General features: G+C 47.7%; 4 protein-coding genes across 4 annotated transcripts; 2 read left to right on the plus strand and 2 right to left on the minus strand.

Annotated features, from left to right (window-relative positions):
* Positions 1-6,569: 6,569 nt before the first annotated feature.
* Positions 6,570-32,319, minus strand: PNPLA2 (patatin like domain 2, triacylglycerol lipase). Its single transcript, XM_082484774.1, has 9 exons — positions 31,934-32,319; positions 15,704-15,936; positions 15,454-15,519; positions 11,217-11,426; positions 10,233-10,293; positions 9,147-9,314; positions 8,568-8,700; positions 7,699-7,821; positions 6,570-6,847 (listed from the first exon to the last, which is right to left on the minus strand). Exons 1-9 carry the CDS (start codon positions 32,118-32,120, stop codon positions 6,583-6,585), a joined length of 1,446 nt encoding a protein of 481 aa, XP_082340900.1. The 5' UTR covers positions 32,121-32,319; the 3' UTR covers positions 6,570-6,582.
* A 5,755-nt stretch (positions 32,320-38,074) lies between these two features.
* Positions 38,075-43,416, minus strand: RPLP2 (ribosomal protein lateral stalk subunit P2). The gene is made up of 5 exons (XM_082484913.1): positions 43,327-43,416; positions 42,640-42,763; positions 40,829-40,877; positions 38,597-38,695; positions 38,075-38,192 (listed from the first exon to the last, which is right to left on the minus strand). Exons 2-5 carry the CDS (start codon positions 42,760-42,762, stop codon positions 38,116-38,118), a joined length of 348 nt encoding a protein of 115 aa, XP_082341039.1. The 5' UTR covers position 42,763; positions 43,327-43,416; the 3' UTR covers positions 38,075-38,115.
* A 1,408-nt stretch (positions 43,417-44,824) lies between these two features.
* On the plus strand, positions 44,825-65,348 carry PIDD1 (p53-induced death domain protein 1). Its single transcript, XM_082485120.1, has 16 exons — positions 44,825-44,858; positions 46,647-47,018; positions 48,743-49,156; positions 49,888-50,091; positions 50,948-51,002; positions 51,204-51,405; positions 52,471-52,599; positions 55,420-55,599; positions 56,246-56,393; positions 57,428-57,563; positions 57,795-57,945; positions 59,497-59,620; positions 60,760-60,878; positions 61,302-61,409; positions 62,353-62,558; positions 63,315-65,348. The coding sequence occupies exons 2-16, from the start codon at positions 46,754-46,756 to the stop codon at positions 63,550-63,552; spliced, it is 2,679 nt and encodes an 892-aa protein (XP_082341246.1). The 5' UTR covers positions 44,825-44,858; positions 46,647-46,753; the 3' UTR covers positions 63,553-65,348.
* Positions 65,349-82,799: 17,451 nt separating this feature from the next.
* SLC25A22 (solute carrier family 25 member 22) lies at positions 82,800-126,685 on the plus strand (the record flags this gene model as incomplete). Its single annotated transcript, XM_082485814.1, has 10 exons — positions 82,800-82,835; positions 97,798-97,912; positions 103,205-103,330; positions 106,862-106,917; positions 112,582-112,672; positions 121,787-121,905; positions 123,588-123,759; positions 124,555-124,709; positions 125,572-125,647; positions 126,532-126,685. Exons 2-10 carry the CDS (start codon positions 97,893-97,895, stop codon positions 126,683-126,685), a joined length of 969 nt encoding a protein of 322 aa, XP_082341940.1. The 5' UTR covers positions 82,800-82,835; positions 97,798-97,892.
* Between the last annotated feature and the right edge of the window lie 4,607 nt (positions 126,686-131,292).

Genomic DNA, 131,292 nt, shown 5'->3' on the forward strand with positions numbered 1-131,292 from the left:
CCCACAGCCGCGGGGGAGGGACAAGGCAGGCCCACGAGGCAAAAGTGCCGCCGGGGCCCTTCGCTGGGGCGGCCGCTCCCCAACGCCTCACCTGCCGTGCCCTCGCCGGCTCCCCGCCGCGGGATCGGGCCCCTGAGGGGGTCCTGCCCCCTGGCCCGGGCGCCGACGGCCGTGCAAAATGGCGAGGAGCGGCCGCCCCGCTGAGGGGACCCGTCCCCAGGGGCAGCGCGCCCTCAGCCCTCCCGCCCCAGGGCGTCCCTCGCACCGCTTACCGGATCCGGCAAAGGGGGAGCGGAGCGACACGGCGTGGCGTGGGGCGGCGTGTCGTGGGCACCTGCGGCCGCCCTGCCCGGGGGAGCGGGCGAGCGGAGCTGCCTCCAGCGCTAACGGCGGCTCCGACCGACCCGGAAATGAGCGAGGGAAAACCCGCCGTACGGCCGGGCCGGGGAGCGGGGCGGCGGGAGCCGGGTCCTCCCGCCCCTCGGGATAAGCTGCAGCAAGAGCTCCCGCCCCGACCCCAAAACATCCCCCAAAAGCCACGAAATCCGCAGGCCGGAGCTTGCGCACCCGGCCCTGCTCGCAGCCGCTCTCCCCCGCCGAGCCGCAGGCATCGCCCGCCGCCCCGGCTGATTTATGGAGGAAAGATCAACTTCAGCGATTAACGGCACCGAGCCGGGATGTTTGTTTTTCGCTGCCATTAGGGGCGAAAAAGGCGTTTGCTTTATCAGTTGCACGCTGTAATGTTAATTACAGCACTTGTGCCTGTGCTGTGGTAGCACATAACAACGAAGCTTTCTGCAGTTTACTGCCGTCAAAAGACTGGAAAAAGAAGAGCCCAATCTCCGCAGCACCTCTCAGACGCCTGCGGTAACAAACCCCAGTCCGTGCGGCGTTATTTCCCCCGGCCCCGGAGATGCACAGGTGCCTCAGCTCCACAGCCCAGCGGCGGTGGCGGAGGAGCGATGCACCTGGGCTTGCACCCAGGAAAGCCCCTGGCTTGCCCAGAGTCCAAGGGCTGTCGGTTTCCCTGTGCCCCAACTGGAGATTCACCAGGGCAGACCTGGGTACCTAACTGAAACATTCACCAGAGCAGACCTTGGTATCCAACCAAAACAGACAGCTACGCACCAGGCAGCATCATCTCTTCCACCAACTGGTAAACAGAGGTGTAAGAGACAGGGTTCAGTTTCCCAAAAAGATGCTTCTGAATTGGAGAAGTTTCAGATTTATGAATAATTTTTCACTAAGCCTTCCACAGGTGCCAAGCACCTGCAATTCCCACAAGATGGTGCTTAATTCCTCTGGGAAAACAGGGTCTACCCAGAAGCTCAAATGAAACAGACTAGTATCACTTGGGGCATTTTGGTTTGAGGAAGCCAGAACTGGGCCAAAATGCACCAGTTTTTACCTCTAGGTCAATACCCCATTCATTGCATGCTGATATGTGTTTACCCTGAGAGGATTTTCAATGAGATAAACAGGATAGGGCCCAGCAAAACAAACCCACATCATACAGTGCATTAAAAAAATATTTAATAAACCTTTAAGTGGCAAGGCGAGCAACCTACCACAGCCAGGTAAATATATTGAGAAAGTTTTTTATTAGAAGGTATATTTCTGCCAAAATAAATAGTTACATTTTCTTCAGCAAAACATTAGAAAAAAGGAGAAAAAAAAGCATCAACAATTTAATACTGAACTTTTAAAGTGACTGTTAACACTACTTAGTGACATTGCCGTGTAAATACATGACTTGCATATGCTATTGCTGGTCTCGCTGCTGCTCTGACATCAGTAATTTCCAGAGGATCTCCACGTGTGTTGTGTGCTTAAGTGTCTTCTCAAACTCAGTGACAGCAGCTGAGTCCCAGGACACGTTTAGCTCAAAGAGCTGCTTTAGATGCTGTTTTCAAGAGCAAGAGAAAACCCCAGAAGAAAGAAGTATTTATTTCAAAGTTACATTTCTAAGTCTTCTGTTTGGAACTAGAGGTTTCCTCTCCCTGTGCAGGAGGGCTGATGTGCATCCACACAGTGAGATGGATGCAGTTACACTGTCCTAGTGGAGCTGCCCGCAGACTGGAAATGGAGCAATGTGCCACCGGTAGGCAAGGGGAAGGGGGGAGAGGAGAGCAGAGCAAATACTGCTGCATTCAGAAAGGCAGACACCACAGGGACACAGAGGGCACGCAGGCCCACTGTAAAGGCACAGGGTGTGTTTGGCACAAACAAACTGGCAGACGTGGCAGCCAGGTGAGGTGGTCCATTCTCTCATTGATTTAAGGGGAAGACAGAAACAAAGCTTGAGAAAACTGTTGTCAAGGTCCTCAGACTTTGGCAACACTCAGCCCTGCCACAGACCACATCTAGCACGTGTTTAGCAGAAATGGACACACACAGAGTTTCAGGTATTTCTCCCACAACTACTTTGGCGAAAGTGAGAGTTCTTCTCTCAGAGAAAGGAGTGAATCACTAGATTAATTTTTAAAAATGGACAAAACCACTGGGGAATATATAGTAAGTAACAGGGACACCCTAGTGCTGGCAGACAGCAGATCCTCTTTTATTCTCTGAGTCTGAGTGTTGCAGGTACAGAGCCCTCCAAATCACAAGAAAACAAATCCTAGGTCCTATAGATAGTGGTCAGAAGTGAAGTATTTTCTCCTACCCCTTGAAAATCAGCTTGCAACAGTATTAAAAGTAGGGCAGGCAGCAAACCAAACCCAACATACCACACACGCATCATGGCTTACAGAGCATGCCATAGATACAGACTGTTGTGCACAACATAAAACAACTCTACAGTGTTGTACAGGTTAGGGGTTGGTTAGATGCACAAGAAGTTCACCATTAGCCTTGTTAAAAGCAGCAAGTAGTATCTGTATCACAGGAAGGAGGAAAAAAAAAAAAAGTGGATTCCTGAATGCACAGTGGAAACAGCAAGGGTTGGGACTCTTGCAGAGTTCAAGTGAATGCTCTAAGGACAATTGTACATGGACTGCACGATGAACTTCTGGTCCAGGAACCTGACCTCTCAACCACCATATACTGGAGAGCAGACAGGTCCTGGCAACTACCCGCTGGGCTGCCCAGCCACGCATTTTGCTGAAGGAGGAACAGACTGCTACAGATTATAACCTTGTTCCTATGAACTTGACAAGTGTAGGTTAATCAGCAACTGCTGCCCAGAAGATAATGCATGCCATGAGGTACACATAGAAAAAAGGCTTGAAGAATTCCAGTTAGCCCTATCACAATAAACCCCTCCATATCCAGAGCCTATCATGAGGTTTCCAGGGATTTCAAAGAAGTGGGGTCTGATCTAGACAAGGCAGCACTGCATAACAAAAATCTGTTCTTCAAAAGCAGCCACAGGTCTTTTTCTGCACCAGCAGGCAAGATCTTCCCTGCTTTCTGAATCCTTTGTGATGAATGAGCAGCAAGAATTTCAAGCAAATGCATTAAACTTCTCTTAAGGAAGAGGAGGGTAGTTTGTGGTGTTTTTGACAGCTCTGCAGTTCCTTTATCAGAGCTTAAATCTATAAAGCCAACAAGCTATCACACAACAGCCATTGCATCACTTTGGGAATAAACACAGGCAAAGAAAGGGTTAATAAAGAGTGGTGCTTTCCCAGTATCTGTTCACACCCTGCAAATTAACATAGGGAAAACAGGAGTTTCCTCCCTGAAGAGTTAGATCCTTATATTTAAAGCCAGGCTTTGGTTTGCGGTTATGGTTTGAAGCATAGAAAAGCTTCTCTTTGAGTGGTTAATATAACTAAACGACAGATGAAGTGAAAGACAGAATGAAACTCAGGCCTTTTACCAGGCACAGCAGTTAGTCTCTTGAATCACACAGACCAGAACCGGCAAGCCTTCTGGATCCGAGCACTCAAAGACAGTGGCACCAGCCCAGTCAGTTCTGATGCAAAAAGAGAACAGAGATCCTGGGGATAGGGGTGCCAAGCTGCAATCTCTTAGCACGCTCTGTTGCCAAGAGAGTTTATTTAATAGTTTAGTGGTTTACATAATCACTCAGTGGTTTCACCAGTCCAGGAAGAAGGGATTAAAAATAGTTGCATCATTTTCTCCACCCCTATATTAACACAAACAAGGCAGAGTCAAAAGGGCAGCAGCTTCTAAGCACAGAATTTTCCTTATCCAGCCTTGCCCCTCACATATGTTTTGCTTCTGGATGCAATGCCTTCACTCTTGCCACTAAATATCTGTATGTTCCTGCCAATTTCTCGATGTGCATTTGGCAAACTAAGCAGCTGTGCATGTGCCATTCCCCCAAAGAAGGTAGCCCAAAGCAGTGGAAGAAATCCCACACCAAACCACAAAATAAACACCTTTTCTCAATTCCAATTTTCATCAAATTCATCCTGTTCCCACTACCTGACAGTAGCTTACTGCTGGTTCACTTCGATTAGAGCAGTAAGCTTTTTCTGCAGGCTTTAGACAATCACATGATTGACTTGTTTTATAACCCAGTATTCCTATTCTGGTTTCAGAATCCTCCAATTTTTTCTCTTCCTGTAGCGACTTCCCTGTTCCCTAATTGCCTTAACTATGCGAAGCTTAAGACTAAATTTGACTGCATAAGTGCAGACCCACTTCATAAGCTACGTGGGCCCTTGTTAGGTTACATCCAGGAAGGGCAGTGGGGTGATACTCTAAGTCACGAGTTCATATTTGCACTGGTGTCTCCCAGACAGTCGGTTAGCACCACAGCTGCCCAATCTTATTGCCTCCCAGCTTGCAATGGCCACTGCAGAAAAGTCCTGATGCTTATCACAGTCTCCACCGCAAACACTCAAACCCACGCCCAGTGCACAATTGTGCTGGTAGGAAACAGCACCCACCACCTCACCCACACTGCTCATGCAGATGTGATCAAGTAGATTCTCTACTTTCTCCAGGTATTAGAACTTCTGGGGTTATTTTCCTTTTCTAAATCAAAGGTGCAAAAGAGAGTCTATTATAAATCACTGTTCCATGTATAGGCTATGTAATCAGCTTCAGATACCCTGTCCTGCTCCCCAACAAAGACAGCATATGTTTGCTTTGGCCAGTTGCATACTGTTTGTGCTAGGAGAGGTAGAAGACGCCTCATGAAGCTAGATACGCTGCAGAAAAAGATACCAGGAGCTGGTTTTGTGTAATAGTGCAAGGACTTAAGTACGTGCAATCCCCACAGGAAGCCCTGGTCTCACCCTGTGATCACCACTGAGATGGTAGAGTCCTGCCCTGCAGGACTACAGACCCACTAGCCCTGGTCTTTTAAGGGACAAAATAAAAGTAGCCAGTTCCAAGCAGGCTGCATGTGCACCAACACTCCTAACTTCACTTCTCTTGCTTCCTTCACTTCTCAAGCTCCTGCTATTGCCAGCTGCAAAGATGTACCTGTAAGGTACAACACAAGACAGGCAAGCTGTGAGGCTGGTATAGCTATAAGCCTAGATACTTCTCACTCCAATGCCTCAACGTCCAAACTCTTCAAGCAAAAGACAGAGCCGAGCCCCAGTTTGGCAGGAGATCCCTTCTGTATCACCCGCTTGGAATTTTCTTCAGCTGTCCGGTCCCTTTAGGAGCAAAGCCTGATCCCTGTCAGAGGCAGACAATTCCCCAGCACTTGCTGTGATGCTCCACCACAAGCCACTCAAAAATAACATGCCCTGCACAGTCTCACCTTCCTACAAGCACTTCACATTGCTTCAGCTGCTAAGCTGATCCTGACATAGTCAGGCTGAGCTTTTCCAGGGCAACCCCACGCTAATTCCATTCACAGTGACAGTAATGGGGCCTCAAACTCAACATTTCCCTGGAAAAAAAAAATATCCCAAATTGCTTCTTTAAAATAAGCTCAATGACTTACTTAACACACAGAGTTCAAGCAGTTCCATGAGAACAAAAATCAAAACAGGAGAGATTACGACATGAAACAGGGTAAATACATAACTTTTCTACATTTCTGCAGTCCCAGTGCAGCCTGCAGCAGGGCCACTTCTAGCTTCCAGTGGGGATGCAGTTAAGGGACAGAGGAAAGGACCTGACTTCAGCAAAGAAGAAAGCCAAGAGGAGATTTGGAAGCCATGAGAAAAATTGGTTTGGCAAGAGACTACTTCATCTTTCAGTAGCACAAAGAGGTAAGGGATGTCAGATGATTTAAGAATAAACAAGACTCATGCTCTAAAAAAAACAAAGGAAGCTAAAAGCTGTATGAATTTGAGAGCGTCATCTACGTCCTGATTATTTGGCAGTAAAAAGCCAACGGCAATTCAAAGTGCATTATTTGGGAGAGCCCAGCTGGGTCAGCATCAGCCTGGCCACGGGCAATGGCCAGACCTCAACACAAGTCTAGAGCAAGGTATCAGCCCACGTGTGTCTTTGAACACAGAGTTCCCTTGCCCAGCCCAGTGGGCAACAAATGGCTACAGTCAATTCCACCAGTCTCCATCCTGGGGAAATACCCTTTGCAGCATATTCAGGAGCACAGGGCAGCCTGCTGCTGAGGGATGAGACTGGTCCCACCCTACGTCCACTCCCCTTCCCACCCACCCTCATCCCCTCACGGCAGCAGGCTCAGAAGAGCGGCAGGCACTCCTTTGCACAGTCTAGAGGTGGAAGCTTTATCTGAAACCCTTCCCGAGGGAAGAGGGAGGCCTGCATATCCACGTTGATGCAGAGTAAGCCCAGCATGAGCTGGCGCTGGTACTCCTCCCACTTCATCATGACATCAGACACAGAACGGTTGCTTCTCATCCACATAGGCAGTGCTTCACCATAAGCCGATGTGGAAGAAATTGGCAGACTCTGCGGCCCTCCAAGCTCGAGGTGATAGTAAAGCCTGAAAGCCAAACACATGCAAAGAATCAGTACATGGGAAGACTTGAATGGGTCACCAGACCAGAGCTCCAGAACAATACAGGTGTTGTTTTACCACTGACTGCATGATCTTAGTCAGAAGTCTGTGCGTGTGCCTGTTTTCCCCCTCGCATCTCTTGATTATTCAGACCATGAGCTCTTGTGGGTAAGAATCACTCCCTCATACTAGGATCCAAATCACAGCTGGGACCCTCTGCTTACTAGTGTAATACACAGCTTCCTATCCTCATCCAAGCAACACAGTCTTGCCTCAGCCTCAAGCCACAGCCTACTGCAGGGAGTTCAGTTCAGAAGCAGAGGCACACACAAAGACCCAAAGCACTGTCTCATTTGGAAAGCCTCTAGTGTTTCCTGAACACCCTTGCACTTCTCGACCCTAAACCAGGCCTAGATCTTGAGGCAGAAAAGGTCATTTGAACACAAGTATCTCTTGGAAGGAACTTTTAGGGAACCCTGGGCCAGCAAATGCCACACAGACAAGCACCTCTGTCTTCTAGAGAGAGCACAGAATAAGCTAACATATAATTTTAATTAGACCTGTATCTTCTGCCCTATTGGTATAGTAATAGCTTCATTACAGGGTCTGCCCCGTAATGGGAAGAAGGAAGGAGACCATGTGCTGAGTCTATCCAACAGTTAAGGAAGCCAAGAGACCATGGACCAGACTTGCATTTTAGATTGGGCAGTAAATCCTTCTGGTCAAGTTGTGCCTTACTTGCTCTACTCCAATGGAGTAGAGTCTGTAGAAGTCAAAGGTGAAAGGGGATATGGAAGGCTCCTCCAGAACAGTGCTGTGAAGGAAACCAGCCATACCTGGCTGAAAGGTGGCTGCCCAGTTTCTTCTTGGCTTTCTTCACGAGATAGTTGCATATTTCAGTCATCTGCTCCCTCATCCATCTAATATCCTCAGGGATATCTGGGAGCCATTCCAACAACCTGAGAAGAGACAGGAGACAACCATTAGTTGGGCCACACAAAGGATAGGATGGAAAGAACGCCAGTTTTGCCTCCTATCAATGATTACCCATTATTTTCAGTGACAAATGCATTAAGAACCATTTACTCTACCATTCACAGAATTAAGGGGGAGAAGTTGTGAAGGATGAGAACAGCCCAGCAACTTACCCTTTACATTCTGTGTCTTCACTTTCCATATTTTTCATCCATTTTCAGATTTGGGAAGTGTTTTTCCCTAAGCCTTTCTATCACAAACTAACTCCTTCCAGAAAATTTTCATGGGGTACTTCATACTAAGGAGAAGTCTGACAGACTTGTCTTCCAAGCTGTGTAGAGTTGGAAATGGCTGGGACGATGCTACCCCTCATTCCAGAGGTTCCGTCTCTTGTGCGGTTCCTACTTTCATCCCTGCACTCCCAGTTCAGAAGTCTCTCTCTAGGCATCAAAATTTATCACCATTTTCTAGGGAAAATTCCAGCACATAGCCATCTTCCTTCAAGCTGGACGCATTGGCTGTAGCCAAAAGACTCATGAAGGTAGGAAAAATTTGGGGTTTTTTTTTTTTTTCATATGTCTGGTAAGCAGCAGGAACTCTTTCCCCAGAAACTCTGGCACTGCAGAGTTAGAGAGGACCCTACCCTCTGTCCATTCATGCTCCACCAGCTACATCAAACACTTCACTGCACAAGGAAGAACACCACTGCTGGAACCAGCCAAAGGCCTACCTGACAGTGAAGGAAACTGCAGACTCCAGAGGCAGCATATAGGGCACCATCATTGCTGTGGCCACACGTATAGGCAGCATGTTAGTGATGCCAGTCAAGAAACTTCTTCTTTCAGCACAAGCCTCCAGAAGAGCTGAAGACAGAAGAGAACACGACTGAATCTCTGCAATGGGACTATCTCGTTTCTTGCCACACCCCAGCAGTTACCCAGCCTGAAGTCTCCCCTCTCTACCTTCCACTTCTTAAGGAAGTCTTGCTCAGGGTAGTAATTCTCTGAGCACAGCCAAGAACAGCAGCTTTTAGCTTTATCAGACTCCCAAAGGAGTGAGCAACAAGATGCCCTCCTCTCCTCACCATGCAGAACACCATCAAATGAGTCAAACTCTCCCAATACAGCCTCCACAGAGGGCACCTTTATCTAAGAGGCCCCAACTGCCATCTAATCATCAGCAGGTGTCAGTTCTATCCCTGCCTATGGTCAAGCCCAGCCACAAGCAATACCCATGCATCCCAGTAATCCTCTGAAGTGGACCAGGCAGCACAGGAAGATGGCCTGGGCTCTCTCACTTTGCATCATACCTTGGTTCAGTCTAGGAGGCAAGTGTTCGAAGATGTGCTCTTCAACAACAGCAAGGGCAGTATTGTCCTCTAGTTGGTCCTCAGCTTCTGTTTCTTCATCTTTCTTCTCTCCGGGAGGGGGTTCTATGGCAAGGAGAGGACGGGCAGGACTTGGACGATGAAGGAGACCTGAGAAGATAAGGATGATACAAACTAGCTGCCCTGCCTTACCTGGCCTTCAGAGCATTCGTCCTCACTTCACCCTAACACCCCTAAGACAGACAGACATACATCATACATAGTCTCTTTAGCTTACATCTATTGTAACGCTTACCCCAACAAGTTAGAAATGTTGCTGCTTTAAGATCATCCTCTCTTTCCCCACCAGAAGTTCTAACTTTTCCCCTTTAAGTACCACAGGGTGCTGTTTGGCAGTGTTTTGTTGCTATAATCTGCCAGTCACCAATCTTGCAGGCAAGATTTCCCTCCTGCAGCTTAATCCACAAACACAGCTGCATGACTGCTCTTATCCCAGTAAGGTACGCCTCACAGAGCAAACAGATGTGCTTGATCTGCTGTAAACGGACACTAGGTGGCATCAAACACACACTCAACCCGTTACAACAGTTGGAGGGAAGTCCAGTGCTTCCACGTAGAAGAGAGTGAAAAGTAGTGTCAAACTGCCGGGCGCTGGGGGCTGCACTCTGCACTGCTGTGCCACATTATGTGCAGTTAGGGTATGTCTAAAAAGGAACAGCGTATCTGCAGGAGGTGCAAATGGCACTGGTGCCTAATAACTGTGTTGGTGTAACACTGAGCACATGCCAAGTAGCTTGAACACTCAGTTGTGCCAAAAGCACTGCTCTGGTATCAGAGTGGTTAGGAGCCCTTCTGCATTGCACTGGAAAGGTGTATGCACTCCACCTCTGCTTCCTGAAGTGCTAGAATAGACTTACTAATGGAAATTCCATATTCTGATATCTGAGGCACAGCTCACTTCTGCCCTTCCACCTTTCATAACCACTGTTGTCTATCCTCAAAGCCAAGCCACCAAGCCTGGCACAGAAGAGGCAAGTCCATGCACCTTCCAAACACCCAGTGCCTTACCATTCTTCTTCAGGAAGTGCAGTGCATCCCGATAGCCCTGCTTGCACATATCCCGCAGCACCTGTGGACAGAGGAAGGCAAGAGCGAGTAATTTGGAGATTGTCTGGCTGAGCAGAGCAAACACACAGCTCAATGCTGACTTTAGAGGAACCCTCCTGACTCCTGAGCTACCCCAAGGACAAGTCTCATCCTTGCCAGCTCTTCCCAGGCTTTAAGCAGGAATGGGAGGTATAACACAAATACATTGGATATGGGAATCACAGGATAATTCAGATTGGAGGGGCCACCCAGAATCCTACTTAAGTACAGGCTTAGACTTGCAGCCACCTCATTTCCCCATCTACAGCTGATGCTGCAGTGGGCAGTCTTCAGCGAGTCACTCTGACAAGCAGCCCACAATACTTCCCAGGCCACTGCATTTGCAGATAAAGCCAGCTAACACCAGAGAGAGGGCAGGAAAAAAAACTTGTCCAAGTAATTCAGCACATGAATTATGCTTATGACCAAATGCCAAGGCTATCTGAGGCTGCATTTGCTCAGAAGTGTGCAAAGCTGTTTGCAATGCCACCTGCTCTACTGGCACTTTTTTGGACACAGTTGCTGGCTGCAGGCTGGCAGCTCCATGCTGACCTTAGAACACTCAAGAGCACACTGGTTCTGATGACTGATACATTGTTGTTTACAAGTAAGCCTGACTTCCTGGCAAACGCCACTCTACAAAGAGCAACATGGGAATACTTTCCAAGCAACTGCTACCACCTAAATTCCAGATCTCCCAGTAGCAAAATAAAACCAAGCCACCTATACAACCTTGTGCAGATGGTTAAGGTTTTCCAAGTCGCTGGGTTGATAATGTCAAGGTTAAAAAACAGACAAACAAGAGATACAAAACTAACAGTGTCTGGAATCTTCTTCTGCCAAAGTGCACAATATAGCCAGTGCCTATCTACTGTCCCCAAGTTCTGGTGCTGCCAGGAAACTCACCTGCGGCTCCGGAGGAAACAGAGCCTTTGAGAGGCGGTAGAGGTTGCGAAGGTTGAACTGGATGCTTGTATTGGTGACTCTCAGCTCATGCATGTTTGTGGAATCGTCCCGTGGACAGATATCACTCTCTCCTGAGAATGGAGACACTGTGATTGTGTTCTTCAGCTCATATCGTGGCAAGTTGTCAGAAATTCCTCCGTCAACGTATCTCTGAAATCAAGACAAACAAAGCACTCTTCATTCTTGTAACTGATCAAGCTGCTTTTTTCTCTGTGCCTCTGTTCGTATTTCTGCCAACTACTTGGGAGGAGAATGGAGTACATCCACCAGCACTGGAGGAGTCAAAACCAGCGGTAGCACAGCTGTGTTGTCTAGAATCTCCTTTTGCTATGTGGCTTTCTTCCTATGGTCAAGAGTGTTGGTTACAAGTGTTCAATGAGAAAGGCATATTCACTTGTGTGACTGCTGACTTACACCTCCTATGGGGTTTGACTGCTGTCCAATTAAATAATATGACATACCAACAATCACCTGCAGTGCAAATTAGCACTGATCTAAGCTGTCACACTGTGACATTGTGCCATTTTTCCCTTGTGTTTAAAATGAATATGCTCAAACACAAGTCCCCACTGGCTTGTGGGGGTTACTGGGTTGTAACACTAACTGGGTTGTTACCTAATAGTAAAACCAGGTGATTTGTTGCTAGCAGGCTTGTTGAGCAGCGATCCTAACACATGCATACACATTTGGAATCTACTTGCTGTGGTGTGATAACAGAGTATGAGGGACTTGGGTTTTGCTCCTAACAGGAACCCTGTTATCAGAGAACGTTCTGTACCAATGTACCATAAACACGCTTGCGCTACCCTTGCAGGAAGGGCAACCCCAGTAGCATGTACTAAATTCAAAGTATTTGTTGCAGTACCATAATTGCATAAGGAGCTGAGCAAGACAATCCCCTATCACAGGCCTTCGTCAGAGCAAGGAACACACAGAAGATAAAAGGAAGGGGATGTTGGGTCAAGCTGAAAGAGCAGGAAGTTTGAGACCTCTGCAGAGCAACAACTCAAGCTCTTGTGAGCCTCAGTTACAGCAAGTCCTGCTGATTTTGTATCAGGGTTGATCTTGCCGTTTGCTGCCTGGAACCCTTCCCTTTGAGTGCATTCAAAAGGAAATCATCATACAGGAGCTACACAGCCCCATAAGCAGCAGCTGTAACATCTTTCAGCTCTCTGCTGGGTTAGGAGCTGAGCTGGCAGAGGCTAAATGCAGGCAGAGCATGGAAATGATGATCGGAACAGGAAGTGCTCCATTCTGCATTATGGTTTGCCTTGTCTCACTGGCAGACTGACCACTAACATTGGTCTTTTGCTGCACAAAATCTAGGAAAATACTGGCTTCTTTGCCTGGAGCGTGCTTTGTGCTTTGTTCTATCTTGCTCTGGATGGCAGACAAGCAGAGACCTCTTCAAGCAGCTCCTCTGACCCTGGGGAACAGTTCATAGGTTCTTGGGTGGAAAGCAATCAAATTCAGCCACAGGAATCCAGCTCCCATCAAGGCAACAGGGTCAGGGTGGACAGGTTGGTTGGGGGCAAACTAAATCTCAGGACTATCTCTGCATATAGCCTACAGGTTCAAGGGAGATGGCTTGCAATTACAGTTCCAGGCTACAGCAGCACTAACTTGCATCACAGAACATTTTACCCTCATGTCAGGCCTTGTTCACCAAACACAGTATCAAGACAGACAGAGTTAGAGACTCCTGCACCAGCTGGGTTTGGACAGTGAAGGAAGTGGAAGGATGAGATAGGTTAAAATCAAGGACAAGTACACCGTCTTGGAAACAGGAACACACAGCTTGCTTACAGGATGCTTTCTAGACAACAGAGGTGCCAAATATCAATTGAACCCACACCCCCTTTTGAGTTGGGCACCAGTCTTCCCTAAGCCGAAAGCAACCATAGGAAACTGTCATTGTCATCATCTCCCCAAAGCTGCTCCACTGAAAACCAGACTAGGCACAGCTAGACTTGGAGATACCTGGCTGAATCCCTCTGCAAGGGTGAGATCATGACAGGCTGAGTGGGAAGAGGACAGAGCAAAGAAGTCAGCACACGCTTCGTTTGAAGAAGATGGAGGTAAGCGTTTTGGCCACTTAACAATAGTTTTGCAGTAAGGATGCAGAAACATACGTTTCCCTGAAGGTGGCAGCATAAGTGCACGGATGCCTATAGGAAGAAGGCTTAACTACAATGAGGCTGACAGGCAAAGCCTCACTGCATGGAAATCTTAGAATACACGTGCAGACCCCACTCTCTGGTTCCCCAAGCAATCCCGATTACCATTCCTTACTCAATAGCAGCTGCCACTTCTTTAGATTTGCCTTAACCTCCAGCAACTCAAGCCTAACCACTCTCCAACCTCCTGCGAAGCACCTAACAGCATAGAGTCACAGGCTGGAGTCCCCAGCTGCCTGCAGGCAGGAGCAGCAGCAGCTTTTGGGGATGGTTCATGGACTGGGATAACTTATGGGATGCCCAGATCCATTGCCTTATCCTACCCTCCTGTGTACTGGGCCCCTCACTCATGAACTGACAATTTGCTTTTTGACTTTTGTTAAAGTGCCACAGAGTTCACAGCTAGTGTGTGTGTTGACTGGTCAGTTATTGACTTGTCCATTTCTCTGTATTTGAGAATTCTTTTTTTTTTTTTTCCCCCTTCCCCCACCCATCTTCATCATCCACTCCATGGGGCCACCAGAGCTCAGAGAAGTGAACACTGGAAAAAGATTAGGAGGAAGATAGAATATGGATTTTACACCTTGCACGTAATTGTATTGCCTTGAAAACCGATCCTCGCTCCAGGCCTGTGAGAAACAATCAAAGACATGCTAGAAACCACACAGTCCTGTTTCAAAACCTTTTCCCCAGGGTGGTAGCCAACCTAATTTAACCTCTCCCCTTGCCAGCCACCTCTTCAGAGACAGAAAAAGCCATGATTTTCTGGGGAAGAGGTAGGAATTAATTTCCTCATCTCATATATTCCCTCCCCACTTTTCCCCATGAGGAATCTTGACATGAGAAGTCATCCCTCAGTGTGCCAGGGCAGCTGCACATTCCAGAAACCCTGATGATGTACACAGCTTTGGAGTTTTGAGATTTTGCGCGATCCACACTGACCTCAACTAGCCCCAAAGAGGTGTCAGGCATGAGCCACTGCTATGCTCCCACCAGCTGTAGGACAAAGCCCCTGCCTGTAGTTGCTGAGCCAAGCCATTACTGATTCTGTCACTTCTCTGAAGGGCTGGACATTGGACATTTCTTCTAGTTTATTTCCCTCCCTAACATGCTTCCACAAGACAAAAAATCAGCCAAGTTGTGTATTATGCAGGAGCAAAACTGACCTCACTTTCAGCACACAAGTAGCATTGGGAGCGGATTTGACGCTGTGCTCTGACAGACTGAGGCATCTTGGTGAGGTCACTTATGGGAAACCAGGGCACACATATGTTAACAGCAGCTCTCCCTCTCCCTTTTGACTGTTTAGTTTGCAAACAAACTGCCTTGTGTGCATTAAACCTATGTAGCATAAGGGGAGTCCAAGCTCAACTGAGGCCCTTAAGCATGGCTGCAATATTCAGAGATGCTCCAGCTCTGCACAGCTTTCAAATGTTTTCATTTCTAACATGCAAACACAGAAGTGAGAAATTGCTCTGGACAGCCTTGGACAAGATGTTAAAGAAAGCTCTAGCAGGCAGCAGAACATTATTCTCAGAGGAAGGTCAGGAAGAACTCCATGGAAAAGAGGTCTGGTATCAGCACCACTAGTTAAAACCCCGCAGAAAGTGTCAGGCACATGGGAGAGCCACTACAGTCATGATTTCTATCCTGGATGCAAGTTCTTTCCACATGCAGAGGATCGGAGCTTCAGTGATGAAAAGCACTATACTAAGCAGCCAGAAGAACCATCTGCTATGTCAGCCAGCACATGCCCAGATTACTATATATTACTATAAGGTTAAATCCTCTAGTCTTCAGGACATTTATAAGCAGCATTAATAGGCAGCAGTGGAAAGAAGGCACATCCACTGTTCACACTGTTTATTTGGGAATTTCTCATGCCTCTTCAGACTAATTGCTGCCAGCAGACAGGCAATAAGATGGCCAAAACTGAGTAGCTGCCTTCTTATTCATTAAGTACATGATTTAATGAAGGAGCATCTTAGAGCCTTACTTACCACTCCACGCAAGGTTGGAGGTATCAGCCCACAGTAGACAGGGATAAAGGTGCTGCAGACACAGGCCTGAGGGAGAAAGAGATCCAGAATGTGAGAAGCAGATCAAAGCCTACTGAACCTATTACTCTCTCAGAACACCGCACTGGCATGGGCTGACAATCAGACTCCAGTACTATGGACACTTGAAAACAAGGCAAAACACAACTGTATGCAGTTCCTGCCTAGCCCTCTGCAGTAAGTTTCCATTCACCTGGATCAGCTCCTCCTTGGAATTGAAGTCTGACAGTATCACATTTTCTCCATCAGAAACCCGTGTCAGGGAAATACCCAAACGTCCTGCTGCAACCTCATGCCCATTCTCTGGCACAGTCTTGGACAGGCAGATCCGAATGATCTTCACCAAGTTGAAAGATGGGTGGAGTGGGCCTAAGAACCTCTTCCGGGCTTCTTTTGACACTCGAATAATGCTGGCCCCAGCCTCACCTGCAACAAGAGAAAGAAAAATGCACCATGAAATCCTAGCAAAACCAGCTTCCTCCTGTACAAAATAAGGCACAGTAAAGCCTCATTCACAGCTTTATTCAGAGGTTTCTCCCCACTGACTGATATATAACCCAAGACAACAGGATAGTATGGGCAGTGTTACAGAAGTCACAGAAGTTTGCTGTCTTGGCCCTCACACTCCACCATCACAAACAGCCACCCTCATCTTACATATGTTTTATAAAGTCAAGGAAGATCACATGCATCTGGCTAAGGCCTCACACTTTTTCTTAGTCCCTGTTTCACTGGCCAATATAGGGCTGGTGAAAACAGTCTAACAAAGAAAACAAGGTAGATGCTTTAACAGCTTTGAGCTTTATGACTAAATCCACCTCAAAACACCTTCCGCTAAAATTTTTCTAGTAAACATCTTCATTTTTCTGACATGAAAAAAGTCACCTGCCTGTAAGTAAAACTGCCAGTAAACAGGAACGTCCACGCTTTCCAGCTAATTGATCTCAGCTCTGCTGTGAATGTCAGCCACATCTCAGGTGAGCAAAACAGACACTATGCTCCAGTAATCAGTGACTTAGTGCCACCTGCAGTCTTTGGTGTCCTGTCCCTTCCATGTCCAATTCCACAGCGCTATACTAGGCCCTGATGGCAAGCAGGGCTCACGAAGGCATGCCTGCTTTACCCTTTCACACAGTGACACAGCTGGGTTTGGAGAAGACATCCCATCTGCACAAAAGGGAAGGCATATGCTGAGCCCATTATCTCATGGTCACTAGGAGCTCGATTTGGCAAGAGCATCAGAGCACTCTTCTGTGGGAAAGGAGGGATGGGAGAAAACAAAACAAAAACATCAACCCAAGCCAAACCCTCAGCACCCAGTGTTCTGCCCTTTGCACACAATGACTGCAGCTTCCACACACATCTCCTAGGCATGGTGAGATACAAGACAACAGTTCCTATAAGTACCAGCCAATCACTGCATCCCAAGGGCACTGGGAATATACATGTGAGAAGAATGTGAGGGGAATAACAAAGAAACCAGGAGAAAAAAAAAAAAAAAAAAAAAAAAAAAAAAGACATGCTTTCACAAATTCTCTCCAATCAAACTGAAGTTCAGTTCCTGGAGAAAGATGAAAGACTACCAGTTTAAACCAGCTGAGAATCCCTCCATTTTGCTCTCCCACCCTGTCTTGCAATTGCAGAAAGGAGGCAGCAGAATAGAAGAACTCAAGTTAAACCCAGGTTAATAAATATAATGGAGATAAGAGCAACAACACCCTCAAAGCTATGTTGACACATCCCACTCTTTTGCAATACACGTGCACCAGCAACATGTTTTCCACCAACACAGCCTGGGAATGTGATTCTGTTCTTAAGAAACCCATCAACACCAGTAGCTCAAGCACGCACAGAACTGGACCCTTGAACATGACCAGAGACTCTGGGGTCAGGATTTTAGGCATTCTGAGGTAGCAACTTAGCAGAAAATCCAAGTTACCCCCTCTGAAGTAATTTTTAGCACTATAATCCCAGTATTTTGCTCTGTCCTAGAGCAATGTTTAGCAGTCTAATTCTGATCTTACTTACTCAATTAGCAGTAAGCCATTGAGCCCAGCCTGTTCCAGATAGTAGCCACATGGTTCAACATCCTTCCCAACATGAAGGAAGTCAGCCTCACAGAAATTACATTTTATCAGCACCATGACATTAGCACTCATAACGCTCCCTAAGATGCCTTCACATCTGACAAGGGGAGGAAAGACACAAAGAAACTGCAACAGAGCCAAAAACTGAATGAAGCCCAGCCCAGCACCTTAGCCACATGATCCCAGGAAACTCCACTGCATTGAGTGCATTGCAGGGAGTTGCTTGCTTAGCAATAGCTTCCCAGTGGAAGGGTGGGTGTTGAGCTTGCAGCCATGGGGAGACACCATGTGTGCAAAGGCCATACTGGGAGGGAGGGAAGGTGTCACCCAAGAGATGGTGCTTAGACAACGGCACTTTCAGACTTGGCATCTCAGTGTGCAGAAAGATTTGACAGCAACACTGAAAACAACTGCAATTAAATTGAGCCTATGACTGTTTGAGTTAAAATGTGAGCTGGAAGTTCCTTAAGAAAAACAAAACAGCAAAGTCCCAACTATGCCAGGAAACAGACTGTCTCAGCATTTGATCAGAGACTTCAGTTGCAGTTCTATCACCATTTCACAGCCAAGTGGGGTGGGGGAACACAGAAAAACAGATTATGAAATAAGAATTACTGCTAATTAGAAATTTCATTCTTTGAGTACTTTCTGGGTGTCTGTTGTTTTGGGTGTTTTTTTATACATGTGTGCATACATGCATACACATAGGAGCTTCTGAGGTATTTCAATTTAAGGGCACCTGTGATTCTGTTGGACTTGCTGGCTCCCTTGCATCAAAGCTGAGTGCAGAATGGCTCTGTGGAAAGAGATGGGCACAGGGTGATCTGCAGCACCACCAGCTTTCCTGGAAATAAGGCTAGCTGAGGGTTCAGCCAAAGGAATCGGGTTTACGTAGCTAGATCCACGACAGTTAAAAAGGCCACTTGGAAATACATTTGGGAGGAGAGAGAAGTGAGAGTGTTTTAATCCCATTACTACCAGAAGTGCTATTCCAGGAAAACCAGCTCAAATTTTGCTCGCAGCCTGCCAGAGGCAGCAGCTGAATGAGGGGTGGTCAAGAGAGACGAGTTCTACAGAGGTCAGCCACAAGCTGTCAATTATTACTAGGACATCCAGTGCCAATTCCAGTCCACAGAAAAGTTTCCCATGGTTTTTGAATCTGGCAATTCAGGACACAGGGTCATGCAAAAAAAAAAGCTAAATTAAGTCCCTCTTCTCTTATTGAGGTATGTACCAAGGGGTAGAGACAATCACTAATAGTTGGTATCGCCTGCTGGGAAAACATTCTTTTCCCATCAACCAATTAATTCAACACTTCTCCCTATACAGATTTACTAAGCCAATATTCCTCTAAAAATTACATTAATATGTGGAATATTCCATTTTCATTAGAAAAGCCATATCCCCCTTCTTCCCTGCCCCCCACCACTGCCCCAGTGGGTGGTGTTATACATGAACCTGAGTACTGCAGGGCCATCGTCCTTATCTGAATCTCAGTTGTGATGACGCAAAGGAGCATCAGACAGTTGTGTCCTGAAACACCCCAACATGTCCCTTGCCAGACAAGGAGGCCAGTTGCTCCACCTCTGCTGGTTCATCCTGCGATTATTCTGCAGTGGCTACACAGGGGAAGTCACCGTTACCCATGGGAAAAGACCTGAAGGCAGCTGCTAGTTTTCATTTCATTTTTAAGCCATGTTAAGCCAGCTTCACATTAACTTATTGACACAGCAAGATCATTCCCTTAAGGAACTGGTTTTCACCTCCACCAGTCACACCTGACTCCAAAATAACCCAGTATCTAAGTGTTTACTGCCTTACGTCCCCAAAACTACCCTTCTCTAACTGGAAAAGCATTCAAGCAGCACACGCTATTTATAATCGTATACAAACAACTCCAGCCACACCAGCCTGCTGCTACTCTGCCTCTGGAAAAGGAGAAGAGCTGAAGATCAATCACCTAAAACTGATGGTAGTCAGGCTGCTGGGAAGACCCTTAACCGCAGCTGAGACCTCTGAGATGAAACAGAAAGGCTGCTTCAACTCTGTGCAATGCATAAGGAAGAGGACCATTGCAAAGGTTAAATATGCCATGGCAGGAGGTGTGATGAGTGGGAAAGAAGGGCCTCTTCAGACCTGCATCAGGACTTTTGCACCAAGGGCACTATGATGCTCACATGTTGGTGTTAGATCACATTGATATTCATTTGCCAGCCAGCAAAAGGATGGCTGACCCATAAAGTATTTCAAGTGGGGGAAAAAAAAGCCTGAGATACAAATAAAAATAGGAGAGCAGGCTGAAGAGGGAGAGGGGCATTCTGGACATTCCACCCAACAGCTCCTGTGACCATGGGTCACCCATGACACTGCAGCTCCCTCTGGAAAAGCTCCACATCGGCACAAAGATCACCCTCTGCGCCAGGGACATTCCTGCTCCCTGGCTAGTGCAGCAGTAAACAGGAAGCAAGCTTAAAGGAAAGGCTCTCCAACAGCAATGGAGAACAGAGGACGTCACAGGTAGTGAGTGGATGCAGGGACAGCACCTTCTGTCCCTGCTGGTAGATACCCCAGAGATGTCATACCCCAGACTGCAGATGCCATACCTCGCCTGGACTAATGGAGCAGGTGGGGAATTGCGCAGATCCCTGCTAAACCTGCTTCTCATTCAGCACCAACAAGAATTCAAATGGACTCCTTCCTACACATTAGTAATACACAAGGCACCGCTTCTCTCTCCTCGGTCCCATTACCCAGCTAAGGCTTCAGACTGCCCAGACACACCAATATTAAAAGCTTTGAAAGGAAGCCAGCTAGCAGAAGGAAGTGCAGGTGCTTTTGACATTCCTCCAGCACCTGGAGAGCCCAACGCCATGTTACTTTGGGATGGCATAACCAAGCTACTTTGACTTCAGGACAGGAGCTAGTCCTGTGTACCGTAACCAGGGACCTCATTCTGGAGCTGCTTAAGTTCTGCTTAGCTATCTGTTGGAGCAGTGTTTGTGTGATGCTCAACACAGATGCGCCCTGCAAAAGTCCCCTGCTACGATTTTCACACTTTGCTTTCAACTCAGTTGCTAAGCATCACTGTAGTTCTCATGCTTCCCATTGGTGGATACCAGTCCAGACTTGACTTTAGGGATAGGATGAGTCAGAAGGAATTTACTAGCATGATCACCCTCAAGGTTAATTTAGCTTGGTTGCCTGTCCCTTGCTATTTCAGCTGTTCTTGTACCTCATCCATGGAGGAGCTAAAAGCCAGTCTCTAACGATGAGCATGGGTCTCAGGAGAGTTGTCCTGTGTTCTTCCCGGGCACAAATCTCCAAGCTGCTCCAGCTCAGCACACACAGCTCCTGCACCTGCCTCTTTGAATACTGAGAGTAAGCAATGCGCATGTTTTTCCTGCCTGCCCTCTCCTAGGAGATGATACAGTCCTAATTATAACAGTCCTGTCACCAGCCCCAAAAGATAAAGCTGTAAACACAAGGCACCAAAACAGGAGTTTGCAAGCTGACATCTAGAAAATAATTAACAAAGAACTTTATTGGATGTTTCCTCACAGGTAGCTCAGACCACTAGAAAGCGCCTGTTCGTTCACCCCAAGGAGCAGTGCATAGCAATGCACCGGTGACCCAAGGACAACCCCAATTCTTGCAGGCAGTAACCTCAGTTTGTGAAAGATCCCACTACTTGGCTGGACTTCTGTTCCTCTTCCCATACTCACGCTGAAGCAACCTGGTTTCCACTCATTGTCCCAAGAGAGCATGAACCAGACAGACCTTCAGCTGTCTGACTTGTGCTGAATGGGAATCTGACCCTAGATGTTCTCTGACTATGACTGACTATCAGCGACACTGGATGGATGTCAGAGGGGCCCTAAGACAAATTAATGCCAGCAGGAAATAAAAGTGTCTTATGATCTGCTCTTATCAGGACAGGGGTATTTTCAGGGGATAGGGATACACCACAGCTGGTGACAGCTCTTTAGTTCCAGTGCAAAATTCTAGATAGATGCCTAAAAGCATTGGGTGTGGAAAGAATATCTATCCCTCACTTGCCAGAACTTGTATAACCCCCAGTATTTAACACAAAGAAAACCCACCCATTTTTAAATATTTGAGGCTGTGGGATAGGAGCTAGCAGTGGAGCCTCCAAAGGCACCAGTTCTTCTCACATCTGTACACATCTCCCTGTAAGTCAGTAATATTGAGAAACGCCATGTACTAAAACAAGCTGTTCTCTTGGGACTTCCCTAATTGTTGTTGTTCTGACGTATATTTATTTTATTTATTTTTGTTTTAAGATTTTCACTCAATTCTTCTCTCCTACTGTTTTGCCATCAGATAAAAAACAGCTCAGCTGACTTGGCTCCAGATAGGAGATACAGGAAGGAAGCTTTTCTTTTTTTGGGGTGATACATAGGTAGCAAACAATTCCCCCCCAACACACACCCACTCAGTCTGCAGATAGCCCTACTGCTTGACCAATTGTTTCCTGCGGCAGGTAACCCTTCCCATCAGGGGCTCTGTGCAGGGATTCAACCTGAGCTCAACAAGCAAATGATTTAGCAAAGGAGATTTCTAAGAAAAACCTGGCCACTGGCTGTAAATAACAGTCTTTCTCCCGCTTTGCTTAAGAGTGAGGGGCACTGATACATACCCTATCAGAGTAACTCCTAGGGATCCCTACAAGGCTACAGTAAGCAACATCTATTCTGACTTTACAGGTGGGGCAGGTGGAAACACCGAGAGGAAGAGACAGCTTTTCAAGTAGGGCCAGCTCTCGCAGCCAGGAGCAGATGCTGAAGGATGGGCTCAGCCCACAACACTTTCTGGCTCAGATTCTCACTGCTCAGCATTGCAAAGTCTAGACACAAACAGTGCCAAGATACAGCCTGTGGTAGGAGGGCTAAGTAAATCCAGAAGCCTACCTCTTAATGTGTTTGCCCAAGATGTGTACTTTTCTATTTCAAGTAAAACTTGGGAAAAAAAGCAAAAAGCTGTTGATCACTTTATCTATTCAAATAAAGCCAAACCAGAAGGAGCTGTTTTTCCCTTTTGAGCCAAAAAGAGATGGTTGTGTGCTCTGTATACCAGTTAATAGATGAACCGCAACTACTGCCATGTCCTGGATGTGAGTAGCATAAGGAGAAGATCTGCTTTTAAGTTTCCCCTGTTTTTAACTCTTGCACAGAGGAGCTCACCAGGCAGACCACAGTGACTGTTGCCTGCCTGTCCACCCACTGGTACCTACAGGGTAGGACCCTCGTGCAAACCAAAGTGCAGATGCACAATTCATACTCCATTGTCACCTTAAGGCAGGTTGCTCTGCTTCATACAGAAGCAAAAAGGCTTTGGGAGAACAGGCACAAGAGCTGCCAGGCTTGATTACATCTCTAGGCTAAACCTTTGCACTGGACTTAATGTAGTGTTGGCACACCAAAGCCTCACAGGCAACTGCTGTTCTGCAAGCTGAGGTGTGCTTTGTTTCTGTGGCCAGGACGAGAGCATTTACTCTTGCAACACAAATCATAAAACAGTGCAGCTGCTACTGCGAAACAATCAATAGGAAGGCCAAGAGGCAGCTCAGTTCACGCAGGCAGCCAGGATCATTCTCTGTCACAACCAGAACAGCAATCCCCACTAGCCTAATCTTTCCCCTCTGTAATTCCCTAATAGGAGGCTTAACGCTGCATTCCTGTTCACTGTGTTAGAGAGAAATAAAATGGTATAACAGCACATGAAAAGGAAAAGTTGCAAGCTGTACTGAAAGCCTTGTCCTGTCCTCATCCATCCATTAATCCCGGCCAACACTACAGTGCAACTCAAATTGCATGGGGTGACAAGAAAAGGGTATTCACAGAGTAAGAGAAGGTGCAGCTCAGATCCCTGCTGCTCTGAGGCAAAGCAATGAGGGGTTTGGGGTCACTTTTTAAAAGCAAGTATGCAGTGAGAAAAAGCTAGTGGAGGGGAGAAACAGACCAAAAAACACATAGTAATGCAAAATTGCCTTTTTACCCTGGCCTTCATAGAGGCAGAATTGGAACCACATCACTCTTGTTTTATTTTTCCAAGTGAAAACCACTAACACAAAGCCTCCAGTGGTTGTTATTCTGAACAGGAACTGGTGCAGAAGGATGAAGTCTCACCCAAACACAATGTTACACACCCCCCTCCATACTTATTTCTCAGGGCTGGTTTGCAGAATGGCACTACACACCTAGAGAAAGAGCACACTGTTTCCACTTCACAGTGGAGGTATCACTAGACGTAAGATGCTTTGGAGGAAGAGATACCAGAGCTGCAGGACAGTAGATACCTCTACCTTTGCCAGGCACCTGCATCACAGACTGATGAAGACAAAGCGGAGTGAGCAGTCATCATTTCTGTTTCCAGTGCCTGAAGAAATAGCTGCCATGCCAGCATCACTTCAGCTTTATCACGCACTAGCCACTACCCTCAACTGGCTCACCAAAGCAAGGCCCACACACAGCTTTTGGTGGCCTTCAGTCTAACACCTGCTAAATGCTCTCCTGCATACTTGCAGGCAATGATTGTTTTGTGTTCACCAGAGATGTTACCAGAGACACGGCTGGCTCTGTCATGCAGAAAAGGGCAGCCAATCTCCCTTCTCCCCTGTCCTTTTTCAATGTATGCTTGTGTGGCTGCTAGAGGACTGTCTCACCCTGGCACAGAATGAAAGGAATAGCTCTGCTGTCCTCCACCAGCCCTCAGCCTGCATCGTGTCCAGTGCCCTCATGCTTGCACAGCTAGCCAACTGCTCCAATCCATGCCAAGCACTTCCCTGTGCACCTGTGAGCACACTGCTTGCTGTGCCCGCTTTGCCCTTCCAGCTCACACAGGCGTGTTAAGTGTCACTTTATATCCCTGAACTTTTCCCCACTAGCCACGGCATAAGCAGAGCCTGCTACCAGCAAGGAACCAAGAATGAGAAGCTTCGTTCCAAAGCAGTCCTCAAAGAGGCACGGGCATTTTGTTCTAGAAGGAATCTCATTTTGATGATGAAGCTTATTTGGGAAGAATCTTCAGTCAGACCACAAGGCAGGCCACATTCCTTGGGAGCCATGACACAAGAATATCTGGAGACTGACATTACCTTTCTTCCATGGACATCAGCAGCAGTTCCCCAACCACAACTCCTGGGCATCAAGATGATTCAGGTTCTGAAAGCAGCCATGTGAGCTGGACAGGAGCTGCTCCCAGAGGGTTACACAGACCCCTGCAAGGGAAGAACCTCTACTCAACCCTTCCTGTGAGGCTGAGCAGTGCACAAGCAAGGAGAGCAGCAAGAGTAGCAATGTCCACCTGAAGCTCACACACAGAATTAACTCTTCTGTGTGCAGAAGTATAGCTAGTAATTAAATGGTTAGTTTGCTCCCATAAAATTTTACCAATCCTACCACAAGAACAATGGGCTAGATAAATCATTGTAACTCCCCCTGTGCCAAAAGCCCACTCTGAAACAGGGCTCTAACTTTCTCCATGGATGACATAACTATGGCAGCCTGAATCCACACCCTGCCTCCATGATACCCAGGAATTACTTTCTCTCCAGGTCTAGCCCTCAAACAGCAGTGTTCAATGAAGCTGGCAGGAGCAGCTCTTGTAATTAACATATGTAAAGGACTCCCTGATTCATTTACACCCTCAGACACCACCTCCTCTAGTTCAGGGTGCTAAACTAGATAATCCACAGAAGTGGCAGCTCAGAGACACTGCCACAGTCTCCAATGCTAAAATAGTATTCAATCCTTTAAATCCTAACCCAAAAGGCTTCCAAAACCAGTATCCACCCAAACAAACTGCAGCATATGAAGAGAAAGGTTCATTCTCAGAAGAAATCCTCCAGGCACAGCACAGCCAAAAGCCTGGGAAACAGCTGCAGAAGACACTTCAGAAGCTTCCTGATTCCAGAGGACTTGTCAGACAGAAGCTGTTAATGTAGATTTGGCCTTTATCTGTACCAGAAAGCAGCACAAAGCCCTGGCTTCTACTAAAACTATCAGCTTCCACACCTGACATATCCCAAGCACTAAGAATGAAGTGCACACCACCTGCCCGGACTCATCACCACTGGGATTGCATGGAGTTTGGCTCGTTCTGAGCTTTTCAGCTGAGAAGAGACTCTTTTTCCAGGAACACCGAGGACAGCTCTTCCAGACACACTGTACTGCGAATCAGCACAACCCTAGGGACAGGATCAGGCCTGTCACAAGCAGCTATTGTATCATAAGCGCCAAACCCTTCCTCTGGCCTTTGTAGCTAAAACAGGCAGAGCTACAACAATAGCCAGCACCTTTACTACATTCCCAGGCCCACCAGTTCCCTCCCTTCTATGTGCTCCTTGGAAGGGATTTTCTACTGCACAGGACCCTACCACTTTCAGGACACGTTCTGCCTTTTCCCAAGGACATAGACTTATTTGGGGCCTTCTACATGGCACCATTTCCTCTACCCCTCCTTTTCACTAAGTCTTAGTAGGCTTGTCCATTTCCAGCTCTGGAAAGAAGGAATGCTGACCAAATTACCATTTCTCCAGCCCTTGCACGGTCCTCTTCAAGTACAGTATAAAGCAAGCACAGCACAAAGCAAGCACAGCAGAACTGAAAATCCTCTCCAGCCAGGGCAGTGAACATTTCATCCCTGCGTCATGGAGGGAAACATGGAGAAGCCCAGAGGAAGCAGAGGGATAGCATCAGACTACAGTCACTCCCAAGCCCACTGCACTAGAAGGCAGACAAGAAACAAACACCATCAGCTACTGGGCATGCAGGCAAAGCTGCTGTAACCACTACAGCAGCAGGAATTTGGAACTGGAAGACACCGCAAGGAATCTGAGGAAGGTTTTTCATTTATCAGGACTAAACTTAACTTTCAAACATAATCAATAACTGGACATAGGACCCTGAAGAACACATGACAGTTTCTCATATTTTATAGGGAGGACTTGCAGGTGCCTTGAAGAGTTTTGGGAGATAAGAGACAGAAAGAAGTGGAACAGCCTGGACATGCTTCAAGTTCAAGAAAGATGTTGAAATTATGGGTCAGAAGAATGACCATGTAAAGACCGTGTGTGCTGCAGCTGACGGAGCAAGGCTGGGCACCAAGCTGCTCTGCACACCTACTGTCTATGTGGGGTGACAAAAGAATAAACACATGCATTGCTATGACTATGTTTTTTGCTAAAAGTGGCTGCTTGGTTTCCCTTGCACTCATCCAACAAGATGCCTGCAAGTGCTCCTTTCCTCATGGTAACTTACTTATTACAGCCAGGCAGACAGCAGGAACAAGTTCCTTCCCTCCCATCAAAAGGTACTGCAGAGTGCTCTGGCTGCTTGGCTGCCAGCTTACTCATCTGGACGCTCAAGCCTGCAGCCCTGTGACTGCTGATGGCACCAATCCAGGCACAGCAGCTTCTCCATCAAGCCAGCGAACATTTCTGACTATGTCAGCACAGAACATCCCCCCACCCACCTCTATTTTCCACCAGAAAAAGAAGCAGCAGCTTTACCGCTGCCAGGGAGCACCAGGAGGTTACCCATGAATTATATCCACGTCTCCATGGATGTACATAGGGGTGCCTCTCCTTCCATTGACTGGGCTAGGGCTGCTGAGCTCAACAACTTTTTCTCCAGCTACGGCCCTTGAAGGAGATACAAATGACAATCTCCTGTGCAGGGAGGTACTTGAGCTTTGAGAGGCCACAGATGCTATAAAGCATCTGTGTATCTTCGTGTACCTGAGGAGATCTATAGGTCTCTTCACACAGTCACACAAGACAGCATCACACATACTTCCCCCAGAATAAGCTTCACAATTCATGCTTTGGCTAGCATAAACTGGCATTGCTCTGAGAACTCCATAGAGACTAAACTGATTTATTTCCCTCTCTCAATCTGGGATTTGGTGTTAGGCTCCACACACACAGAGAAAATAACCTCCATAACCAGTCCTTAAGCCTTTGCATGCACATCAAATTTCAGGAGCACATTTAAGATGCTGCTATCATTCATCATCTCAATTTCAAAAGGTAAAAGAAGGTTGGGGTGTGTGTTCGTTTTTCTTCCTGCTACCCAATGGAAAAAGTCTTTATAGTTCAGCAGCATGTTTCCTGGTGGTCAGATGGTGATAGCTGACAAGCAAACCTGAATGTCAAATAACCGTTACTTCATCTCAGGTTGAGCCTGAGACAGAGTCCTGGCTAAGATACTAGTTTAAAAAAAAACAAAAAAACAACAAACCAAACAACCAACCAAACAACAACCTTTAAACAACACAGGAATTGCTCTCTAAAGAACACCCCAAACAATGCTGCTCAATCTAGCAGATATATGGCCTCCTTTCTGTATTCTTAGTACTAGAAGCATTCCCTCAGCTTGCTTTATCTTTTTCTGCTGACATTGTCATGCTTTAGGAGAACAGCTAACACCCACATACGGGGGTTTGATAGCCAGCTTTGCCTCCGACAGCAGAACCCACCTCTTCCCCCCCCCCCCCCCCCCCAAAAAAAAGAAGCAATTCAGCACTTCCAACCCACCCTCAGATGAGAGATTTATAGGACAGTATTCACATGCTACACAGACAACTGAGATGCTGTTGGTTAACTATGAGTCACAAGCCCAGTCCGGAACCTCAGCATCAGCTCGAAAACAGCTTTTCAGTGAACACAGGTTCCAACCCCATCATTCATCCAGACTGCTATGTTTCCAAAGCAGGCACACCAAATCCCGTTACAGCTCACTGGAGTAAGATGATTCAAGACCCTTAACAAAAATATATACCCTACTCTGTATTAAAGATGTAAGAATCCAACAGTGGCTGCAGTTCAGCATTACTCATGACTGAAAAAAGGACAGTTTCATCATGCCACGTAAGCCAGTTTCACTCATCCAGGCCCAGTGACTTAAGGATTTACTCAGACAGGTAAGCATCCTCAGAGCTCCAGACCTAGTGTTTGTGAAAAGCTCCAGGATTTGAGGTACACATGAGGAGGAGCCTGCAAAGCCAGCACAAAAGGACTCCTCAGTTGCTTGGCATACAAAGGTGCATTTCCTGGTGTGCTGGACTGCAACAGCCCCAAGAGAAGACACAGGCGTGATAGACGGCTATTTCCCAGAAAACCCTCAGGACAAGAAGTGATTCATGCTACAACACTGCAGTATGCACAATCAAGCAACTTCTAAACAGGCGAGATGTTGCCCGATACACTTTGATAGCCACACAGATTATTCTAGTGAAAAAATAGCAATCCCTTTTCATGCCAGTAAACAGAAGAACCTCAAAGCTGGAGACAGCACTTCAGATGTGGGACAATATCACTGTTGTAGCCCTGGAGAATAAATCCAAGACCCCTACAACTTAATCGTAAAGTGTTAACAAGAGCCAGGCAAGGTCATATCAGACCATAAATACCTTCTGGCTGCTTATTTAGAAATAAGGTCCTCAGCCTAGCTAATACGGATGACCAATGTTGTTTTATTTGGTATTCTCAAATGCGCCTTTGCAGTCCACAGTGAGCTCTCAAGGCTGCAGATCAAGTCAGGGCTTTCAATTCAGCGTTAGCCCATAGTGAAGCCTTTATGCCATATACAAATCATGACAGCATGGTCTTAATTCAGGAAGAAGGCAGAACAGCTTAGAGGCAAGCTGAATAGGTGCAAAGGCCAGAAGGAAAAAGCTGGAAAAGAAACCACTAAGTAGGATCTTGCACTCTGAAGTCCAGGGAAATTTCTGTTCTCTCTGATCAGGGTCTCAAAGGATTGGAACTAAAGAAAAACCCATAAGGAAGAGGTTTTTCCACCCCTCCCCAGGAAGTATTTATCTTTGCACAGTAGGGTCTCATTGAGTTCAGCGTCAGGTACAGATGCATGGTCACTAACCTTATCTACACACAGCCAAATAAGCAAGGCTTCTGCTTGTCATCTATCAAGACACATCATACAGCATGCAAATTTGTTGGACAGGGCAACAGACAGTGCAGAGTAGTAGTTGTCATAAGCATCAAAGCCCATGGGCTATTACACCTACTCTCAGGCAAAAACCAGTTGCACAGCAAATACAGATACTTGGGATCCTACAACAGCCTGTACTAGGATGAACTGCTCTCCTAGTACAGGCTGTGGCTGTACCTTCCTACCTGTCCTCTTCTTCCCTATGAATTCATTCTGACCCCTGGACCTCAGCCTGGAACCTGTACTGTCAGGAGGGTTTACAACAGGGATAAAGTGCAGCAATATCATGCCCCAACCAAGCACCCTGATTGCTTTTACTTTCAGAATTCAGCTCTGTTGCCTTAGAGCTGCTCTCTACCCAAGATATATGCCAGCCACACAGGCAGAATGAAAAGAAAACTACCCCAGAGAAGTCAAACTTAAGACAGAATTTGAACACCCAAGCCTTGGATGGCTTTAAACAGCATGGTTCGTCCTCTTTCAGGAGGATACTTCCTAGAAGGTGGCCCCTAACTCAGTTCTCTTTATCATGCCTTGTACCTATTTGGGAGTGGGAAAACCTATTCTAATCCCGATTCACAGAAAGCTCTCTATCAGGCTGGGTAACTCCCTGAGGGCAACGCCTAGCACACCATGGATATCTGGACATATAAATAACAAGACCAAGGTAGACATGATAACAGACTTGCTCAGCACTATAATGGCATCTGAGCAAGGCAAAGGATTTGGGCAGTACCACCAGCCTGTCTCATGTTCATGCCACACCTCCAGGTAGCACATGGACCACCCAGTCAGGGAACTAATTGGGCAGCCATCTCTTGAAGAGAAGCAACAGCAAGTCAAGCAACCAAATCCCTGGCAGCTATAAGCAAATGCATCCCTGCAGGAAAATGGATAGAGGAAGCCTTTTCCCTTGTTCACAATAAAAGCTGGCACCATAGCATGACTACAGCCTTTGAGATCACAGACTGGGGTTTGAACAGCTGGTAAGAGCTTCCCATCAAGCTCCAGAAGCAACATTTACACTTCACTGGGCATTTCTGTAAACAAAATTCTAAGGAGGGGGAAACTTCAAACCTAGCTACACAGCAAAAGCTAGCTTTTGCTGCATGAAGGCTACATCTCAAAACTTTACCTTTCCCCAAAGAACAGGGAGTGCCTGTGGAAAGACACCTGTGATCAAGGTGAGAGGAGTTCAGTAAACAGCTCTGGTTTCACTTGGCTCTAGGAGAGGCTCATAATTCTCAGAGACTAAACAGATATACCTGATTCTCTCACACCACATTCCCCTTTCAAGTTTAAGATATTTTTCTGCACTTGTTATTCTCAAAATACAAGTTTCCAAGTACAGTCTCTAGCACGTTTGTTGACTTTTCCCCCCATATGCCAAACAGCTGAATTTCAAAACAGCAAAAAAACCAGAGGCACCACACACCGTTCCCTTCAGCTGTTCCCCAAACGTGCTATTAGCAAGGACAGACTACATTGTGTGCCTGCTTCAGAAATAACTTTTTAAGGCTTCTTCTGTGACTTGAAAAGACAGATAGTATCTAGCTAAACTGGGGATCTAGCTCTTGTAGAGGACAAAAAGATTCCCCAGTGCCCTACACCCCCAGGAATAAGACTCTTCCAGAAATAAAGATGCTAAGAAAGAATAAAGAGAGATTTCCTAGTTACTCGGAGATGCTGTTCAGCTCTAATCTGTACACGCTGCTTGGTGTCTCCGTCTCCAGCTGCTTTGCCTCCTGTTCGCAGCCACTAAGAGCGACAAGGGTGAGAAGCCAGCTCTTCTCACCAACAGCCCCACCAGACCTATATTCAAGCAAGCTGAACCCCAAGAACTGAGCCCTCACAAGTCCACGTAACCATGGTGGGGCCCAAAAACCCTGTGATGACTTCCTACCATCTTGACGTGTGGCACCGGTCCCCTCTGCAGACACCTGCTCTGCGGGACGGGGCGCAGCGCCACCCTCCCCCCATCCCACGGGGGTCAGGTGCCCATTTTGGGTGGCGCTTCACCGCCTTACGAGGCTGAGGTGCCTCCAACACCCCCTCGGGCCTCAGCTTGAGGCGCCGCAGCCACCCTCGAGGGATCTGGGGCACGGGAATACTGAGGTTAAGGCCTTAAAAACAAAGCGCCGCACGCATTTAAGGAAGAACGAGGAGAAAGGCGAAGCGCTATTTCCACCCCCACCGGTGCTGCTGTAATTAAAAAAAAAATAATAACAACGAAGGAAAGAGTCGAAGGAGCGCTCGGCTCTGGCAGCCGGCCGGCCCCGCTGTGACAGCCGGCACCCCCAGGCCGGCCTCGCGCCGCCCAACGGCCGCCCGCCGCTGCCGCGCTCCCCGCGCCCGCCCCGCGCTTACCGAGGCAGGCGCCGCTGACGAGGGCGGTGGCGGTGAGCGCCCCGGCCGAGGCGCCGTAGACCTTCCTGGCGTTGGCGACGAGGAAGGGGGCATGTTCCTGCAGGCAGCTGGCTACCCCGATGTGGTAGACCCCCAGGAAGCCGCAGCCGGCGAAGGAGATATTCCAGGTGGAGTCCAGGGGGAACATGGCCTCCGCGCCCCGCTGAAGGCGGGGGGGGGGGGGGGGGGGGGGAGGTTGGTGGCGGTGAAGGCGGAGGAGAAGCAGCCGCGATGGGGAGGGGAAGCCGCGGGGCTCCTCTCACATCACACCGCCCCTGGACGGGCGGGACAGAAAACAGGAGCTGGGGGATGGCGCTGCCGAAGGAGGTAGTCGCTAGCACGGCGAGGTTTGCCGCTGGGTTGGCGGCGGCAGCCGCCGAGCTTATATCAAGCGGCCCGGCCCTCGGGCCCGCCCTCGGCTATGCCACCTCCCCTCAGCTCGGCCCCTCCGCAGGCCCCGGCCTTGGGCGGGAAGCAGCCGGCCCCTCCTTCCAACCCTTCCTCTGGTGAACCCCTTCTCTCAGCCCAGTGAGGGCGGCCCCCGTGGGCATTGCGGTTATTTGCCGCCTCTTGAACCACGGCAGCCGCACCAGCGCCTCCCTTAAGTGTCAGAGGCTAAGCCAGTTCCTTAGAGAAGGGGGGGAAAGGAGAGGATTACGGCTTGTCGCAGCGCCCCAAGCCTTGCCGTGTAGCGGGGCAGCAGTCTGTCTTCCCCTCACAAAACATGCTATTTCTTGGGGGTCCTCTGCTCCGAGTTCTTGGAGTTTCCTGCAAGTACCGTTGCTTGTTTTTCCGGAGATGGGCAGGAAACATGAGAGGAAGGGAAAAGCTTTCCCCTTTCATAAAAAGCTGAGGAGCCAGAGGCAGGCAAGGCTCAGCACAGCTACAGTGCAAGAGCAGAGAGAAAGGCAACTCCTCTCTCTAAACAGCTTTCTCTGCCTCTAAACTCACCAAAACACACACAGTTGCTTACCTTGGCTAACCTTGTCTTAACAGTTCTCTCTGCATACTTCTAAGCTCACCAAAATGGATGATCAGGGCAACTGCAATTTTCAGTAGTGCTTCTGCACAAGCTCTTAGTGCAGGCAAGCTCTCACTACAGAGCAGCACTGGGTGAGAGGCCAGTGCTATTAGGAGATCAAAATAGGTTTCAGAAGCTGGAAACATCCTCTTGTCATAAACAATACAGACTATAGCCATTCAAACAATTAGATAAGTGTGAAAGTTTACAGGCATATCAAAAAGATCAGCGTAGCAAGAGAAGCTTGCTCAACTCAAAGCAAGGAAGCAAGACCAGCAGGAAGGTTTGAGTGGTACAAAACAAAATGTGTAAGTAGCTTTTTAATAGAATCAACGTGGGGCAAAAGCACTTAATTCATCTTGGCATAAATCTATTTGTGTTAGTTTTCTTACAACTAGTCTGAAGTTTCTCATTTGGGACACTGTTACACCTGCCCTCAACAGCTCTCAGGCTAAGCGAAGCTAGGCCTTCCTCCACACAGGAATTTCACCGGTTATGTCGGTGGAGGTCATCCAAGTAGCCCCTCTCCTGTTCCTTCCACTCCAAAATATCCTTTCAAAGGATACAAGGGAGTCTGGTGTCCTCCCCATAGAAGGGCCATCTGGGTTGTAAGAACAGCTGTCTACTGCCTCACACTCCGACTGAAGCAACCCAACTCAGCAGGTAACCCTTGTATAAATCCAATATTTGAGCTCAAGTTAGGCCTCATACTCCAGCCTGTACAGAGTGCTTTTTCATTAAACATTTGCACTTCCCTTCCATTAGACAGGCAGCAGTCCAGCCTTCTCTTTCTTCCAGGTCCTACCCTGGAGCCCACCACCTCACCTAGCTGCCAGGAAGTACCCTTGATACATACTAGCTCCATCCTGGAGCACCTAAAGAACTAACCCCACGTATCTCAAGTCCTCTGTTTATGCCCTATACCCACCCTATTTCTCTTCCTCTCATATCTCTACTTGCTTTTGTAATTTCCTTCCTCCCTTGCATTTAATGTGGTTACATAGCCCTCGTCAGCCCTCATCTCCTCCATCTGAGGAGATGAGCATTGGCACACCTGAGCCTTGACCCTCTTAAAGGCCCTTAACACCAACGCAATCATAGTGCTTTTACTCCATGCTTCTGGTGACATGGAAAGGTCACATAGCCATACCCAAAGAAAACATTGTGTCTTGCATTTTCCAGAACAGGGATTGTGCTGCAGAAGAACTAGTCAATGGGCTGTGACTTTGACAGAAATCTGTGGCAAAGCTGAATACTGAACCTTGTTTGCAGATACCTCCCTAATACTTGTAACCACAAGAACAGCTTCATTCTCAAGCCAAAGCTGCTTCCTCTTTTTTTTTTTTTTTTCCCCAGCATTTAACAAACCTTAAGGTTCCTACTAGGTCTGGAAAATAGAAACAATGCTGCGACAATGCTGGGGTTAGTTTCACTTTATTTCTCAACAGTAATCTCATCCTGAGTTGTTTACATCACTGTGCCTTGGCCCTCAGGGTTACCTATTTGAGGGGGTTAATGCTGCCCTGTTGAAAAAGGTTAATGAAATAAATCATGTGAACAGTAATCTCTTGCGGGGTGCTGCCTGGGTACTGGCACTAGCAGGCAGGCAAACAACTGTGTTATTCTCAAAAATAAATTATCCCCCAAAACTAATCTTTTTCTTCTCAATAAGAAAGTACTGCCATAATCCTGCAACTGCTCTTAATCCTACAACAAGCCAGGTCAGGAAGATTTACATGGCAGCTTTTCATGTGTATTGAACTCCTATCAGAACACTGCAAGTTCACTCGTGCCCTTACATGCTGTGATGCCACTGAGACAGCTTCTCATGCAATCTCTCTTTGTTGCATTTGTTTTCTTATCTAATGAATGGTGAGCAGTTAGTACATATGAGATAATAACATACAAGTAAACAATCTCTGTTTTTTCAGGTAAGACCTTGGTTGTTGGCAGCCAACAGGAATTAATTTTAAAGGCAAGCTGAGAGGCAGTCAGTTATACCATTGTCTTCAGCATGTTACTTTAGTATTGTTGCCTATAGTAAGCATATATTGCATATATTGAACAATTCCGTGACAAACACTTGGGACTTGCTTCGTAGAAGCATCTCCTGAGGCAGTGGAGCAGTCCCCTTGTCCTGCTCTCCTGGGATTGAATTTTCCTCTAGGAAAGCTACTACAGATATCTCTGCCCTACGTAAGTCAAACCTACTGAGTTCAACAGGGCTGCCTTGCATGTAGCAGCTTGCAAAATTGGGCCTTAGTAGTAAGAGTGAAACCGGTGACAGTTGGCCCCAGGGAGCCATTGCTTATTACTTTCCAGTAGTGTCCAGGACGTTCTCCCTGCTTTCCAAGTAGTGAAGATGTCATGTCACTCTCCCTGACCCATGGTGTTTGTAATGAATGATTTTCAGTCAGACCTGATTTGAGATGGTGCAGCATTTGTGAGGAAAATGCGAGGAAAGCTCACATGTTTCAACGTCAGGCCTATGACTAAATCACTCCCCCCTACTGTCAATTTAGTAATGATCAGTTACCAGCGTAATCTCCAGGCACAAAGCTATCCCTTCCTTTCCCTACAATGCCTTTAAGCCTTTCTTTATGAAAAAGTCAAGAAAAATCTTGTATAGCTAAAACTGATTCTGCAAGGGGACAGACTAGGCCACCACTCTAAGTGTTTGCAGGTACTAGTTTTCCCTGAGAGCATCATGGAATATAGCGCATCCACACCACCACTACCCTTGCCTTTGGAAATTATTGCTAAGTCTGAAAAGGCATCAGTGACACTTGAAAATTCAGAACAGTGTCCACAAAGCAGGAGCAGGGACCCCAATTTCTTCATAGCTGAAACTCATTGAGATCAGCAAAACAGAGTGGTGAACTCCATCCAGAGCACCAAACAAGTCTGCAACAGACTTCCAAGCACATCACTGCTCATATACAAAGCTATCAGTGACAACTGTTTCATAAAGTTATGGGGAAGAAAGCTTAAAATGCTTTGATTTGGCATTTGGAAGAAATAATCACTGTGCAGGTTTTAGCAAGTTTTGTAAAACGTGTGAAATCTTGGAGTATACCTGTCCCAATCTTCACAAGGAATACCTACAGGATGGTTACATAAAATACGTTGGCTCCCTGTGGCAGTGTAACAAACATTGTATTTTCAGTGCTTTCTCTGAGAGCGGCCCTCAAAAGTTTCTTCTCTAAACTGTTTACCAAATGAGCTGTCCTTCTCTTTCTCAAAGCAGATTGAGCGACAATAGTTTTCACCAAAATGATACACTTTCAGGGAGGAATTTAAAGGTGACAAGAGGACACCCAACAAAGGATCAGGTCTGTAACTCAAGGTTTAACAGGTCATAGGGAGAAGACAGAGAAAAATAGGGGGAACAAAGAAGTTAGTCTAGATGTAGGTGTAGTCCTCCCCTCATCACAGTAGCCAGCAGCCGGCACCACAGGTTTCAGTCTCATCCCACAGGCCTGGGAACAGCAAAACTCATGGAATAGCTCGGTGACACTGAAACAAATTCCTTCATGCATGGAAACACCCTGCTGAGTGGTATGACAGGACAGATCCTTCCTGTGAAAACATTGCTCTTGCAGCAGTCCAGCAGGGCAACATTGCAGGGTGTGTGTGGGTTACCTCAGTAAAGCCAGATCCAAACTCCAAACCCCCCTCTTTTTCAGTGATCTGAAATGGAGAAATCAGCAAGGAAAGAAACACGGGTATACCTGTACCCCTTCCAATGCCAAACCACAGCCATTACAAGTCTGACAGAGAACTAGAGCAAACATGAGTTTTCAGTAGCACCACAAAGTTCACTGTGCTAGGACTTAAAAGACAAAGTAGATGAAAGGCATTGGCACTCTTACCTCCTGAAACTCTTTCTTGCAGCAGGCAAAGGGCAGCAAGGGTTAGTTGCTTGAATCGCGGCCATTTTGAGGTCTGAGGATCTTTCAACAGCTTTCGCCCTTGGCTGCTGTGAAGTAATGGGCACTTTTTCTCTGTACACAACAGGGAGATAAAAGTTTTTCCTACTTGGATTTCACCCCTCTCTCCTCTCAGAAGTACTTGCCATGCTTTGTCCAATGACTCATAACCAACATAGCTGTATCAGCTAGTGCCTTCCCCCCCCCCCCCCCCAAAGCAACTATGTTAGAAAAGCTTCACTGTATAGACTGGTCCCAGACACCTCTTTTTGACACTACTTGTGGAGACCTGGCACAGGAAGATCATTACATGTGCTATTTGTACTCTACCTACTTACAGCGACAGCCAAAGATCGCTGCAGAAGTCAGGGCAAGTTGCCTGCCAGAGCCATATCTTAGCAGAAGATACTTAATAAAACCAAAATTTACTGTCCTCCCAAGCTAATGTGTTCTTCTGAGCACACCAGAGATCAGTTTCAGTTCTCCAAAAATACGATTCTCCTCATTAAATTGTTTCTTTTTGCTCAGATCAAGGTGATTCATATTCTGACAGTTCAGCTACCCCCAGAACAACTATTCAGTACGAAGAGCACCTTTGCATTGACCTTAGTGTCACGATGACCTTAGAGCACGATGCAGTTTTGAGGGTTTTTTTTGTAACAGATTCTATGTTAAGCATACAGATGTAACATGAAATCCAAGCACAGTTAAGCATTTTATTGGTAGTGTCCCTAGATCTTGGAAATCTGACACAGCAATGAAATCAGTGCTTTTAGATATTTACAAAAACTAATTACTACAACTAGCTCTGAAATGATAATGTTTCTGAACTAATTCAGACCTGCTGTCCATTCAGTTTCACATGTTTTGGTAATGATTAAACAGATCCTAAAAATAAAATTATTTTATTGCTGAATAGACAGGAGTCTTTCCTGAGTAAGTGGGATACCAAAATAGTATGGAGAAGGTGAACTTAAGTTAACATCGGGGTAGATTCAGCTTCCACATACTGTTTAAGAAACAGGAGCATCATAAAATTCACACACCTGTTTCAGACGTAGCTAAAAATCAAAGCTTTGTCAGAGCTATCTTAAGAAAAGCTGTCTGAATCCCATAGGACTTGTATGGTTATAGTAATAAACTCAAAAACCATTTAAAACAAAGAATTTTAATAATTTCTCTATAACAAATAATTAATCAAATAGGCCGAATCCCATGTCATCATCAGATTCTTCAGATTCCTCCTTCTTCTCTTCTTTCTTCTCCTCAGCTGAAGGAAAGAAAAGACCAAGCCAATGGTCAGTATTTACATTTTTTGCACCACAGATTTTCAAGATACACATTTTGCTGTTTCAAGCTTCCATATTACTGGTATTTCAGCCTCCATGGTTCATCTAATTTCCTTTCAATAGCCAAATATAAACACCAAGGGGACACAGACACTACTGTTGAAGGGATGTCCTTTACACAGTGAATTCAGTCTGACTCTTGGTTCTAAGCCAGACCAATCTTAAGGTCTGATTGCCCAAAGGAAAAGTAATTGTTCAGGTTTTTGCTTCAATCACATTGTGAACTACCAAACTGGAGAAACCTTGAAATTTGGACTTGATTGTTAATATTTTAACAGAGAAAAACAGAGCTGCCCTGTAACAATGCCTCTCCACCCATACTCACCAGCAGCAGGGGCAGCAGCTGCAGCAGGAGCAGCAGAGCCCCCTCCAGCAGAGACTGCCACAGCTCCCCCAGCCGGCATGCTGGCAAGTTTTCCATTACCTGAGTGGGACATAAGAGTATTTAAATGTTCATCGCAAGCACAGAGGTAAGGTGAAGAGAAATCAGAGCACAGGAAAAGCAGATACTATGTGTCATGGGCTGAACCTGTCACTGTTAGCTGAAAGGAACAAGAGGCTGCAATATTGATACAAAAGTATAAACTATTTTGTGAAAAAGGACTCAAGAATTTAAGATTCACAAAGGCTTATCCTGAGAACAGAGAGCACGTTATTCATGAGTTCTCTTCTGTACACAAGTCCCCTATTTGTTTTTCCAAAACTTTCATATAAAAATAGTGTCAAACACATGCAATTTTACACACACAGAAAAAACCTGTGTTTTCTGAATACAGCATAATAGCACAGAAGTTATTAATTTTGATATTCCTCAAAAATAACACATAGGCAGCACTGGCACCCCTGCTTCCCACCACCCTGTCCTGGTTTCAACTGGGATAGAGTTAATTTTCTTTCTAGTAGCTACTGTGTTTTGGATTTAGTATGAGAATAATGTTGATAACACACACTGTTTTAGTTGTTGCTAAGTGATCTTTACATTAGTCAAGGAATTTTTCAGCTTCCCATAGAAGCTGGGAGGGAGCACAGACAACACAAACTGGCCAAGGGAATATTCCATACCTCAGATGTCATAGTCAGTATATAAATTGGGGTTGGGCAGGAATCACTTCATTTTGTGTATTATTTTACCATTATTATTATTATTACTGTTATTTTCTTTTTTCATTATTGTTCTATTAAACTGTCTTTATCTCAACCCATGAGGGTCCCCCCCCCCCCCCCTCCTTTTCTCCCTAACATACTGATTGGGGCGGGGGGGGCAAAGTAAGAGAGTGGCTGCCTGGTCCTAGTTGCTGGCTGGGGTTAAACCACAACTACCCCCTTTTTTATTAACAGTACAGAGAACTGTGAGGGCACAACTGGATCACACTCACAGAAAGAAAGAGGGAAAGATATATTTATGGCAAAGAGTACAGTATTTTAAACAAATTCTCCAGCACTCTATGAACCCTGTTGCATCTCCTTTGAGACTAGCAAATTGATTCTTGATTTATGCCTGCCTTTGGAAAGCTAGCTAGTTCTCTGCCATCTGCCTTTCACATACCAAGGCTCCCCTGGCATTCAGAGGTCGTGTACACAGTATGTTTGCCTGTATTCCAATTTCTGGGAATCAGTTTCTAAATAATTCCCTGTTACTTCAAGCTCTAATAAGCTAGCCAAGTAAACAAACATGTTTCATATGCATGTCAGTATGTTCTAAGAAACAATTTATTTAAAGAAAAAGTATTACAGTATTATAGGTGTGTTGTAAGCATATGCATAATGGCTCTCTTAGGTCTTCAGACCACACGGATAGAAATGTCCAGTTACTGCTCTTAACAGCAAGGCCAGGCAAACTCCTGGCAACCTTTAAGCAAATATATGCCTAAAAGTTCCCTTGTGCCTAGGCACTCACAAAAAAAAATAGACACTACTTAATCAGAAACCTTTGTGCTACCTCAGCTCTGCTTTATTTCAGAACTATGACCTAGTCAATTAACGTTAGAAGTTCCAGCTTTAGTAAGAACCAGGAGGTAGGAGCACAAGCTTCTACAGAAGCCAGCACTCAAGAGTCCTATCTTAGAGGAAAGGAAATGCCAGACTTGGGGAGGTCTAAAAGACATGTGTACTGGAGAGGCCGGTAACTGTACTCTCAATGTGAACTGAAACTTACTTACATTTAAGAGTCTGTTCTTCCTGTTTTACATAATTGGTGCATACAAGTAGGTAAACGCAAAGAAAAAATCTCCCAGAGAACTTGAAGGACAGCTAATTCTTTCTCCGATCAACATGTCCAGAAAACTATGTCATGAGCGGACTACCAGTAAGCTCATACATGCCTAAGTTTTCCAGTTTAATGTGGTCCACAAGCGAAACCCAGCAGGTACTGGCACCAACCTGCAGGGAATTAGAATGGACCTGGATTTCAGTCAGTTCAGCCGAGATCCGGCATGGAGTCCTCAACCACAAAGCTAAACTGATGAATAATCAGGGAGTTGGCCACAATTCTACACTTTCAGGTCTAAATTACCAAAGTAGTAGAGGCAATTATCTGTGACACTCAGACTGTACTTACCCTGAGCAATGACATCCTCAATGTTTTTTCCATTCAGCTCACTAATAACCTGTGTAAATTAAGTTTAGAATGTTAACAGTTTCAAAACAGCATGAGAACAAGCTACAACCACTACTGATTAATCATCACATACAATGCTTCCATCCTGCTGCTTATACAGCCTCAACATTCCTTATTTCTCAGTGGAAGGAACAGGATATTGAAATGAAAACTTCAGCTAAGTATTTCATACTTTTCTGTGAAAGCTTTTTCATGAAATCTATTACAATAAACTCATAATGAATACAAGGACCTTGCAGAAAGAAGGATACACAGATGTTGTGGAGCCAATTAGGAAACCCCACTAATGGTCTGTTAGTCACTGAGGGACTGTTAATGTATCTTGCTTAATACCAATGGGAGACTCTGAAGCACTCGGCCCTAGACCAAAAACCACAGGGTCCTGTTCCCAGCGTTACCAAATGTTAAAGTGAAGCTGGCTATTGTATTGTTGCAGAGGAACAGAGAGTCCCAACTTCAATTATACTACCATTGTTGTATAACCAGGGATGAGGAAAGCAAAATACAAACCCAAAAATTGCTAATGCAAGCAAGCACTTAAAAAAAAAAAAAAGGATGCCACAGACCTTACTAGTGAGTCCCTCTACAAGTCAGTGCTGAGCACTGCAGAGCCACCAAAGCCAAAGGACTTTAATAAAGAGCTTTTCAACAGGCACCTCCTGCTTACACAGAAAGTGCAATCTGTGAAATGCAGTGCCTGTATGCTTGCTTCATCTGGAAGGAAGGTGTTTTTAAGGTTTCACTAGATTTACGCTGGTGTAAGACACAGCCAATAGAAAAGGATTAATTAATCATGACCAAAACAAATTCCAGAGAAGCTTTCTGGATATTGGAGGATCAGAGAAAACAACTAATTTATGAAGGTATTAAACAAACAAACAAGCCAAATCCAAAAGACTTGGTGTTTAAATAGGAGCACCATGAGTTCAAACCAACATCCCAAAACATAACAACGATGCTGTCACCTCAGTCAACCCATAATTTGGTTGGGCCTATGGTAAAACACTGACTCCAGCTGGGAAAGTAACTTGTTTTTCCTTCACCTCTCTAGAAACACTCTGCATACAAGCATAGGCCAGATGATAAGACCATTTTTGGGGGTTCTTCTTTTTCCACGGCCATTTAAGTCCACAAGACTAAAGGTCTAATATACCACAAGAAACATTCTAATCAAGATACTTTCTTCTTAAAAAGCCTGGTTTTCCAACACAATCATTTCATCAATTATTTCCAAAATCTTCCTACATATTGTCATTGAATACCTTTAACATCCATGTAATAATTCACCTATGTTTCTTGGTGAAGGAACAAATGCTTCTTTGCAGTAGAATAAGAATTTATGACTGAATGCCAGACCCTCAAAAATGTTAGCTTTGAATCAATACTGAACAAAAGCCAAAATTAAACATGAAGTGCAAAAGACACATTATGTCAGAACAGAACTTACTTTCAATACATACTTATCTGTAGCCACCACCTAATTGAAAATTATTAGATTGAACAGTCAGAAGTCAGCAACAACTATCTTTGCAGAGGACAGGTATCAAATAAGAAAGCCAGACTTCTACAAAAACGTTGTAAAAATAGTTTTGATTGGTTAAGCATTGTTTCAGAAATCACACGTAATGATCAGCAAACACCTGAACTAGAAAAACAGCAAGGCAATTAAAAAAACACTGAAGCCAAGGAAACAGCTCCAATGTCTGATGCTGACTGGGACATGACCATTTGGAATGAAGAGCCAATGGCACCTTGTTCATGCGTTCATCATCCGTCTCAATGCCAACACTGTCAAGGATCTTTTTCAAGTCCTTTGACGTGGGAGACTCATTGCCACCAAGGACCGCTAGAAGGTAAGCTGCAACGTAACGCATCCTGGAAAACAAGAGAATTGGACCTTCAGTGCTAATGTTACACGTTCAAAGAAAGTTTATCTCCTCATTTGGGGGAAGCACACCTCTTCCTTCCAGCTACAGTTGTTGTGCTTTATTTTTAAATGAAAACCCACGGCATGCGAGTCCGCATACCAGTCTCCTGCCAGCACGGGACCAGGCACAAGGCAGCGTGTTAAACACCACAAAACCGCAGCGGCTCCCGCCCTGCGCCAGCTCAGTGGTGCTACTGCCCGAACGCCCGAGCAGCCGACCCGGCCTACGGCTGCCTCACCTCTCCCGGATGAAAGGGTACCGAGGCCTCCCGAATATCTCTTCGCGCCCCGGACGGCATGCCCGACCCGGCTCTCCACGGTGCTCGCCTAAGCTCGTCCCATCCCTCCGCAGGCCCGGGCCGAGGCCCAGGCCGAGAGAGCACATGGCTGCTATTTGCCCCCACCCTCCCCCTCAAAGTGGTCTCGCCCAAGGCCCGCTGGCGAGAGCGGGTGAGCCGGGAGCGACGATTCTCACGGGGGAAGAGAGGGGAAGGGATAGCCGCGCGCTTACTTGGGAGGAGGCGGCGGCGCGGGAGACAGGCCTAGGACGTGCGCACACGATGGCAGCCCGACGGCGAAAAGGAAGGGGCGGTGCCTCAGCAACGCCTTCTTCCTGTCACACCTCAACAACGCGCGCTGCCATTGGGCTAGGCCGGCGGGGAGCGGGCAGGCCAATGGGGAGTCGCAGGCCTTGCTGCCGCCCTAACGGCCGCCGCGCAGACGGGAGCGCATGCGCAGAGTGGGGCTGTCAGGCGCGTGCTGGGAGGAGGCTAGCGGCGGTTTGCAGGGTGCCGGCTCAGCCCAAGCTGCGGCAACGAGTTTTCTGTCTTCAGGGCTTTGTTGTGTTCTCCCCCCCCCAAACTGCGGCATCCGCGCGGGCCGGGCAACGCCGCCCGCCGTGCCTTGCCCTGACGGGGTGGGCCTGGCCTCCCGGGAAGCGCAGGCCCTTCCGCTGAGGAAAAGTTCTCCGTAGGAGGGAGCGGGCGGCCTGTCCTGGGGAGGCTGGGCGTGAGAAACCCAGCGGGAATGTCTTCCAAGGGATTACAGAAGTTGCTGCCTGTGCTTGATTTCTTCCTGGGTTAGGGAAATGAATAAAAGTTAAAAGTTAACATTGTGCCAAAATCCACTGGACTCAAATAAACCTGAACTGCGGCTACAGGGCTGTGAGGAGGCTTTTGCTGCCCCTGCCTTGCTGCCTTGGAGGCTCCCCCCTGTGCAAGTGGGAGTACTCTCCATTCCTCTGGTAGCTCTGGTGCTCCCAGTTTTATAACTGAGGAAGTTCTTCGGTGATGCAGTCAGCGGTTAGTGTTTACTCCCTGCGGGGAAGAAAAATTTGAGCAAGGGGCACTTCTGCCAGGGCATTAATGCAGCAGCACTGCTGTATCGCAGCATCGAGGCACCAGCTGTAAACGCAGAAAAACCAAACTTTGCTCCTCTGAGCAAAATGGAGAGCAGCACAAATGCAATGGGGCCTCACCAGGACGCAGTGTTAGACCCCTTGCTGCGAGACAGCTAGCTGAAGGCAGGCACCTTCCCGGAGCGCACAGGGCAGCAAAGGCCCAGCCGTGACAGAGCTCCATGGCTCTGGGCAAACCGAGGGCTGGCTCTGCAGCACCCAGTTCTGTGCCCTTCCGGGCTTGCAGCCCCAGCTCCTGCTATGTTTCTCTCCCTGAATTTGCATTGAATGAGTACAACACCCAGAGCTGCCCGTGCCTCCCCTTGCCTGCAGGCTGAGCTCATGTTTGAGCTCAGGGTCACTGCAGCGGGACCAGCTGGGGTGCCGAGGCTGTATTGGTGTTAGGAAAATCTTCATTTTGTGACATTTTCGTGACAGCGGGACGCCTGGGCCTGGTTCCCCAGAGCCGCCTGCCCCTTGTCCTGCTGCATCTGGCACCTCCTCCGGCTTGTCCCGCCCCGGCAGCATAGCTTGCCTGCAAACTTTGCAGGAAGTGCCTGAGCTGAGCCAAGCTGTGCAGGGCTGAGCCGAGCCAAACCGAGCACGGCTGGGCTTTCGGGACCCAGGTTTTGTGTGCCAGAGACCGGGTATGGAGGGGGTGAGAAAAGCGTGGCCATGCTTACGGCGTGCGGGTGGGCTGGCTGTGCGGCTGTAGGTCCTTGGGGAGGGCCCTGGAGGCTGAGCCTTGGCTCAGGGGCCCTGTGGGGTATGGGGTAACGGGGGCCTGGGGCTGCTGGAGCTGGCTGCTGGGCAGATGAGGACAGCCCGGGGTGAGTGTGTGTGTGTGTGCATGTGTACATTGTGTATGTGTACATTTGCATACCAGTGTGCTTGGGCACAAGGGTGCCTGCCCGTGTCCTGTATGCATGCCTGAGGCTGCGTTTATGGTCTCGTAGCCTCTCCAGCCAGGCCAGTTCAGAGCTGCCCTCTGATTCCTTCAGCATCAATAGCTTTACAGAGCTATAGCAGATGGTGTTTGCTTACGTGTATCTGTAAGAGAGCTCTGTGTGTGTTATGTACAGCCTTTTTGTAAGAAATACTTACCTTTTTACTAAAGCAGTAGTTTCCATTTATCTGTTCTTCCTGTCCTTAAGTGTCCATAAGGTTTCTGTTCTTCCAGGGAGCCGGGTGTGATACCTCCCCTCAGACTGTGCCTTGGGAACATCAGTGCTGCCATGTCCCACAGGTTAATAGTAGAAAGCACTGCTTCTCAGGGTGTTTCAGGGGCATTAGCTTGCTTCTGCTGGTCTTGGACGTTAAAGCTGTTAAAAGTTTTTTTGTAGTTCCGCATCACTCATTCAAAAGAAACTTCTATTTGCCTAGTCCACCCATGACAGGGTTTTAAACCCTGAACTCCTGATATTCACACCATGAGCTAGTTTAATTGCCAAGCTCAGGAGGAGTTGCAAATGATAAAGGAAGTGGAAAGAACAGGAAATGGGGGACTTGGAAGTATGTGACTACTGGTATAAAAACCAGTGTGGTGCCTCTGCTCATCTTTGCACTGACAGTGTGCTATGAAGATAGTGGCTGATTTTGAAAGTCCTAGGTGGATGAAGGCTTTTTCACACTAAGAAGGCAGAGGAATAATTAATTTGTTAATAAATTTCTTACCTCTGCTCCTTTAGGTTTAAATCCTTCTAGCATGCTCTATGTGATATCTACTTTTCCCCTTTCTCTTTGTCTGTGGAGGGTGCTGTGAGGAGAGGAAACAAGGACTACCTGGTAACTAGCCGGCCATGGCTTTGTGCCCAGTTTACTGCATTAGAGCATCCCTGTGGAGGCAAATCTGCAAGACCTCCAGTCCCACTATGCAGTCTAGTGCTTCTGTGCCACAGACGCGCCTTTTCTAACCCCCTCCCTGGCCCTGCAACGTTTGCTCTGCTGCCCTTTGCCCATTTTCATCTATGCTCACTTTTATCCTGTTGGCACCCAGTTTCACAACTGGGTTCGATGATGACCCGTTACATGAGGACCCGTTACAGCCTGTGAGCAGACTCTGGGCTCTGTTCCTGGCTTAGCTTTCCCTGTCCCGGTTTCCCCCTCTGCTTCAAAAGCTTCCTGCTAAGGCACTTTGAAATCTGTATAAAGCATAGGCGTTTACATTTATATCTTTTCAAGTTAATATTGCTATTTATTCTGATGATGGGTAATTGCTCCATTCCCTGCCAAGATGTCAGCTGGGAAAACTCAGGTTTTACCTTGGAGGAGAAGCCTCCGTGGCATCTGTCACCCTGCATTTCCGTGCTGTCTGCCCACAAAGCTTTCAGTAACACGTGTAATCTCTCTTGCTGTCTTGCTGTGATTATAAACTGTTTCCAGCCATGCTGGGTTGGGGCAGGAGGCCTTCATCATGCACTTGTGTTCTCTTTCAGAGCCATCTTTCCTCCTCTTCCTTGTCCCGGCTGCCTTGTGGTGCTGCCAGTGCCTGCCTGCCTGGCAAGTCAGAGCATGTCCGGAGCCCGTGGACGAGACGCAGAAGATGGCAGAGCTGCTGGGGCTCGGGGACGAGTGCGGGGAGGGGGCTTCGGGGGCTACTGCACTTGCTGGCTCCTGCCTTGCAGACAACAGGCTGAACCTGGATGTTTATCCTGACGGCTGCTGCCGGTTCCTTCAACTGTTCAAGGGGCGACAGGGAGAGGTCGTCCAGGTAGAGTTCCTCCGGCTCAGCAGCAACGATCGCATCCTTGGCACCACACTGGGCATCCTTCCTCATCTGAAGCACCTGAAATCCCTGGTGCTCAAAGGTAAATACCTGGCCCTGTCAGCATCTAACTTTTCTAGGCTCAGTTGTTTTTTTTTATCCTTCTTTCCACATCTGCAGGACAAACTGCCCTTGGAATTGTTTTGTTCTAGTGCCCTTTACTACAGCTTTGATTCTTAGCCTTGCTTAGAGCTGCATGCAGATTTCAACAAGAAAGAGCTTCTAGACTCTTATTTCCTTCCTTTGTTTCTTGGAGACCGGTTTTTGGAGTCTGGTTGGGTTGATGCTGCAACATTTTCTGTAGCCATCCCCTAGAAGAGCAGCATTTTTTGCAGTTATGCAAGGAGAGAGGGGGATTGAAAGGTGTTAGATTTTTTGGTAAATGTTCAACCCCTCTTTTATTTTGGGGAGTATAATGAGCTGGTTTTGCTGCGTTTCCATCTGAATCAATACTAGCTTAATGCTTGCTTAGTGTCATTGAGCGTAGGTTTAGCAGAGTTCAAGACAGATCAGAAAAGGCTGCTCAACATTTTGTCAAAAGTATGACTCAGGGCATGCATGTAATTTGGGAAGCTGTAATAACCTATAAATAATACAGTAATAGCCTATAAATATGAGATCATTCTTTGAATTCCTCATCTCTTTATTGTAGGAGGTATAATTTCTGTATCAGACTGAATCATTTGCTTTTGAGGAGGTGGAATTTTAAAAATGAATGAGGGCAAAAAGGGGGAGGTTGTGGCCAGAATTCAGGGTTCTAGTTCAAAACTGAAAAAATCGAGGTTATCTTCCACAGATTTCTCATGTGCATGATCTCATTTGTCTTTTCCCCCTTTAGTAAGGGGAGGATAATGGCAATACCTTTTATCAGGCTTGTTTTGTGAGATGTATACACACCCTGAGCTTCCTGAAGTGCAATAATATAGTTAGCTAAGATTTTCTTATGTACAAAGTGGAGTATGTCTGTTAGTTTGATTGTTCTAATTTTTCACCATTATGCAGCATAAAAAATGTTTGGTGCCCTCTGCTGTATGTGTATACAAATAGACAATAGTGGAGGGAGAGTAGGAAATGATGAAGAAATTGAGTGTTTTGGAAGTTTCCTTTTGTTTGCTTGACTTGTTTTCTGCGGGTTCAGCCCTTCTCTAGTTTGAGTGTCACAGACTGGGGTGGGGGACTTGTATCCTTTCCTTTCTGCACTTTCTAACCTACACAATACTGAATTACCTGCCTTTTTTCCACATTTTCACTGCTTTCCTCACGTCTGCTCTACGGTCTTGCAAGGGCAGATCTCAGTCCTCAGACCTGTTCATCCCTTAACAGCATGGGCAAAGCCCGGAGAGCGAGCAATGTCTCCTTAGTCCATAAAGTGTTGTGTGTTGGCCACTGGTGCTGGTGGAGAAGAGGTGGGGAAGGAGAGTGGGAGGCTTGGAGGGATATGGGCCACCCTGCTGAAGGGTGATAGATATGTGGAGTGGCCTGGCTCCTTCTGAGCTTCAACTCCAGATGTTTAGCAGATCTCTACTGGTTGACTGTGGCATCTCTTGATTTCATAACAGATCTTCACTATTATATCCCTTTCACTGACCAGGAAACTGAGGCAAGAAGCAGAAAACCCACTTTTCTATGAGTACTTTGTAATCAGTGCTGCTCATTGTGATCAGTAACTCCCCATCATAACTACTCTGTGCTAAGGAGTCTCATGTGAGGCTGGTGAGGTAGCCCTGTAGCATATTGACCTCTTCCTCCATTTCCCTCCACACCCAGGTGGCCATGCCAGGGATGAGTTTGGTTTGTGTCAGCATGGCTCCTTGACAAGCTTGCCACCAGATATTGGGAACCTGAGGTATCTCACCCACCTGGATCTCAGCTTCAACAGCCTCTCCACCTTGCCCAGCTGCATCCTCCACCTCCCCAGCCTTCGTGTGCTCCTGGTGAGCCACAACAGCCTGGTGGCACTCCCTGAGGACTTCGGCTCTCTGAGCAATCTGACTTTCTTCTCTGCTATGAAAAATCAGCTGAAGGACTTGCCTCGGAGCATTGGAGAGCTGTCAGTGCTGCAGGACCTGGATCTCTCAGAAAATGCTTTGGAATTCCTCCCTGAAGAAGTTGGGAATCTGCACAACTGCACAGAGATGGATCTATCTGGGAATCGCTTATCAAGCATCCCAGACTCCTTAAGTAAGTATTTTCTAGGGGAAAAGAAGGACCTGGGCTGCCGAGCTTTTGGTACAGTCTAGGACCCCTGAGGCCCTTGGTCTCTGTCCCCAGAGTCATTAGCACAAACCATCTGCTACATTAGAGCCAAAGGGAAGGGATATCCAGAATAAACATGCTTGGTTCAGTCCCTTTGAGAATTAATGACTCTCTGGACCACGCTTTCTGCTTCTGTGGATCAGCAAGACTGCTAAGATTTTAATACAATTTACAATGGCTGAGGATCTGGCCTGGCTGGTTTTGGGTAGTGCCTAGGACTGGAAACAGAAGTGCTGGGGTTTAATGGGATGCAAATCTGGGTTTGAAATGGTGCTGTCCAGTGTGGACCAGTCCACAGAACGGGGCTGTGACTTCTGCTGCCCAGCTTCCTGACTGGTAATACATACAGTAGCAGTAATACAGGTCCTGTATTACTTTCTGCCCAGGGTTGTTGATGCTGTTATGGAAGTATCTTACATCCATACTCGTAGCTGGGTGCTGAAAAGTAGAGGACTGAGGAGGCTGCATTGCCTCTCAGCTAATTCCCTAGACCCCTTTATTTTGTGAGCTAAAGAGATGTTGGGCTCTTGCACTTTTCCCTTATTTTGTGTGTGTGTGTGTACATGTGATGAGGAGAGCGGTGGGGGGTGGTTAGAGCTGATGTGCAATGCAATTAACAGCATGGATGGGGGGTCACTTCTTGTTCTAACCTGCAGCCAATTTGAAGTCTCTGAGGCGGCTGCATCTCCACAGCAATCTCCTGGTGACGGTCCCTGCCTCGCTTGCCAGCCTGCCCAGCTTGTCCAGACTTGATCTGCAGAACAATTGCCTCCGTGCCGTCCCGCCTGAGATCCAGACCTTGCCATTCGTGCACCTCCGAGGCAATCCCTTAGGAGAAACTGAGCCATCCCCACCAGCTGGTAATTGCAAGGGTTCTGCTGCGGTGGGTTTTGCCGTGCTGTTCTTTCACTCAGCCCAGCATGGCGTGGATGTATTTGGATTAGAGAAGACAAGTTAGCGGGGAATCAGATCAGTATTTATTTGTCTGGAATAATTAATACTGGAAAACAGTACTAGTTCTGTTTTTAGGAGCCCAAGCCCAGTCTAAGGGCTCAGCGGTCCCTGGAATTGGGCTTGCTAGGAAAGGTTTTACAGTGGAAGTGAAAATGGGATTCACAGGAAATGGACCAGGAGAGGCCCCTAAAGGGGTCCAGGCTTTTCAGCAGAGGTGAGCCCCTGTTCTTGGACTTGCTGCATGGCCCTAAGGTTGTGGTGGCTCATGCTAGAAGCACAGCGGGCAATAAGAGGTCACTCTGCTGTGCAGTTAACTCCTGCTTTCCTGTGGTTCCCAGGCTGCAGAGGAGCAACTCTTTGTCCAAGATGAAGGTGATGAACGAGCAGGAATCTGAGCAGGGCTTCCCAATGGTGCTGATGTTCACAAGAGCAAGCACGGATTCCCAGGGGTGGCCCCAGGCAATCAAACATGGCCCTGAGAGTTGCAGGGGTGGTAGATTAAAATATTTTCTAATTCTCCCTGGTTCTGAGTTTTCTTGGGGGAGAGTCAGCATTTCCAGCATGTCTTGGGACTGCTAGGCCTCTCCCTGTCCTCCTGCTGCTGCTTGATCTGAAGCCCACTGCAGTGTGAGCAGGGTTCCGTTAGAGACTTCTGTCAGATTAGGATTAAGCCAAAACTGGAATGCAAGTTCAGCCTTTCTTGTCTACCCGGATTTAAGTAACCTGTCTGGTCCTCCTTTCCAAACCTTCTTATTGCCGCAGATGAATCCAGTGCCAGAGGGCTACAAAGACTCTTCCTTGGATCAGGAGAGGACAGGTAAGCCTCGGTTATTAAGAACTTATGTTACAGTGGTGTAACAAGGTCCCAGACAAGATTGGTGCATGGTGGGTATTACACGTGTGTATAGGAGTTTATGGCCTCAGTAGGCCAATCGAAAACAAGGTAGGAGATTCTTCTGTTGATTTTTGGAGGGCTGAAATTGCACGGTGTCATATATTCATGCATTTCTTCTGGAAGCTTTACTGTCACTTCTGAAGGCTGCAAAGTGGTCCTGGCATGTGGCATCCATTTCTACTTTCCACCGGGGGCATCCTCTGACCCTCTACGGATCTACTTCCGAACCCTCGCACCGAACCCTCAATGGGTAAAGCTGAGACACCATGATGTCCTGCTGAGTAGAGTCCTGGAGCTGCAGCCTCATGGGGTCAAATTCCAGCAGGTGAGGACACATACAGACCACCTTCTGATCAATCTGCCTCTGCAGTAGTTTGGCAAAGTCTTCTGAGAGTCTTTGAGGACTTTTGAGGCAGCTGCCTCCATCACTGCTGCTTTTAAATATGAGCACGGCTGCCTTTCAAAGAAGCCCTGTTGCAAAGAATCATAGAATGGTTAGAGTTGGATGGGACCTTAAAGATCATCTAGTTCCAACCCCCCTGCCATGGGCAGGAACACCTACCACTACTCCAGGTTGCTCAAAGCCCCACCCAACCTGGCCTTGAACACTTCCAGGGATGGGGCAGCCACAACTTCTCTGGGCAACCTGTTCCAGTGTCTCACCACCCTCAGAGTAAAGAATTTATTCCTAATATCTAATCTAAGTCTACCCTCTTTCAGTTTAAAACCACTACCCCTCATCCTACCATGACTCTGCCTGATAAAGAGTCTCTCCCTATCTTTCCTGTAGGCCCCCTTTGGGTACTGAAAGGCTGCTATAAAGTCTCCCTTCTCTTCTGCAGGCTGAACAACCCCAACTGTCTCAGCCTGTCTTCATAGGAGACTCAGAAAGGATGCAGTCAGCTTCTCTGGCACTGTGCTGGTCTGGCTCCTTTGCCATCTCCACTGCTCCTGCTTCAGTTGAGCTATAACCTTCCTCACTCACAACCCTCCTGTGCCAGAGGATAAGTGCTGTTCCAGCATTTGGCCTTAGCCTGCAGGGAGAATGGTTCACATCCTTCCCTAAAAGTCTGACTGTGTGTTTTTCATTCAAGCTGGTGAGTACTTACACCACCAGCCCTGTCATGCGGACAGCAACAAAAGCTGTTTTGCCCGTTCTGCCCACAAGCTGCTGAACTTTTCCTGCTGCCACACTACATAGTGGACCTAACATCTCTTGTCACATCCCTGGAGGCTGCAGGACAGAGCAGGTTCCTATCTCCTCCTCCGCTCCCTGCCTACAGGCCATGCTTCGCCCTCCCCCTTCTGGTCTGCAAAGGAAGCAACAGAGCAGAGCTAGGCCTGATTTTATCCTTTCTCTTGGTGTCTCACGGGAATGCTTTTTTGTCAGGAGGTGCAGATCTGGATGCCATATGCTTCCCCTCAAACCCTTCACCAGCGTGAGGTGGTCGTTCGGACTTTCAGTGGGCAGAGCTGGAGCGATCTGAGAACAAGTGTGGAGCAGAAGAGAAAATCAAAGGTAAGCAGATTGGAATGACCAGTGACACACATTGTTCCTGTTCCCCTCTTTGGTTCTACCCAGCCAAGAGTGAGCCCAGTTGAAACATCTCATGAGCTGTGTTTTTACCAGCTGCTATAAAATGGCAGCTCCAGGTTTCCTCATTCGTGGAGGTGTGTCTCCTGAAGGTGAGTTGCAGCCTGCCATGCTTCATCCCTGTTCTAGTGAATTCATCTGCTTGGCTGTTACTGGCACTTATGTTCCTGCCTTTATTGTATTATGTTATACGCCAATAAGTTTTCTCTTCTATAAGAGGTGCTATGCTGGACTTTATTCTCACCTACAAGGAGGGGCTGGTGGGGAATGTGAAGCTCAAGGGCAGCCTTGGCTGCAGTGACCATGAAATGGTGGAGTTCAAGATCCTTGGGGCAGTGAGGAGGGCGTACAGTAAGCTCATTGCCCTGGACTTCAGGAGAGCGACTTTGGCCTCTTCAGGGTTCTGCTTGTCAGAGTACCATGGGATAAAGCCCTGGAGGGAAGAGGGGCCCAGAAAAGCTGGTTAATATTCAAGGATCACCTCCTCCAAGCTCAGGAGCGATGCATCCCAACAAAGAGGAAGTCAGGCAAAAACACCAGGAGGCCTGCATGGATGAAGAGGGAGCTCCTTGACAATCTCAAACACAAAAAGGAGTCCTAAAGAGGGTGGAAGCACGGACAGGTAGTCTGGGAGGAATATAGAGAAATTGTCCGAGCAGCCAGGGATCAGGTTAGGAAACCTAAAGCCCTGATAGAATTAAGTCTGGCCAGGGTACATCGAGGGCAACAGGAAAAGCTTCTACAGGTACGTCAGTGATAAAAGGAAGACTAGGAAAAATGTGGGCCCTCTCCAGAATGAAATGGGAGACCTGGTTACCCGGGATATGGAGAATGCTGAGGTACTCAATAACATTTTTGCCTCAGTTTTCATCAACAAGTGCTCTAGCCACACCGCCAAAGTCACAGAAGGCAAAGGCAGGGACTGGGAGAATGAAGAACTGCCCGCTGTAGGATAAGATCAGGTTTGAGGCCATCTAAGGAACCTGAAGGTGCGCAAATCCATGGGACCTGCTGAGTTGCATCCACGGGTCCTGAGGGAACTGGCTGATGAAGTTGCTAAACCACTATCCATCATATCTGAGAAGTCATGGCAGTCCGGTGAAGTTCACGCTGACTGGAAAAGGGTAAACATAACCCCTATTTTTAGAAAGGGAAAAGAGGAAGACCTGTGAACTACAGGCCAGTCAGTCTCACCTCTGTGCCCAGCAAGATCATGGAGCAGATCCTCCGGGAAACTCTGCTAAGGCACCTGGAAACTAAGGAGGTGATTGGTGACAGCCAACAAGGCTCCATTAAGGGCAAATCGTGCCTGACAAATTTGGTAGCCTTCTATAACGGGGTTCCAGTGTTGGTGGATAAGGGAAGAGCAACTGACATCATCTACCTGGACTTGTGCAAAGCATTTGACACGGTCTCGCAGAACATCCTTGTCTCTACATTGGAGAGACATGGATGTGATGGATGGACCACGCAGTGGATAAGGAATTGGCTGGATGGTCACACTCAAAGAGTTGTGGTCAACAGCTTGATGTCCAAGTGGAGACCAGTGATGAGTGGAGTTCCTCAGGGGTCAGTGCTGGGACCAGTGCTGTTTAACATCTTTGTCAGTGACATGGACAGTGGGATTGAGTGCATCCTCAGCAAGTTTACCAATGACACCAAGCTGTGTGGTGCAGCCGACACGCTGGAGGGAAGGGATACCGTCCAGAGGGACCTGGACAGGCTTGAGAGGTGGGACTGTGCAAACCTCATGAAGTTCAACAAGGCCAAGTGCAAGGTGCTGCACCTGAGTTGGGGCAATCCCAAGCACAAATACAGGCTGGGAGGAGAATGGATTGAGAGCAGTCCTGAGGAGAAGGACTTGGTGGTGTTGGTTGATGAGAAACTCAATGTGACCTGGCAATATGTGCCTGAAGCCCAGAAGGCCAACTGTATCCTGGGCTGCATTAAAAGAAGCGTGGTCAGCAGGTTGAGGGAGGTGATTCTCCCCCTCTAGTCCGCTCTGCTGAGACCCCACCTGGAGTACTGCATCCATTCTGGGGCTCCAAACATAAGAAGGATATGGATCTGTTGGAGCAAGTCCAGAGAAGGGCCATGAAGATGATCAGAGGGCTGGAGCACCTTTCGTATGAGGACAGGCTGAGAGAGTTCGGAGGCACCCAGCCCAAGATGCATTAAACTGACTCTGTGACAGAACCTAGGGTCCGAACTCTTTTTTTCTAATGTTGGAGGCTAAGACTGGATCCAGCTGCACCTAGACTCCTGTCTGAGAGATAGTTTAGAAAGCAAGGGGGTCCAGTCTGAATGTCGCAACTCAGAGGGGAGGGTTTTTCCATACTCTTCTTCAACAGTTCAGCCTGGAGAAAAGAATGCTCTGGGGAGACCTTATAGCGGCCTTCCAGTACCTAAAGGGAGCCTACAGGAAAGATGGGGAGGGACTCTTTATCAAGCAGAGTAGTGATAGGACGAGGGGTAGTGGTTTTAAACTGCAGGAGGGTAGACTTAGATTAGATATTAGGAATAAATTCTTTACTCTGAGGGTGGTGAGACACTGGAACAGGTTGCCCAGAGAAGTTGTGGCTGCCCCATCCCTGGAAGTGTTCAAGGCCAGGTTGGGTGGGGCTTTGAGCAACCTGGAGTAGTGGTAGGTGTTCCTGCCCATGGCAGGGGGGTTGGAACTAGATGATCTTTAAGGTCCCTTCCAACCCAAGCCATTCTGTGATTCTTCCCTGTCATCTGTTACAGAAGCATGTGGCTCACTGTAGCGTCCTTCACTTCTCTTGGTTCCTCGTTGTGTCTCGACTTGTGCAAAATGAATGCAAAGTGCCAACAGAGGGGACATTGCTCTTTTCCAGTGTGGATCCAAACATCAAAGTGACCTTTCCTCCTGGAGTCACTGAAGAGACTCGCAGTGTCAAGCTACAGGTATGCATGCTTTAAAAAAAAAAAGCTTTGGTAACCCCTAGTGCAGCTGTTCTCCCATGCCAAGTAGGGTAGCCAAAGGTGAGATGTACACCCTAGCGTAATTTGTGTCTGACATGGATGCTTCATGGGCTAACCCATCTCAGATCACCTTCTGTCTTAGCTTTCCTGCCTGCAAAAAGGGTTGTGCTTGTAGCTGCCCTGTGTGGCATAGGGATCTCCGTGCAGCTCTGACAGTGCTCCCTCTGGCAGATCAGCGGGTAGCCATTGTGAAGGGAACACAAGGACATTTTGCCTCTTCTTCCCTTGCAAAACATACTGAGCCTGGCAGAACAGCTCAGTGAGTGAGATTGGTGGGGGAGGGATTATTTATGTGGATCTAATGTTAAAGTCACCCCACTAAAATTAATTGTTCTGTAGAGTTGCTAGATGGTGCTAAATGCTATTGTAATACCTTGATCTGTCCCAGCTTGTCAGGTTGACATCAGTATTAGAGCAGACTTCATCTAGAGTGCACTGTACTTCCATTTCTCACCAAGCCCTGAGCCAAGAGCAGCATTTACCTGTTGTGTGCTGGGGGAACTCAGTGAGCAATGTGGGAATTTAAGTGCCTGGCTGCTCTGCTCACTGTGCTGTCTTCCGCATCCAGGTGCTGCCGGTCTCTGCAGAAGAGATAGAGGAAATCACGGCCAATGCAGAGTGCAGAGCCAGTCCCCTGCTCTGCCTCTCCCAGGACTCCCTAGTCGATTTTCTCAGGCCAGTGAGAATTCAGCTGCCCCTCCCGCCCAGGGTCACAGGTCAGTTTATTCCCAAAATTGGCAAAGAGAAATGCCATATATGGAAAACCACAAATGGCAATCTGGGAATTTTTTTTGCCTCTCCTGTTTATAATAAAGCTTGCTGCTTCTCCTGCAGGAACAGCAAGGAGTGTCTGCTGAGTGAGTGGTGGTGCAGGGTTGTGGGAGCTGGAGGTGGTTGAGCTCCAGCAGACCAGCACTGGGCTTCACAGACCAGCAGCACAAGCTGGGAGAATGGCCTTGGCAAATGGATTTCTCTGCCAAACTGCACATGTATTTAGACTGCTGGGTTTGGTATGATGGGTTGGAGGGATGCTCCTGCCAACTGAAGAGATGTGTTTTAAAAGGGGTTTGATTCATGATTGGGAATAGCTTGAAGCAGGTAATGAAGATGCTGCCTTCAGGGGTCTGCCTTCTCTCTTACTTCCTTGCTTATGAACCAGATGCTTAGCCACTACAGTTAAAAGTGTATGATCATACACTAAGCCATCTCCCACTCTGAATACTGCTATAAATAGCCTCAAAGTTGCCAGGGATTCTTCTGTTTGCGTGCTGAGTACCCTGTGTCTCCTAATTCCTATTTTCTTTGACCTTTCCTGGCTCTCTTGTGAAGCAGTAAAATGTTTTTGGGTGGGGCTTGGCCTTCATTGTGTTTGTATGGTATTTGTATGTCTGAAGTGCATCAGGATTGAAAAGTCTGTGGGATGTACATTTAGAAAGAGATATAACTTAATTAATAACCCTAGATATTGGTGATGGGAATTGTCTAATGAATCTGTTGGTGGAAATCAGCACACTATCAGTTTAAGCCTGCATATTCTGCCAGAATATCCTGGAAGCATTGGAGTAGCTTCATCAGTTTATTGCTGCTCTTTTATGACCAAAGTTTAGTCCTGGATGCTGAAGAGAAGGCTCAGAACCTTAATTTGGGTCTTTTAAAAAAAGTGAGTCACTCAAAACTGTGGCTGGGTTTGTAAAGCCATGAATAAAGGCTTCTGCTGCATATAGCATCTCTTGATTGTTGTTGTCTTTAGGGTTAAATTTGGATCGGTCAAGGCTGCATCTTCTCCATGGCGACCTGGAGGGCCAAACCTGGGATGACATTACCAGTCAGGTGGTGCTGGAATTCACCCATCTTTATGCAGTGTTTGAAATCACCCACTTCTCCTGGTAAGTGCAGGATTTGTCCTAAGGAAAAGAACAGATGTTCCTCTGCCTTGCTCTTCCCACATTCTGACCAGGGGTCATGCCATTAACCCTGCCTGTTGTCTTTTCCTTTTGCAAGTCAGACCCAGCTTAGTACTTCTTCTCTACCCATCACTTTTTATCATCTTGTGGGTGTGACGCTGGCTTCTTTTCCTAGGCAGGATCCCTCCTTTTTCTTAATTCCTTGTCTGCCAGGTACTGGCTGTGGTACACCACCAAGACTTACATTGGAGGCATTGCCAAGAAAGTCTATGAGCGACTTCGTATGTACCAAGTGAACTTCATTGCTCTGCAGAGGAAGAAGGACCCCGAGCAAGTCCTGCTACAGTGCGTCCCCAAGCACAAGGTCTGATCTGGGTTGCATTGCCTTGCTCCTGAGCTTCCTGGGCCTCCCTTTGTAGGATGTAAGGGCAGCAGTGCACCAAATGGTCTTGTTCACTGCCCTGGAGTAATGGCTGAGTTATGCTGTCACCACACCGTGGCGATAGTGTGATACTGACTCACTGGGAGCTGGGGGAAGAAGGAAAACTCATTCTGTGCAACGGTGGATGCCATGCAGTGATTTTCTGCCCTGTGAACTTTGAGGACTGGACTGCTAAAATCAGCTGAGCTGCAGTAACTGGCCATCTGTGTGCTGGCAAACATGAGGCAAACCATGTTGGTTTAAACTTCAGTCAAAGATATTACACAGTTAACATGTCACTTGTCCAACATGGGCTAGTAGTGTTAGGAGAAGCACTGCTTTGGTTTCAGCTGGAGTGGTTAGAAATGGTACTCTTCCCGATGTTCCTTACTGTTTACTGTCCAAGCAGCAGAACAGAACATATGAACCGTCCTTAATCTGTTTCAGTGCAACATCAGGTTAGTTTATGCTATTAGTTTGAGCTAATCTGGCTAACTTTGTACTGAAGGAGATGGGAAGTGCTCATGTATTCTCTTCTGTTGCTTCTGCCTTAGGGGTATCAGCCCTCAGCAGTGTTGCTTCAGATGTTAGCAAAGTAAGCGTGCATCTGTGTTTGTAGAGCGTTTACCTTGACTGACAGTGCAGCTCAGTGAGGTGAGGGTTATTTTATCAGACTGCCAGAACTGGACTGCTTATCCAACTCTGCATAATCCCCTGGTCTAGTTGATCCTTTTTTTCTTTATTTGTTCTCCTGTATCGAAATGCCCTGTTGGCATAAATATCTGTAAGGATTCTTTATATCTTGGGTTCTGGGCTAAAATTGTTTTCAGAGGAAGCAGCAATGGCACTCACAGTGAGACTGGGGTTCATTCAGGCGTGTCTGTGTTTCTGCCAGGGATGGTCATGGGGTGAAAGAGGAGGTTTACTGTTACAAATAGAAAGAAGAATAGACACCTCATCTCAGGCTGATTCTTGTGCTGCCTGAGACCCCAGGTCTGACTGGGATCACAGTCTGCAAAGCCAAAATTAGCTTTCTGGTGTCCTCAGCTGTATGCTATTGTAGCATGTGGCTTTTTGCAGAGAAAATGTCTTTTAATGGCATGCTGTGAGGGGGATAAGGTAGCAAGTAAATCCCTCCCTAATTTGAAGGTTACTGACCTGTTAAAAAGATAAGAGACATTGCTGAAAATGCTTTTTTAATGGAAGCTTTGGGATGGCCTATCTTTGTTAGTCCACATAGGTCTTTCTGCTTTTTACTTGAGAAGAGAAATAGGGAAAGCACAAAATTCAGAGCACCACTTCCTCGTCTGTAGTTAGTGTACCTGGGATAAAGGGGGCACGGGGTGTTTGTTCATTTGTTTTCATCCTTTCCATCTAAAATGGACTTTCCCTGTTGAAGGTGAGTGAGAGAAACATCATGGGGGTAGGGGCATGGGTCAGGGGACAGCCGTACTTCAGACCAAACATAAGGTCCTGTATTGTCATCTTTGTCAGGTTGACCCAGTGCTGAAGAAGCTGCAGGACCGCTATCAAGGACCTGAGCCATCTGATATGGTGGAGATGTTTGAGGGCGAGCAATTTTTTGCAGCTTTTGAGCGAGGCATCAGCATTGATATGGGTATGGCAGTACTGGGCTCATTTCTGCTCCTACCTTTTGTGCTTCTCTAGCCCTAGGCATATTTCTGCTGGGGAGTGTACTCCTCCATGGCATTCCTCTCTGTCTCTAGCTTGCCCAGTACTCATAGCATTTGGCCCATGGACATTGAACTTGTTGCATTTTCTGGTCACCCAACTTTTGTGTCTGCTTATGAAAGTGCTGTTTGCAGGCTTTTATTTCCTCTCATGCTGTTGTAGCCTGCAGAGGGCAATAGCCAGATTTGTTTATTTTATGACTGATCTACTTCTGCAGCCAACTATGCCCTTTTCCTGGTATCTGGTATCACACTGGAATGCCCATGGTGATCTAATTAATGTTGCCCATTTCTGAGAGAACATGTATAAAGATTTATTTTTTTTTTTTAGAAGGTATTTCTGAAATAATCCAGAGCAAAGAATTCCCCCTAATGGTGCCATTAGAAGAGAAGGAAAGTGGGAGCAGGACCAAAACTCAAAATGATGTTTTATGCCCCAATGTGTTTGGACCTGTTACAGCTGCAAACTGAGCCATTTTCTGCAAAAACTGAATGTACAGCTCAGTTTCATTGGTGTAAATTAAGTGCAACTCAGCGGAGTTCATGAGGCCAGAGTCTGTCCCTCAGTTCTGATTTAGGCTGGACTCTAACTTAATTTCTAAATGATTACATACATGAATGTTGTACCTGATTATATTTTTTTCCTTTTAGCTTTATTCCTATTTCTGCACCCACTGCAGAAATGGTGAAGAGATAGGTGACCTATTTTTGTGCATTACAGGATGCTACCCTCGAAGGGATAGAATGGACCAAGGATGGGAGGGGAGTGCCAAGGATGGACTTTACTACATGAATATCTTGTCCTGCCTTGCCTTCCGTTCTTGAACTTGATCTCCACCTTGTGGTCATTCTCCTTCTTTCCCTGTAGGGCCCTCTTTCTCCACAGCCAGTGTTTTCTGCTTTCTGATGTCACCTAGTGAGGAAGTGGGGTTAGAGTTCTTTCAGGCATGAGTAAAAGGAGTAGATAGTAGCATCGAGGCTGGTAGTGGATGATGGGCTATTGGCCAGGCTTGAAAGGCTGCACACTTTTCTGTACAAGTTGAGTGTTTGCTGCTTCTCTGCACAGATCGCCCTGACTGCGTGGATGGACGTCTATCGTTTATTTTTTACTCCCACTTGAAGAACATGAAGGAGATCTATGTGACCTCCCCTGTAGACAGGAAAGGCCAAGCTGTAAAAGGCCAGGTGAGCAACCAGTTATGCTGACTTTTTGATTCCTCCTTCATCATCATTGCTTTTACAGTGCTTCTCATAATAATATCTGAGCACCGGGCATGACTCTTTTCCTCCTGTCTTTCCCTTGACTTTGCATTTCACTGACTAAACCCTGAATAAACAAGAAGAGTAGTCTGGAAGGATCACTCATCACTTAGCTCTCTGACTTTCATTCCTGCTATTAACTCTTGGGAAGTTCACAGTGAGTCCAGCTTTTATGGCAGAACCTCAGTGCTCCTCCCAGTTGCACTTAATCGAGAGGCTGTATTTATGAACTGGGGATAAGTAAGAAATGCTGAATTCATTCTTTTCCAGACAAAAAAGACATGGTGCAAACAGGCTTGGCCACTATGCTTGAATCTGAGCTTCACTGTATGCTTTCTGTTTGTAAAGGTCTCTTTCTACCGAGGGGCAGTTCCCGAGAGCATCCCTGAAGATGCCAGCAGGAGGAGGAAAGGACCAGACTCCCTCTGGCTTGCTACTCTGCCCATCAAATTACCAGTGAGTTGTTTTGTCTCCTACTGAAAAATTAATCTAGATAGGGTAAGAGCATGGCCTTCCCACTCAGGTAATTTTGTCTTCCTCCATGAGAACAGATACAATGAATGACTGCAAGAGAGAACTACCCAACCATGTTATGGCGGAGATTTCCCACTCCCCGTGAGCTCTTCTGAGAAGAGAGACATGAATAGCTGGGAGTGGTCTCCTGCTCATCTTGCCTGTCAAGCACAGGCTTGTTGGATGGGTGGTCAGAGAGGGTGGATCCTTTGAATGCATAAGGGATGTAGAACAGGAGGAAGCTCACTGTAATTAAGTGTCTGGTTTGTTTATAAATTTCTTAGTCACAGAGCTCACACAGCAGGAAGAAAGAAAGGTCTAGGATGAGCTAGTTAGGCTGGATTTGAATACAGGCATTGAGTATAAATATTCTGGTGTGAGCCACTGGCTTTTAAAGGCTGGGCTATGTGTTACAGTCAGAAATGCAACTTTTGCTTATGGAATTTAATTGATTTTTGAGAAGTTTAAAACAGTAAATACCTTTGTAGGCTGAATGATTCCCTTCAGATCGTGTACCATGATCCCTGTCTGACATATTCAACGTCAAATACAAATGTAGACTAAGTGCTGTCTTACAGCTGAGGCAAGTATGTTTTGGGGAGATGGTTCATTGAAAAATGCTCTGTAAAGACAAGAAAGGAAATTTCCAGTGTGAGCTATGACTGTAAACACTGTGATTTGATAATTTTCAGAAGCAGTGAGCATTGCTGGTCATTGCAGTACGAGCGCTCCTAGCTTCTTACAGCCTGACCCTTCAGCCCCACAGTCTTCCTTCCTCCCCAGTAGGAGGAAGGAGATTTCAGTGTGGAGACTGAATGGCTAGACACTGTCCTCTACAAAAACAATTTGTTTAGCATGTTCTCTCTCTCTCTTCTCTGTGACACAGCGATTGAAACCCCGCTGGGGTGAGAACCCCAGTCCCCTGAATGGTTTCTCCTTCCCTCCCTTGAACCTGGGCAATGCCGAGACTGGCTACCTGACACAGGCAAACCTGCTGAGCATTGCCAGGCGTGTGGGAGCTGACTGGCAGACCATTGGCCTGAACCTGGGCTTGACCTATCAGCAGATTGAGCGCATAGGATACAATAACAGGTAAGATAGGACACAGTGATCAACAGTGATGCATTCTATCTATCTATCTATCTATCTATCTATCTATCTATCTATCTGTATGTCTGCAGTGTAATAATATAAATTAATGCTTGGCTGGTTGAAAGTTTTCCCACTGGAATTGTTTCACTGGATAGAAGATGGGTTGACTAATGGTTCTTCTCAAAACATTACCTTTTTAAATGGAAAACTGATTATTTTCTCTCGCCATTATAAAACAAAGCTTTATGTTTGAAAAACAAAATTGGGAAATAACAAACCTGATGAGCTTTGTAGTTCAGATGAGTCACATTCCTGTTTTGTTCTGTGATCTGGATTCCTGGCCAGACTCCATCTCTGACAATGAGCAGTGGTCTATGGCATTAATTGTGAATATCATCTTTATTCTAAAAGAACTTGTGGTATGTCATGGGACATGTGGTCTGACCAAAAAGCCAGAGCAGTAGGAGAGAATGAGACTTGTTATGACCAAACTACTGTTCCCATGGGGAATTTACATTCAAAAGCAGAATACTTTAATTTGATATTTCCACTAGGAAAAAAATTTCTAGAGAGATTTTAGTGCTGGAAGTGCAACTCCTTTATGATGGCTGGGGAAAAGGCAGGCCCACTGAGTGCTTTGTGTGTCTGGATGGTTTCTTTGGTGCTCCAGTCATGGGCTAGGACTCAGGTAAAGCCTGTTTAGGTTGCCAGTCAGGTGAGTGTGTTGATTACTTCTGTGCTTCCCCATTTCTTCAGAGAGGACCTTGATAAGCAGATCCTGGACATGCTTTTCTCGTGGGCTCAGCAAAACTCAGAGGATCCTGACTGTGTGATCAAGTTGATTACAGCCATGAAAGAGAGTGGCCGCCAGGACATCGCTGATGAGGTCGAAACCATCATTGAGCTGGGACGGCAGAAATACAGGGAGTCCATCCGTAGGGTGGGCTTGGAGCAGGAGAGCAGCGTAGAGGACTCTGCAATAGCTATGATGTAGCACCTAGCACAAAGAACTGGGTTTCGTTTGTGGTCCCTCTGTGTACCCAGTGTGACAATGTCTTGGGGATGCTCCTACCTCAAGGGCCAGTGTTGTCCCGAAGAGCTGGATGTTGATTTACTTGTGAGCAGACTACCTACCTGTCTTGGGCCACTTACATGCCACTTCTGCCAATCCCAGGCAGTTTGGAGTGCATTTATGAGCCTTTTCTGAAATTCCGCTTATTGACTTTGAGCTTTAGATTTCAGAAACATGGAGAAATTCAGAGACTGAAGTGTCTGTCAGTTGAGTAGTGGCTTTAATGAATTAATGCTCATGTTATGTATATTTATTTATAACTTATTCCTGAAACTGTATTCTGCTGGAAACATTGGGTGTGAGCATTTGAGTCCGTTTGTGCTCCAGTGCTTGATGGAAACTGGAGGTGCAGTTGTGTTAGGAAGGCCTGTGGTGCATTGGGGGGTGTTCAGCTATTTCTGTTAATGATGTGTTTTGCTCACATGAAAATGTGAACTGTATTCCCCATGAAAGTGTTTTTTATTTTCTGCCAAATCTCTTCCAGTTCCCTCAAGCCCAAAACAAAACCTAAGTATTTGTGGAGAAAGGAAAAGAAACTAATTTCTAGGAAAATTGCTTTTGTTTTTTTGTTTTGCTCCAAAAGCTATTTTGGAACAAATAAAATTTCATGTTCTCCCTAGGCCGTTGCACCTGCCAGGTGTTTTAGATGAGACCTACACACTGCCAGTCTTTGACAGATTTCCAGTTTTATTTTACAAATAAGGAAAAATCCATAACCCTGCTGTTCTGGGAGAGACTCTAATTAAAGTGAAAGTAAAATTTCAGTTTCAAAATTGCAGTGTCAAAGGGATATTCCTCACATCCTCCCAGTGAAATATGCCCGTGTAGTAGTGAAGGTGTGACCCCTTGTGAAGTTTGGTGAAAAGTATGACTTAAATTTGCATTTTAAAAACTGGTTTGACCAGCTGTGAAATAGGCACTGCTGTGTGTTTGGCATGAACTGTGCTGAGCTAACCTCCCAGTTTTGCAGTCTGAACATCTTGTATAAGGCTGGAAATGCTTACTGGTTTTTAACTGCTCATTCATTGACTACTGAGGTACCCTTCTCTTCCTGTTCCTCACCTCGACTAATGACAGTGAGAAATTTCATGCAAGCTTATTGAAAGGCTACCGTCATCTATGTAAATTCAACTCTTTCAAGACAGGTTTGGATTCAGCATATCCCACTCTCTAAGCAGTATTTAGAGGGCTGTTCTCAGTCTGAAAAACAGAAGCCTGTATAAAAATGCCAGGTTGCCACACCCAAAGTCAACCTGGAGCTGCAGGTCTGAGAAATCCTGATGTTTTCTTCCCCCTGTGGAGAATCTTCGCTGGTGTCCCTGATGCTGTGTTTCAGACCTGCCATCAGTACTATTGAAAGAGAGGCATAAAATCATTCTGCTTTTTTTTTTTTTTTTTTAAGGCCATTCTAACATTTCATGGAGTGATTAGTGTCCAGTCCAGAGCACTGGACAAGGACTTGCAGACTTGTGTTGTCGCCTTGGACCTAGGGACTTCCGCAGATCTGATTTCTTAGGCCATGCTGCCCCTCAAGTCTCATGTTGGGTTCAGGACAGCAGTTCTCTTTTGAATGTGCGTTTTCTATGGTAGTCTGTGTCACATGTTCTTGTCTGTAATTTTGATGTATATCAGTGAGGTATTTGTTCTTTCCTCCAGTTTTGGAGAAATGCATTTGGGCATATTGCTCTCACTGGAAATAAAATAAACACTTAACTGTTTCACAGCATAATCTACTAATCCATAAATGCCTTGAGGTGTTAAAGCCCTTTAAACCTGCTGGCAGAAAGACACGGGTAAGCTTGGCCGTGCTGCACAGAAATGGGAGGAGAGATTTTGTTTGGGTATTACTGGCTGCAAAGCACAGGACAGTCTGCAGTTGAATTAATGGTATCCTTGTAGCTTGACTTTGCTGCAGTGGGGCTAAGCTGGGAAACACAACATTCAGGGCATGGGTTTGACAAGCTGAGCGTATGACTAGGGCTCAGGTGGAGCAGGTCTAGGGAGCAACAAGGCTAGTCTGGAGAGGACAGTGCATAGGCTTAGCCTGGCCTCCAGCAACGGTGCAGGAGGCTTTTGGCTGGGCAAAGGCAGGCTAAGGAAGTCTACAGGTAGCATAAGTTAGCATCCACAGCCACAACGGGAGGAAGCTACGCTGCACTTAGCTTTCTGTTTGTGACGGCCAGGCAACACTGCCAAAATAAGGGTTGCGTAGGCTGGAGTCTATGGCAGGCTAATCCAGGCATCGGCAGAGCTACAGCTATTCCAGATAAAAGATAGATTGAGCTAGGAGAGAGGGAGGTTAGTGCTAGGTGTTTAGGTTACTCCGGGTATGGGCTACAATCAGGCCAGGTGACAGGAGATACCGAACCCTAGACAGTATCATCAGTAGAACAGCTCTTCAGGATTTGGGCCGATAACTTAAGGGAAGTTAAGTCACTACCCCAGACAATTATTACCTCCATTTTTTCACTACTGAGTGTTAGTCGCTGGGCTGGGCCACCTCACTGGCATCTTGTTTTATCCTTGTGACACCAAAGCAAGCACCCAGCTGAGGATACAGAGGTGCTGGCTGGAAATCAGAGCAACTGGCCAACTGCTCTTTCCTTCAGCTGACTTGGCAGCAAATATTTGAGTTGGATGAGAGTCAACAGAAAGCACGTTATTTCCAGGTGTGTTACCTTTATCAATAATCTCTTTGAGGCACAGTAACTCATTTGTAAGCCTGTAATTGCTATGGCCAGGAAACGCTGATTACAGTTGCAGTAGATGGTTGAAGCAGCAAAAACAACCCCAATGTGGCATTTATCTTTTGAATCAAAAGATGGCTTTCCTTTCTGGCTCCTTTCATTAATTAGAATCATAGAATCATAGAATCATAGGGTTGGAAGGGACCTCTGGAGATCATCTAGTCCAACCCCCCTGCCAGAGCAGGGACACCTTCGAGCAGGTTGCAGAGGAACGCGTCCAGGCGGGTTTTGAATGTCTCCAGAGATGGAGACTCCACCACCTCCCTGGGCAGCCTGTTCCAGTGCTCTACCACCCTCAAGGTAAAGAAGTTCCTCCTCATGTTTAGGTGGAACTTTCTATACTCAAGTTTGTGCCTGTTATCTCTTGTCCTGTCACTGGGCACCACCGAAAAGAGCCTGACCCCATCCTCCTGGCACCCACCCTTTAAGTATTTATAAGCATAGATCAGGTCCCCCCTCAACCGTCTTTTTTCCAGACTAAAGAGACCCAATTCCCTCAGTCTTTCCTCATAAGAGAGGTGTTCCAGTCCCCTAATCATCTTGGTAGCCCTTCATCACATACTGGAGTAGTCTCTTTCCCTTTCCAGCTATCTGGCTTTTCCTGGTGCCTATTAGGCATCTTACAGTGTCCTACTGATGATCTAGCAGATTTTGTGGTTTTTATTGTGCACAATCCTGATGCATCCAAATTCCTCCAAATAATTTTCAATCAGGAAAAGCCTCCTTACAAAAAAAATTAAAAATAAAGGGAGAAATTGTTTGTGAGTGGGAACGTTTTTTCTTCTCCTTTTTTGACTGTAACATCTATACCTCTTTAACTTTCATAATTAAACCCTTTTCTGCTTCATAAACTTGCAGAACTCCAGCAGAATGACCAAGTGGCCCTGGGAGGTGAACAGTGCGTTTCCCACATACCACCCTCCACTTCCAGGTTTTGCTAACCATGACAGTCCTCTAGCTGTCAGGAGACATATTCAGGTAAGGTGCTTCCAGCCCCTGCAAACATTAATAAAAGAAATTGCTGAGAAATTAAAACCCAGGCAAATCTCAAATCCATTTATTAATTTTATAAAAAACACGAGGCAAATCCTGACTATATCCTGCAGGGTGTTAAACTGTTTACATGGTCACGGCAGTAAAATGCTCTATAATTCCCAGTAAAAGTCCTGAAGGAAATATGAAGGTGGGAGGGAGCCCGCAGGGGCTGTGTTCAGTTTGTTTACTGTGGCCAGACAACAATGCTGTAAAATTCAGCACATCCATAGCATTGCTCTGATAAGGGAAAGGAGATACCTGTGGTGCGTTGAGGACTGGATAGTTCAGCCGTGAACCTACCGAGCTTGATACAAAACTGAGTAAGCGTTAGAAGATATCCTGCCAATTGATAAGATTTCCTGCTGTTTGGTACCCTACAGTGCCCATACTCAACAATGTCACGCTGCGGTTGCTTTTAAAAGAGAAAGGAAATCTGATGGTCCTTAAATTCACAGTTTTCCCCCAAAAGGAGGATCACAGCATGCTTTCAGCCTTTAAAGCCAAGAGTAGCTTTCACTTAGAAAGGTGTGGGGCTGGTTTTCAGACACTGGTGCATGAGAGCCCCAACCCAGGGCTGCCTCAAAGTGAGCCCACCATGCTTATCAGTTGTATGTTGTTAAAATGAAGAAAACAGCCTTTGCTACAATTAAGCGTGTGTCCATTTCCTGAACTCCATAGAAATAAACTGTATGTTCTTAAAGCACTATTTTCCTGTAAATCTCCGTGTTTTGAAAATCCACAGGGAGTTTGATGCTTGTTCCACTTCTCAGCTACCTTGAAGGAACTCTGTGACTGGGAAATGTAGAAACCAGGTAGGCACCGTGACACTGGAAAATTTAATATCTACCCTTCCTGCCTAGCAGTAGGTCTGTACATTGAATCCATGCAAGAAGTTGCTTTGGGAGGCTGGGACTAAGATCCTTCCACTTGGTTTGCTCATTGAACACCAGTGTAGTTCTTGTCTTTTCCAGACAGATGATAGTAGAACTGGAAAATGTGCAAGGGGCAGGAAGGATGCTCAGAGACTAATATTATCGAGTGGTTTTAATTCTTTTTATAGCAGACAATTACATGTCCTGGGAAAGGATGAAGACTGTGAATAGATGGTTGCCATCCACTGTTTCTCAACTAGGTGGCACCAAATGAAATAATCCAACATCACCTGCAAATAAGCAAAAGGAGGTACTTTTTTCCCCACTGTGCATCGTTCCAATGCTGACTCATTGCTGTGGGATGTTTGAGGCCAAAATATAAAAGTTGTGTTCAGAAAGGAATTGGTTAAATTGGTGGGAGAAAGATCCTCTAAAACGTAAATGAGTACGGAAAGCTGAATGCATTCCCATGTGGAAGGAGTGAGACATTGGGGCTGCCTTTCTTAGGCAGGAGATGCATAAGACAGCAGCAAGCAAGTACGTGGAGAAGCAAAGCAGGCAGAGGAGGCAGATCAGACATCTCTACTTGCTTTCTCTAGAGGGGCAAGATGTCTGCAAGTCTTGCTTCTGCCAAAGCTGAAGCTGCCCTGTGGGTAGGGGGAGACTATGCCTACATGGGTGGGAGGCAGCTGTTGCCTGGAAACGTCCTTGGAGCCATGTGGCCAAGCTTTGCTCCTGGATTGAGAATTTCAATGGTGACCCTTAACAAACCAGGGAGCACTGCCCAAAGGGAGAGATGGGATTTCTACCCTGGACATGTTAAGCTTGAAAACATGTGGTCTGGCTTGTTTTCACTGTGTCTCAGCAGAAAGCTGCAGCGGGAGGTATCTCTGGGCATCTCCTAGCTGGGCACACAAAGTCCACACACTGGGTCACTGCTCCCATGTGCTGGGTCACCAGGTGGAGCCACATCTTGGGGCAGGCCCTGTGTGGCTATCAGATGCTGGGTTGCAGGAGGCCACCAGGGAATATAGGTCTGTCACAGGGGACATGGGACAGCCTCACACATCACAGAGAAGTTGGGCAAGTCTGATTTAGCTAATGGGACATGACAGCTTGAGGCATGCTGCCTGCAGACATTTAGTGAGTGACTTGGGAAAACAGCAAGCTAATATTCCTCATCTTTTAGTTGCACAAGCTGCTGTTAAGCTTCCAGGCTTTCACCACCCTGTCAGCCCTCTGCTTGAACCAGCAAGGGTAAAACTTGGTACTTCTAATAAAAACCCAAATAGCTTGGTAAATTTTTGAGTTTTCTTCCTTCCGAATACAGAAAACATTTTTTCCTGATAATAAAAGGCACCATGGTGCTGCAAGTCCACCCGTAGGACGGCACCAAGGCAGCACCAAGAGCTCAAAGCTTTGGGTATGAACAGGAGGTGGCAATACACAGTGATCTGAGTAACCTCAGATGTGTCCTAGCCACGCCAGCTCTGCCAGGTCTCCACCATGGGCCATACCTCGTCTTGTGGAGGTGTTTAGCATCACCAGGTTTAGAAATAGCAAATCTACATGTCCAGGAGAGAGTGGGGCTCATGCAGGGGGTGGCTGCAGCCCCTATGGCGACGCCCATCTCTCTCCATCATGTGAAGAAGGGACCTGGCTGATGGGTGGTTAGGCTTCTAATTGTGCTTTGTTGGGCTGATGAAGTGAAGCTTTAGATTACAGTGAGAAGCAGGCCAGGAAAACTGGCTGAGGGAGGTGGTAACAGGATAGCTGGAGAAGGATATAATCTTTGGTATGAATCTTCACCTTGTTGCTTCTTCAGCCCAGTCCTCGGAGGATTTCACTCCCTCTGGAAGCAGCAATAGCTCAAGACAAATGTTTTCAGTTTTCTGCCCTCCAGGTTGGAGAAAAAGGTAATCCATGTGATTCTTAGCTTCTCCCCAAGGCCAGAGCTGAGAACAAGCACAGGTTGTGATGCTGATTGTAGCTGCTCCCTCCCAAGACTGCAGGTTACTGACTTCTGGGGCCTGGCATGTCCTTCATGCGCTGCAGGAGCATCAGGCTGAGTGGCAGTCCCAACGAGGCTTTCATCCTGGTGCATTGAGAGGAGCAAGGAAACACTCAAAAATCCCTTACAACAGATTATTTAGTCACAGCCCAGGGTGGGGAAAAGAAGATCATGCTGCTTAAACAGGCTATTTTGTGACAACTGCTGTGCATCAACAATGGCTGGAGGACAGAGGCAGTCACAAATGGATCCATCAACTTTTTGGGGTCCCAAAATAACATGACCCTGAAGGAGCTGGCGGCAGCTCTTGATGAGTCAGCGAGTTCAGGAAGCCATGACTATCCCTGTGGGTCAGGCCATTTCATTTTCACCCATGGCAGGATGGCAGTGTCATCCGTGTCCACTTCACCCTGCAGCCTGGCAGCATGAAGCCACCTCACCTTTCTGCCCCCAAGAAACAGCTTATTAATGCAGCCACAGATTTCCCTTAGTTGTCTGCTCGTGCTGGAAGAACAGATGAACGAAAGAGCTGTGGAGAGCAGGGAACACCATAAAATCCAGGAGCAAGCGGCACCATTTGGCATTGCTTGGCCGCACATTCCAGGTAAAGAGAGCAATGCTCCCTGTCCTACAATGCCCCATAAATTGGATGCCACCTCTGCACAGGGGCAGATGCAGATGATGGGATGCCGTGGGACAATTTATCCCCTGCCGAAAGGCTCTTGTGGCAATAGGTGGCTGCAGCTGTGGGCTGCCCGCCAGCAGCTGTGCCCAGAGTGGGATCTGGAGGCCGATCTCACAGCCAAGACAGCGCCATTCATCGGCACTCAATAAACAAAAGTGCCTTGCTGTTTTATCTGGGAGATAAGTGTGCAGGGCATGAGATTGCTTTCCCTTGTGCTCTCTGTGCTGAGCGTGGGAGCCTGCATCAGCCGCCAAAGGAGTCAGGGCACTGCTGCTGTGGGACACGCTGCAGACAGGCGTGCAGGAATGGGGGCTGCTGGGTATCAGGCAGCCCTGAGGCCAGAGCCCCTTGGATGCTAGGCATGGTGAGATGCTGCTGCTTACTGGACATTGCCAGCCCTGCAGGCTGTGTTGCAGGAGCTGGGCCATTTTGCAAGCCAGATCATGACACAGTACTCATTAGCACTCCAGAATCAACCCTGTGGCTCTAAAAGTCACTTACAAAGGGAAGAAAATTCTACTTTTATGCCTTTTTGGCTTTTTTATGACCAATGATGGAAGCCTGAAAGCTTTTGCTTGTATTTTTTCAGACTAACATGGCCAAGCCTTGATTTCCTTAATTTTGCTGCAGTAAAGTGGCTGGAGAGTTTGCTGGTGGGAATTGAGGAACCCTTGTGTGCCTTGAGCATCAGGGACTTTCCTTCTGCTATTTGGTATGCATTTGAATCAAATAGCTACTAAGAAGGTGTCTGCAGCCTCCTTCCGAGAAGCAATGGCCAGAGGGGACAGATAGACCATGTATACTGGTTCACCTGCATGGTCTTGCAACCTTGAGCTCTTGGGAACAACAGAGCTGAGCTTGGGGTAGAACTGTCCCTTCCCACACCCCATTCACTCTCTGGCCGCATCCACATCCCCTCTCACTTCTGTAATGTCAAGTGTCCACACAGAAGATGAAAACAGACCTGCTGGGTCAGTGGTTTCTGGGTCATTCCTGGCATCTAAGCTGACAAACAGCTGTGAATCTGTTCATTTTATTCATACCGTTTGACTGTATTCTCAGCAGTTGGATGCTGGATGCCTCCCCTATCACCTCTGTGCTGTTACCTTTGGCAACCCATCCTGTGGTCCCAATGGAGAATGAGATCAGGCTTGGTTGAGATTGATTTTTCCAGAAAACATTGTTGACTGGTGCTAATTATACGTTACTGCCTCTTCAATCTTCATCAGTTAAATCGTGTACCAGCGCTCTGATAATCATGTCCAGGATGGCCACCGGGCCATGGGAGCAGTGACCAAGCTCTCCCACTTTGGCTTTTTTAAGCGCTGTTTTAATACCCACACTCATCAGGTGCTTGGGGATTTCACCAGCAGTCCACAATTTATTAAAACAGAAAGCAATGCAAATAGGATAGGAAGCTGAAAAACGCGACCTTGTGAAAGCCTCCTTCTTTGCCAGCAGACTGAACTTGACCCATGTCCTTGGCAGGGCTAAACAAGCCTACGGCCTCTCTGGCAGCTGGGCTGAAAGCAGCGCAGGATTTTGAGACTCATGCAGGGGGAGCTTTGTGACAAGCTGAGCACAAACCTGCTGTAATGCTACCATGTGTGATATGATTACGATGTTGCCTTGTACAGGAGGTCCTGAGCTCTGCTCTTCACCTTGTATTAGATGCAGACCTTACTGCTTTTGAAGCTCTACTTTGTACCAAATGATTTTAAATCTCTCTTTTGTCTGTCAGAGGAAAAAATTTATGTCTGAGAGCAGAGGAAACCTTGACAACCTGGCACTCACTGAATGCGAACTTTCTTCCTCTGCTTTTTTTTAACCCCTCTCTTAAAGGCTGCCAGAAGAAACGGGTCCCTTGTGCCATGCAGGTTGCAAAAGAGTTGTTTTTATGCAGCAGAACCAAAATTAAAAATGGGTGGTTGTAGTCTTCTTAAAACTCAGCACAAAGCTGGACAGCATTAATGTCTTCTTTGCTAGGTATGGTACTCTCCTAGCAGCACATCTATGGGATGGCACGTTATGATAAATGGTAAAATCTACCCCCCTCAATCCAAGCCAAGTTCAGTTCAGCTTTTGCCTGAGTTGGTACAGCGCAGTGAAACTCACCAAAGCCTTTGCAAAACAGGGCAGAGTGGGGACCCACCACCACCAAGGAAGGGGGTGGGAAGGAGTTTCACAGCTGGGGAGTGGGAAGGGGTGACTGCAGCTCCCCTCCTCTCTGTTTCCCTGTTCCCCAAACTGGGGGAGCCCCGTGTCAGTGCCTGCCTGCTCTTTCCCAAGGATGCAGTGGAGATAAGGCTGCAGGGTTGGACAGACTATGCCAGTGGCTCCCTGCCCATATGCCCATCCAAATACACACCAAAAAAATGGCTGTGGTGCACAGGTCTCCTTCCTTGGTCTGCAGTGAGCTTTGTCACCTCCTGTGCTGTATATTCTCATGCTTTGCCCAGCCCAGGTTGAAACATGCACAAGCTGCTCCCTTTTTCACCTATATCCAACTCATCAGCATTGGCTTCTGATACTTCACTGACCTCTGGTTTACGTCTTCACACCTTGGGTTACAGGTCCCTGACTGCGATAGCAAGCTCCTCTCACTTTCAGGTGGGTGCGCAACTCTGATGTTTCTGGGCTGTTCCTCATGACTCCGTATAATTGCCGTTTCTCCCGTGTACACAACATCCTCATTAGCCTGACGCGCTCCACCATCCTTGTAGCTGCTCTTCTCTGATCATCTCTGATTCATCACACAGGCTGTGTATTCCATGCTCTGCTGGCTCCTGTGAGCCTTTGGTGCAGAGCTGGTAACCCCACGCTTGCTGTGTCTGTTAGAGCGTAGTGCCCGGTGCATGAGCTCTTATAGATCTATTCCTCTGGAGATCTTTCCCTCTTTCCTTGGTGGTGTCCAACTCATGGGTGTCATCCCAAGAGGCACAGAGATCTGGCTGGCTCCTGCTGCCCTCCTTGCGTTCTTGCTTAGTTTCCAAAGACCACTGAAATGGTTTCTGTGGATATTTTTGTGCTAGGTGTCAGGCCCCGTTACACTCCTGAAACCATGATGGAGCCTATTAAACCCGAAAGCGATGCCCGCTTGTGGCCTGGAGGCTTTCCAGCAGGTGGCACAGCACGGTGACCCAACCGACCACAATTGGCTCGGTCTTTATTTTGAAGGGAAAGACAGATTTATTATCTCCCCCCCTTCCCCCCCCCCCCCCCCTTTTCGCTTGTCCCGTTGTTCCACCCGTGTGCTGCCTCGCCCGCCGGCTGCAAAATGGCTGACATGAGGGATGACGGAGAGCGCACCTCGCCCCGCGGCGGGGCGAGGGGTGTTTGCTGTCGCACGGGAGGGCAAGGCTACGGGCACGGCGAGACACCCCTCTCGCCCCCGCGCCTCTCGTCGTCTGGGGACGCTGCGTCACGGGGAGGGCCCACGCCGGGGGAGGCCGCGACGAGACCCGTCCGCCCCGGCCCGCGTTGCCATAGCGACGCGGCGGCCGCCCCGGCGGGGAGGGCCCGGCGGCGGCGGCTTTTCCTGAGCCGAGCGCGGCCAGAGGGGGCAGAGCTGAGCTGGGCCGCGCCGCGCCGAGGAGCTCCGCACCCCGCGCCGCACCGGCCTCCGGCCCCGGCGGGAACCCGCCGCCGCCCCGGACCGGTAAGTGCGGCCGCGGCCCCTCCCCGACCTTCGGCAGGCGCCGCCGGCGGTCCCGGCACCCCTCCTGCCGCCGGGCTGCGGTTCCCCTCCCCTTCCCGGGCCTGGCCCCTGCTGCGCTGGCCCTTCCGTCTCTTGCCCCGGCCCTTCATTCAGGGGTGTGCCGGGCTCCCTTCCTACACCCCTGGACCCCGGGGGGCCGGCCCCTCACACCGGGGGCTGCGGGCTGCCCTGGCCCCCCATGTACCCCACTCACCCTCGGGGACTGCGGGCTGCTCTGGCCCCCCATGCATCCCCCTTACCCCCGGGGGCTGCGGGCTCCCCTGGCTCCCCATGTACCTCCCTCACCCCGGGGGTTGTAAGCCCTCCCGGCCCCCCACCCGCTCCCCTCGCCCTGGGAAGTGCCGGTCCCCCCAACCACTCCCACATCCCGGGGTGTGAGGGTGCCTCTACCCGAATTTGGGGCCGGAGGCACAGGTGCCTCTGTGCCAAAGTCGATCCTGGAGTTCACCCTGTGCTCCCCGCGGTGCTGGAGTTGCCCTTGCCGGGCCTTGGCGGCTCTAGCAGCATCGCCCTTCCTTTCTGTGCCCGCGCCGGGGAAACTGCAGGTGACACGTGTGTGGTTTCAGCCATGCCCTTTAGTGCCTTGGAGCTGCTGCTTTTCATATCGAAAGCGAGTTGTACATTTCTCTGAGGCTTCTGATTTCTGGGGTGATTTGTAGGATTGTAGCCTCTGGCTACCCTGGTCACAGGGCAGGGTCCTGCATCTGAGCTCCTTCCAGGCTTTCCTAAGCCAGATCTGCACCTCTTTGAGGTAGGTCAAGGTTATTGTGCTCTTCCTCCTGTGGATGGGGAACATGGCAATGTAGGTAGGCTGTGGGATTTCCTCAAGGTCACCCTGCGTATTGGACCCCAAGCATCCTCTCCTCTCTCGCTGCACCCTCTGGAGCTGCCGGGCTCCTGCTGGGCAAGGGTGCAGTTGTGGAAATCAGATTTTCCAGTGCCCTGGGCCTCTCTCCTGCAGGGCTTGTCAGCTTTTAGTTTCTACACCTTGCCAGGCTGTCAGAGTAACAAACATCAGAGCAGGATCCCAGCTATATTTATTTGGCCTAATATATTTTAGATATTAGGTGTTTACAGTTAAAGACTGGGTGTTTTTACCGTAGCACGTTCATCTCCGAGAATCTCGCTGCCATTAGGATCTGACCTCTCATGGCATGGCTGCTGCTGTTGGGATTATATCTGCAGTGATTTTGATCACTGCAAGTCACTGTGGCTTTGCCTCCAAAGAACTCGTTTCTTGGCAATGGCAAGCAAAAGGCAATCAAACTAGAGCGGTACTCGGCTGATAACAACGTATTGTGTGGGACTCAGATGGCAGTTTTCTTCTTATCCTCGGCTTGTGTTTTTGCTTTCCAGGCTGTTAAAGGTATACATGAGGTCTAATAGGAGTAGTTACTCAAACCTCTTCACCAGAAAATAGACACTAGTGTTTAATGAGGATTTACCCCTTTGAATGGCTTGCCTGTAGGATTTTTAACTGTGCACTACTACTTCTTATCATTCACACAGGTACAATTTTTATCCTGGTGCTATGACCCTGGGCATTATGTTTTGAGGGTGATGGTGATTGGCAGCAGAGATGGATGGCCACATTGGAACAGGGAGCAAATCCATGTCGTAAATTGGAGCCTGACACTGCTCTGAAGGAAAGTCTGCAGCCTTGTTTGATGCTCAGCAATCTTGTTAATGTCTTACTAAGATGCCAGGGCCCTAGAAGATCCTCCTGCTGCCATTTTAAGAACGGGTAGTGTGCTGTATTAAGTTACTAGCAGGTAGAAATCACTGACAGTCTCGGGGTCATTTTCTCCCCTTTTCCTGCCGAGATTTAAATTAGTGGTCAAGACAGGGGGAAATATCCACCTGGGTGGCCAAGGTGACAGCAGCACATGCACATGGAAGCAGCCCCCCATGCTCGCTTGTGCATCCCGTTTTGTGTTGTAGGTCTCTAGCAGACCACAGGTGTCATGGAGAGAAGGGACTGAAATGCAGTGCCTGGGGTTTGGTGAGGATTTGGAGCTGTGCTCTGATGAGGGTATTATAATGGGGAAAGTCTCACTTAGGAGCTGTAAATGTTTTATGTGCCTATACAGTTCTTCTTGCATAACTGTTGTCATGCTGAGAATTGTGAAATAGTAGGAGGGAGAGATTTTCTGGAGCAGGGCAGTAGCATTTTTAGGTGGAAAAATGTTGTGTTGTGTTTGGCTAGAGTAAAACACATCTAGATCAGCGTTCCTGACTGGTGGCCCAGTTTTGCAGATTCTACTAAGAACATCTTTTCCATGATGGGTAAAGCCTGATCTATAGAACACCCTTGTTGCCGCATATGTGATGACCGTGCAATGGTGTAAAAATTATCCCTGGCACTCTGTGTTTTATCTGCAGCTACGAGGCTGTAAGAGGAGTGACTGACGAGTTGCTGTTTCTCCCTTGGCAAGGAGCACCTAGGTGTGGTATAGGGCTGCATGGTCTCCATCTCCGGTCCTCCAAAGGGCTGGGCTTTGGATTTGCTGCTGGGCTGGGGGTTATTTTACAGATGTTTGCAAACCTCTGGATTCTCTTTCACCCCACTGTGGAAGCAAAACGCTCTTGGAGGGCAATTGCCAAATTCACAGTGGCTGCTGGAAGGTGGTATGTCCTTGTGAAATTTGGGAGGTGAAAGGCTTGTGTGGCAAGAAGAAAAGTTTAGCAGCATTGAATTTAGCTGCAGAGGGATTCATGTCCCTTGGTGCCATCTTGCAGCATATCTGCCTTGTTCCAGCACAATGCTTTCTTTTGTCACTTGATCCCTGGGCTCACCTGGGGACAGAGAACTGCAAGTGTTTTGCACTGCCAACTTTCCAGTGCCAGCAAGATGCCCTGCACAGGGTGTATCTCTTAATGGGCTCTTTCTGTGTGCCTAAAATCATACTGTAGTGCCAGAATGATATAAAAGAGCTTTGAACTAGGCCCCAAGGGGGAAGGAAAAGGGGTGGAAAAATGCAAAATATTTTTGTTCAGTTGTTAGGAGATCCTGCCCTGGGGAGATGATACGTAACCAAACCGGGTTTGGAAAGGCTGGGACAAATGAGTTACCTTGTGATCCTGAGTGCTGCAGTTCATGTGTATTATGGTAGGGTACTAATCCCCTATGACAGGAGTTTCTGCAGTTTCCCCTTTTCTAGGCTGTTTCAGAACAGAGAAGTGTTTCTCCTAAGCCTGTGTTGTTCCTGGCTGTCTTTGTTCAGAGTGTTTGTTTTTTTTTTTTCCTTGGGGTTTTTGTTTGTTTGGGGTTTTTTTTGGGTTTTTTTCATACCCAGAATGAAGTTTCTACACAGACGCTGGCAGGTCAGCAGTGTCCCAGAGCTGTGTACCTTGGCCCTTGACTGGAGTACATTGATGTAGCCCTGGCAGAGGCAGCAGAGCAAATTTGGTTTGCACCTGCTGAGGTTGGGCCATCATGTGGGAGCCCTCGATCTACAGGAAGAGCCTGGGCACACAGCCTCTTTAGCCTGTCACTTACAAGTTTGTTAACATCCTGTTAGGCTTCCAGTTGTACACGCTTATCTCCCAGCTGCCTCTGCTCCTCTGTTTAAATCTGCAATATTGTGTAAGGACAAGTGCCTGTGCTGCTCCTTCAACACCAGCAGTGCAGGATGGGGGAAGATCTGCCCAGTCACAAGGTCCTGCCTTCTGCTACTGCAGGTACATAAGGACTGGTTATTATTCCTTTTACACCTGTATATCTGTTCACCTAAATCCTTAACTATTTTCAGGAAAAGCAAAAGACTGCTTTGATGCCCATGTTTGCACATTTGGTCTTTCTTAGAAGTACCCAAACATTTGCAAAGTTAGGAGAGTTGGAATTATCAATTATTTACCATGGCAAATGAGCAAGGATGCTGCCTATGTGAGCCAGTGCACTCTTTTTAGTTTTCAGTCTTGAACATATCATACACACTGCTTGTGTTTCATTGTGCATTTCTCATAAACAGCTGCATGGACTCTAGCCTTGCTGGAGCCAGTTGCCTTGTCTGTCTGCAGTGAGTCAGTGGGACATGACTGAAAACACCTCTTCTCTGCTGATGAGGTGCCTGAGATCAAAAAGGAACAGTGTGTTTTGGCTTCCCTGGCACCCTGATTTGATGATGCCTTCCTTCTTCTGCAAAGCTGAGTCCTCTGGCTTGTGGCTGATTGGAGTAGGGACCATCATATGGCCATATCCAGCTAAAAGCACAGCAGGTTGCTGCAGCTAACAGTGTGGTGCTCCGGCTAATCCTAACAGCAGACAAATAATTTTTTCTGTCCTCTTCTGTTTGCCTTCCAGTGCAAAGATAGCAGGAAGGAGGGGGTGGATTGAGCTGTCCAATGCAAAACTGGGTGTTGCTTTAACCTTGCGGTATTGATTGCTGTGTAGTTCCAGTTGTTGTGAAGGTAAAGTAACGGGGTGCAAAAGCTTTAGAAAACAAGGCAAACCCCCAGACAAACCCAATAAAAAGGTCTTGTCGCTCTGGGTGGTTTGGATTTCTGTCTGGCAGTTTCCTCTTACACATCTGCAAATACAAAACCTTTGAATGCTTGCTGTCTTAGGAGGGCTGCTGATATGGAGGTTATTTGCTTGGGGAAGAGAGAGGCTCCCAGGCAGCAATGCTTGTTCTGTGTCAGGAGAAATGTGATGGGATACCGTTTATTTAATTTGTAGGGTCTCTTGATCTTGATTTAATGCAGCCTGTGGTGAGCTGCTCACAGGAATGCAGTCTTATGTTTATTTGGTTAAACCTTTTCATAACCGGTTCTTGTTCTTGTTTTGGGTGGGTGGCTATGCCTCGTCAAACCTCCCAGTGCCCTGCTCCTTCCTTTAGTGCTGCTGATGGTGTGTGGCTTATCAGGAGATCTGTCTGGTTGTTTTTTTTTCTTTCCCGGGTCTGCATCGTTTATACAGAGGCCAGAAGGTGAGAGGTTGATTTTGATCCAGTTGAGTTTCCCAGAATGGCATGAATTTGAGCAGCTGGAGATGACTGAAGTCCCATCAAAGACCTGGAGTTTGGTTCTGTGGTTGGGGCTCATACTCTTGACTTAAAAGCTGTCCCAGCTATGAGGAGCTTCGTGGGCAAAATGGGGAGAGGGAAGGAGAAGGAAAACTTCCCCTCTTATACAGGACGGCAGTGCTGCTGCACTGACTAACTGTCTTGGAAGAGACCTTTGGGAAGAGAGAAGGTGTGTGCTTTTCTTTTTCAATTAGAGCACAAAGATATGGGATTTTCAGCAAGTCATTTTAGTAGGAGAGATGCTGTGTGGGTGAGCTATTGTTTGGATCAAGCTGGAAGCCAGTCCAGTAGCCATGATCTTTCATTTCCGAATTCAACCTCAGCTGCCAGTGAATCCTGTTTACTTCAACAAGAGGCTGTGCTGTGTGATGTGAAAGCTACTAGCCAGGGTGAGCACTGGCTTTGTGTGGATAAATGTGTGAAAGGAGGTGATAGCATGTGGTGTGCTTAGTCTGGACCAGTGCATCTGTCATTTCTGTTGCTGCTGAGTACTGTGTCCTTGTCACTGCTGTGTCTGACCCCTTACTACCTTTAATGGGTGTGCTGCCTGTGTGCCTTGGCAGCGGAGACAAGGGCAGTTCCCTGTTGCCTGTTGGGTAGGGTGGGATGAAAACACTTTCTCCAAAGCCACATGCAGAGTGGGAGCTTGTTTGGTGCTGTGCTCTTTGCTGTGTGGTAGTTAGGGATTTATAAAAAAAAAAAGAAAAAAGAAGGAAGCATGTTTTAGGGACAGGATACGTCAGGGGCTAACTGTGAATTTGGGTACTGCTTTCTCCTTTGCCACAGATTCAGAGCATAACCTTGGATAAGCAGTAAGATGTCTGTCTCTGAATCTGTTCCCTACAATCAAATAGGGACAGCAACACTTCCAGGGTTTTGCCACTTGTACGCAATAGCAATGGCAGCTGTTGCAGAAGGTATGATCTGATGTAGTAAATGGTATCTTCTCCTTCTGGGTGCTTCATTTCCCTTTTTCATTTTCTGTTGACTTTCTGAAGGATGGGGGTAGCTTCCTTTTCCATGCCCTGGGTAAGCTGAGTTCTCTGTAAGGCGACGGGAGAACTTGTTGGTTCATCTCATCCTTTGGGAGCAGCTGTTGTTTATGAAGGCTAAGGGTAGTAGTAATAGTTCCTTTAAAGGACATAAAACACATTGTGTTGGCCTGACCCCCTTCCCCTGAATTTTCCTGCTCGCTTTGTTAGCAGCTAAATGTGTTCATGCCCTGAACAGCTGATGTCTTTTTGATGCAACCCCCCCCCTTTTTTTTTTTAACCTCCAGAAACTCGCAATGAAGATTCATTAGTGCCCCACTCCGGTTCTTCAAAACTAATGGAGAGCTGGAAGGAAATAGCTTGGATACTGAACCGATAAGCACTACAGAAATGCCAGACACTATATAAACAACTAAACTCAGCCCCCGGCCCTTCCTGAAAGAGGGATGATTTGCAGAAATACTTCAACAGATGGTCCGAATTTGGCTTTTGAAAGTGGGGGAAGAAATGCCAGGCCGCTGCTGAGCTGTGTGTGGGCGCGTGCCTGAGTGTGCTGTGCAGTGTACTGCCTGCCAGCATGCTGCCGGGGAAGCTGAGCAGGCTGCTCCCGCAGCCTCTACGTGCTCGGGAGGCATCTGTGCACCGCTGACTCAGTCTCTGTGGCTCTGCCAGGTCCCTGGCGTGGAGCGAGCTCCCGCTTCCCCTGTGGTGAGGTTCAGCTGTGCCTGCTTGCTGGGCTGTTCTGATGGAGGTGAGCTGTGGCCGGTTTGCAGAGGTGTGGGGTCACCTCATGGGAGAGAGGCTGCAGAGCTGCTGTGTAGCTTGTGAGACATTGTTTAGCGTGCAAGTGAGATTGCAGGAAGGCCATGGCGTGATCTGACACTGGGTTGTCTCTTGCAGTTGTGCAGTTACCTGGACGTGTGGGAGTGCAAATCGAGGTGGTCTGGAGCTGGAAGCAAACAGATCAGCTGTGGTGAAGGGCATGTGCTGTTTGGACCTGTCTATATACGTGAGCTGACAAACTTGCTGGTAGCCAGGGATGGGAGAGGGCTTACATGTCATAGTCAGGGACCCCGAAGAACTCTGGCAAAGCTGGCTGCTGTGGCCAACTTCTCGTCTTCCCTGATGAGGTTACTGCTCTTGCAGGCAAAGGAGAACATGGTTTCCCCAGATGGTACCAGACCTGGGGTCCTGATACCAAGTGGCAGCAGCAGAGTGCTGCACTACCTCTTGTGTGGGCTCTGCCACTGGGCAGGCAGGTTCCCACATCAGTAGGCACAGCTGGCTCCAGTGAGGATTGTGGATTAGAGCCCAGAAGTCCTTGCCCGAGGACCTCTGGAGCAGACCAGTGTGTCTGGTTCCTGCATTGCCAAACCGCTAGTCTCCCAACACAACGCGCCTGTTACGCTGCTCACTGGCATGACAGTTCAGTGTGTCTAATGGTACTTCCCACCATACACGCTTTGGCAAGACAGCCTTGGTTGGTAGAGCAGGGCTGTGAGGTGTGCTTCAGGGGTGACTTTTTTTTTTTTTGGAAGCTTTCTGAAAACGGGTCTAATTCTTAAGCAATGCAAGATGAATTTCTTTACTGAGGATGCTTAATGTGTGAAGTAAATTCTTGTGAATACATTTGGCAGGTAGCAGCATTGCACTGTGCATGTGGAGTAGCCAGGTGAGACATATAGCGTCCAGAGAATGACTGTCCAAGTTTGACTTACTGAACTTTTTTCCTGTCACTCTTCTTCCTTTCTTGTGTTACCCATGTCCTTCTGCTCTGTTTAGGTGAGCAGGACTGCATGTGTTTTCATTTGCCTGTAGCCTCCTAAGTATGTTGTCTTCCTGCTGGGGATGCCTTGCCTGCCCTGCAGCCTGGTGATTCACAGCACTCAAGGTGAGCAGGGAGCTGCTGGATGGATAATGCCACAGACTCCTGAGCCGTCAGGTAGTGGTTGCAGTCCCCTTGACAGTTTCTCTGCTTGTCACAGAGCACGTACGAGTTTCCCTGGAGGAGCTGCTAACCTCTTTAGGAGCAACGTGACCCATGTGGGGCCGCTGACGTGCATTTAGCACAGAACCATTTTGCTGTGATCTGAACAGCTTTGGCGTAAGCAAACAGCTGAGGTGAGAGGAGAGAAATGCTGTTTGTGATGCAAGAGTGGAGCAGGTATGTTCGTGTACCCCCACAGCAAAGGGGTTGGCAGCAGCGGTGTCCTGCATCGCTATTCCTGTGGCTGAGAGGCAAGGAATATTGATTAACATGACATTTAACTGGCATTTCTTCTTGGGTACTGGTAGCATCAAATTCTGCCTTCAGTGGTGGGAAGTAATAAGGTAAGCTTCCTTCCTCAGAAAGGTCCCCACCTGCTGTTGCAAAGTGTTTGGGAGGCTAGGAGATGTCCTTTTGTTGTCCTCTCTACTGTCTATGTCTGGTCTCTTATACAAAAGGCACCTGAAATACAGTCTTGGCTCTAGTGAGCAGCTGAGCTTGCAGCCTGTACGCTAGCGTTTGCATGCTTATATGGTGGCTCCTGCTCAATGCTTCTCTGTCACCTTGTCTTAGGTGACTCCAGAGGGTGACATAGGAGGGTTTACATCCTTTCAGACCCTGGGGTCCTGTTTCATTAACCTATGATATTTTAGCATTGGCACCCATGTTAGCGGCTGGCTCTCTTGGGTCACTATGGCTTTGCTATGGGGGCAGGGCATGGGGTTTGCTGAATGGATTGCTGTTCCAGCCAGACTTATGCAGGGCCTCTTCGGGACTCCAAGTGGCACCTATCAGTTGACGTGTAGCCCCACAGGGCTCTGGATGTTTAGGTCTTTTAATTCATTTTGTTCAGGGCCCAGAAGCCCTTATCTCTCAGGCTGCGCTGGAGGGATTCTTATTCTATTTTATTGATTGTGTTTTTTTGTGTTTTTTTTTTTTTTTCCAGTGTCCACAGCAGTCAGGCTACTGCTGAGAGGGGGGCAGCCCTGCTTCTCACTTCTGCTTCTCTTTTTGTGCCAGCACAAGCGTTCATGTGTTCACAGCTACGTATTGTCCTGGGAATAGGCCTGGTCTGAAATTAGTTCCTCTAGTTGCTGGGGGAATTAAGAGCTCTCTCCTTTTGGCAGTAGCCTGAAGTTATGCTGGACTAGTGGTTGAGTAACCACAGCCTCTTCTGGGAAAGAGAATCACGTGGCTTAAGAGAGATGCACTTTCCAGGGGCTAAAAATCCTGAGTATGTTTTCCTTCATGAAAATGTTTGCATCTTCTCTGCTGACCCACTGTCAAGACTGCATCGAACCTGTACCACTGCCTCTTTGTGCAGGACAAAGCGTGTTGTACTACCCTTCTGCAGCCCTGTGTCTCGCCTGGTGCCTGATTGTAGATTCTCTCTTGGTGGGGGAGAGTTAGCATCACGTCTTTAAAACACCCTGCAATTCACATGGCATAGTCCTTGCTGCCAGAGAAAGGTGGTTGCTTTGCCAGCCTCCTGGGGATAGCCCTCTGTACTGCCAGATGCAGCAATATAGGAAGAAGTGGGGGCAGAGGGGGAAAAAAACACACGCCTTTGATTTGCTCTGGCACAGTCCCCTAGCGTTCACAGGAACAAGCGCATGTTTCAGAAAGCGCTTGGTGAGCACGTGTCATTGGAGATGCAAAGAAATACGACCGACTTCCTCTCCTCTTCCTCTTCCTCTTCCTCTTCCTCTTCCTCTTCCTTCCTTGCATTCCAGGAGGTGATGGCAGTGCCTAGCAGACACCCTTAGCGTGAGCACAGCTGATGCTGAGGAAGGCTCCTCGCCAGGGGTGGCAGAGGTGAGGGATCTGGTTACCCTTGGGCTGGAGAAATGGGAGGCTCCTCTCTGAGCGTATCTGAACCTTGCTGGGATTGTGTGTCTCTCTTTCCTGCTGTCCCTCTGCTTTTCCCTGCCACAGTTTGTCCCTTTCCCTTCCCATTTCTGAAGGCTCTGTTCCTATTTTGACATGGGAGGTGCACATGGTCCTGCCTGCGCCTGCCTGCCTGTTGCCAGATAAGTTAAGGGAGCTGGTTGGGATTGCCTAACTTGGTTGAGCTCACACTGCAGCTTCTGCGTGGTGCCTGTCTGGCTGAGCTGTGTCTGGCTGGCTTTGGGGATGTGGAGGAGACAGGCCTCTGCAAGGAGGAGCGCATGGCAGGATGCTGGACGACTTGCAGTCCCCGGTGCTGCTCCATGGCTGGAGGCTGCCAGTGCCACGTGGTCCGTGTGGGAAGGGGGCTGCCTGCAGTGTCCCAGGCTCAACGGTCTCAAAGCAGCAGGGTGTCATGCCGAGGCTTGCAATGTGCTCTGGGCCACAGACGTAGGAAGGGACAAGCTGGCTGGCCCTTTGGAGAGGGGTTCCTGTGTCTGCCATTGCACCAAGGGCTGGGTGAACAAGCAAGTCTTGTCGCACATTAAGCAGGCAGCTGTGCTGAGCGAGCCATAGGGTGCAAGCCACAGTGCTCCTATGCTTCTCCTCCAAAAGCCATGTCAAGGCAAGTACTTTCCGCTCTCGCACAGCTATTATGAAAGAGCCTGGGTTTGATGCGCTCTTCTCTCCCTTTGCCCTCAGGGCACGCTGGGCTTGTTTGAATTAATGTAATTAGCACATGCCTTATTAGCTCACTAAGGCACAAAGAACTCATGTATATTTGTAGCCAGGTTAAGCAGCCCCTATTAATTTAATAACCGTGTCCTTCTCAGTGCATGGCAACAGTTAATCGCTGGTGATGACTCAAGATCAGCCAGTATGGAGGGAATTTGGGCAAGGTGTATATGTGTGCGGTTCTCTTTTATTGTGTTGTATTTTTGTTAATGAGCAGAGCTGTGAAGGGAATTAGCACCAGGTGCAGTAGACAGAAGGAAGCTTTCAGTGCAGGTTTGCTAAACAGCTAGCCCTGGATATTTCCTGTGCTCTACGCTGCCTGTAGAAAAGGACCTATAGAATTAAATCAGTGTGATATGTCACAGACTGGGAGGTGGAAATATACAGAAATAAACTTTAGCAACCTGTGCTTGAACTCTGCTCCAATTAGGTTATGAACTAGGTACTGTTAGCAATTTTGCTTTATTGTCTAGTGTATTTCCCCTCAGTGACTCCTGCAGCAGAGGAAGTGGCTGGTATATTCTGGTGCAGCTCATGACTGAGACTGTGAAAAGGCAAGGTTGTTGTGAAAGGACAAAAAATAGTTGCAAGCAATTTCATTCTTTGCAGCGCTATGGTCCTCAGTTCCTTTTGCCATGTGCAGAGCTTAGCTAGGTCCCGTGGGATGCTGGCAGGATGCTTGCCACCAGTTTTTGGTTTTCTTTTCTTTCTCCCTGCCCCCCCCCCCCCCCCCCCAGAAGATGCAGGTTATGGGAGTGAATGCCAGTTAGTGATTGACCACCCTGGAATGGTGCCTGTGAGCCCAGGATGGTGGCATGTGTCTCTCTTCCCGTAGTCCTGCATGTGGGATAGTAAGGTCCTGCACTGCTCCTAAAACTAGTGAGTTAAGCATTTTTGGGGCTCTTTTCAGCCAAGATCACTACACATGGGAAGGAGGCTTCCTGCATTTCTCCACTCTTCCCCTTCCTGCAATAATCACAGGAGCTCTTTGTGGTGAGCATGAGCTGGAAGAAGGAGCAGGAAGAGCCGTGCTGGAAAGCAGCTAATGTGCTTGCATGGTTTTGGTCAGGTTTCCTGCAAGTATCTGGTGGGGTGAGATGCAGGTATCCTGCCTGCTCCCGCTCCCTCTCTTTACTTTCCTTATTTGCTGTTTCTCCCCCTTGCCAAGTAAGCTTGGACTGTCAAGGCCTGAGCTGTTCCCAGTCATCATGAGCTTGTGCAGGAGCATTGTTGAGTAGATGAGGCTGTTAGAGGCAGACAGGCAAGGAAACCCCATGAAATTGGACAGAAGTGTGTATGTGCTTGTAATAATGTGCCCTCTCACTGCAGCTGGTGGGGGACCAAGTCCCCAGGCTCCAGCAGAGATGATGAGCTCTTCTGGCTTGCATCTGCTGAGGACCTGGCCCACCTGGGAGGCATGGTAGGAAAAAAAAAAAAGCCTCTGTGAGATCTCCGTGGAGTGACAGGATGCACACGAGTCTGTCTGCAGCAGGTTGAAGCAGATAAGTTTATTTCTCCTTCCTTAGAGCCTGTTCCCAGGATAGCCCAATGCTTTGATGAAAAACTGTGAGTGGTTAGTGTGGCAAGGAGCTGTGATGGTATATGCTGTACTGGTGGTACGGAGGTAGCCATGTGCAGCTCCTAAAGGATGCATTGCAGGGAAAAAAATAATAAAAAATGAAAAAGTCTGTAGGAAGAGAAACGGCACTGGTGAGGCCGTATCTTGAGTACTGTGTTCAGTTTTGGGCCACTCATCACAAGAAGGACATTGAGGCACTGGAGCATGTGCAAAGAAGGGCAACAAAACTGGTGAGGGGTCTGGAGCGCATATCTTATGAGAAGCGGCTGAGGGAACTGGGGTTGTTTAGCCTGGAGAAGAGGAGGCGGCTCTGGAGAGACCTTATCACTCTCTACAACTGTCTGAAAGGAGGTTGCAGAGAGGCGGGAGTCGACCTGTCAAGTAAGAAGTGATAGAACAAGAGAAAATGGCTTCAAGTTGTGCCAAGGGAAGTTTAGATTGGATATTGGGAAGAATTTCTTTACTGAGAGGGTCATCAGGCATTGGAATGCATTACTCAGGGCAGTGGTGGAGTCCCCATCCCTGGAGGTATTTAAGGGTCATGTAGATATAGTGCTTAGGGACATGGTTTAGTGGTGGGCTTGTCAGTGTTAGGTTAATGATTGGACTAGATGATCTTACAGGTCTTTTCCAATGTAGCAGATTCTGTGATGGTTGCTGGGGTACCTCAGAAGCTGGCCAGAGGTGGTGATATTTTTTTATTTTTTACTCTTTTTTCTTTTCTCTGTTTCATGGGCAGGAAGGGACACTGCTTGGCTTGGTGGGTAGGAGGCTTTCTGTGCAGGATCAGAGCAGCCTGCTGGCTCAGAGCTGTGGGCTGCTTGGCACACACCAAGACAGGGGGCATTTTCTAAGCCAGCTTTTTTAGCCAGTAGGGATTTTTTTTTCCCTTCTCTCTTCTCTCTGTCTGTTTACTGGCTTGGATGAGTTTGGAGAAGGAAGAAGCAGCTTTGACATGGTGGAGTTTAACCCAGCAGCTTCATTGGTCTTCCCTTGTGCTGTGCTGTGGGAGCAGCCATGTGTCAGAGCCAGCTCAGCAGGCCCCTTGCTGGCTGCTGAGCTGGAAGGGATGGAGCTTCATTTATAGCCCTGGAGTAGCTGAAGTTGGGGCTATTTCTGGCACGCGTCTCATTCAACATCTGCCTGAAGGAACACAATATAGGGGAAACAAAATTGGATTTGTGGCTTGTTTTTCTTTCTTCTCAAAAGAAGAAAAGCATTTCTTTCCCCCCCTTTCAAGAAGAAAAAGCCTTTTCTAGGGCTGCATGCAGCACTCTTAGAAAAACCATACTCATCTTGTGACAGGAACGTAGTGGTCATCCCTAACAGGAAGTCCTTGACACTGCTGCTGCCAAGCTCTCCGACTTGTGAGCCATCATCAGGGTCCCGGAGACCTTGCATTGCATGATATCCATCCTGTGCGCCCGATGGTAGCCCTGAGGCAGGACTGCCAGGTCTCAGCAGAGGGTCTGCAGTGGGCACAGCAGTGACCTGCATCGTCAGTCCTTCCCCTCTCCAGCCTTGGGTTTGGCCGCAGCAAGTTGGCACTGTCCAAGGAGGATGCACTTCAAGGCATCTAACAGGAACAGCTCTGTGGGTGTTTGGGTGTTGCTCTAATGAGGTACTGCTGCAATTCGGCCTGAAAAGATGATTATTCCTCCCAGCAGGGCCACTAGCACTCCTTCCTTTCAGAGGAGATCGGTCTGAGAGCCAGGAGCCCTGGTGTTGTTGCCTGTGGGGAATGAATGGTCCCTTTCACGCCCCAGGACCTCAGCTCAGTGCTCTGCCTCATTCCTACCAAATAAGCTAGAATCCAACCCTTGCTTTTCCTTGGGCTTTTTGGTTGGTTGTTTTTAGTTACTGCTTTGTACATGGTGATTATTTTAAATTGGGAACGGGGGAACCTTTCTTTTACTCTGCTGGTCTCTTGGCAGAGCACCTGAGTGAGGGAGATTTGCACCATTTAATTTCTCAGTGGTAAGTCCTTCCAGATCAGAGGGCTGGTCTATCACCGTCAGTTGGCTCTGCCTTTTCTTGACCACCACAGATTATTGAAGAGGAAATGCTGTATATAAGTTCTTGTTTGTTTTCCCAGCTGTCTCCCATCCACCAGAATTAAACTTCTCAGTGAAGCTGTTCTGTTTCTCCAGTTAATGCTGTATGTTTCTGAAGCTGTAATTTCATAAAAACTGGTAAGGAGAACTAGTCCAGAGGAAGGTGGGTTTAAAAATAGTTAGAATCACACCAGTTCAATGTGTGACTACATGATTTCTCAAGTGGCACTTGGAAAGGGGTATCACTGGTAATATGCACATGCTTATGTCATCCAAAGATATCCAAGCTGCAAACTTGCTTGTACACCAGCATGATCATGTGTGGGCAATTTTACTGTCAGTTAGCTTGTACTGTCAGTTAGCTGTTGGATCTTCAGCTGCAAAATAACATAGGCCATTATAAACTTAATTAAAATAACAATTTTCTCTAGAAGTTTCCAGAGAGAGAGTTCATTGTGTTTGCATGTGTTTGCATAGTTGTTCTGTAACTACTTTTTACAGACCCCTTTGGGTTGGTGCAGAGACTTGCAGGTCTCTATAGACCAAAGGCTGGAGCCCACCACTATTTTCAAGCAAAATTCTGGGCCTGAATTTCTGCTGTGGCCATACTCTGACCTCATATCACCGTATCACTGAAGATTTTATGATAGGAGATGTATAGAAAGGGGTTTTGGCCCTCTGGCTTCTACGCCTCTTGGTCCATGTTCCTTTAGAAACCATGGAGAGACAAGACTCATGCCTTTGAGCACGAGTCCATAATTTAGAGGCTTGTTACTTGTGTTGTAAATATTCAGAGGAATGAGAGAGGAGCAGGGCTGTAGCATGCTTGATGTGGCATTTGTGCAGAGCAGAGGAGCCAGGTCTCTTGAGACTCATCCACTAGACCAATTGCCTTTTTGAGAACTTGGAGACGAGGCAAGTTGAGATGGGAAGAGTGCCAACAGCTCCCATAGGTTTCTTTTGCTGCCCTCAGTCTTGCTGGGGTGCTGTAAGCACTTCTAAACCTGTTGTGTCTCTCTCCTGTGAAGAAGGCACTGCAGTTAGAGAGTGTTTTAATGTGTTGCCCTCCTATGGAGCAGGACTCTGCTATATGTTCTCAGTGAGATGATGGCAATGTCATTTGTCCTGCTGAAACCTTTCCTCTGGTTCCTTCAGCTTGGAAGCCCCAATATCAAGGACAGCAAGACTTGTCGTGTGAGCCCTGGGTGAGTCACTTCTTCTAGTCTGTCCTCACTCATCTCATCTTGCAGTTCAGCTGCAAAACCTCTAGGACAAGGACTGTCCTTGACTGAAGGTCTGTGCAGCCCCTAAAATAACAGGTCCCAGATCTGCATTGGGGCCTCTTGGTGTGCTACAGTGCTGATACCCAAGCCCAGCTTCAAGATGAACATTAGCTTTCCGGCCCTTGATCCATGGCAGTTTCCCAAGACATGCAATGTTGAAGGGTGTATCTGACATTTGTTCCAGATCATCCCAGGCCTGCTCCTCAAGTCTTTCTGTCTGACTTGAATGCAGATGGCCTTGCATTGAGCAGTTGTCCTTTGCAAACCTTTCTGCCTGGCTGAAGTGGGATGTACTCTGATAACCTGGTGTTAGGACCTATGAACTGGACTCTGTTACCTGAGCTGTCCTGAAGTAGAGCTGAGGGGTACAAGACATGTCTGGGAGAGAGATCATGTTGATGCAAGGAGAGGCCTCCATGGGACTCCCCCTGTTAAGCAATAGGGCAGCTTCTGCACCAATCTAAGCAAGTTCCTGGTTGGTTGGCCTGGAGAAGCTCTCCAGGTCAGGAAGGCACTTCTCTTGCTACTCACAGTGCTTTTTCAAGGCCTTTCTCCAAGCCTTAGCTCTCACAGAGGTAACAGCAGATGCTTGTTGTCTTGACTTATTGCTTAAGGTTTCTCAGCAAAGCAGGCAAAGTTGCATGACACTGTGCTGGGAGTCAAGGGCCAGCCTGTCACTTCCAGCAGGATGGAGAGCCCAGAGGGGACAGCGTGGAAAAACGGTGTATTCCTCCTGCTCCTACTGCCTGGAGGCAGGAGGATCCCCACCTCTTTCCCTGCTCTTTTGTCTCCTTCCTTTCCAGTAATACCTGCTGCTTCACTCTCTCTGATCCTAGCTTTGGAGTTGGCAGCTATGTTGGCTTTTCCCAGTGTGGCTGAGGCCAAGCAGGCAGAGGGACAGTTGCTAGGTGCAGTAAAGTGTTTGTCTGATGTGTTTGGTGTCTCTTTTGCTTTGCATTGAGGTGGCCCTAGTGACTGACGCCAGCAGGCAGATCAGGAGAGAGCTGCCTCCAGCATGTGGTGGGACTTTTGTCCCTGAGATGGGAGGGTTGGTTGGACCAACTCAAAAGCAGCTCTTGAGTGCTGAGCCATCTCTGTCCTTGGAGAGTGGTGGAGGTGGCTGCGTTTCCAAGGCCAGTCTCTGCTGTCTCGGTTTGGTCTTCTTGACTGCTGTTGTGTGAAAGTAAATGAGGTCTCTGAATTCCCTGGTATCTCAAATAAATCCCAAGGGAGAGGATAGTCGCGACACTGTGCGTGCAGTATCAGAATATAGGACATTGCTGTAGTCCCAGGATAGTTCCCTGCGACACTTCCACCATGGCCCTGTTGTGGCTCCTCTCCTTTTGTAACATTTTGGGTAACTACATTGATCTCTGGGTAAAGGATGTGGTGGCCAAGTGCCTCTGCTAAGATGTTGGACTATTTTGGTTCATGGGTTGTTTTTTCCTAAGCTTGAATGTTGTCATGGGAGCAGGGTGTTCCTCAGACTGCACGTTGTAGTTGGAAATCCTGTCTGAAGGTAAAGGGCAAGTCAGCGATGGAACTGGAATGAGAGCTTAGGAGCCTTTGCTTTGGACTTTTGGTCCCTTTTTCCCCCTCAGTGGGCATCCAGGTAAATCTATACTGCCACCACCTGTGTTTGCAAAGCCAAACACCTCTATAAACATGCCCTCAGCCTGGGGACTGTCCTGCACCGCCAGGGAACTTGCCTCTTTCTTTGTGGCACAATGGAGATGTTTTGAGGCATTCTATCATCACAAGGTCTTGCAGCATGGAGAAGTTAAGACTTCACAGACTGAGCCCAGTTTGCAAGGAGCGTGGAGGCCAGATATGGGGGCAAAGTTTGCCTGCTGTTTTGCAAGGGTGCCAGCCTGACTGTTTTCACTGTGCATGTGCTCTGGTACATTTGGCTGTAGATAGGAGGGTGCCTGGGGACACTCATCCCAAGCAGCCAGTGGGAGGGAAGGCACACAAGGCAGAGGTAAGTTGTGCAGGACGGATGGGGCTGCAGGAGCTGAGGGCTCTTGCAGGAGGCTGTTGGGATTGGGAAGGAGGAGCGAGCACCCTGTGTGCTGGGGCTCAGCATACCCGCTGTCTTGCAAGCTGAGTGGGCACTGTGCCACTGAGCCTGTGCCCATGGGGGTGCGAGCGGCCAATGGTGCAGGCAGGTGGCATGGCACCTCCCCTCTGGGACTTTGGCCTTTTTTCACCTGAGGCTAAGGGGAAACCTGCCCTGGGCTTGGTGCTTTCAAAGCCCAGCCTCCTACGGAGACAGTTAGCTGCTGATCGAGAGGCAGGTGAGTTTGTGTCTGCAGCCCTGGAGCTTCTGCACTTTCCCACTACGCAGCCAGAGAGGTGACAGTTTTTGATGGTGAGCGTTGTTTAAGAGGTACTTTGTTTTATTGAGAGCTAATGCCCTGCCTGGTGCTGCAAGGAAATTCATGGCAGTCCCTGCTTTTGAGAGCCCAGGGGCAAGCAAGCAGCATAGATGAAACTGCCACTGATTCCTTCCATCCCCTCTATCCCAACATGTCCTGAGCAGGTGAGAGCCAACTTGACAGCTTCTCCCCAGGTTAGATTTCCTGCTGCCGACTCCCTTGTGCACTTTGTACCTGGCATACATCTAGAAAGCAGCTTCTCTCAGGAAATATTTGTAGTTCAGTTTGCGCTCCTTAAACCTTATTGTTGCGATGGCAGCTTTGCTTCAGTCATTAGCAAAATTTGGCAGGGTATCCTCACCTTCAAATGTTTTTGTGCTGTGAGGGTGTGCTGACCCTAAAGGGTTTCTCCTCTCCTAGCAGGTACTAGTTGCTGATTGCTGCCCTCAGTTCCCTTCTCTGACTGTGAGAAGTTGCATGACTGTCCTCTAGACACAGTGGATGCTGGCACGGCTTTGCTCCCCTCCTGTCACCCTCTGAGCCCTGCTTCTTGATGTTGTCTTCTCTGGCTGGGGCACTAAGGGAGTCCTGTCTTCCCCTTCTGCTGTTTATTTTCAAGTCAAGGTTGTAGTTTGAATGTTTGCTTTCAGTGACAGCTTCAGCATGTGCTGGCCTCCAGTTCTGTCTCATCCCTGCCTGACCACTCCGCACAAATGTTTCTGCTGGCACGAAAGCAGGGATGGGAATGCATGTTCGGGTGTAGGGAGAGGACGGGATTGTTTCCTTCAGCTGTAGTGCCAGCTGACGTTGGCTAAAGGTCTTCTGTCAAAACAGCAGCCTGTGTGCGCTCAGATAAATCGGCGTGTCCGACAGTCTGTGCCCAAGAGGCTGCGCTCAGCTGCAGAGTGGGGCTGCTGGGGAGGGGAGAGTCTGAAAATGGGAGGGCTGGCGGAGGGTAGAAATGAAGAGCCAGCCTCTGGGTAGGGGTCTGCTGGCAGGACTGGGGGAACTGGTCAGGGCCTGCAGCTGGCTTGGAGAATGGCAGCAGTGGCTCTGGCAGCTTGGCAGAGGGAGAGCAGGGCAAGAAGAAGGGTGCTGAGCTGTGGGGACCCCCAGGGTGAGACTGTGGGCAGAGCAGTGGCATCTGGGTGTAGAGGTGGCAACCCACAGCCATAGGGCAGTGCAGTGGCAATAAATGCTATGAGTGTGGTCAAAGAGGTGTGGGTAGGCTTGATCTGTTCCTTCTCCCATGATGTCTCGGCTTGTGGAGATGTTGGGTGCTTCTATCTTCATCCAAGCTTGCCAGCAGCACACATGGCATGTGTCTGTGTGCTCCCCTTCATGCCCCAAGCTGGGCAGTGATTCTCTGGTAAGCACTTTTCCTTCAGGTGATAAGGCAAGAACCAGAGGTTAAGAGTCCGCTCCTGTGCCCCAGGCTGATCAGAAGTGCAGCAGGTCTGCAGTATGCAAAAGCTGGCTATCCTGCAGAAAACCTTACTGTCTGGATAGCGTAGGTGGATGAGTGTGTGTGGCAAGGCAGGTGAGCAAAATAGCACCATTTTGCCAGTGGCTGAGGCTGTGAGGACCAGATACATCCAGAGCTGGCTAGATTTGCATTGTGGTACCCCTAATCTGGCTGCTCTTTTGCTCTCTGGAGCTGGATTTTGGAGCTGGGAAAAGGGAGAGGCTGGGTTGAGGAGGCTCCTGGGCTTTCTGCGCACGGCAGCATGGGCTTCAGGATGTTTGCACTGCTTCTCCACCAAGCACGGAGGTGATTCACTGTGCTGTGGTGTGCGCGTCGCTCTGAAACTAATTTGCTTGATCATTTTAATAAATGTAGAAGGGACGTCCCGGTGTGTGAGTAATGGGGCATTAATCCATGCCTAGCTGTGTTAACAGCACTCTAGGAAGGAATTAACACCATGTAATTCATTGCCCGTGCAGCTCTCACTTTCTTAATGATGGGATGTTTGATTTAAAAACCCCCTTCCGTGAGGGCTGCTCAGCCTCTTCAACTTTGATGTGGGTCTCTGGCAGCTCTTGTTTCCCTTGCCCACTCGCTACCAAATTCCTCCCAGCTCCTCTGCTCCTCCTGCTATGCAGGTTCCCCATTCCAGCAGCGCTGTTGTCTGCCTGGCTGTGAAGTTTAACCGCATGAAGACTTTTTGAGGTATCAGCACCTTTTTGGTGCTGCTGGCTTGTCTGCTGCCCCAATGCAGGTGCTGATGGGAGGTTTCCTGGGAAGATGCAAGCCTTGCTCCTGTAGGATGTCCTGGAGCTACACACCTGCTTTGCTGCAAAAGCTTTGCTTGCCTGCTTTTGTGTGCATTTTTTGGCTCCTGAGAGCACCGTGTTCCTGGGGAGATAGACTTAGGTCTTCATGTAATCTCTTTCCTTTCTAGGTTAAATGTGTAATGTTTTTCTGGATTTGTTTTTTAGATATCCTATAAAATTACTGGCATTCTGTTGCCAGCCTGTGTTTTTCCCCCTCACAGACTGCAGCAGCTGTTTTCCTGCCTTGGGAGGGACTGGGGTCCAGCTCTCCCCAGGAACTCCCAGGCCAGACTAAAGTCTTCATCATTTACCATCTTTTAAGGGACTCAGGGGGTTCTGTAGATTACAGCAAAATGCTCAGATAGACTTTGTAGTGACTTTGGGTTTGTTTTGCAAATGGTCATTCGCTGGAGCTCTGTTTAAACAAAGAGAGCTCAAATAAGCTTTCCATTTCAGTGCATTAAAATCCCTTAATGCATTAAAATCCGCTGGCCACGGACATTCAGGCCTCCGCTGTGCCACGTGCTGTATAAACAGTTATCAAGTGCTGGTGTCTGCTGTAAAATGATCACATTGTTCACTTCCCTTGGCTCATCCATGAGTTGAGTAGCTTTTGTTAGGGGAGATGATACTAGTCCTGGCATTTGCTGCCCATACTGCCAGCACCAAGGAAGCCTGTAACTTCGCCTGATTTTAAACCCAGAAAGATTGGTTTGACCCCTTCCTGCTGTGCAGCTGCAGCAGGTGCATCTGTTCCCTGCTGGGAACAGCAGCAGTTTTCCAGCTGGGTCAGGCAGCTGGGGAGGGCTCTGCAGTTACCCAGAGGGTGGAGAGCTGAAGCCGCAAGTCAAAAGAAAAAAAGGGAGGAGAGCGCTAAACCCAGCTGCCCCAAGTCCCTTTTGGTGTGGTAGCGTCTTCTCCCACCCCCATCACCCTACTTGTGTTAACAGGTAAGAAACAGCCCTGTGATACATTTGTGTGTCCTTCTCAGTCTCTCGCTGCATATTAGTAGTGACTATTAACAGCTTTGCTGTCTTCTCTTGCATTGTGCTTTGTGATGGGTGCCTAACCTCCTGCGTGCCTTTCCGCAGGGAAGGGTGCAACAGAGACAAAAAGAGGAAAGTTTGCCAGAGCTTGGAGCTCGGTGTCAGGACCACTCGGTGCATGTATTTTGCCAGAACTGATGCCTCAATAAACACAAATATCTTATTGAGGATATAGACATTATCAAGTGAGTTTTCATGGTTCAGGGCTTGTTTATGCCAGGGTTACAGGCTTTCAGCAGCTGGTCTCCCTTTATTTTTATATTTTGGTCTTATTCTGGTTAAATTGATAGAGAATTAGATTAATCTGAAACAAACTACTCTTGTGGATGCGCAGCAAAAGGTGTAAGTGATTTTTACTCAGAAAGTGCAGACTTAGTTGATCTGGAGATTTTTAAGGTCTGCTTCTATGGATCAGTCAAAAACAGGTAAATTGTCTGAAGAAGGATCACGGAAGGGATGGGAGATATAATAGTGTAGTGTAGTGGGTGACATTGGTGTGTAGTGTTTTGGAGAGGACCCCATTTTCTTAATGAGCTTTATGTGCTGGTCTCTCCTGGCTTTGGCTGAATGTGGGACTCCAGAAGAGGAAGTTTTAGTTCTGTATTGTCCAAGCATGAGACTGTGCAAATGCTTTCCTGCTGCCCTGTCCTTGGCACTTGATACAACAGGGAGGGGAGTAGGTCAGTACTGAATGTGTGTAACCTCACCACCTCTCCTTCCCGTACTTGTTTGCACCATCACCAGCTCCTTACACTTTCAAGGACCTTTTATTCTCAGGAACACCTCTGTCCCTCAGGTTGTATCTCCAGAGCAGAAGTGTCAGCCTGAAAACTACCTTGTTGGATGTGACATTTTGTGTGGCTTAGGAAATCTGCAATTAAGGGGCAAATTTCATTCCAGAGGCAAAGGGCAAAGGTATCTCCTCTGCTTCTGGCTCGCCACCCGGGTGGCAGCTGGAAGGGGAGAGGGAGGAGAGTGGCTGAGTGCTGCTGAGATGCCTGATGAAAGCATGGGGCACCTGATTCCCGGGTTGGAGGTGAGGAGGAGACAAGGACACCTCCAAAAGGCTGAAGGTTGTGGCCGCTTCTGAAATTTTCTCTGGTGTCCAGATTTCTTTGTGTGGTGACTTCTACCAGCTCTCGTTAAACAGTAGCAATTAGGAGTCTTAGAGAGAACTGTTTTCTGCAGACTTGGAGCTTCAGTGCTGTGCCAGTAGGTACTAAGCTGAAAGGTGTCGTCCAAAGGGCAAAGTCACATCAATAGCTTGGGGAGGGAGAGGCACTACTTAAAGGACAATGTTGGCACGAGACTGAGCATGGACTGTCCGTTTGGGCTGGGAAATAGAGGAAGGATTGTAACCACTGGAGGAGCAGGTTTTTGAAGATTGTCCTGTAGAAACAGTACGTATTTGTTGAAGGGAGGTGCTGAATGGGTCTTGCAATGACACGTGATTGTCTTGGGGTGGCTGGGTGGACCTGCAGAGGGTTGGAGATCCACATGGTGTGGTGTGAAACGCTCCCTGGAGTTTGGGAGAGCTGTGACTGGTACCGCTGTCCTGGATGCTGGGCAGAACTCATGCACTGCCTGGCTGCTGCCCTTCCTCACGTGCTGCCGGAGCATGATGACTCTGGCAGCTCTTCCCTCTGTATGTGCTTGTATATTTATATTTTTTAAATTTATACACACATGCATTTATAAGGCTCCCTCTGGAGCTCAGTCTCCTCTCTGAGGAGACCAGGTGCTCCCTTAAGTCACTTGTTCCTCAGCTGGCCTCACCTTGCAGCCTGCCTAGTAGGACCTGAACTTCAGGAAGAGTGTGTTTCAACTTTGTCTCCTTGTGGTCTTTCTCTCTTTTCCCAGGAAGAAACTGAAGTGAAAAAGAAGTCGCTGAAAAAGAATTAAGGAACAATTTGAAGGAACAGATTCATTTCTTAACAAGATCAAGTTTGAATTAAATGGCTGATAAACAGATCAGGTAACTTTAAAAAAAAATAATAATTGAGCTGTTGGTTGTGCTTTAGATTTTTCTTTTAAAGTCTTTCAAACTTAATCCCTTTTGTGATACAGGAGGTGGGAGGAAATCACCTGATCATCTGCTCTGGCCTTAAACAGTTCTGATTCCTGTTCTGCTCCTTTCTTACCTGCTTTTTTTTTTTCAACCTTCTGTTATTTTTTGCCTTTGCTGTGTTGTCACATCTCTGCTTTCTTTAGTTTTTCTATCTCACTGCCTATTTCTGTCAGATCTCTGCTTTTTACTGTGCATGAGTCTGTTCCTTTTTGCTTCCTCTTTCAAAGGTCAGCTTGACCTGCTGACTTCAGCTTGCTAACATCAAGGGAGCAAAGCCAGCTCCTTGAGGAGCCAAGGATGCAGTGCTTGTAATTACAAAGTCCACGTAGATGCAGCCTCATGCCCTTCTAAAGCCAGTCAATGCTTGAGTGAGTGCAGGAACATGAAGTACCAACAATAATTAGTGACACTTAAGTGCACAGCAGGAACTTAAGAGTGTTGGTCCTGGAATATACAAAGGGTAGATTTGAATCCTCCCTGGAAATTAATTGGGATGCATTTTCTGGAAAGATACGCTTGTACCCTTAGCTTCCTAAGAGCTGTGTCAGATGGATTTGCACAGTCTTGCACGTGGGTTTAACTTTCTGCTGCTTGTGAAGTTGCCCCAGATAAACTCCTACATGCTGTGGGATTCCTGTGGAGTTTTTTGTGGTCCTCTTCTAACAGCTACATTTCTAAGTTACCAGCTCAGGACAGGAGGGGTCAGTGGGGGAATGAAACCTGGTGACAGAGGGCCAGGATTTGGCAATGTCTGAATGCTGCAGGCCAGAGGGTTTCCCCTTCATAGTGTTTGCCATGATTGGGATATCTTCCTGCATGCCTGCCTTCTGCAAATCAAAACAGTCCTGAGCTGCGCTGATAACAAGACAACATTGTGGCGTCTTTATGTGCCTAGATTTGACCGTCATCAGTTACCCAATTTGGAGAGCACTTGGAACTCTTCTCTTACACCTATGAAGGGCACGCTGAGATTCGCCTCCATGGAGCCTGATGGGTGTATGTCTCTAATAGCCTCAGCAGAGCAAAAGGACCAGATGTCTGTGGCCATTTGAAGCTTGGTACTTTGAAGGAAGGGGGGACGTGTCCTCCAAGATCTCCCCCAGCCCCTCTGATGTGCTCTCGGCAGTGTGAACAGGAGCTTGCTAGCTACAGGGACTAGTTAAAAGGGCTGAGGAGGAGCACTAGGAGAACTGGGGTGCCTTTCTATCCCTTCTCATGTTAAACTGAGCAAATGGCTTTATTTGTGTGCTAGCTTGTGTTTTCGCCATTTCACTAAACTCTGTGCACCTAGGTAGTGAGAGTCAGTAGCTGCGCATAGGTTCATAGAATGCTTTGGGTTGGAAGGGACCTTCAAAATCATCTAGTTCCAACTCCCCTACCATGGCCAGGGACACCTTCCACTAGACCAGGTTGCTCAAAGCCCCACCCAACCTGGCCTTGAACACATCCAGAGATGGGACATCCACAACTTCTCCAGGCAACCTGTTCCAGTGCCTCACCATCCTCACAGGAAAGAATTTCTTCCTAATACCAAATCTAAATCTACCCTCTTTCAGTTTAAAACTGTTACCCCTCATCCTATCACTACTCTGCCTGATAAAGAGTCAATCCCCATCTTTCCTGTAGGTTCCCTTTAAGTGCTGGAAGGCCACTATAAGGTCTCCCTGGAGCCTTCTCTTTTGCAGGCTGAACAGCCCCAACTGTCTCAGCCTGTCCTCATAGGAGAGGTGCTCCAGCCCTCTGATCATCCTCGTGGCCCTCCTCTGGACTTGCTCCAACAGCTTCATGTCATTCTTATGTTTGGAGCCCCAGAACTGGATGTAGTACTCCAGGTGGGGTCTCAGCAGAGCGGACTAGAGGGGGAGAATGACCTCTCTTGACCTGCTGGCCACGCTTCTTTTGATGCAGCCCAGGATACAGTTGGCCTTCTGGGCTTCAGGCACACATTGCCAGGTCGCATTGAGCTCCTCATCAACCAACACCACCAAGTCCTTCTCCTCAGGGCTGCTCTCCTCCCAGCCTGTATTTGTGCTTGGGATTGCCCCGACCCACGTGCAGGACTTTGCATTTGGCCTTGTTGAACTTCATGAGGTTCACACAGGCCCACCTCTCAAGCCTGTCCAGGTTCCTCTGGATGGCATTCCTTCCCTCCAGTGTGTCGACTGCACCACACAGCTTGGTGGTGTCGGCAGATTTGCTGAGGGTGCACTCAATCCCATGTCACCGACAAAGATGTTGAACAGCACTGGTCCCACTACTGACCCCTGAGGAACTCCACTCATCACTGGTCTCCGCTTGGACATCGAGCTGTTGACTGCAACTCTTTGAGTGTGACCATTCAGCCAATTCCTTATCCACTGGGTGGTCCATCTGTCACATCCATGTTTCTCCAATTTAGAGACAAGGTTGTTCTGTGGGACAGCATCAAGTGCTTTGCACGAGTCCAAGTAGGTGATGTCAGTTGCTCTTCCCTTATGTACCATACAGAAGCTAAATAGGATAGAGAGACCAGGCACAGTGGATTCTTCTTCTATAAGAGAGCAAAGAACACTGAGGTGAAAAGTGGAATGTCTCAGTCACAAGGGAAAAGCATTTGATTCAGGTGCAGTGCCCTCTGTCTCAGGTTCTTCTCTGTGCCCCAATTGCCTCACCTCTCCTGCTTAGGTCATCTCTCCCATCTATGCGACCACAAGTCTGCAGCGGTCACAGTCAGCCTAGCCAGAGATCTGTTTAAGCTTGGAGGAGCAACCAAACCCCTCTTCCCTTGCAGTGTGCATCTGTCATCCCTTAGCAAGATGAGATTGATACCAAAAGACTAAAATCAACAGCAGTGGTTTGCTGCAAGATGACATCAAGGGCATTGCATTTCTGCAGCAGTGCACGTGGAACTCGATCTCAGCATCTCACTGAATACTGCCACATTGTCTGTACTAGTCTTCCTCTGCAGTGCGCATGGGCAAACCTGGTTGGATTCAGGTGTGATGGAGGTGTTAAGCAATGGTTTCTCACCTGCAAGCTGAGTGAGAGGCTTTCTGCAGCTGACGCCCAAATTTTTGGCCTGCCCAGGCACATCAGACTATTCCCCTTTATTGCTGGGGTCTGTGCTGAAGTTGGGGAATCTTGTGCACTTACAGTGCCAGCAGGCAAGATGTTTGCCACATGTCTGTGTCTCACTCCCACCTGATATAAACTCTATGATGATTTCAGTGTTGGAACAGGTTGAGAGAGGCAAGTGTCTGCCTGCCCTGGGTGTTTCAGGGACACTTAGAGAAGCGATGACAGTGCTGAGGTTGGAAGGGGGCACTGGCTATGCCTTAGAGTCTGTGACCTGCCAGCAGTGATTTCAAAGTTGAATTTGGGGAGGCTGATGTGATCCTGTCTTGAAACACCCTCCTTCCCAGTGGTGCCTCCATCTTGTCATGCGTTTATCTGGTCTCTAACTTCCTCTTTCAATGTGGCTATGGGTTAAATAAGGAGAGTGCCATGATGTGAATCTTAACTGTTTGAAACTTTCTCATGTAGGAGTTTGCAGGCAAACCTATTCCCTTCCCAGACCGTAGTGCAAAGATGCCCAAGGCAACAGTCTCAAGCTGGTGAGATCTTGCATTCTGGCCCTGCGATGAGCTCATCCACTGATTTGGGCCTGCCTTCCTAATGTGCTGTGCTTGATTTAATCTCGATTAGTCTTGTTTGGGGATGTGGGCTGAGCTCAGGTCGGTCTGCCTGTCCTTGGCACCTCTTTCAGCTGTGCCAGCCCTGGGGCTGTGTGTGTGTTATACTGGTGCAGGTGTTGAGGAGGAAGGAGCTGTAGCTGCAGGAGAGCAGAGGCTGAAAGGAGTTTGCTTAGCATTTGTGGGCAAAGGCTTTTATTTTTTTTGCCACCCCTTTTTTATCTGCTTCTCCTAGGGAGACCTCAAATTGAAACCCTGAGTCTCCATATCCTGCCTTTCTCTCAAGCCTGGAGCTGAGAGGCAGCTGTTTCAGCATGGCTGCTTATTGATCCTCTCTGCAATTGCCCCTCGATGCAGAATGCTCTGCAGTGCTGCTGGGGGTGAATGTGTTTGCAGAGCTTCACCCCACCGTGCCACGGCCAGCCTCACTACTGCTGCTTCCAGTGGGTAATGCAGTCTGTGCCCCCATCCAGAGCATTATGTCACCATCATGAAAGGCAGTGTGCATGTTCCCCTTGTGGGAGGACTTGGCCTCGCCAGCTCACCCAGCTGCAATCTAGGACTCCTGTCAGCCGTCAGTTTAATATCCGACACATCCTGTGTTCAGAGAGCCATATCCTGTGTTTTATTGGAGGGAGCTGACTCAAACAGGCTTCCTTTGTCTCTTATGTGTAGTGGTTTATCAAGTATATAAGTGCTGAACATTTTTGATAATTGAATTTTCTGGGAACCCATGTTTAGCTGAACTGGCTTTCACTCAGTGCCACTTGCAAGAATTCCCTGTGGGAACACAAAGGTGAGCAGAAAAAGCCCTGTGTTTCAGAAGCATGTGCAGCCAGCCAGGTTTTGATTTCCCTCAGAGGTATGAGCTCACATCTCTGCATCTGTGGCTGTGCAGGCTGCCAGTGCGGTGGTTTCACTGGGCTATTGGTTTGCGTGTGTTCCTCTCGCCCCAGGCAGTGGGTCTGGAAACAGTTTCCTGGAGCTGCAGTCGTCTGCTCCTTGGCTGCAAGCTGGGCACTTCTGCTGGGCTCATTCCCACCTGATGGTAGCAGCTGATATGTCATGAACCTCTCATTAGTGTGTATCTGATTTCGGTGCTGAAAATCATTTGCCAGTAAACCTGCTGGCTTGGATGCCATCAGGCCCTAACTGAAGTCTGTCCATGTGATAGGTGTGCTCTAGTGCTCTGTCTTTTGTTCTCTAGGGACAACAGAAACTCTTGGGTTCTGGAAACAGGGTTTTTCTTTGCTCTTAGTGATGTGTGGCTTAGCTCTTTGGCTCCACTGCACTCATCAGTGGTTTGCCCTGATGCTATGTGCTGCTTTCCCCTCCTCCCCTATATGTACAGCAAGAACCAAGCTTTGGCTTGAGACAGAGCTCTCTCTGTGCTGGGGGTTCACAGCCTTGTTGCACAGCATTATGTTAACTCTGGTCATGCAAATGAGCTCTGTTCTTTCCTCTTTCTCTCCCCTTACATTATCCCAGTGCTAAAGCATCGGTTTCTCTGCATCTCATCCCCTTACAGTTTACCTGCCAAGCTGATCAATGGAGGGATAGCTGGGCTGATCGGGGTCACCTGTGTATTTCCCATTGACCTGGCAAAAACTCGCCTGCAGAACCAGCAAAATGGCCAGCGGATGTACACCAGCATGTGAGTACCACCCACACGGGCAGCATCCCTCGGGGCTTTCAGCAGGGAGTCCTTCCACTTTGTTACCTCTTTCAGGTGAGTTCAGCATTTCTAGGAACTGGGCTGTCCCAAGGAAAGCCAGGGGACAATCTTGAACCAAGCTGTGCTAGAGCAGATAAAGCAAATAAAGCAGCTCTTCAAGCTGCTGATCCCAGCAGACGAGATCTCTGCAGGGGGAACATCTGTTTGAATCCCTTGCTTGGGAGCAGCGTTTTCACTGCTGTTAGGGCTCAGGACAAAACACAAGGAGCTCCATTTGGTCTTCTACTGCACCACAATCAGGTGCATGAGGGAATTTCTGCCCCTCTTCTGTTTCCGTGACTCTCATATTGGAGGTTACTATTCCTTCCTTTGTTGTGTCAGTTTTAAAAAGAGGAAGAAGTCACCCATTCCCAGTCTAGAGCACTGCATGATCCTTTTGAAGGATCACAGGTTGACACATGCTGTAGTTACCCTAGCAGTCCTACATCCAAAAAAATCAAGTGCTGCAGGCTGTAGGAAGAGAAAGCATGAATATATCCAGCCCACCAAATTCACCTGGGATTTGTGTGGGATGCTTAGGGCTGTGTATCTGCTGTGAGAAGGTGCACCACAATCTGTACAAGATGCATTATTCTAGGGACCGGAGTCAGGCCTTAGTTTGCCAAAAGTACCGGTGTCATTGAGGGGGGAGAAGGGACTGGGACTGATGATGTGTATCCTGTCCTCCTGCTACTTCATTCAGAAGTGCAAGGTCCTGCACCTGGGGAGGAAGAATGCTAGGCACCAGTACAGGTTAGGGGCGGACCTGCTGGGAAGTAGCTCAGAGGAGAAGGATCTGGGGGTCGTGGTAGACAGTAAATTATCCATGGCCCAGCAATGTGCCCTTGTTGCCAAAAAGGCCAATGGAATCCTGGGCTGCATAGGGAAGAGTGTGGCCAGTAGGTCGAGGGAGGTCATTCTCCCCCTCTACTCTGCACTGGTGAGGCCACAACTGTGTCCAATTTTGGGCTCCCCAGTTCAAGAGGGACAGGGAACTGCTGGAGCGAGTCCAGCGAAGGGCAACTAAGATTAAGGGCTTGGAGCATCTGCCTTATGAGGAAAGGCTGAGAGAGCTGGGACTCTTTAGCCTGGAGAAGAGAAGGCTGAGGGGAGACCTTATTATGGCGTACAAGTATCTAAAGGGTGGGTTGAAGGAGGATGGAGCCAGGCTCTTTTCAATGGTTCCAAGTAACAGGACGAGGGGTAATGGGCACAAGTTAGTACACAGGAAGTTCCGTTCAAATACACGGAAAAACTTCTTTATGGTGAGGGTGACAGAGCACTGGCACAGGCTGCCCAGGGAGGTTGTGGAGTCCCCTTCTCTGGAGATTTTCAAGACCCGCCTGGATGCAGTCCTGAGTAATGTGCTCTAGGCAATCCTGCTTTAGCAGGGGAGTTGGACTAGATGATCTCTAGAGGTCCCTTCCAACTCTGAAAATTCTGTGATTCTGTGAAGTAGCGTTACCTGCTCCCTGCTCGTCCACACCAATATTTTCCTCTTTCCTGCCCAGAAGAATTTGAGACAGAGTGGGGATAGGAAGGAAATGCTCTGTATGTTGATGGCTTTAGTCTCCAGGCCTCCTTGCTCTAGCTGTTGGCATGTAGTTATGCATGAGCTTAGGTTGTAGGCTCTGGTGCTACCCTTGACAGTTACAGCACTCTGCTCCCTGTGCTGTTTGTGTGCCCAAGTGTGTTGGCAGGACGTGGCCTCCTGTCTTGCCCTGCCTCTCCTGTTTTTTTTGTGTCCTGCTCCTGCTGTGGATTGCTTCTCCTCTCTGAGGATTGGCTTCTCAGGAAGGCAGCAAGTTAATTTAAAATTTGGGCTGTCTTGCTTTTAAGACAGTATGCCTTACTTCTGCTCAGCTTGAGAGACCTTTGGCATCAGGGGAGCTTTTCCTTGAAAGAGCCAAAGACACTTTGGAGCAGCCCTGAAGGCTGGAGAGAGCTGGGCTTTTGGGCTGTGCTGCCCCGGGTGTGTTATGTATCATTTTAGTTAGCTGTTGGCTCCCTTTTTCCAGGGAGAGAAAGAAGCTGGCCATGGTCTTGGCTCCATCTCGCTCTGCTGCAGCTTGAGGGGCTGGGACTGACTTACCGTGAGGCAGCAGGGATGGGTGACTGTGGTGGGGAGCAGCTCTTCCTGCTCCCCTTTCTGTTGCAGCTTGTTCAAAGCAGCACAGCTGTCTCAGGGAAAGTGCCTTGCCTCCAGCATTGCAGTGGAAGACCTTGATGGAGGGGATAGGAGAAAGGTGCCCTGAGGCTTCTGGGGCTTGCAGATGTGCCGGGGGGCTGCTCCCAAGAACAAGATTGGTGCATGCAAGCTGCAAGAGCTGAGGTGGGGTGTGTGAAAGAGCGGGTCCCAAAAAATGTGGGGAGGCCCAGCAGAGAGGGGAAACTCATTGCTGCAACTGGCAGCAATGCAGGATGGCCTCTTCACAAATAATATGGGGTACCTAGAACAGTCTTGACCCAAGTAGGGCCATAAAGCCCTCAAGGGAGCTCTGTTTCCTTCTTTTCCACCTCAGCAATACTACAGAGCAGAGATGAAGTTTGCTTCTTGTGTTGCCAAATCTCTTAGAAATGTATTCTTGTTTTCCAGCTATGCTTCCCTTATTGCTACTTAAAAGAGCCTTTTGTTCCTTAAGTATGTACGCATGAATGCATGTGCACCTCTCCCTTCCCCTATGGCCACAGCAAGTGGCCAGCACTCAGGTCTAGAGAGGGAAACTCTGCCAGGGGATCTATGCTGCCTTCCTGAACTGCACATATGGGTTTGTTAGGTGTGTGTCTGTGCCTTCGAAAGGCTTACAGCTATTCTGGCGCCCTGCACAGTTTTCCTATTTTCAGTAAATGTAGTTGAAAAAAAAGGAGGTGACAATTTTCCCCTTGGAGTGGGCCTCCGTGGCACACTGCTGTGCTCTCCCCAGGGCGAGAGCCTGAGTGCTTCCTGCCTGCTGAGGGACCCGATGTGTTCAAACTAAGTGTTTTAATCTGCGTGGGAGGTCACAGATGACTGAGCGTTCAGGTCATCTAGTATTTGTGTGCCTTGTGTTGATTTTCAGAGTAAAAGTCAAGCAGGTCAGCATTGGGGGTTTGGCCCCCTTTAAATCCATCTCTGCAAGGGAAATAAAAACATCTGTATGGGCATCTGCTTGTTAGAGCATCTCGTGTGTTTGCTACAGGGGACCCTGAATAAACAGCCCTTGCAGTGACACTTTTCTCTTTTGTGTTTCTAGAAAGCAGACAGCGTGTGCAGGGTGAGCTGGGAGTTTCAAAGCCCCTGTGAATTAGGGGCTGAAATTGGACTCAGGCCTGAACAATGATGCATTCAGTGGCTGACATGGTTCCCTTCTCTGCTCAGGGTTTTGCTGACAGATCATAAATTAAAACCACTCCAACAGATTTGTTTTGGTTTTCTCTGCTCTTCCCCACCTTTGAGCTCCTGTGGTTTATCTCTCTCTGTTTTGTTTGCAGGTCTGACTGCCTCATTAAAACAATTCGGTCGGAAGGTTACTTTGGCATGTACAGAGGTAAGTAAAGCTGAGTCAGGCACAGTGTAGCTTTGGCGTTCGAAGCAGTGGTGCATAAGTGGGAGGAAAAGTCCATATTCTCTGTCTTATAAAGCAATAACCTAGCAATATCCTAAGATGTTGAAAGCTGCAGCTGTCTGAAAATAAACTCCTCCACGCCAGGTGTCTGCTCAGCTCTCCACCATTGAGAGCTTGAGTCCTCCCCATGGCTGTTGTGGTGTTAAACCTTACCATTTACTGAAGTTCATCTTTACTAGTGGTTTAAATGAAGCTGCTGGACTCTGTTTCAGGACTCTATGTGTGTTTCCCAGCTTGGGCACGGTAACTTTTTTCAGAGGGGCAATAGCAAACCTCTTGAAGTGTCTTACTTTGGTGTTGATGATTAAATTTATGTCAAAGTGCACCACCAACATGGTCAGGCCTGCTGTCCCATCTAGTTGGTAGCTTGTCTCCAAAACTAGCTGTCTCTCAAGCATGCCTGAGTGCTTTGTTCAAGTATTAAGACAAGCTGCAATTAAAAAAATAAAATAAAAATAACTTGCCTGCAGAAAAAACTCCCTTGGGGTGGTGAGAAAATCGGACATTGTCTCATGGTGAAGCTTCAGCTATTTGGTCATTGTGTGCTAACCTGCTAGAAATCTCCTGGCTTCTTGGCTTAGGCTGTCTGTTGCAGCAGTGAATTCCTCTGTTGGCGTTACACCTTTTCTAGTTTAAACACAAAGTCCTTGAAAGTTTTAAAAGATTTTGAGAAGAGAGGAACAGCAGGCCAAATTCTGACTTCACTCTTAGCAGAGGAAAACATGGAATACCTTCTTGGCTTTCAGCACAGTCCAGCTGGCTTAGTTGACACTGAACTCTGGTTCATTTTATATACTGGTATTCAAATGCCTGAATATGCAGTTTTTATCTCTGAGACGTTCAGATAGCATTCTTTGTGGCACTCATTCACTGATAAAGCCTGACTAAAGTACTGCTTTGATTAACTGAGACCTTGCTCTGTTTTTTCAAACGGGAGTCTGGAGATGCTGGCACCTTGCTGTTGGCAGCAGTATCATCTCTTGCTGCTTTTACCATAGCTTCTAAGGAAACACAGACGAAGTGGCTGGCCTGCCTGGGAGCAGGCACTGGCTGTTGAGGCAGCATCTCTTGCTCAACTTGCCGGTGGGCGTTTCAGGGGAGTGGGGTGGATGCTGAGGATGGATTGGCTGCTTCATGCCAGCTTTCCTGGGAGCAGGCAAAAAGACAAATAACCCCGAGGAACCCTGGCAAGCTCCATCTTCAATGCTAGCAGTGACGTGTTCGCCCTTGATTTTTTCCCAGAAGCTGGCTGCTTCTGTGTTCCTAGCCAGGAACGGAGCATGCATTAACTTTGGCTGTAAATATGCAGTGGTAGGCTGCTTGCTGGGGAGCAGAAGGAAGAAGCTGTTCCTGGAAACTTACAGAGGAGACTGTAGAACCTGTTAGGGATTTTGGGAGAGACAGCTCAGTCCTGTAAGGCTTAGGGTGATGGAGGGGATGTGCATCTCCAGGCCACTTTTCACTCCCAAGCAGAAATCTCAAAGGGTGCAGAGGGTTTTCAATAGCTCTTGCTTTTCCCAGCCATAATGAATCTGGTCAGCTTGGTCCATGTCCCACTAACTTTGTACCGCCTCTGTTCAGAGAGCTGATAGTGGCTTGAATTTACTTGTTGCCTCTCACTATTAAATGGCGAGCTGGGTTTGGAGAGGGCTTTTGTGAATAGCTCCTTCTCCTTCCAGAAATTCATAGATATTTCAGCATGGCCAGGGTGCAAAGAGGAGTCCTCCCGAGTACAGCAGTCCTGGTCTCTGTGCCTCAATTTCGTGAGCTGACATTAACAGCCATTCCCTCCCTGTCAGGGAGAGGATAGGCAGATAAAATACCTCCAAGATTGTGAAGAATGCGAGTACTTTTCCAGGAAGAAGGTAAAGAGATGGCTCAGCCTTGCAGTCAGGGGAAGATGGAAATCAGATGATGGGATTGGTTTCTGCTCCCTCCATCTGTCCGAGCTCTCCAGCAGAAGTTGCTGTGTGACTCACAAGCTCTTATTTTCAGCCTTTAAGCTGAAATTGGGAGGATTATATGTTAATGTGCTGAAGTGACAGCTGCTGTGCCCCATGGAGGAGTCACAAGCATGTCAGTCGTCCTTGCAGAGCACTTTGTCTCTGTTGGAGTACAGAAAGGGTCTGCTTGGGTGCTGCCATTTCCACTGTGTGACTTCAGGTCTCCTTCATGTGTGAATCAAAGCTCCTCAGTGCGGACAGGAGAGAGGCTTGAGCTTATAGGATGCTTTTCTGCAAATCATCTCTTAAGGGGTGTGTGTGGGCAGACACTCCTTGCTCTTTATGAGTAGCCCATAGTGAATTGTGTGATGTATGAGGCAATCCCAACATTTCTCTCAAGTTCTTCCCCAAAAGTTACAGGGATTCTTAGGTTTGTGTGGGGGAGGAAGCAGAGGAAGTTTTTTTTCCTCGTGCTTTTTTTCTGTAACATCTAGGTACCAGTAGTCCCTCAAAGCTGCATGGTGCTGTCTAGCCTTGTCTGTGCTTAAGGGGTGACAAGTAAATGAATCCATGGTGCCTGTGGGCTCCTGGACCATGTTGACACTGGTGGAAGGGGACCTTGGAGAAGTGCTCTCTGTGCTCCTTGCTACAGTCCATCCGGAAGCCACCTATAGATCCCAGCATGCATCCTGGAAAGTCCCACTGCTGTTTGCAGACCAGCTGTTTAGCCTACCTGGTGGGAGCCAAAGGCCTAGATCAGGCTGGGGAAGTGCCTTGTGCTGTTGATGATGTTTGGGGGTAGCTGCAGTTTAGCTGCAGTAGTGTGGCAGCCTTCCCTGGCCTCTGCTAATAATACCTCTCACATGCACCAGTGCCTCACTGGGCACTCAATCCCCTTGTTATGTAGGTTGCTGGTGGTATATATATAAAACCCAAGGCTCGGTGAGAAGAGAACACAAGTTCAGTTGTACTTCTTTTCAAAATATTTTCTATATTTTAATTATTGCAATTTATTTTTGCATTCTGTTTGTCTGTCTTTGCTTCTGGTACACGTGGCGTTGCCTGTAGGCCAAGGTTAGCTTTAATTACGGAAATAGAGTCATTGGCATAGCTAAAATTGAAGAGGTGTGATATTTTTGTAAAATGGTAGAAAATGCTGTGGAAAGCATACAGCCAGCAGCTGAAGTATCTAATTTCTCCTCCTCCAGTGAATTTAAGCTGTTATGGATTATTGAGGACAGGGATTATCCATTCTCTGCTAAGCAGCTTTACTGAAAATATCAGAGATGTAGGAGAAACCCCAGGTTCATTAACTTTTCTATGTGTGTTTTTACCCTCTCCTTTATTTTCAATTGAAGGAGCAATTGCTGTGAAAGCCTCTTTGTTGCTGGAGGAGCACGTGGAAGCATACTTCTAGCTTACCTTTCTTGCTTGATGTTCTGGAGTTTGTTTTCTTTCTTTCAATGAAACACTTGCACTGATGTTAGAGTAGCGGGTTTATTCTTTTTTCTTTCTCTCCTTGTTTTTGCAAGGAAATGGTTATTCGTGCTGCATGTCAGTAATGTACAGGTGTTTTACTTTCTAGCCATTAGAAGTGGGGTTGAAGTTGTCTTCAACTTGGCATTCGAGGAAACACTTCATGGGTAGCCACTTCCACTTAAAAATCAGGCTTTGTGGATTTACTTTCTAGATCCTGATATGTTTGACATCAAAAGGTGGAGGTAGAGCATGAGGGTCATGTCTGTGTGGTTTCTCATCACATGCAAGAGCTATGGTGGGGGGACATGATGTGTAGGAAGCACATAAAACTGAAGCAGCGCAATCAGTAGTACACTTAAGTCTGCAAAAACAAAGGAGTGTGAGAGGGCTACCCTGCTCCCTGACTAGTTAACTTGGCTCCTGTAGAAGATGATGGCATTTGTTGGGTGTCATGGACAGTGTGGAGTGAATGCATTGTCTTAGCTTGCTACAAGGCAGCATTAGTCTGTATTTTCTGCAAAATCTGAACGTGGCGGTCAGAAGGGAGGAACATGTGCCCAGCCCTGCCCAGCAAAGGCTGTCTGTTTTCTTGCTGCAATTTCCTTCATGATGGAGATCCTCTGAGCAGAGGATGTGGAGCCAAGGATTCCCGTGTCCTGGTCCCAGTTGTACTAGTCCCAGAAGTCCCGGTTGCGACTTTGCTTCCTAATCTGAGGAGAGTCCCCAGAAACCTATGTCTTTCCATGTCTAATTTAAGAGTCTTTAATAAGTTTTGGAGGAAGTGGAGTCCATCCTGAGCAAGAGAGGACTGAGTTGCCTTTCTTTAGGTGTATTGAGCCCTTATAGCTCCTGTCAACTTGTGTTCAAACCTCCTGAAAATGAACCCGGACAGGTCTTCGGAGCCTAGTGGGAGTGCAGGCTTCTCTGTCTGCTTCTTTTTGGAAAATGGAGCTTTGGGACAAGTTGTTTAAATCTCTACAGCAAGCGTAAATGCAAAAGGTATGCCCTAGTATTTGTGTCTGTCCTTACAAAGGTGTTTGCAGGCCATTTGCAAGTCTCAGGCAAAGCTCCTCTGGACGGCTTGGAGCTCAGTATCCTTCAGTGCAGACAGGGAGAGCTTGTGGTCATCCACTGGAGGACTTTTTGAGCCATAAGATCTAAAGGGAGGAGAATATTCTGGAGCATTAATCTAATGGCGCAAACCCCAGTATTGTCAGAAGGGACTGGCCTTCCCCTCACCCCATTTCCCCCTCAGCAGCTTGAAAGCTGCCTCCCAGCCGCTGGGTTGCACTAATGCTGGTGTCCATGGCCCACAGCAGCCAGCCAGGCCATGCAGACCTTTCTCTGTGGCAGGCACAATACAGGGATTTGCTGTTTTTTGCTCCCAACAAAAGGGCACTCCAACGGGTGGCTTGTTTATACCCCAGGTCGCCAGCAAGCCTTGCCGTGGTGCTCAGAGGGGAATTTCTGCATTCTGCAGCTTGTGGTGGATAAAAAGCCACTTCAACGATGGCTGTTCTGAGGGTGACACCCAGTGGTGATATGCAAGGGAAGCCACTTAACTCCAAGGGTTGGTCAAGAGCTGGCTGACTTCTGTGCAGATGAGCCAGTTGACTTCAACCAGCCTCCAGGTCTTTCAGTGGGTCTGCTTCTTCTGGGCTGCCTGGTAAACAAGCTGCTCTGCTTTTGGTGGCGGTGGGGCAGGGACACTAGCAAGAAGGTGGGGTTGGGGGACTTTTGCTTCTCAGCATTGCAAAATATTTGCAAAACAATTGGGACTGGTTATTAATCCAACTTGTACTCCTTTCTTGAAGGCCTGATCTGCATCCTTCGGGATTCATAGGAATGCATCCTTGAATGAGAGAAGAGTGTGTGTGTATGCATGGTGGGCAGTAGTATTGAAGCTAAAGAAATTACAAAAAACGTATTGCAAATGGAGTAGAATCACATCAGGGGATATTTTAAAAAAACCAAGGTATTGGAAGGCAGAAATCCTGTTAATTTTCAGTGGTGTTTCATGTTTCTAAACCCCTTTGGTGCATTGGGAGCTCTCCTTCATCACTCCTTGGTTTTGAGCAGGAGTTACAACACATTCCTGAAGGATCCAGTTAATGATTCCTTCATTCTTATTCTCCAATGGCCTTTTCCTCTTTTCCTTACCCAGGGGCTGCAGTGAACCTGACTCTAGTGACACCGGAAAAGGCTATCAAACTGGCAGCCAATGACTTCTTCCGGCATCACCTCTCCAAAGATGGGTGAGTTGGGGGTGCAGACCTTTCATGTCAGCTTAAAAGACACCAGCTCTTGGGACAAGTCTGGTAAGATGTCAGGACAAAGGTGGAATGGGGTGATGCGATGACTGAAATATGAGTTGACCTTGAACAGCTCAGCCGGTGATTACATGTGGGCTAAGGATGTAATGTCTAAAATGGGAAGTGAAAAGCACTCAACTGGATGATTGCTTTTTATTCAAGCTTCTAAAAATAGTCCCAGATCTAAGCCAAGGTTAGCAGATCCAGAATTTGTAGGCAGAATATTTGAGAGGAACCCAATGGCACTGATCACTGCTCAGACAGCTGCTGGGAGGACCCTTGTCCTCGGCATCCTATTGGATGCTGTTAAGCTTTTTCTGTCTTGAAAAGATGGCAAGTCAAGTTCTGTAGACCCTAAACTTAGCAGCCCTCTTGTCCTTTTACAGCTTGAAAATAGTTTTAGAGAGGTGGTGAATCTAAATTGACAAAGGGCACTTGCAGCTGACCTTCAAATAAATGCTGAAGGAATAAAATTATCTGTTTAGCTTGCAAGTGGGGTTTGGTTCATGTGAATTAAATGTGAGTAGAAGATGATAGCTAAGCAGTTGAGAGGGGCTGGACCCTGAATATTTAATGCTGTTTTCACCAAGATATTTCTCTTGCAATTTGGAGAACACTTGTGTCTCCCTTCAGACCGAGACCTTTGTCCAAAGACAGCCAGTGAAGGGCACTATCTCCAGTCCTTAGTGACAGTAGTTAGAGAACAGCCTGCTTGGGTTATGATCCTGACTCTTCCCATCAGCAGTCATGGGGTGAAGCCTCTCTGAAAATGCAAGGTTCTGCCATGATTACTTGGTTAAACAGCTTCCCATGATGTATCACGTCAGTCTCGGCTGCTGCAAATCAGTGGCTCAACAACTTCAGTGGAGATTGTGGACTGACACAGATTGGGGATCTAGTTTTTTCAGGTACCTAATTTTTTTGTCCTGGAGTCTTTTAAAGTAGAAGTGAACATATGTCTGTATGACTCATCGGCTCGCAGCTGTTTGTGATTTTCTGTCTCTTCAAATAGTGTCTCTTCTGTGCTCCTCTCAGACAGTGGGAGTTCGTGATGTCCTCATTGCTTCTCGCTTCCATCAAGCTGTGGGTCTCATACCTGCAGCAGACAACATGGCGGTCCCTGGTATATTGCAGCAGACGGAAGCACAGCTAGCTCTTTGCCACCACCTACAAAGTGAGGGCTTAGTAGGTTGTATAGGGAACATGAAAGGGTGCCAAGGTGCCGCACCTTGTACCACCACTGAGAGAGTGGCCCATGGAAGAAATCAGACCAGCATTGCAACATATTTGGAGTTCTGTGAGAAGCAATCACAGCTGTGATTTTTCAGCCATTAAAACATGACATGCCTATCAGTACATGCCCTGCACCATGAGAGGTAAAGACTTCCTCATGGGACAAATGTGTGTGTCTGCCTCTCAGTGCTGAGGCGGGCTTTGACCAGGTGTTTGGGTAAGTGGGATGCAGCTGTTTCCATGAGAAGCTGAGGTCTTCACCTGGACTTCTTCCAGTTTGACTTCTGGGTTCCTGGCTGATCCCCCCATGACATGGATGATGTGCTGTGCTTGATTCAGAATAAATGATGTAGATATTTTTGCCAAGAGTAAGACACCCTGTTCTCCTAAAACATATGCACTGATGGGACTGGCATTACAGTGACCTGGAGCAGGAGTGTGATTGCCACTCAGCTAGCAGGGAGGCTTTTTGTCTCAACGTGAAGCATTTTTAACTCCTTTAAAGAAAAGAAAGGTTGTGCCAGAGTTAAGTGATAAGAGCTAGGCAGAACGTGGAGTTGGGGTCACTCATCTCATTCAACCACCATGGGAGGCTTGGATGAATGAAATCTGGTCAGCTCTGCTTGTGAGGATAGCTAGTGTGAACTGGACAGATAGGCAGAGCCTTGATACTGCTGTGATGTATGGTTTAAGGTCTTTCTAACTAGAAATGTCACTCCAAGATGCGATGGGAAAGAAAATGCCTTGCAGGTTGGCTGTGGCTTGTTAATGACTATGAACCTGGGATCTAGCTGGAATGTCTGGTGCATGCTGTGACCTTGCATAGTGCATGAAGACCAAGGGGTGATGGAAAAGGCCATGATGTTACCAGTGAGGATAAGGGCCTTTAGAAACTGCAGGGCAACTTCTTATTTTGGGATCCTTTTCCTCCATGCCAAGGAAATCCCAAGCCTGGGGATGGAGTGTGTAACCTGCCTGAGGGGCTGTGCCTGGCTGTGCTGCAGTTGTTGCATGCTGCCTTGCCTTTGGCAGTTCACAGGATGTAGCACATGTGACAAATAGGAGTAATGGTGAGGGATCATTTCATCGAGTCACAAAGCTGTCTGTTCCCCAAGGGTTTGCCTTATTCTTGCTCCCTCTTTCCAAGCTGTTTGCACTCTGCAGGTTTCTCCCTTGAGATGCTTCTGTCCCCTCCTCCCCAGCTGCCTTTGTAAGACAGGGCAGGATTAGCAGTGCTGGAACCTGAGCGCCTCTCCTACCCAGGGCAAAACAGGATACATACCTGCTAGCACATCGCAAGGCTGGGCCACCTATTTCGCAACTCCAGTCAAAGCCTAGGTATGAACCACAAAATAGCCTGGGGTTAGAAAGGTGAAGATTCAAGCTGCCTGGCATGTTGATGTGGTTTCATTTCTGGATATGTAATTGCAACAGTCAAGGTGTTATACAGTGTAAAGCACAGCTGAGGCAGTTAGGCTCAGTATAAGACTTGGGGCTGTTTTTTTCATGGTGAGCTACCAAGATCTTGGTTCAGCTCCACCAAAGTCCTTTTTACACAAACCAAACTATCTCCTGTACATTCATAGTATGCTGTGCTCTTAGGCCAGCATCCCAAAGGATGCTCTGGTGTTTTTCTGACTCAGAGCTGCAAAAGTCTTCTAGACCTGTTTGACGTTGAATGCCTTTGTTGCTAAGCTTCTAGTACTTGTCTTGCTTGAAATGTGTTGCATGAATTGGAGATCCTCGTCTCATAAAACATGCATGTTCTATCAGTATTTGCTGATTAAAATATGCTGAGTGTGTCCTCCATGTGCAAGTGGAAGAAGCATGTGTGGACCAGAGAGGGTGTGGCAAATCCAGCATGATCCAAAATAGCCTTAAGTTATACAACAACTTTTAATGTGCATTATTTTTTTTTTTATCCTTTGAAAAACTTAGTGTTGAAATGAACTTGCTTTTAAACTGCTAGGAAAAAAAGTGGCATAAAGCCTGTTTTCAAATTGCTTCACTGAAAACACCACCTGTGGCGTAGGAAGCTCCTGGCTGCAAATTGCTGGAAGGGCATTTTGGGGATGTATCACTGCATGTTTGTGCTAGACTCCCTTTTCCCTGGCTGTGCTCTTGGATGCTGCTGGAGGTAGAGTATTGTGGCAGTGGGACCTCGTACCCTTGTTGGTGCACCCATCTCCTTCAGTCTGGAGATGTCTGTTCCTGCAGCCCTCTCCACCCTGGGACTGGGGCAGGTGGGCACTCCTGCCCATACAATGTTTTTCCCCTCCTTTTGGTGCAGGAAGGATGTGTGCTCACAGGCTAGGGGACTTCATTTCTGCTTCTTTGCCTGTTTCTATTTTGATGTCAAGACCATTATGACAGCCTACTGCTACAGCTTCTTGTTTCATGGGGAAACAAAACTGTGTTGGTCCTCCCAGGCTGTCCTGGTCATTTAGGAGGCCTGGGTAAGTTGCATGAGTGCTAGAAATCCCCTTGCTATGCCATGAAAGAAAGGAGGAAAACCAAGATACTGAAAAACCTGATGAAAAGCATCCTATGACCCTGATAGAGAAAGGCAATAAGGGTCAAACATTATTTTGTGATGATTTTGGCCTGAAGGCCTCTGCAGTTCTCAGAAGTAGAAGAGGTGGCCCACAGAAGAGTCTTCAGGCAGGTCCTTGCTCCTGTGGCACTCTGTGCTGGCTGGACCACATGGCTGGGGAAGGCAGGACATGAGAGAGAGGGGAACTTCCAACCTTCAAGCTGCTGGAAACAGATGGGATTTTTTTTTTCCTCTGGATTTCTGAAGCTGGACGTGTTGAGAAACCCATAATCTCACAGCTGCTGTTAAAACAGAGCAGAGGATGTAAGGAATCACTAGGGCTAAGTGAAGCACTTGAGTGTGAAGCACTTGGGTATGAAGTTAAGAAAGAGATTTAAATCAGTGGTACATCAGCATTTAAAGTACATTGTTGATTTTTTGGGTGCTCAGCATGTGAAGCCTCTTTGACAGATATAAGTATTGCCTGCTTTTTATGTGCTCTTTGAATTTGGGTGTTAAACACCTCATAAAAAACAGTCCCCTTAAAGTGTCCTGCAAGGTTTCATGTTTATCTCCAGTGTTGAGTACCAAATAGCTGTTGTGTTTGGCATGTATTTGCCAGGTTTTGCTGTTCATTTTTCAGATTCTTGGTTAAATACTCTGCCTTGGCTGCATGTCTCATGGCTTCTTATAAAAGTGATTTCTTGCTCATAAAACTGTCTAGTGTCCCTGGATGACCTTCCTGCTGCTCTTCTCCAAGGTGTGTTATTCCCTTACTTCTCCTGTCCTCTTTAATCTTGACCTTCATTTTGTTTGCTGTTCTGGAGCAAAGGTTGGCAATCTGCTGACTTAGCAGCTCAGAAGACCAGCACGATTGCATTAATTCTGTCTTTGCTGATGCCAACAAATTTTCTTCCTTTCTGCTTCCCCTGCCTTGTAGTTTTGCTCAGAGAAGAGAAATAGCCAACTGTAATCCTGAGACAAGCAAGGCATTTTTCCTTCTCTACCATGCAGATGGGGACACTGGAGCTTGTTCTCCATTGCCTTCCCAGCTGACAGGTCACCTCAGAGCTCCTTCATCTTCTCCTCTTTCGGGCTCTTCTAAAATACTCGGACCAACTCTTCTGTGGCACCTGTTTAAGTAGCCATTGCATGGCCTGGTTGATCCTTCAGCTGCAAAATGCTCATAGACAAGCTGTGAAGTGAGGTTCTTGATTTAGGTAGGAGGGATGCTGCTGATAGTCCTGGTGCTGAGCTGCAGTGTCACCTTGCACACACTGTGCTTTGGTCTTTCTCTGGGCAGGAACCATTGTGAGCCAAGGCAGCCTCTCCTGTACTTAGCCACTGGATGTCCAGACACTTATTTGGTGCAGAAAACTGTCATCCAACCCACTGGGACTTGTAGGTGGGGGAATCCAGCCCTTCCCCTAGAGACAGAGCTAGTTAAGAGCTGAAAATCTCACTGTGCCTATTCAGGGATAGCCGTTTGGGAGTGGGGGGTGAGGGACGGGGCAACATGACACAGAGACAAACTCTTTTATTTAGCACACAGAGGCTCAGGGAATTACAGTGGGTTGAAGTTTTAGACATGAAAGGTGAGCCAGAAAGTAAATGCACTTTCAACTGTTAATCTAGAGGGAGCTAGAGATGGGCTGTTTAATCACAGAATACACTCATGAAGGTGTATTCCAAGTGTATGTCTTGGGACAAAAAATGGGTTGTGTCTGTGTTCAACATGCCCAGATGTGTTCCCCTGCCCATTGTTCACTTCCGCAGACACTTTTATTGGAAAAAAAATACTTGGGATCTCCTGCCAGGGCAAACCTGATGTAATGGGTGCAGGCACAGAGTCACCTTCCTTTTGACTTAGTCCAAACATGCAACACAACATTCCTGCAGCCAGAGGTAGGTTGTACCATACCTGGAGTAACATCTGACAGAGCAACATTTAATCCAGATTAAACTATTAAATTATTATTATTGTGTTAATTAAATTTAATAATTATGAAATTATTTTTATGGCATTAATTTGAGGTGGATCTTTCCCATATCATTGTTTTGTTTTGCTTGTCTGAGGCATTTTTGAGCTGGCACTAGAAGCAAGAGGGAGCTTGTAATGGGAACTTTCTTGCTTTTGCATTTCCCAGCATCATAACTCCATCTTTTCTGAAGTGTGGTTGAAATAGCTTGTTGTTGCTTCTTGGAATATCAGGGGTTGGGTTAAAGAGACTGACTGGCAGTTTGTGTGCATGTCACTCTGTGGCTGTGGCAGACAGGTTGCCTTCCCTTTGAAGGACAGCTCCTGTGTGTTGATCCCCTAATCCATATCAAAGACCCGGTATTTAAATTGTTTGAAAGCAGCTGACTCTCTCTGGTTTGAAACTCTTGGAGAGTTTTCTACAATCTGTTGGGCTGACAGACCAGAGGCAGAGGTGGTGAGGAAGGTGATGCCCAAGCTGGGGACAGTAGTCTCTTGGGTAGCAAATGGAAACACAAGGCTTTGTATGGATGTTTCCTTAGGTCAGTGATTTCCTGTTTTTTTGGAAATCTTGTCATCCTCATTCCAGAATGACTGGTTTTAGTCCCTGCGCAAGCACAGTCAACTCCTACAGGTCAAGATTTTTCAGAAACTTGAAAAAAGTCCTACTGTGCTCCCATGTGACATCAATAAATGTATCAATGCTTCCAGAGACCCTAACTTTGGACTGATGCATTGCTCTTGAAAAGCTCTTCATAAACCTCTAGTTCCTGATTTTTGACTTTCTTATTTTTCAGCTCTAGTTTGAAACTCTAATTTAGATTATGAATCTTCTCCCCTCCCAATTTGACATTGTTGATTTGTCACTAATTAATTTCATGTCTGTTGAAAAAGCTTAACAAATGATTTCTACCAGTGCAGATTTTGGGGCTATTGTGTATATGTTATATTTAACACCCTCTGCTGTGATAAAAAGTGGTTTCTGCATTTGTAGGACCAGATCCTTGCTGGTGTTCAGCTTTTGAAGTTAGTTGAGGTATGCCGGTTTTTAAACCACTGAGGATAAGGCCTGTGGTGCTTTAAATATTTAAACCCCTTTGTCATCTGGACATGAACCATTTTCAAACTCCTTTTATATGCAGACTGGTGAGGTTTTGCAAAGGACGTTTGACTCCTGTATGGCAAATTTTAAACCTGACAAAAGATTTGCTTATCTTAGGCTGTTTTTTCTTGGGACTCCCCCCAGTTCCCAAGATATGCAAACCAAAACCTGAAAGCCCTTGTTCTAGATACTTTTGATGTACCTATTTGACATCTCTAAAATACACCCACGCACATAAATCCTTTGCTGGGTCACGCTGGCATAGCTCCATGGAGTTCAATCAAGCCAGGCTGACTTTTGTTGGCTGGGATAATGGTCCACAGATGAACACATAGGGCAAATCTTCCTGATCTTTTGAACTGAGTACCAAAGTGGTCAGTCTGGATGAAAGCCAGGAGATGCTGGGTCCAGGAATGCTCCGGGCGTCTTGCTAAAGTGGGAGATGCTCTGTTGTGCTGCAGAGGGGGACTGGCAGCTAGCTCCTTTGGGTGGTTTGCTTCCTCCCACAGCTGGGCTAGGGGTTGTGCAGCCTTAATGCTGACTGTATTGAGCTGTGCAGAGACTGGTGCTGGGCTTCAGGCCTCCCAAGAGCCACAGGTCAGCCACCTCCAGGTGTCAGTGCTGGGGGGACCTCTGGATTTGCAGATCCTGATACCTGCATATCTCTAGGAAAGCTTGCTGCATGCACTTCAGAGCCCATGTGGGTACCTCCGCAGGAGGGATTGTTCCTTGCAGCTCCTCATCTATGGGGGAATTTGGAAAGGGGAGACTGTGAAATGTTCCTCCCTTAAGCCTCACAGGAGAGCTCTATATTTAGCTGCTGGTAATCTCCGTTGTGACTCTGTGCCTCTAATCCCCTGCTCTGATATCCTCCCTGGAGAAGATGAGAGGTGGAGAAATCGGCCCAGCTGACGTGCTGGGCCAGCAGGTTTGTGGCACATCTCCACTCCCTTTCCTATAGGGTTGGCCTTAAAACTTCTTTGCTGGCCCACAGTGCCACAGCTGTGCTGCGTGTGTGTGCATATGAAACACCCTGGTAAGGGAGCGTGGCTTGGTTTTGCAAGGAAATAGGGCTTAACATTGTTAGACTGCTTTTGCCATAGTGTGGGGGCTCACCTTGAGTAGGTTGAGATGAGATATTGCTGCAGGAGCAGGGCTGGGGTGAGTAAAAGTAGTACTTGTGTTTAAAACAGAAATAAGCTATTTCTCTCTGGCTGTGTCATTTATATATGCTTCCCCCCCCATTTTAGAAAAGAGCAGATCAGAGGCATTGTTTTTTTTTTAATCAACTCAGTGTTTTCTAGTGCTAAGGGGTGAGATTTTTTTACAGGGTGAAAATTCATCAGTTTCTGAAAACTGAGGCTTTCTGAGCATTTGCATCCTGAGTTCCTCCTTTTAGTCTTAGCTGGGCTGTTCCGTGGCTTTAGGATGGAGGAACCTATGAAGTGCTGCATTTTGTTAGGCAAGAACATGTCACTGATAATCCGTGCTCTCTAGTGCAGAGGATGCACAAAGCTGCAGTGACGGGGGTCCATCCCATCCCTGGAGGAGGAACAGTTTAATGCAAAGGGTACTTTTTCAGGTTTGGAAAGGCTGGTGAGGTGAAGAAGCTCCTAACCACAGGGGCACTGCCTCCATGACTCTCATGTTCGCTGTATATTTTACTTTTGTCAGACAACTCCAAAGCAGCAACTTGAATATTTTCCCCCCTTGCTCCTTGCCCTGTGGTCTCTGTTTGTTTGTTCATGGGGATGTTGATGGTGTTTAAAGGACTAGGCTGGCAGAAGGAAAGCTGCTCATCCCACCAACCCCCAGGTCCTCTGCTGCCTTTTGAAGCAATACTCTTTCTGAAGGCTGTGCCCTGACTGGGGACAACGCTGGACTGGAAGAGAGCTGTAGCTCTCTCCCTGGGGATGGAGAGGGTTGTGTGTTCCCATCTGGGGCTCTTCTGGCTGGGCTTGTGACTTTTTCTGAGTGTTCTCTTTCTGGGGCCAAAACAGGTCTTGTTCTCCAGATCAGGTGATGCTGGCAGAGATGCCAAGCCTGGTCTGTGCTGAACTGTCAAGCCTAGCAGTTTGGCCTGGCCCAGGGCCTGCCTCTTCTGTAACACCCAGGGTCGGAGGTGTGCCCTGAGTTCCCTGCACTCAGATGCCTTGGCGTTACTCCAGGCCACCTCCTCTGATTGACTCTTTCTCTCTTTTATTTGGGCAGGAAAAAGCTGACGCTGCTGAGGGAGATGCTGGCAGGCTGCGGCGCGGGTACCTGCCAGGTGATTGTCACCACTCCCATGGAGATGCTCAAAATCCAGCTGCAGGATGCAGGGCGAATTGGTACGTGGGTTTCTCTTCCCTGTCCACTGAGCAGGCAGGGAGGAAAGGGCTGGGACTGGGCTGTAAAAGCAAAGGGGGAGGGAATGAGTGGAGAAAACCTGCCCCTGCTCTCCTGAGTCAGGCTGTAGCAGAAGTTTTTCCTCCTCTTCCCAGCTCATTTCCCCCCACCCTTTGCTCATCTAGTTTTGCAGAGGCCCTTCCTAGAAAATGGCTTTGCAGAGGCAGAGCTATAAAAGGTGATTATTTTTTAATTTATTTTTTTTTGCTCAAAGCAATAGTCTTGGCAAGTGAAACAGCAAATGCTGTGGATGGAGACAGGAGAGATGACTGGGTGGTCGGCTTATGAGTAATTAAAACACTAGTTACTGTGCACCCAAGAAGAGATTAGCATCATCCAGTGCTTTTCCTGTGGTGCTTCCTCCATCTCCATGTTTTCTGATGTTTATTCTCTCTCTTCTACCCCCCTGAAGCACCTCCCTAACAGCTTCCCAAGGGGATGTGTCCCTTCAACTTGACTTGTCTCCCCTCTTACTCTCTGTTTTGTTTGTTGTTTTTTTTTTCTCCTCCTGAGAAAAGCAGCAGTTTTCTTGGCTTAAACAGTAAATAAAATTCTCCCAGCGCACTGGATTTGGAAGAGGTTTGGGGTCAAGCTCTCAGAGCTGTGGGCAGGAGCTGGTAGGGACAGACAGGAAGGAGTGTGAGCCTTTAGGCTGAAACACTGTGGAAGGTTTCTGGCGAGAACAGAGACCAGTCTGGCATGGAGACTCTGGGGGAAAGAGCTGTTTGCTATTGCCTTAATCTCTTCCAGAGGTCACCCCAGGGTATGGCCTACTTCCCCAGGAGCTCTTCATGACACTGTTAGATACTACATTTGTGGCCCTTCCTAGAAAATGGGCCAATTTGTCTAATCTCTTCTTTGATGTGGCATTCATGAATAATCATGGGTTTACTTTTTCTTTCCTCTCTTCACTGTTTTTAATGCAGACCTTATCCTCTTTGTGCGTATTATTTTAAAATGTTTGAAGGAATTAAGGCATGGTTTGAGGGTTCAGAAGAGGTTTTTGCTGCTGTGAACAGCCTGTTCTCTGTGTGGCAAGAGACCTGTGGTGTGCCGATGGCAACCAGAGGATTGCCTAGAGGTTGACGTGCTCTCCACCTTCTGGCCAAAGAGCAGAAACGCATCAGTTTGAAAAGGCTGGGAGAAACCAGGTTGCGTTTATAAACGTGGCTGAGGAACTCCTTAGATTAATGATTGCTTTCAAGCAAAGAACGGAACTGTTGAACCTCTTTCATTTATGAATATCTTTAGTTTGTCCTATTGGGGCCTTGGGTGTAGCTGGAAGCAGGTACTGTCATCTGCCTGCTCACAGCAGCTCCTTTTCTCTGCACGATGGAGGTGGTGCGTGACAGGCTGCTCCTGCTTAGGTAAAACCAGTCAGTAGGAGACTGCAGCTGACAGCGTTGTGGTGTGGCAACAGCCAGCTCCTAGACTGGGACAGGCAGGGTTGGCTTAGGCTGAAGGAGGTGGGCAGACTGGGAGCAAAAGCTTGCAGGGCACCTGGCTGGCCTTAGCCTGCATGTTTTGGTGCAGCTGGAGATCTGCCTCTTCCTGTGGCACTGGGCAGCAAGAGACTTCTCTGATGAGCATCTTGCAGACCAGTGCTCTCTCTGCTCCTCCCCAGCGGCACAGAAGAAGTTGATGGCAGCACAGGCCCAGCTCTCCTCTTCCTCTGCTGCGGGGGCAGCAGAGCCAGTGGTGGAAACGCGCACCACAGCAACACAAATAACAAGGGAGCTGCTGCGGAGCAAAGGCATCGCGGGACTCTACAAGGGCTTGGGAGCCACGCTGCTAAGGTAGGATGGCATGGGCTCAAGCACAGGGCACTGGTGTTCCTAGTCTTGAACCTAAAGCACCAGCCATCCAGGGGATGAGCCTGCAAAGGGGGTGTTGGCTTCAGGGGGTGTGGACTTGGTGTGGTTTGGTTTCCATGCACAGGTTTTGCACATTAAAGGAGGGATGGTCAGGAAAGCAAGGGATGCTGCCTTTTTGTTCCTGGACCGTTTAATTCTGCTGCTTTCTGTGGAAGGTTTTTGTCCCCCCCCATGGTACATGTTTTAACACTGTAAAAAAGTCCTTGTGAGCTAGCAAAGCAAAACTGTCAGCCTGAGTCCCCTGAGTGTGAAATGGGTTCTGGCCCGCAGAGCATGTTGGATGCAAGGACCAATGCCCACTCTGACACTCTTTACCTGGGTTTATCACAGGGTGATTCCCCTCTAGCTTTAACAAGGGCAGAGCTAAAGCAGTGCCCAGTGGGATGGGGGACAGAATGCGAACCTCTTGTAATTAACAAAAGTGGACAAAACAATTGACCTCTGAATGTGCTGGGGTTGAGTGTTGAACATCAGGGGAAGGCCATTGACTCTGCAGGGCTGCATGCCTCCTGTGGGCCTGTTGACCTTTGTGCCGTCAGTTTTGCCCCTGCTGAGTTTTGGCTCCTGCCTGCATTGCAGCTGCAGAGCTGGGATGTCTGTGTTGCACTTGTAGCTGTGCTGCCAACACGTGATGCTTGCAGCCCTTTCTTTGATGTCCCACTCTGACTTTGCTCATCCATGTTCTTCTTTCTTCCCCTTCCTCCCTCCCCACCACAGGGATGTCCCATTCTCCATTGTTTACTTCCCACTGTTTGCAAATCTGAACAAGCTGGGCCAGAAAGACCCCAATGTCAAGGCTCCATTCTATGTGTCCTTCCTCTCCGGATGTGTGGCTGGCAGTACGGCTGCGGTGGCTGTAAATCCTTGTGATGGTGAGTCCTGAATAGCCTGTGCTGGTCGCCTGGTGCCAAGTGACAGGAGTCAGAGGCCCATGAGTGGGCTAGGTGAGGAGGAGGGTGACTGTGACAGCCTCTTTGCAGCATGAGCGCACAGGGAGGTACAGGAGATACTCTGCTGTCTGAGCTGCCTCCAGCTCAGATGATCTTTCCTTCAGCTGAGCTATACCTTTGGCCACAGCTTACACAGAGGTTTGCAGTACTTGTTAGGTAAGTCAGGGAGAGGGTGTCATTAATTGCAGTCATTCTTCGCAGGAATGGCTGTGAACATGCCCCTGAAAAGGCACGTTTCCATGTGGAGATAGAATGTGGACCATTTACATGCTTGTCATGGACAGCCAGGGGGAGCCTCAGATCTGTTGCCCTTTCTCCTGCTCCACAGCATCTGCCTTAAATACCACCTCAGTTTCTCTGCTGTGAAAAACAACAGAAAGTAACTCCTCTTTCCCCAACATTGCACACACTCCAAGGTGTGAAGAAATGTAAGAGCAACATCACATATTTTAGATACTTCTTCCAGAAGGAGCTGAGTATTTGAAAATCAGTTCCCACTTTGCAGAAATCTGTTTGAATCTGGAAGAGTTTAAAGCTTAAGTCAGCCTTGGAAACCTTGGTCACAGTGAGGGAAGGGGAGTGGGTTTTGGGTGGCTGTGTTTTTCTTTTATCCATTTGTAAAGGAATGGGTTTGTTTTCCCCTGTTTTGCTGATAAATACATGAAAACGGTCTGTGTTCTTGGTGATCTCATTTTGCCTGTGTTTCAAATACATTATTTTCAGGGTGGCTCTAGCCCACGTGCTACATTCCCAGTGCTCACCGCTGTCCTCTCTCTCTCCCCAGTGATCAAAACGCGGCTGCAGTCCTTGCAGAGAGGAGTGAATGAGGACACCTACTCAGGAATCCTGGACTGCACCAAGTAAGGCTCCTTGTGAAGCAGGCCACTACATCAGATGTAGGGCATCTGCTGCTGCCTGCTGCCAGGCAGTCAGTGCAGCTTCTAGACCCAAGCAGCAGCTTATCTGCTTCAGGTTCCCTCTGAACTTGTGCTTTTATGTATCTATCTATATGGATACATATATAGATATGACTTTCATATGCTCTTCATATATATAGGTATATAAAAGAGAACTATTCCCTATTTTGAGCAAGGTAAATATAGCATTTATATTTAAATGCTTCTGTCCAAACCCCAACAGTCATAACATTGAGATTTTATTTCTGCAAAGGGAGGCAATGCTGTGGTTGTCTGAAAATCCTACAGCATTAAGTCTCATATCCTTCCTGGGACCACTCTGAACAACGGCTGCAGGAGCGCTGAGTGGGCTGTCCCCAGCTGCACTGTCCTGTGACCCTTTGCTAAACTGTGGTCTGGCTGCTTCAGGACATGAAGGGAGTTTCAAAACACAAGTGCTCTGCTTCTGTATTGCTGTTACATCCAGAATAGCCAAAGTCTCTTGCTGTCTGGCTGTGTCCCATACTGACGGTGCAGTTGCCCTCAGCTTTTGAACACGGGGACCTCTTGATGCAAGCACGGGGTTGTCTTAGCTGTACATCCAGACCAAGGCAGATGGTTCTGCTTCTGGCCAGACATAGGCATGGGACATGTTCCTGCATGGCCATTCACAGAGCATGTGGGGGGTGGTGGATGATCTGCTGTGGTGGCAGTGCCAGGTGACAGTGCTTGCCTGGGATTAGCCTCTGGAAGGAGGCAGAAAGCCAGGGCATGGCCGCAGGCTCTCCTGGCATGGTGGAGGGGTGGGATGGGATAGGCACTTATCTGTCTGTGCCATTTCTCCCTAGGAAGATCTGGCAGAAGGAAGGGCCCATGGCCTTCCTGAAAGGGGCATACTGCCGAGCCCTGGTCATTGCTCCTCTCTTTGGCATTGCACAAGTCGTCTACTTCATTGGCATTGCGGAATTCCTGCTGGACATGCTCCCCAAGCACCGGGCCTAGCCCTGGCATGCCTGCGTGTGCCCTCCTGTCCTCTGCAGCGCTGAATTCATCCCCGTGTTCAACATCTGTGTCAACTGATGACAGAGCAACAGCACAAAGAGTTCGTGCAGGGACGCTGAGTGGACGTGGTCTCCAGATGAGCAAACACAGGGGCAGAGTCCCTCTTCTGTCTCAGTCTGGAACCTGCCCCCTCCCGCTCCTTCCACGGACAACACCTAATTATGCATATCTTTTTTCTTTTTTTTTTTTTTTTTTTAAATTGTCATTCTTAAGGACATTGGTAAGCACAGACTGGGCTTGCAGACCCAGAAGTCTCCTCCCAGCCTTGGAGAAGAAGTGGGATGGGAAAGAAATAACCTGAACCCTCATCCACCCCAGTCCCCCTCTTTCTTCCTGGAGTTACCAGCTATCTGAGGAGGAGCTGGAGGGTCAGCTATGTCCCCTCAGCCCCCAGTTGGCTGCTCTGGCCCTGGGTCAAGAGCAGGCACTGCGCAAAGGGGGCTCATCTCATTGCTGCTGGAGGCACAGCAGGGGGGGATGCTGGATCTGGCAAATTCTTTAGCCTGGAAACCTTCACCCCTCACTTCTCCCTTTCTCAAAAACTAATTGGACTTAGATTAACTTCTTGGAGATCAGAGGAAGGGAAATGGAATCGTTAATATTGATATTGCAATTATTATTGTTTTAAAGCAAAGGGATGTCCCTCCTAACTAGGTGCCACAGGCACATCCGGGTGAGGTGCAGAGATGATATGTCTGCTCTGTAGGGAACATGTCTGTGGGATCACACAAATGTCCGAAGGTGCTTCTTCACTGCTTGGCTACAAGCAGGGGAGGGAGAGGAACTTGGGATCAAATAATTTTTGTTTGTGGGTTTTGGGGAGGGGTTGTTTTGTTTTGTTTTGTTTTTTAATGCAGGCGTTGTAGGGAGAGAAAACCAAACAACAAGAAACCACTTACATTCCTTCATCCTGCCTACCCCTGGGGTGATAAAACGGTGACTGCAGCTGTTGATTAGCTGATTTTTATTATTATTTTTTTTCCAGCCTGGCCCCATGTGTGTGAAAGGAGGGGCCTGCTCCGTTTCTGGGGTGCCCAACCTCGAGGAGCCACACTAGAAATGCCGCACCTGCATGCTTACCTTGCAGGGTGAAAACACAAGGTCTTGTTGTGCTTTGAGGCTTGACTTGGGCATGTTTGGAGCCAGCCAGTGTCGAAGAGGCAAAGGGTTTCTGCACCCCGAGCGAGGAGCTGTTTGCGTGGTTATGATTACAGGGTTGAGTCCTGTGGATCACTTGTCATCCCGCTCACTTCTGGGGTGGTGATCGTTGTTGGGTGGCAGGGGCCAAATCCACACCTACAACCCGCTCTGTCAAAGGGACACTGCCCCAGCTAACATCACTTGTCAGAGGACTTCCTTGTTCAGTACTCTCTTGGGCTGTGTAATTAATTCTAGCTTAAATGATCTTAAGTGTGAGATCTACCAACCCAGTGTGATCTTCTCCATTATTTATTCCATTTGGTGCAATCCACCCGACTTTGGTGTTTAAATTAAACTGGTCGAATTCACTTTTCATTCCTTCTTCTTTTTGCTTTGTTCTCCAGGCACTTGCTTGGTGTTTATGTTTCAAATATATATTTAAATTAATTAAAAAAAAAATCCCGGTTTTTAATGTTTAAAAGAAAATCACCTCTGTTTCAATGTTCTTGGGTTAGTTTTTCCAAAACCTGTATGTTGAGGGCCTTCTTCCCTGATGTGTCCTTTTTCTCTTTGAAAAAGTTCTTCTGTGGCTGTTTTGTTACTTGTCACTTTGCATATGTGAATAATTTTATTTTTCTCTTAATGACTTCTCCATGTATCTGGGAAGGAACCTGTGCAAAGATGATGATAAATGTCCGTGCTGTGTGTAGTGCTGTGATGCTGCTCTTGCTCTGGATTTCCCTTGGGTGGATTAAAAGAGAAAGATTCTTTTCTTCTTTTTTTTTAAGTTGCCCCATTCCTTGCTGCTTTTTACAAGGGGGGTCCCCAAACAAAATCTTGATGATAAAACTAGTGGGGTTTCTGCTTGCCATTCGGCCTACAAAGATTGCTCCCTGAAGCTGGACGACTTGTAGCTGCAGGGGGGGCGGGTGGGGTGCAGGTTTGTATTGTGGGGTTACGTTTGGAGGAAAATTTGGTGCTGTGAAGGGCTGAGGTTCAGGGAAAGCTTTCCTTGTCCTTTTGGATGCTTTTTAAAACCTCTTTGTAAAACTGACTCTTCTTCCCGAAATCTCCAGTTTTTCCACCACATTGGAGCTCATGACCTGAATGGGGCTGATTTTTAGCTGCTTGGAGACGTCCGTGAACCATGAGGACATGGGGAGGTGGCAGCGGGTAGTGACTGTGGCCCCATGGGAGCCACTGGCCAAAAAAATCGAGTTTAAAATGGGAGAATTTCCATCAACTTAATTAATAACTGATTAACAGAAACCTCTAAACATTGCTTGCAGTATTGAGAAATAAAAGTAAACAAATGCACAGAGAAACACACTTCTGCTCCCTTCCCTGTGGGTGCCACTTGTCCCTAGGGCAGGGGATAACAGCCATCATGGGGTCAACTCCTTGTGCATCCTGCCTGGTCCCTCCAGCATAGGGTCCTCCACCTGCCCCAGGCCCTTTTCAGTTGTACCTTGTTCCATGTCAGCCCTGTCCCTTGCTCCTGCCCTGACCATGGCTCTTGTGGCTCCAGTTTGTTTGGGTTTTGTGGTGTTTACTGCCGTTAAATACATTTTGCGGGAGGTGCCATACACCCCTGTCATGGGTTCAGACGCATGCGTCAGTTTTGGCTGGTGGAATTTCCTGGAACTCAATGAGGAAATTTCCCAAAGCCCTGGGGGAAACTTTCTACAAAGCAAAAGGAAAAATTCCTGGAAAGCAATAGGGGAATTCCTGGAAAGCAAAAGCAAAACATCCTAGAAAGCTACAGTAAAATAGCCCAGAAAATGAAGGGGAAATTTACAGCAAGACCATGTAGGAATTCCCTTGAGACCACTAGGGGGAAATATTCAGGAAACTTGTAGAAAACAATCAGGGAACTTCCTAGAAGACCAGAGATATAGTCTAGAAACCAAAGGAGGAAAATTCCTAGAAAGCAAGGAGGAAATGCCTGAAAAGCAAAAGTGACATTTCTTAAGAAGTAACAGTGATATTTCCTAGAGGGGAAATTTCCCAGAAAGCAAAGAATAAATTGCTGGAAATCAAAAGGGAAATTTCCTGGACAGGAAGAATGAGATTTCTTGGGAAATAATTTCTTGCTTCCTGGGGAGCAAGTCATTTTCCTAGAAAGCAACAGAACTCCTCTAAGCAGGGAGACAATTCCTAGAAAGCAACAAGGTACTTTCCCAGGAAGCAAGAGAGGAATTTCCTGGAAAGCAACAGGAGGGAAATACCCTGCAAACAGACAGGGAACTTTTCTGTTAAGCGATAGGGGGATTTCTTAGGAAGGAAGGGGGAAACTTCCTGGAAAAAAAAGCAATGTCCTGGTAAACCACGCAGGGGTTCCTAGTAAGCAGTAGGGAGACATTCCTGGAAAGAAGGGGAAATTTCCTTGAAAGCAAGAAGTGTAGGGAGAAAGAGGCCAAATGAGGCCAATGACCACCACTCTGGTCCTTGGGTAATAAATTTGTAAAACTCCTGCAAATCTTGGGGTGGGGGGAGGTTGGTTTGTTTTACCGCTCCCTGCAGAGCTCCCATTGGCTCAAGGAAGAGCAATGAGGGCAAGTGCTTGGGCTGCACGTGACCTGCCTCATACCATGGTTATTTGCAAATTCTCTTCTAATTTAATGCAAAAATCCACATAACCTGCACTGCAATGGTCTGAGGCCCAGGGTGACCACTTTCTATCATGGGCAGCTGTGCCTGGGGCCCATGTTACTGGAAATCAGCTGTAGCCCTGGCCAGGTGCCACTTCCCCTTTCTGGGATGGGGCGGGGGGAACATGCTGCCACCATGCACTGGCCACCAGGACCCCGCTCTCACCTCTGTTGGCTCCCCCCTTGGTTTTGGGGCCTGGCGTGGCTGGCAGGGAACCCCCATAGGGGTCATCTGTTTGCAAGGGTGCTGCCGGCCCTGAAACACACATGTGGGGCTGATGCATGACCCTGGGGTTGTTTTTCCTTCTTTTTTTCCCCTTCTATTTTTTTGCATAAACCCACAGTGCCACCATGTGGGACAACAGCACCAGAGATGCTCATGATGCCCATTTAGCATCTGGAGCCATCCTCAGATCCCGTCGAGGCAGCTGTTGAGGCACAGAAACCATGTTCTGGCAGATCCCAGCTCTTCTCTTGCCATGGTTGGGTGTTCTGACACCCACCTCTGCAGATGTTCAACCTAAGAAGCCAGGAGCAGTGCCAGGCCCACGGGAACACCCCGGCTTTATGGGAAAAGGGAGAGCCAGGAAAATCGGCTCCTGGATGCACGAAGCATGGCCAGTGCCCGCTGCCCTCCTGGGTTTTCCTTTTATTCTTATTTTTTTTTATAGTGTGGAAACCAAGGCAGCCTGAAAGAAGAATCATTTAAATAAATATAATAAATAAAAAGTCAAAGGAGTTTCCAGCCCTAAGGCT

This window comes from Vanellus vanellus (assembly GCF_965231255.1).
Source record: "Vanellus vanellus genome assembly, chromosome: 6".
Lineage (NCBI taxonomy): Eukaryota > Metazoa > Chordata > Aves > Charadriiformes > Charadriidae > Vanellus > Vanellus vanellus.

Coding starts and splice junctions, on each gene's coding strand:
- PNPLA2 (XM_082484774.1), bottom strand. CDS start 32,120: ATGTTCCCCCTGGACTCCACCTGGAATATCTCCTTCGCCGGCTGCGGC. Junction 15,520..15,703: donor CCAAGGAGGAGCTGATCCAG/GTGAATGGAAAC, acceptor TTTCTCCCTCAG/GCCTGTGTCTGCAGCACCTT. Junction 7,822..8,567: donor GCAGTTTCCTTCACTGTCAG/GTAGGCCTTTGG, acceptor GTCTCTTCTCAG/GTTGTTGGAATGGCTCCCAG.
- RPLP2 (XM_082484913.1), bottom strand. CDS start 42,762: ATGCGTTACGTTGCAGCTTACCTTCTAGCGGTCCTTGGTGGCAATGAG. Junction 40,878..42,639: donor ATGATGAACGCATGAACAAG/GTGCCATTGGCT, acceptor TAATTTACACAG/GTTATTAGTGAGCTGAATGG. Junction 38,193..38,596: donor AGCTGCTGCCCCTGCTGCTG/GTGAGTATGGGT, acceptor TCTTTCCTTCAG/CTGAGGAGAAGAAAGAAGAG.
- PIDD1 (XM_082485120.1), top strand. CDS start 46,754: ATGGCAGAGCTGCTGGGGCTCGGGGACGAGTGCGGGGAGGGGGCTTCG. Junction 57,564..57,794: donor GAAATCACCCACTTCTCCTG/GTAAGTGCAGGA, acceptor CTTGTCTGCCAG/GTACTGGCTGTGGTACACCA. Junction 62,559..63,314: donor CGCATAGGATACAATAACAG/GTAAGATAGGAC, acceptor CCATTTCTTCAG/AGAGGACCTTGATAAGCAGA.